The sequence below is a fragment of the Emydura macquarii genome, unplaced genomic scaffold (genome assembly GCF_026122565.2).
Source record: "Emydura macquarii macquarii isolate MOO-44397 ecotype Brisbane River unplaced genomic scaffold, CSIRO-AGI_Emac_v2 contig_554, whole genome shotgun sequence".
In the NCBI taxonomy this organism is placed as follows: Eukaryota; Metazoa; Chordata; order Testudines; family Chelidae; genus Emydura; species Emydura macquarii.
The window spans coordinates 4,078,584-4,222,762 of record NW_027130691.1 but is presented as its reverse complement, the minus strand read 5'-3'; the positions used below and the strand labels follow the sequence as shown (position 1 = coordinate 4,222,762).

General features: G+C 48.6%; 1 protein-coding gene across 1 annotated transcript; it reads left to right on the top strand.

The window, feature by feature from the left end:
* The first annotated feature begins 45,178 nt into the window (after positions 1-45,178).
* WSCD2 (WSC domain containing 2) lies at positions 45,179-114,297 on the top strand. Its single transcript, XM_067539362.1, has 8 exons — positions 45,179-45,560; positions 66,692-66,806; positions 70,757-70,941; positions 85,116-85,237; positions 88,135-88,309; positions 93,711-93,875; positions 102,443-102,643; positions 113,453-114,297. The coding sequence occupies exons 1-8, from the start codon at positions 45,179-45,181 to the stop codon at positions 113,803-113,805; spliced, it is 1,698 nt and encodes a 565-aa protein (XP_067395463.1). The 3' UTR covers positions 113,806-114,297.
* The last annotated feature ends 29,882 nt before the right edge of the window (positions 114,298-144,179 follow it).

Below are 144,179 nucleotides of genomic sequence, written 5' to 3'. Positions count from 1 at the left end.
GAGTGCATGCGAGAGATTGAGGGGAATAATTCAAGACGAATTTTTTAAAAGTCTCATTGGGGTTTTTTTTTTCTTCCAATTTGACAAGAGGAAATGAGATCGGATCTTGAATTTATTTGTTCTTTGGAAATAGTGTCTCGGAGAAGGACGCAGCCTGTAGTTTGTTTGCTGGCAGTTTGACGTGAGGCAGTGTGGCTTAATGGCAAGAGCAGAAGATTTGGGTTCTACTGCTAGCCTGCTGGACGACCTTGGACACGTCACTTCACTACTCCAGGCCTCAGTTTCCCCACCTATCAAATGATCCTGACCGCCTTTGTAAAGCACTTTGAGATCTACGGATGAAAAGCCCTATACAACCGCTGGGTATTGTTAGTATTATAAAGCCGTCAGTATTTGATAGTCCAGGTTCAAACTCTTCTGAGTGGACCCTGTAGCTGCAGTATTGCCAACTCCAAGCATTAAAAAATCATGAGTCAGGCTGCCAAAAATCATGAAATTGGCTTAAAAATGAATTTAAAAAAAATGGGGGCTTATTCATCTTCTGCTTTCTCCGCCTTTAGGATGGACCCGAGTCATGTTCTTAAGTAAGTGTCTGTCTGCAACCATGAGGGCTAGAAACATCCTTTATTTAAAATGACAGCAGAGACTCTCACCTAGTCACATGCATCTAGGAACTGGGGCTTTCAGAAAAACACCCAGCCTTGTGACAAAACAGCGAGAGTTGGCAACACGGTGTAGGTCATGCGATCTGTTGCCGTGGCACAGGTCCCAATATAAAACTGTAGTGCAGCTGGCTTCCCCTCCCCTGTCAGCTGAGTCTGAGAGAGAAGCTGGGGAAAAGAACGGAAACAAAGTGGTTTTTTGGGCAGGTGGGTGTTCAGCTGTTGGGCATTCAAGTTTTGTTGTATATTTAGACAAGGTGGTGAAAGATGTACATGATCTGAAGAGAAACCAGAGTATTTAGGCAGCAAATAATAAATGACAGTAAATATCATAATACCACTATATAAATCCATGGTATGCCCATACTGTATGGAGTTCTGGCTGCTTCATCTGAAAAAAGGTATGTTAGAATTGGAAAAGGTACAGACAAGGGCAACAAAAGTGAATAGAGGTATGGACCAGTTTCCATATGAGCAGAGATTAAAAGGATTGAGACTGTTCAGCTTGGAAAAGAAAGGACTAAGGAGAGATATGATCGAGGTCTATAAAATCATGAACGGTGTGGAGAAAGTGAATAAGGAAGTGTTATCCACTCCTCCCCATAACACAAGAATCAGAGGTCGCTTAATGAAATGAATAGGCTGCAGGTATAAAACACACAAAAGGAAGGACTTCTTCACACAGCGCACAGTCAACATGTGGAACTCACTGCCAGCGGATGTTGTGAAGGCCAAAAGTATAACTGGATTTAAAAAAGAACTAGATATGTTCATGGGGGATAGGTCTATCAATGGCTTTTAGTCAAGATGGTCAGGGATGTTTGCCAGAAGTTGGGAAGTTGCTGCAAACGGCAAGGGGGTTTGTTCTCTGTCTGAATCTATCTAACTAAAATAATTTCCTAGGGCAGAACTGAGCACTGGCAGTTTGGGTTGACAGGTTTGCCTGCATGCTGTTGATCACCACCTCTGTTCAAGGACTGGTGTATACTGTGTACATAAACAATTGACCCTGAGAAAATACCCTGACTTCACATTCCTGATTTCTCCTCCAACTGGAAAATGGCCTGCAAGGCCCTGAAATCTGTGACCACTTAGTAGAGGATCCACATTGGGAACCCCTGGGCACTGGTGTAAAGTAAGGCAGCCCATATGCTGCTCTAACTGGTGTTGGGGCATGCTTTGACCCCTGCCGAACCTCAGGATTGGGGGATGAGGAAAGGTGGCTTAGAGGCACCTGTGCCTTTCTCCTCCGCTGCCCTGAATCTGAGCTCAGGACAGCTGAGGATCCAGCCCGCCGTCTTTCAGATGAGACGTAAGGCAGAGGTACTGATTAGAGCTGCTTGGAAATTTTCCGACAGTACGTTTCTGTAGGAAAACGTGGACTCGTTAAAAGAGACGCGTTTCCCTGAAACATGGCAGTGTTTTTGTAGCCGTGCTGGTCCCAAGATATGAGACCAGATGGCCGTTCGAAATGACGCGAGCAATTAACACCTCTGCAGTCACAGGACAAAGGAGGGTTAATGGGGTTACGGATTGTTGTCATTAGCCATAAATCCAGCGTCTCTGTTCAATCCATGATGTTTAGTGTCTAGCAAAGTTATGAATTTAAGCTCCCAGGTTCATCTTTTGAGGGTGTTGTGCAGGTTTCCTTTGAGGAGGAGGATTGAGAGGTCACCTGGAGTTAGCATTTTGCGAAAAGTCTTCACCCACAGATGAGTGTGAGTGTGAGTGCATTCGGGAACGTAGTGGTTGTCTGGTTTCACTCACATAGTTGTGGTGGGGACATTTAGTTCACTGGATGCTATACACCGCACGTTGCGGCAGGCATGTGTAGGACCCATGGATCTTGAAAGGTGCGTTGTGGGTGGTTGTTGAACATCATAGCAGTGGAGAGAAGCTTGCAGGTTTTGCATCTGTTGTTCTGGCAGGATCTGGTGCCGCTTTGAGTTGGGGAGTCCTGGTCTGTGGGGAGCTTGCTTCTGATGATGAGGTTGGAGAGTTGATTGAAGGCCAGAAGAAGGGGTTCAGGATAGATTTCCTTTGGATATGGCCCTGATCAAGTATGAGTTGTAGCTGTTTGATGATACTCCATATGGGTTCCAATGTGGGGGTGATAGGAGATAACTAGGGGTGAGTGGTCAGTGTTTGCTTTTTTCCTGTATTTTGTTTTCTCAGGGTACGTGGGTGACCCATTCCATGATGCAATCTACTTCTCTTGTGGAATGTTCTTGTTTGTTTAAGATGGCTTTAAGAGTGCTAAGTTGTGTATCCTGGACTTTCTCCTCAGAGCATGCTCTGTGGCATCTGAGTGTCTGGCTGTAGATAACAGATTTCTTGGTGTGTTTAGGTGGTTACTGGATCTACGAAGGTAGGTGGGGTGATCAGTGAGTTTCTTACATATAGTTGTCTGTAGGATTCCATTGCTGAATCTTATTTTGGTGTCCAGGAAGTTGATTATGGTGTGGAAGTGTTCGAGATAGAGTTTGATGGATGGGTGGTGGTTGTTGAACTTGTGATGGAAATCTATGTGGGAGTTTAGATTTGGATTAAAGTTTGTTTAGGAAAAAAATGAAAAGAAAGGGTTTTGATACCATTGAAATGGCCTGTTTGAAAATGAGGTTTTGTTTCAATTTTTTAACTCAGAAGGAAGTGTTTTGATTTCATCGGGTTTTTTGTTTTGGAATTCCAGCTCTACTTTTGACCACTGATGATCATTCTAGATCTTATGACACTTTCACAAAGAAGTGTTAGCTCCCGTATCTGGGCCACCTTCTAAAGCAGGTATTCTATTTTGCTTTCCTAAATTCCCCGTGCAGTTTAATTGTGCCTAGGATTCTTCTTCATTTCCTGGTCTAAATTATGGTGGAGAGTTGATGCCCATTATTACAACAACTGCCTCATTTCACTGAGGGTGCTGAGTGGGAGTACTGGGAAAAAAAGTGCTAGGGGATCCTTTGGAATAAAAGGCACTATCCATACGTGCAAAGATATCACGGGGTGCAAACCCACAATAGACAATTTCTCATGTGTGTCACTGTGTTTAGTCAGGTGAGTCTGAAAGCGAATGTAGCAGGAAGGAAGCAAAGAGAAGGCTGACCTTAGCACTTGGGAAGTCTCACAAGGTTTAGTTCTCTAATGATGGCGCAGTGCACTCTTCAGGCTTGCCACCTTTTCACCAAATGACCTGGATCCACACCTTTTGGGGTGGCTCTGTTCTCTGACTGGTCAGTTTTGGGCTATGACTAATGCACATTGCTCCACAGAGCAAACGGCTGGAGGGGAGTCAGAATTTCTGCAGTTAAAGGCCGAGGTTTATTTTGCAGCACCAACGGAGTGAGCAGAAAGTCTAACATCCAGGTCTCACACCCATTTGACACACTTGAGTTTCTCCTCCTCGAAACCAAGCACATCAGTGGGTCCTTCAAGCAGGCAATACTCCCTAAGAGTGCGATCTCCACTGCACAATCATTTCTTCCCCTAGAAACTTGACCGTGATGGACTGATGAGGACAGACTGATCTTTTAGTAACTGCTCAGATATCTGAAATTGGAAGTGAGCATAGCCGAGCGCACCCTGGGAGAGAGAACTGCCATCTCTTCCTGGAAAAATGGGTCCTGGGGAGTTTTTAGTAATGACAGTGACAGGCAGCTAACTAGCTAGGAGGCAGACTGACTCACAGATCTGCTTCTGGATCATGGTCAGTGTCATTCCATTGCTGTCTTTCAGCTGATCTAACCCATCTAGCCAAAAGACTTGTCTGCTGCAAGCAACGTGGGGAGCCGTCTGATGTCAGCTGCTGCGGCTCTTGTAGCAGAGTCAGCTCAGCCACGAGCTCGTCCCTCACAAGCATTAGAGATAAGCCTTGAAAACCTCAAGCTGTCTGGCACTGAAGAGCGACCGGTCTGTTGCTTCTGCAGGTGAAAAAACCCCCGGGCAAAGCCAGTCAGCCTGAGAATAGCCACGGGCAATGCAAACACCTCGCTGAAGGGTGAAGACACTGGGGCCCAGGTCCTTAGACACCTTGCTCCTATTGCCTTCAATGGGTGGCAGATGCGCAAATCTCTTGGAAGATCTGGCCTGTATCTCTAGGGCTGCTTCTTTCAGCTGAAGGCTGAGGAGACACGGTACAGCGACTCTTTGCCCCTGGTGGGTACCCAGCACTTTCTGCCATCCTTGTGTGTACCTCACAAGGGGAGCCAATCTCCTTCCAAGGGATGGCACGATGCAATGATAGGCGTGTGCGTAAAAGCCTCCTGGACGTGCTATCATGACAAAGCCAAACTGAAGGGAACCCCGGGCTAGCCAGTCCCATGCACACTTAGCCAAACCGGAGGGCTAGTGGCCAGATATCAGAGACATTACTGCAGGCCATGGCGTAGGATGACTAGGCCAATGACTGTCTCTCTCTGCCACAGGCCAGCTGGGGCCTGGGGCCTACCCTTCCACAAGTATATAGATGGATATGGTGTTTGACGGCTGGGCTCCCAGCCCACCCAGCTGCTATTGGGGGGTCGGCTGCTCTCCTCCTCCTCAGCTAGTCTTTGGCCTGGCCTTGTCTGCTGGGGGCTCTGTTGCCGCCTGTGGTGTTCTGTCCTGCCCGGTTGACTCTGGCATTGTGTCTGAATGATGCTGGCCCTTCTCTCTTAATCCTCTCGCTTGCAGTCCACCGGAGCCAGTCATCCAAATGACTGGCGTTGCTTTGGGTGCTTTGCGGAGTAAACGGCATGTTTAACCTTGAGCCCGCCTCAGTCCTGACTCGCTGGGTGAGAGACTTGCAGGTAGTTTAGCCTAGGTGTCAACCCATTGCAAGTGGCTTTGCTCCTCGTGGCCTACACCAACAGGCAGAGACTCACCCCTCTGATTTGTAGAGTTCTCAGTGATGACTCAGCCACCAATGGTCCTCTGATTGCTTGGCTCACCCATCTTTCAGGGCTCTGATTGCAGGATGAGGGCAGCTCTTTTCCTGGCTTCTCTCCACAGTTTTCTGCCAGCCACTTGTCCTTTTCGCTGATTTGTCCCGTGGTTTCTTTTCCTTGGCTCTGGAGAGAAGACGTAGTGACTCAGCCCTCCTCCAACGTTCGCCGTTCACTGCCTCTCAGAAGGAATCTGACCAGAGGCATCTCCCAGCTCCTCTCAGGCTTCTGCCTTCTCTTCTCAGAATGGATCCGGCTGTGAGATCTCACACAGATAAAGACCCTCCTTCCCTCCTGCCTGCCTGTCTAACTGCTGCGCGCTGAGTGTCTCATTTCGGGTTAGTCATTCGCTCTTGCGCCTCGGCTTCTTGCACAAGTGTCCCTTGTTCACTCTGCCCACGGCTTGCTGAAATCTAAATTCTCTGTTTGATGCAACACAGCTTGCCGTTCCGCATCAATACTTCTCACGCTGAGACCTTTACCTCGGCTTTAAACAGGGACGCCTCTGCTTATCCTTTGCTTGAAAGACAGCTGAAGGGGGTCGCAGCGGCCAGGAATTTCACTGTGCCATGGGCTCCAGGGGCAGGGGTGTTACGTGCCCTGGGCTGCCTGGGATATCCGCTGAGGTGCTCTTGCTGAGGGTGTCACAGTCCGTTGGGGAGCAGGGCTGTCTCTCTTATCTCCCCCTGGCAGTCTGAACTCCACCTGCCTGGTGTTCTCTGAACCACTCACAACTCCATAAACAGCTGAAATAAGTGTAGGCGTCCGATGACGACACATGAAACCGAGTCATTCCAAAGCTCAGACTGGAGCTGCGGCCTCGGCATTGAGGATACTAGATGGAGGCGCTCATGAGATATTTGTGCTCTGTAATTCCGCTGCGCGGCCTCATGCACTGGCTAAGTGGGAGATCAGAGTTCAGACCCTCAAAGGGGTTTAGGCACCTAACTCCTGTTGAAATTAATGGGCATGGTTCCTAAGTACCTTGGAGGATCTGGGCCTGGGTTTCCATCCAGAGGCTGACCCTAGTGCTTTCCTCCTTTTACCCTAGCTAGAAGGTTACTCCATTAGCTACAAAGGTAGGGGCTTGCGGTTTTGATGCTGCAGTCCCAGGTTTGCTCCCTTCTAGGGTTGCCCGGTGCCCAGTTTTCGACCAGAAAGTCCAGTCGGAAAGGGAAACCTGGCAATTCGGTCAGATGAACTGACTGGACAACGAAGTCCAGGAGAAGCAAGGAGGGGGAGACGATCCAACGGGGGAAGTGGGGAAAAGGAGCCAGTGACAGGGGCGGGGCCTCGAGGGAAGAGGTGGAGCAGGGGTGGGGTCTGGGGGAAGAGGCGGGGCAGGGGGCGGGGCAGAGGGGGCTTGGTTACCAGCAATTAGAAAGGTAGCAACCCTACTCCCCTCTGATGGAAATGTCCGTATATATGTAGCCAAGGTATTGCGATATAGGTCCAGCAGGATCTGATCACTGATGGCATTAAATTAATCATAACAGTTGATACCACTGGCAACAGCTATTAAAGTAATCTGTCATGGAAACGCATGTGGTTAAATAAAAGACTCTGGACTGTCACTTTCTGCCAGAATCCATGTTTTCATACCAAGGATTATCAGATGAAAACGTCTTCCCAGGCCTGGGGAGGAAGGATGCTCTTGCTGGCGGGGTGTTGGCTGAGAACTCAAGAGACCTGGGTCCTATTCCTGTCTTAGTCACAGATTTCCTTTGTGCAGGTCAGGTGGGGCTTGTCTGCAGTACAGGGGCTACAGATGGGGTGCCGTAGCTATGCCACAGCAAACTCAGTGTAGATGCATCCTACAGCGATGGAAGGGGTTTTTTCCATAAGTGCAGTTGATCCACCTCCCCGAGCGGCGGTCGCTAGAATGCTCCTGTTGGCCTAGCTGTGTCTACACCACAGCACACCTCCGGTGCTCCATGGTGTGAATTTGTCAATCTACATTTTTAGTCTAAATTTAATCTAATTTTAATCTAAATTTCCAGGCCCTCGTCTAATCTATGCCTCAGTAACTCATGTGTAAAATGGGGATCCCAGGGGTGCTGTGAGGATAAATACATCAATAACCGTAAGGCGCTCCGGTGATGAGGCAATGTAAGTAGCGAGATCTAGATAGAATCTCTTCCCTTTCGTCAGCGTGGAAATTCAATTGCACTGATATCTACTGTCAATATAGCAGGACGTGTGCTAACAATACAGGGATGAGCCCTGCTCTTCGGGACATATGGGGTGAAGATGAGGGCAAAAATCGACTCCATTCTGATGCACCATTTTATAATTAATTACCTTAAGTAATGGCACTCTAGGTCCCATTAAAAATAGAAGTGGATTTGGCAAACGGGGCACAAAATGTGTGGAACATAATATGTATTGAAACTCTTTTTGTTAAGCCATCTTTACAGTTGCTCGGCGTACTTTAAATGGACTTGGATTACCTTCAGGGGACCTTAAATGTCCAAAGGGCTTGTAATGGAGCTGGCCATTTCCCATGTGGCCACTGATTGCCTAGAGTCATGCTACAAACAGCCTACCTCAGTTTCCCTTCTTGGACTGTTCTTGAAATGAAACTTCCCTTCAGGTCTTTCCTTGGTCAAAAACACCCCAGCTTGGGGACTGGCTTTATTAATATAAAATAAAATGCAAATAAAACTCAAAATCCCGAGACAAAGTCAATTCCTAAGGCCACGCAACGCGAGGTTTCTCTTTCTCCTCCCAGGCCTTCATGCCTGTGGCCTCTGCTGTGCTTGGACAGGGTCTAATGTGATAACTGGGCCTACAAATTTACCCTAACTGTGAGCTCAGCTGTGAAAAGTATATGACTGTTCCTAAGATGTCACAATCACTGATAAATAATGATGAACGTTGATGGGAAAAGGTGCAAAAGCGAGACAGAAAGCCTGACTTAGTCCAAACCAAAAGGCCTCCGGATGTAACTTAAGGACTGTGTTAAGCTCATGCTGAGTAAACGAGAAAAGCGGAGGACCCGAAATCAGCGAACCCACACTAGTGTGTCGGAAACTAGCCCCAGTTGGGGGACAAAATAATGAGGGGCTGGGCTGTTCTGCCCCCCACTCCGTTGTGGGTCCTGAAAGAAAGAGTCTTTGGGGAGAAAAACTGACTCCTGGAGCAAGCTTTGCCATCCTGGCTGCCACTCCCACCATCTCCTGGGAGCCCGGGTCTTCGTCATCCTGAACCTGAGAGATGTTCTGACCAGAGCAGGCCGGAGAGAAGGACCCAAGTGACACGTTGCCACTTCCCGCCACTCCTCCTGGCTCCCACGGAATGCCAACCACCCCTGGGAGGGGACAGGATTGGACTGTAACAATGACAGCTCCTGCCCCCTCAACTAACTTCTTCTCTTTCCCCGACAAGAACAGTTGTTACCAGCTAAGAGACCGTCCAGCAAGGGGACTTTTCCTCCTAAATACTAGAGCGAAAGGGAAAAGGAGCGAGGAACGCGGTTAAAATAAAAGCCTCACTTAATACCTTACAGTTAAAGCCTTGGATATGTTTTCCCTTCTTTTCTTTTTCTTTCATAAAAGGTTTATTAATGGTGCGTTTGCCGTGCTGCCCAGCCGGGCAAGGTTTCTGGATACCAACCGTGTTTAACAGTGTTTAACATTGGACAGGGATTGGCCCCTTTATACCATCTAAATTAATGCAACAAGCATCTCCCAGGCCTTGAGGGCTTCACAGCCCCTCCCTTGTTTAGGCAGGATCTCTTCCCATTTTCCCTGCCTGGGGCAACACCCCTGATTCCAGCATCTTCCCTGCAGAAGTTTTTTTTCCCCCCTCGCTCAGCAAACTGCAGCTGAGCTTTCCCCATTCATTGTAGTCCTCTCTGCTCTCTCTGGGGCAATTGTCCTGATTGCTCCCAGGTGTGAATTGTTCTGTACTCAGGGCTGGCTGGCCCCAGCCCCCAAGGGGCAAATCATCCCGTTCCAGGGCTGATTGGACATTGCGGAGAAAGGTCCCATGGGCTGTTTTCACATTTGTCAGTGACAGGGATTTTTCTATCTAGATGGCTGCAGTCCTGGCCCCATTGAAGTCAGTGATAAAACTCCCAGGAACTTGGAGGTGCCCAGGATTTCACCCCAGGAGTGTTTTAATTTGTACAAAGGAAACCGTTTCTGACATGAGGACGCTGCAGAAATACTAGGGGCAACTCTGCAAAAGGCTGTTTTTGGCTTGATCCTTTAACCAGCAGCAGCTTGAACCCATGGCAATCCAGCTGTAATGCGGTGGGCCTACACATGCTAAAGGGCCTACAGAGTAGAAAGGACAGCCTGTAAAAATGCAGCCAGACGACTCATTTCCATCTGATTCAATAACTGCCTCATCCGAGGAGCTCACCTTTTGGCCTCGCAGCCCCCTTGCAGGGAAGCACATGCCGTCACAGGGAGATGACGCACCGCGCTTCTCCACTTTGCATCCCAGAATGCACCTCACTCCCGAGGCAGGCGTGCTGGGAGAGCTGACACAGCGGGACATCTGCTCTGTGGGCAAGTGGAAACAGGCCTTGGGAACATAGGCGTGTGCACCCGGCCCTCTCCAATAGGTGACAATTTGGACACGTTCTGCTACTGTGAAGGTCAATTCTGCTGCGTGCGGGAGAAAGCAGGAAGGCTGTTTTCCAGCTAATATAATAAAGAGACTTGTCCTATCTGCAATTCCGTATTCCAGCATGCAAATATTATATTAGTATTATGGTTATTCGTTTACATTAGTGAAAACAAACATTGATCTAGTGCGTTGTTTGCTGCGGCACAATGAAAGATTGCTAGTTTAATGCAATTAGCCCCTCTTAGAAAATGATAGCGCGTCTTTGCTCTTTCCAGAAACATTTTCAGACCCTGTTAAAGGAAACCCAAGTATTGTAAGCTAAGATAACACTAATGGAAAGAGTCAGATAACACAAGCTTGTGGTTCTTACCAGGTAATTAAAATAGTAATACAGTAATATATTGGTACATTACAATGGGCCGTCTATAGTTACCTGTTCCCCGGGCGTGAATTATAAATGAATGCATCCTTATTTATGTTATTACAATGATTTAAGTGTTACTGTTACCCTGGCTGTTTTGAATCATCTCTGAATACGTGGTATCCTGTATAAAAGTCTGGAGAGACATAGCTATTTTCTTCTTTCCTTTATGAGTTACCTTTGCACTTGCAAGATGCATTCATTGAATGGCAGGATGCAATGTGCTTGCATATAATTGCAGGCAACGGAACCGCACGCAATACAAACGCAAACATTTGGGTAAGGAGATAGCTTGATGAAGTACAGCTCATTGTAAAGCAAACCTGAATGCAAGAGACAGGGAGATTGACATGCACTCTTGGGGCCTGACGCTCAGCATCGCTCAAAGAAGGGTGCGTATGCATGTGCAAAGACAAGTCCCCCTCACTCAAGGTTGTGCTAGCTGCCAGCACCACCCAAGGGCTGCTCTGGATTTTACTGGGGATGCTGGAGTGGAGGGACATCCTTATCTCCAGCAACACCCGTTCCACAGGGCATTGAGCTGGGTTTGCACAGAGCCACCACATCAACCTTCCACCCCAAGAGGAATCCAACTGTCTGGCTGCTTTTGTCTGCCACAGTGGCAGAGAGCAGCTGGAGCGACATGGAGGACCTTATATTCTGATTTCCTTTCTCTGAGAGTAGAGCTCTTTCCTAACTAGGGCTGTCCATCAGAAGGTCGGAGAGTCATTTTAGTTAACATTTCATAGCTGAACTTGGGTCCTCAATGGGACCCCTGGAGCCTACAGAGGTGGGTCTCCTGAGGACAAGCTTTGTAGCAGGTCAGCAACTCCCCTCCAGTCCTGGACCAAACTAGAAAGCATGGGGATGGTGTGAAAAATTCAGTCTAACCTGCCCTGCTGGTTACCTGGAAGCTTTTGAAGCAGATGCTGCTTTTGGGTCTCCTGCTACTGGCATGGCAAGCAAACCTCTCCTGCTGCTTCCTGAGGGCATGGGTAACAGCTGGAGGTACATTGCCCTCCACCTGCGGCATGGCACACGCCTTCGTCTGTCTTCATTGCACGGTTAGCCAGGGAGATCGGTTCCCGGATTAGCCTAGGCCAGGCAGGAGAGTCCCAGCAAGGCCCTGCTCATGTCTACTGTGCCCTCACTCTTTCTGCCCTTCCCCTGGTAGGTTTGTGCTGAGATGCTCTAGGATTCTTCCCCAGTCGGTTGTGGGAAAACTTGTCTGTCCTTGGAGGGAAGCGTAGCCGGGCATTGGAGGACGATCAGCATTTGGGGGATGGACTAGATGACCTCCTGAGGTGCCTTCCAACTCAAATCTTCTATGATTTCGCCTGTGTCCTAACTGCAAAGAGGACAGGCTCCAGCTGAGTGAAGCCAGCCTGGGCTTCAAACATCTCCAAAGCCAGGGCAGAAGTTTGTCTGTATGGATGGTAGGCGGTTTGGGCGAAAAGCCAGGTAGGAGCCCAGGTTAACTGTGCCCCTGTAGCCAGTGTCTAGTGCTATATACAAGAGAGGCGTTGGATTACGGGAGAAATTCAATAGCGTGGGAATGATTAAAATGGAACTGTTTCTTCAGACATGTCAAATTTCACCATGTATTTCCTAGGCACCTCTTGCATTGCATCACCTATTTCCGACGGACACGTTGTGTGTCTCACGTCAGAACTGAAATGCTACATTTCCAGACTACACGGGCCTAGAAAAAGTATCTGAATGTCGGGGTACGCCTTCAAAATAAACCTTGAACCTTCTGAGATTGAGCCCCTCGCTATCGAAGTCCTTGAATAGCACCAGGCTTGGATTCACTTTGTGGCTAATTCAGAGCAGATCTTCCTTGGAAGTAAGCATTATTTATTATTATGACATCCGTCTCAGGCCGGTGTTGGCGCACAGGGTGGAAACGACGCTCTTCCATCCCTCTTTGTCATTAGCTGTTGCTTCCCTCTGCTCTGTGGTGTACAGAGCAACTGCCCCACCCTCCCTGCTAAGGGTTCTTCTGGAGGTTTCTCTTAGATATTCTTGTTTCCTCTCACCAGTTGGTTTCTACTTGACAGCTTCACGGGGGAGTCTGTGTCCGCAGTACGTGCCCCAAATATGCCCGATGCTTCCTTCTCATTCTCATGGAGACAAGGTGCTGGGTGGTAATTTCTCAGTTCTCTTCGGTGGTGAGACTCTTCTTCCAATGCTCAGACTCTTTCGTGGGCACTTATTTTCAAAGGCATCTAGTTTCTTAGCTAACCTCTGCTAGATCTCCAGCCCTCGCAGCCGTACGTTAGGATTGAGTTGAAAATTCTCCCTTTTGATTTCCAAGTGTTGTTGAGTATCGTGGATGCTGCAGATGCCTTTCCTGTCCTTGATGGCACCTCCTTCTTGCGATCTCCGCTGGCTAGTGTGATGTTGCCCAGGTAAATGAACTGTTCTGGTGTCTGGATGTTTTTGCCTTCCAATGTGATGTTACTGCTTGAGGTCTGGGTTTCAAGGATGTTTGTTTTGGCACAGTTGATTTTGAGCCCTGCTTGGCCGGCTGTTTTTGCAAAGGCGTCTGCCTCTCTTTGTTTGTGGCTTTTCACGGGCGTTGCTCAGCAGCGGGTACGTGAGCCTTACATTTCGGGAAAAGCTATTGCAGAGTCAAGCAGAGAATGCTTCAAGTATTGGAATTACACTGCTCCATCAGAGGGGCTAGTTCAATGACATTAAAAAGAAATGGTTCGCTCTTTCCTAGGGTCACCTCCTGATTGCTGCTGTGCACCTGTAGTGGCTTTCTGGATTTGGTTCATTCATTATGCAAAGGTTGTGTGTATAAGACACTGGACTTAGCTTGTCTGCTAAATGAAGCCTCCCAGTTAGGTGTCAGGTTGCCGCTAGGGGTGTAGGAATGTAATAACATCCTGCTAGCAAACTCTGTTGCATTCTTCACATCGCAAGCCGATATTCTGCAGACACAGCGTGGCAAATAAAAACACAAGGAGCCTTTATGCAAAAATGGTATGAACCGAGTCACCCTTAGTTACCCATCTGTGTCTTCATTTTGGATAAGAAAGATGAGCCATTTCTTTTCCAAAAGCCACCTTCTAACTAAGTGTGTATAGGCGTACGTGCTTTCCCCATGCATACTGTGTGCGCGGAATAATCAACTGTACAAAACTTGTACCCGGGAGACTATAGACTATATGAAAGACTCCATCTCTTCTGCTAAAAGGGAATTGGTTTGGTGCAGATATTGTGGAATTCAATGTGTTTTATCCTGCAGGGCCAGAGTGGTGTCAGAGTTCAGGGACTGTACATGTCTTATAGGAAAATGCCATGTCAATAGATGGGTTGGCAGCCATAGGGGAGGTATGTCTATGGTGCTCTAGGCACTCGAAGAAGCAGCAATGCTACTAGGTCTCTGGAAGGTGCATGAGACCTGCGTGTATCCTAGGAGACTGATCGGTTTAGGGAATCATATCTCCAGTCTGTTCCATGGGGGTGGGGGACATCGTCTCTCACCTAAGTAAAAAGGTGGCAGAAACTCATTTTTATTTAGACTGTCAGCTCTTTGGGGCAGGGACCATCTTTTGTTCTGTGTTGGGTACAGCGCCTAGCGCACAGGGGGCGGCGGTGTTTCTAGGCACGACTGCAATACAAACAATAATAATTAATAATAATCATGTTGTTTCCCATCTCAAATGCAAGAAATAACCCCGATTTAGGCCCTGATTTATTTCTCCCTAGACGAGGTCCCTTTCACTGGATGTCTTTACATTGCTTCTAGGACGAAGGACAGCAGTGCCGCAAACCCGTCGCAAAAATTCTGGCAGTGATTTGTTTTCAGAGTCTGGGACTCTTTTCCAGTCAAAAAAAATCCCCCCTGCCATTATAATGAATTTAAGAATTCAGTATCTGGGGGATATTTTCTGCGTCAGCACACTTACAAGCGTTTTCCTTAGCCGTGTGGAATAACAAGCTGTTTCTTCTGCCTTTCAAACATGGCTCCCAGTGGAAATCCTCCTTGGTGCGTTGACTTTCAGATGGGTCCTAGAGAAATTCATGCCCGTCTCTGCAGTTTGGTAGCATCTACTTATTACTGAATCATTATCACCGTTATTATTTTGGCAGCATAGTTTGTGCTGCTGGTTCCGTGTCAAATGTTACAAAGCCACGAATATCTTATTCTTCCACAATCCAAATGCAATGATTCAGGCAGGCATCTAGAGACCCTGGGACCGGGGCTTTGGCGCTTTCTCTTGAATTTTTAATCCGCTACAACTGAACTCCAAATGTCAGTTACATTTAAAACTTAAGACATCAGCTCAGTAAAATAAAATAACTCCCCTCGATTTGCTACAGACCATGTCGATAAGATTTCCACTGTGCACTAAAATATCGGCTGGGCAGCTGTCAGGTGACTTATGCTGACACGGGCTGTTGTGTACAGCAGAGTGGTCATGTTTCAGGCAGGTATCCATCTATGGAACTAATCAATGTGGACGGGCAGCGGAAAATCATTTATAGGTTGTTCTGTGTAGAAATATCAGGTCAGATCCTCAGCTGGTGCAGCTGAGGACTTGGTCTGGCATTTCAGAGTTTATTTATAACTGACTTGTAAAGCCAGGTTTGTGTATGGGAGCATCCAGGCCTCTTAATAGCGACAGAAGCAGAGGAAGGGTTACGTGCGGGAATAAAACCACGGACCCGAACAACAATACTTTAATACTGCCCCTTTCATCTGTGGATCTCAAAGCACTTGACAGCCGCCAGTTAATGGAGCCTTGCACCAGCCTTGCATGCATTATCCAGGAGCGTTGAGCTGAGCACCCAAAATATGGTGAGCCAACCCTCTTTTAGGTTCCTTCATCACCAAACGGTCAGCCCTCACTACTCTCCACCGTACCCAGGGCAACAGACCCGCTTGTCCCCAGTATGGTAGTCATGAGTGATGCAGATGATCGGTAAATCTTATAGACAATATTTAAAAATTGCTGTCCTCCCCCGCCCCTGTTAGCAATGGAGTCGGCTGTCTAATTTAAATCTAAAGCCTTCCATTGATTAACAGCAAGGAAATAGATTTATAAACCTTAAAAGAGATTTGGAAATCCTGCAAAAGTCCATCAGCAGATGGACAAATCCTCCTTTGGATTTACAAAGCAAGCCAATAAATCCCAAATAAGAGGTTTTTCCATTGCAAAGCTTTTTTGCACTTGGGCCAGAGACGGGACTTAGCTGTTAACCAGGGAGTTTGGAGCCCCAGCCACTAGACATACAGTTTCTGTGAAAATGGCTGGATGGGGAAATTCTGTACCTGCCTTTTCTCCGGAATTCAGAGAAGCACTGGAGCACCCTCAGGCTGCCGTGTAACCAACCCTACAGAACTGGAGTCAACCCGCTTGCCTTTATTTCTATTTACAGAGCTCAATATTCCGACTGTTCCCTCACCAATAAAACCCCACCGCCCACTGCCTGTACTCGGGGGTCCTGACCGTCAGGACGTTGCGATCAATGGTGCTACACTGATCTAGACCAGCTGACGAGTTGACTTGCTATTTCTGTTGACCTGCTTCTTAGTTAACAACCCCCAGGATGTTGTACTTCTTCGCTCAGACCAACACCCCGGCCTGGAGCTGCTCACCCTAACCTCCCTACGTTTTCATTCTATGATTCTTCCTGGAAAGGATCGGGTAAAATACGCACTGCTGCCCACCCAGAATGCAGATTGCTTCAACATCTCTATGACTTCACATCTTCCCAACCAGTACATGATGCTCTCGAAAGCGCACGCCAGACATCTGCTGAGGTCGGTGGGAGCCCCAGGTACATGTCGAGTGGCAGGATTTGGTGACCAAGAGTTTGATCTCAATCTCATTGAAATCAATGGAAAGATGGCCATTGTCTTCAGTGGGCTTTGGATCCAGCCCCACATCAGATTTAGGAAACGTGGCTTCCCTGAGCTGCTTTCATGTGAAACATGGTACTAAGAGCCACCGTGACACTGGACTCGTGGGCTTGGTTCAGCCCAATAGGACGAGGGAGTCTTTCAAAACATTCGGATTCAAAGGTCCCCCGAACCGGACGGGTATTTGGTGCCATCTCTAGACGACATGCTACTCTTCCATCTTCAATGAACTTAGAGCCAGAGATGCTGGGGCCTACCTGTCTCACTCTGAGGGTAATTTGCTAGGTGCTCGTAAGGGGAGGCTGCCTGGCTTTTCTGCTCATATGCCCACTCAGCTAAGAAGACCCACCAGGTGTTCTTGAGTTACTGATCTGGGCACCCTTCTCAGGAGAACGGGAGCTGTTGTAGGAGACTGAGAGTAGACTGCGTTGTGCAGGAGGTCAGACTAGATGATCATATTGGTCCCTTCTGACCTTAGAGTCCATGAACTCTAGGGGAGAATTGAGATGAGAATGGCCCATAATCCCAGAGCCAGACACCCCTAAACAGTCGAGAAGTTTGGATCCAGAGCCACACTTTGGACCTGACCTAACTCAACAATGGAATGAATCAACCCACCAGATCTAAACCCTGAGAAAGTTTTCCTCTGGGTCCAGCACTGAACTCTTTGGCTCAGACCCATCTGTAGTAAGGAGAGACAGAAGGCACCTCCTGTAGGGAACTGATGGATTTATACAGAAGTTGGACCCCTTTAGGGGGCCCACTGCAAATGGAAACTAGCTAGAGAACTGAAGTAGAGACTATGAGATGAACCAAGTGATACTGCACAGACATCAGACAGATGGAAAACAGAAACTACCACCGCATAGCAGAAAATTGCTCTATACTGGGCAAAAAGTGTTGCCAACAGACTCCGAACCTAAGCCAAGCCAAACAAAACACGAATAAGAAAATAAAGTGAGTTTTGTTTTAGCTGCCTCTAAAATTTCAGGTGGCGTATTTCGTTTGGCAGCGTCCCGGGAATGGATATGTGGCGCGGGAGTTCTGGGTTGGGCTGACGTCTGTTTGTGGTGTGGATGAGACCAACGTGATTTCTTGGTATGACCGCTGCCCTCCACGCCCCACACCCTGTGTTCAGAACGGATTACTTGCACGGTTTAAAAAGGATTGCAAAAAATTGCTGCGCCTGACAGCCACAAATCTGCCCACCTATTATTATCTATATCATTTCTAGCTGCAGCCACCCCTATTCCTCTTGGATTATTTATTGTGATAGGAACTACTCCCTTCGCACTACCACTATAAAGATATAGGGCCAAATCCACAGCTGTGGCAAATTGCCATTGGTCCATTGAAGCCAATGATGCTACATCATTTATACCAGCGGAGGATCTTGCCTAGATAGTGTACTCAGAAGTGACTAGTGATTTCAGGTGCCTCACTTTTTCTGTGCCCAACGTATTAGTATTTATCATTTGCGTTACCATAGCGCTGAGGAACCCATGTCATAGTCCAGCTCCCCATGGCGCTAGGTGCTGTACAGACCCAGACCGAAAAGACAGTCCTTGCCCCAACAGAGCTGATGATCTAAGTACTTTGAGATCTGATTTTCAGAACGAGACGAGCACTTCCCCTCTGAGAAATGAAGACCCTTTAAAGTGCCGCTTTTGAAAACCTACCCGAGAGATTGAAATACAGCTTGACACTCGATGTAGACACACACACACACACACACGCTAGTTTGGAGCTCCATCCCTGACAATTTTTCAGTCAAGACCGGATGTTTTTCTAAAGGCTCCGCTCTAGGGACTCTTCTGGAGAAGGTCTCTGGCCTGTGTTATACAGGCGGGCAGACGAGGTGATCACAAGGATCCCTGCTGGCCTTGGAATCTATGAATCGCGACCAACGTATCCCCAGCCTGACTTTGCAATGCTAGGCCTCCCTCTGCCCCCAAATAAAAACTAACAGTAAAGGATTAAAACTAGGACAGAACTCATGCCCAGCCCAACACCCTGGCTTCCGTTTCCTGGCAGAACAAATTCCCTGCTGGTCTTTACACTTCCTCATCACTGGTAGCTTTACTGTTGGGTTTTCTAATTTTCCCAGGGAGAAGATGAAACACACGTTCTACCTCCCACATCAATAAATTGGCCTTTAGGGACAAGACGGAGGGTAATGAGCCACCCCCTGATCGCTGGAAGCTGCAGCCCTCTTGGATCCCGCAGTCCTCTAAATACGTGGTGGGTTTTGAGTCTGTTGTATGCTGCTCCTTGCATCGTGAGCGCTCTGCTGTTTTCTCTAACAGAAGGGAAAAAAAAGCTCTTCAAGCGTGCAGCGTGAAATCCGGCTGCACTTGAATTAAAGGACTCTTTTAAGAGCCGTTTTTGCCCGTTTACAGCATCATTATCAGCTTTGGCCTCCTTTAGCCCAGGTAAGAGGAAGGGTTTTGGTGCTGCTCAGTGCTAATGCATGACACATTGTAGAAGGAGCCATGGGAGTTCTTAGTAGTTTGGGCCAGGATATTCTATTGAATTTGAAATCACACTAATTGGAATCTTGGCCAGCCATTCAGAGCGTTGAATTGTGACCATTACTAATCAATAGGAAAGAAACACACAGGAACCGGTAATGCCACCTCATCAGAATGTGGTTTATGCGTAACAGCCAATAGCATCATTCGGTGAGCTCCGTCTTTTAGGAACAGGCTGATGCTGTCTGAGGAGCTGAGCACAGGATACAAATCTGTCCTTGTTGCGGCTTTTGCATCAACAAAACCACACGGGCACGAGGGGATCCAGATAACCGTGTTTACTAAATATACACAACAGGAAGGCCTAGTTCTATATATACACACACACACACCACGTCAGTGGCTGGTTTCTAAACACAGAACACAAGGAGCACAGCAAGGAGGTTCACCAACTATTTAAAGGGATACAGCCCCCTTCCTCCAAGCTGCAGTCCTCTAGGCCAATCAGGAATGCCGCAGGCCAGTGACTGCAGAGTAAATTCACTCTTGGGCACCGAATCTGCACAAGGCCTACCGTAAGTGGGATTTAAATGTTGACTCTGTTTTCAGAACCAGAAAGTGGGGTACGTCTATGGCCGCAGGACTTAAGACTCATGAAATGCTCAGAGGCTCCCAGCTCCGGGTTCCTTTCCGTGATCAGCCCTGCCCGGATGAAGTAGATTGAAAAAAGGCTGAGTTCGGCCTCACCAAACCTGTGCCCCTCATACAGCGGAGGGAAGTGAGGGCGAGAGACCACCAGGCTCTCGCTGCCCTCTTTCCCCCCCAGATGTCACAGCTGGGGTTTTGCATCGCCTAGACTGGGCCATCGCCACGTCTTGCAACGCTGATGCCTGTCAAGTTCTGACAAAAGCTTTGACCCAGCACTGTGCCTGTGGTAAAACACACTCACTGCGTGATGAGGGGAACCCAGGGCTGGTGGGCCAGCCAGGTGCTGTTGGGGCAGTGAATACGTCTGGAAAAAATATTCTGCCATTATAAAAAACTGAAGGGTGCTGACTGAAGCAATGAAAAACCTGGACATCTCAGGAACCCTGAGAGAATTCAGGGAATCATATGAAAACCTGCGGCTTGTGCCAGTAAAACCAGGTTGTATTGTCTCTGTACTTAACTGGTGCATAGGCCTCTGCACAGGGGGAAGTTTCTTGTGCGCCCATTGTTATTTTTAGTTTTGAAGCTACACAGTTAATGCACTCAGATGGTGAAAGGTGCATTCGAAACAGAACAATTAAATAAATAATGTTCCCGTTGATAAAATCATTCTATTAAAGTCCCAGCCCTTTCAAATGAGATTTTATTCATCTCCCCGAAATTGTTATTCCAATAACCATTGCCGCCAAAGTCTAATAGAATTTACGTGGAACGACATGTAAAAACAAAACACTTTTTAAATGTGTTTTTATGTAAACCCAGCATGGGGTGCATCTGCCTGCAGAGATGAAATCTTAGAAGAGAGGGAGGATGTTGTGCAGAGAAGATAACAAAACACTCTGGCAAAACACCGCTTCTTTTGCAGAAAAACAATCCAAGGGCCCTGTTTTTCTTGGTGTAAATCAGGAGTCGCACCTCTGAAGTCAATAGAATTCCAGTGGCATCAGTATGAAGGGCATTTGGTCCAGAATCTGAATTAACAAAGGAACTTCCCTGTGTGTGGGCTGACACAAATCTTTACACTACTACATACGCTGATGCACTACATACACAAGGGCATGCAGTATGTAATATGTAGGGTACTCTAGGGTATGGCTTCACTGACGACGGCGAATTCGCTGCCGTCAGATCGATTTATCTGGATTGGTTGAGCGGCACTGAAGATCCGGTCAATCGATCCGGAAGTCGATTTAGTAAAACCACCTCCCCAAAAAGTGTAGCGCTGCGTGGATGGGTGCGGATTTCCCGTCGGCGCAGCGAAGCAGAGGTGGCACGCAGTAGAGGATTTAGGAAGTCGACATAAGTTAGGCAAGCTACGTACAGTGGCTTGCGTAATTCCTGTCGACTGCCGCCAAATTTCCCGGTAAGCAGAACCGTGCCTAGGGTACGGCGCTTTGGGGGGCCCCACGCTTCGACATCACGGTGTCAGATGTAATACTTCGCACGCACCCCTCAGAGTGTATGTGTGTATTGCGAATGTGTACTTATATTAAAAAAAAAAATCCACTGAGGGTAGTGAAACAAGTCGTTAGCTTTCCACAGAATTGCACTCAACGTGGAACCGGAAGCCAGGGTGGGGGTGACCTTGGCTTAGATTTAAAAGCCGTCAAGTGCACGTCATGTTCTTCTCACCTCCTGTGGAATTCACAACCCTTGTGTATTAGTAGTGTCAAATGGTCCTTAACTTGCACTGCTGAGCTTGGCAGAACAGAAACCTTAATTTTTAATGTCCTGGCTTTGCTCAGTTTCTCTCCCAGCCGTAATGTTATTTAAATCTACTTGGATGCATCTCATTTTCTGGGTCTGTTTTTCGTTTTGTTTGGGGGGTTTTTGGGTGGGAGGGAAAATATATTTTTACTGAAAGTGCCATGGATGGATGATTTACCCCAAAACCCATTCTGATTTTAGAGGCATGAAATCCGCAGGTCATGTCATCATGTAGCTACGCCGAACACATGCCTAGCTTGCTAACCAGATTCATATTTGCAGAAAGCGTTCATGAGACGGAAGGGCTCCTAGCACTAACTAGATCGAAGACATGATTTGCAAGCATCCCAGCATAGCCAGTGCACCTCTTTCTTTTTATCTGCAATGATCCATATTGCAAGTCTGGGCCGTTTTGAGTCTCGTGGATGGAGCAGAAGGTGGAAGACAGAGCTCCTGGTTTCCACAAGAATTGTGAGAGTGTAAATTCTTATTCACAGGAACAGCTTTGTTGCAGGAGCTGTCAATGGTAACCATATATCTTGTGTAGCTGAGGGTCAGGGAAAGCTGCAAAATACATACACACGATGACATGTATATGCTGATCGTTTAACATCAAGAGATTTTGGATTGCCAAATTATTCTATGGTAATCAATATGGTGAGGCTGTCTTCGATTTAAAAGCTGTGGGTTGATTTTTGTTTTTGAGCGACCAGCACAAAAATGCATGCTAGAAGATTGATTGCACACAAAAGCATTTAGCTCGCCGGGCATCTGGTTAAACTGAGCGTGGATTAACCAGACCTGACTGTTGCTGATGTAATCCGTGCAAACCCATACTTCCACTTGGCACCACCAAATGAATTCTTCATTCAAGCTGTTAGTGCCAGGAACTCAAAGTGAGAGCAGCATTTGCCTTTGTACATTGCAGCTAGAGCATCTTCCACATGCAGCTCTCACAGCGCTTTCTTGGCCTCACAACACTCGTGTGAAGTAGGTCAGTGACGTGCCCGTGGCTATCTAGGATGTCACAATTGTCACGATGGAAACGTCACGGTAGCAGGTGAGGGATAGGACCCAGATGCTCCTGCTTCCAAAACACAGCCCCTACTGGTGGAGCCACGGGAGATTTGCTATTAGCTCTTAGCAGTACACGGAAAATGGAACCTTTTTTAATAGTCCAATTCCATCCGGGAGGGGACGGTCAGTAATACATACACACATACCGCACTCTCCAGCTAGCTCATGGCATGATCATGATTCCTGTTTGCACAGTTAAGGAAACCAAGAGTTAACGTTTGTTCGAAGGCCACATAATGGCAGAGCCAGGATCCCCTGAGCAGGTATCCTGTTCCCATATTTTAAACACTAGACTACATTCTAACCCTCTCTCTTTTTAAAGCCCTTTCTCTTGCTCTGTCCTAGACCCCCGACAAGAAACGGCAGTGATATGATTAAACTGGATAGTTCAATTGCCTTTCTTCTCCTAATGGAACTCTTGTGTTCACTAATTTGCTGTTTTTAATGGTCTGATTGTTCGGCACATCTCAGCGAAGCCACGTAAGCACTTCAGTGTGTTTTGGAGTAGTCACGTGCTAGGTGGTGCTTGAAGGCAACTGAACCTTGCTGCTCAATAATTGCAAAGCAATTTGGAGACACGACTCAAATGTATAATTCATTCATCCCGGTCACAGGCAGTTACGGAGACAATTTTTAGAGCACAAAAACATTCCAGTCCGGACAGTGGCCAGGTGATGTGGCTGGCTGCCTACGCACGGGCATCGGTTTGGAAAGGGAAGAAATCATAGAATCGTCGGCCCTGCTTTGCGCAAGATGAGATGTTGGTGTAAAACGCTAGCAGATCAGCATTCCCACCCTCACCTCCACGAGAACATGTCACTGCCATTTTGCACCAGTGTGAATGACTAGAAAAGAAGCCAGGCAGTGGGGAATCCGGCCCGCCACTGATTTGCTAGCGTTTTACGCCTCCTTTGCACAGGCGTAAATAACCGGGTGGCGCAGGGACAGCGAGAAAAAGGCACCCAGGCTCCTAGCTGGCGCTGCTGGGCAGTAGTACACCGTCCAACCAGTACTGAGCCACTGCAAAACCCCGTCTATCCTTCTGGGATGGAACCGCTCACTGTGGGGGAAAGCAGCTGCTGTTGCTACTGCTAACACCGTGTCTCTGCTCAGGTTGCTTGGAAGATCAATTATTCTCATTAGCCAACGGGGAATAAACAAGCATTGGGCTTAAGCTGCAGGAGGAAGAGGTTAGGCTCAGTATTAGGAAGGAAATCAATCATATTCGGGCCAAATTCTGCTCCTTTCTACCTGTATAAAGCATAGAGGTGGGACCGGAGGGCCGAGGCTGACCTAGGAACAGTGTGGCTGGTGGAACCAAAATGCCAAAGGAAGTTATCGACTGGCCGGCACTGCAGCTACTCCAGGCTGGAGTTAGGAATAATACAAATCAATGATGGTTCCTCTCCAAACGCAGGGAGGTGGGTGAGATCAGTCACTGCTACAAGCTGCCTCCAACCCAGATGATTCTGAGATTTTAATCAGGGCATCTGTGTAGCGTAGCCCTCTGCATCGAAATGTCTGGTTCATTCCTCTTTCACTTAGCTTCATCATTTCGAATGGTAAAAACGTGTCCCAAACTGTCCTCTAGCTGACACGCTGATCTGGCTCGCACTTATCAGCTCTGCTCCCAAATAATGGAGGCTAGGAGAGCAGCGGGTTCGGAAGCTGCTTTCCCTGTGTGATGAAGATGAAGTCGTCTTCAGCGCATCCATTCCCAGCCTCCTGTGGCATTTTTCACATAGTTCTTCAGATGTCCAAAACACACAGACACCCCCTGAGAGGGAGAGTGGGAGATTCCAGAGGGACACCTTGGTGCAGAATAACAGGAAGTGACAGCCTATCTCGACTTTTACGTCTTTGGCGGCTCCTGAGAAAAGTAAGGCACTGTTCATCCACTGACCCAGTCCAGCATGGGCTTCTTGGCCCTTCTGGTGTGTCTCAAACCCGGCCTGGACAGGGGGTAAGAAGATAGGTCAGTCTTCCTGGCTCATTTAGCCTTCACGGCCTCTTGGCTGAGTTTGTCGACCCGTGTCAGCCGTGGTGGCGGTTTTGGGAGGAGGGCACTTGTCCACTGGAAGATGGACTGAGACTTCCGAGATCATTTCACCCCACGGACATCCAGCACACTCAAACCTTTCCAAATTCACTGGTGTCTGGAGTGCCTACCCCGCAAAAGACAAAACCGAACAGTGACATGGCTTTGCATTGAAGAGGGAATGTCTTGGAAGGCCACGAAGTCAAAAATAGCTACAGTCCCTTTAATAAACCGACCGGCCTTTGCCAATCTCTCTCCCACTGCGTCATCGCGCTCACAAAGCACATCCCACAGCACGGCAGGGCTGACAGCGGGACACGCGGGGCAGGATGCATTGTGTCATCCACCCACCGGCACCCGGGAGCACCACTGCACAACTGTTACACAAAGAGCCGGGGCATGACTTTGGCTGCGTTATTAATCCCAGCTTTGCTGGAACTGAGATCAGTCACAAGGAACAGCAGTGCGGCATTGTTAGAATGAACAAACACGGCGCGGGGGGGAGACCATTCAACATCCCAGAGATGTAGACAGAGCATTCTCTAGAGTCCAAATAGGCGTTTCTATCTCACTGACAGCACTTGGTGTTTCAGGCTAAGGAGGGAGTCGATTTTCCCATGCAGCGACTGCTTACCCTCCCTAGAGTTAACTTGGATCTTTAGCTTCTGATGTTCTTTTATTTTTATCCTGCCTGAAAGTTACCATTGCTGAACTCCTTTAATGAGGGTTATGGTGCCGTAAGCCCTTCCCACCGGGGATTGCCGCCTTTATCTGCAATTAAGCCCGCTCACCGTGGAAATTCTTTGTAAGATTTTCTGTGCTGCCAGAGGGGACCGTCTTTCTGTTTCTGCACTCAGCCGGCTCAGCCGCGTTGTAGGTGGGAAAGGGGGGAAGCGTTGGCATTCCACCAATATTATTGTTCTTCTCGGCATTATTCTTGCAGGCAGGGAACCGGCTGGACGGATGTGGAGCGTTTGGTGTCACCATTGGATGGGGTGAGGGTTTGGCAGGAATTTGTTGAGCCTGCTGTGGCTTCTTACTGAACTATTGTGTTTTGGTGACGTGTTGCACAACCCCTCGCTAAACCGGCCCATCTGTCTGCCTTCCTTCCGCGTTAGACTTGGGGCTTGGCAGTCCACAAAAGAATTTTGCTTCCAAACTATTCAGAAGCCGTACAAAGTCTTGCCCCTTAGTGGCTGGAAGCTCGGCCATTGATTTCAACGGGCCTTCTCAGGTGCTTAAAGCTAAAGCGCTTTGTTAGATCTGGGCCTTAGAGGCAATTCCAGCCGGAGAGGTATTGCAACTCAGCAGTGGTGGGGGCGGAGGGTCGATAATTCTTTTGCAAGAATTAGATCTGTTCCTGACTGTTCAGATCTTCTGCCCCCCCTCAGTAGCTCTTCCATGAGCTGGTGGACTTCCCCGGGGACAAGCTGAACTTTTCTGGAGCTGCTCCGGGCCAGGCAGGCACAAAGACATCTCCCAGGAGTTGCACCCAAAGTTGCAGTGTGGACAAGGCCATGAGCCTTTTTTTGGAGCAGGGGGAACCTGGGTTCCCCACGACTTTGTTCCAGAGGAAATAACTCTGCCTAGGCTCTGTCCCAGGCTACGATTCGCCCCATCCTCTCCCAGCACTGCTGCGGAGAACTGCAGATAATGACATCTGGGAGGGAGTGACGTCCGGCACGCAGGCCTGATCCAGCACTCGTTTTACATTTCTGTCGGGTTTTCACACTTTAGAGGGTGTTTAGCAGCAGGAATCAAAGTTGAAAGGTGCCCCGGTTGCCCCTGGCAACCACACAAAGCAGAGCACGTGGCTTGTGAAAATACAATTGGAAGCACCACGGCTATTTGTGCGTGTGTTGGCTGGGGGCGGAGGGGGGGAGAACAGCACGGGGGTTCACTTCTCTTAATCCATTATATGTTTATCCAAAGCTGCAAAGAAAGGGACCAGCGCAGTACAGTTCTACCGCCCTTTCAGACTGTTTGTGAACCTCCTTCCCCCCGCCGGCTTGGGAACAATACGAGCAGAACATTATCTCCTCCAGACAATTAGCAGAAGTATTAATGGAATATATGCAAATGTGCGGTAATTGACCTGACACTCAGCAGTTCATGATGGAGAAGGATGAGCTCCAGATGGCTTAATGAGAGTAATTTAAGCCCCCTCTTTATAGTGGCAGAGCCCAAAAAGAAATCAGAAAAGCGAGTCCTCCCTGTGAGCGGTGCAGCCAGAGATTGTTGTGACAAATCCATGGCTGGTTGTTGCTTTGGAGGTAAAGCAGGGAACCCAGATCCTCCTGCTCCAAAAAGCACAAGCCCCAGCCGCTTGAACGACAGGAGACTGACTCTCTATTGTTTTTAGTAGTATAGGGCCTATGACACGCAGATAAGCAATTCTAATTCCATCCAGCAGAGGGAGGTGGTACACACACAAGTCATTATATTGCTTGAGAAGATACCTTCTATTTTATTTACTCTGTTCCTTTACCTTTCGGGGCCACATCGGGAGGGTCGATTCAGCGCTGAATTCAAATGCCGGGGTTGAAACACCACCTCCTGCTCTGACCTTGAACCAAACCACAGAATTCTTCTGAGGCTGGAAAAAGTTTGGAATAAGATCTTTTGAAAAAAGCCTCCTGTCGGCAGCTGCCTCCGCATTTATATCTTCTATCTAGGCCTTTAAGCTTATGAACATTCGGCTATAAAATCCAGCCACCGACGTCAGGACAATGGGGGTGCTTGTGTGTGCGTAGGGGCATGGCCCCAAACTTTTTATTATCTGGCTGATGTGTTTTTCCTTCTGTTTTCCCCCTCACCCCCCCTAATATTATTGCTGGCACCTGGTTCCCCCTCCCCAAAGCTTGCTGTAGCTATGTACCCCCCTTCCTCTGAAAAAAATCTCCCTGGAAGTTGTAGCAAGTCAGGGGGTAAGGGTTAAAAGTGAGAGTTTCACACTGTCCTGCTTTGGGCAGCTGGCAAGCCCTCTGGCCTGTGTCTAAGGGGAGAGCCACTTTCCCCCAAGTGGAACGTGTGAGTAGCCCAGTGTGGCAGGGCGGAGGAATGAAAGGAGACGGCTCGCTCTGTCCCTGGAGGGAACAGCAGCCTCTCCGTGTCCTGCTCTAGCTTACCTGGTCTGAGGCGGCATTGGCCCTCCTTGATTGGGGTTGTTGGGTGAAAAATGATATCCACGCCAATCTAGGCAGGCTTTTGTGTGTGTGTGTGGCCCTTATTATGTACTGTTTTATTATCACCTCTGAATGACAGATGCATGCAAAACTGGTTAAGGCAAGAAAAGGAAACGATCATGTTTCCTGGCCAGGAGATAAGGTAACTCTTTTCAAATCTCTGGTCCCTGCTGCGTTCGTCCCATCTCTCCTTCTTCACCCGCCTGTTTGCACAGACTGCACATTTTACAGATAAGACCCACAAACCAGTCTCCTGGTTTACCTAACCCTGAAGCTGTTTCAGCTAAGTTCTGAAATGCTGCATCAGCAGAGAGACAGACAAAAAGCAAAAATTCCTTTATAGTTTCTTATAATACACTATGGACTATTCATTTCTCTAACACTGTCTGGTATATCTACACAGCCGAGTAACATAATTCATTTTGGGCCTCCTACTACAGAAAGGATATGGACAAATTGGAGACAGTCCAGAGGAAGGCAACAAAAATGATTAGGGGGCTGGAGCACATGACTTATGAGGAGAGGCCGATGGAACTAGGTTTGTTTAGTCTGCAGGAAAGAAGAGTGAGGAGGGATTTGATAGCAGCCTTTAGCTACCAGGGAGGATGGAGCTGGGCTGTTCTCAGTGGTGGCAGATGACAGAACTAGGAGCAATGGTCTCAAGTTGCAGTGAGGGAGGTCTAGGTTGGATATTAGGAAAAGCTTTTTCACTAGGAGGGTGGTGAAGCACTGGAATGGGTTACCTAGGGAGGTGGTGGAATCTCCATCCTTAGAGGTTTTTAAGGTGCGGCTTGACAAAGCCCTGGCTAGGATGATTTAGTTGGGGTTGGTCCTGCTTTGAGCAGGGGGTTGGACTAGACACCTCCCAAGGTCCCTTCCAACCCTCATCTTCTCTGGTTCTGTGATGACACAGTTCTCTAACGGGACACAAGATCAGGCTGACAAGGGGCTCTTGGGAAGGGGGATGGGGACAAGTGCTGGAACCTCTCTTGAAGCTTTTCCTCAGTGTTTTCTCAGCCCTTATCATCAGGAGCAGGTCCATGATGAAGTCTCTGGACTAGTGTCAGGCCGATTCTTGAGTTAAAGCCCCGCCCTCAGTTGCCACCTGGTGCTAATTGCCATAAAGTTCACATTTATGGAGCAAGAGGTGTTCGAATAATTACTCTGGGAAGCAGAATTACAGTATTTGTTTATAATTCGCGCCATATGTTCCGCCAATATTTTGTATTTAATCAACTACAGACAGATGGCAGAACATTAGAGGCCATTACACTAATGGCACTTAGTTTTCCCATTTATTTTCATCTCCTTCGGAAAAAAAAAATGGGATGGATAAATGAGATCGAATGAAGGCAGTGAACTCTCACCTCCGAAAGGCCAGCTGGAGCTAGCGGGCGGCCTAGGCGAAGGAGCGATAGGTCGTGCCTGAAGTTAAGAGAGCTTCATTCCGGCCTTGCTGACATCAGTTTCACCCCGATATAACCCCACTGACTTCAGAAGCATTATTCCTGATTTAAACCAATGTCTGGTCAGAACGGGGCCCAGAGTCATTCATTAGCAAACGGCAGGGGATGGCTCTGGGATCAATAATGCACTCTGGAGACAAAGGTCACCAGCTCTCAGCCAGCCTCCGCTGGTTGAAAGTTACCCCCTGCCATTTACCATCCTCTGAGAAACACTGGCGCTCACAGTCCAGTGTCACCAAAGAGATCAAGGTAGCGACTGGAGCGCTCTTCTTGGCTTGGAGGTAATCAGGGCAGCGTTAAGGCACCTAGGAGGGGCTTTGCTGGAGAAGCTTGTGTGAAACAGTACTGAGCCCTGCGTGCAAAAGTGCCAGGAAAACGCACGTCATGTAATACTCATGCATGGATCATACAAAAGTGTCTTTAACTCGGGCGTGCTCTTTACATCCTCCACTAGTGATGCAGAACTCTTGCTGGGGTGGGGAAATGCATGCAGCAGAGATACTGTGTTGCATTTCAGTGAAGGAACTGAATTATTGTTCGCATTTGAATTCATAGAATGATAGGGTTGGAAGGGACCTCAGGAGGTCATCTAGTCCCACTTCCTGCTCAAAGCAGGACCAAGCCCAACTAATCATCCTAACCTTCAAATTATTTTTGAAGCTTCCCTCCCTAATTTTGGCCAGCCTGGGACACCATTGGAGAAGGATACAGGGTTCCCGGGAGCAGGATGCATGATGAGTTCCATTGAGCCCTGAGCTCTGATCTACTGCCGGACGCCTCTTTAGGACAATACTGGGCAGGAACCAGTTTTCTCCTCCCGCGAAAGTTTTCGAGATTTCAAACTTTTGTCCTGTTCCAAGCTGGGAGGAAACATGGAAATCTCGAAATATTTCACAAAACTGATAAGCCAGAAAAAAAAAAAGTCAGATCAGGTCAGTCAAAACACCAAGTCAGAACATTTTGGTTTCACTGAATCAGTGTTTTCTGATGAAAAATGTCTCATCAGGAAATTCCCGGCAGGCTCTCCTGAGGCCAGTGTTTTCAAACTGGAGGGCCAAGCACCGAGAGTGGAATTTTCAAACCGTCTAAGGCCCAGAGTTTCAGATGGTGCCTAACTCCCACTGAAATCAAGAGTCCTTCTTGGAGGATCTGGCCCCTGCGTGACTGGGGAGCCGAGTTTTGTTGAAAGGCAGTGGGCTGGTTCGTTAAGCGGTTTGTACTGTGGTAATGCCCCGCTGAAAGTCAGGGGTTCCTAAATCACATAGGTGTCTATGAATGTTCCACTCCAGACCAATCTAAATGACTGGTTGTCAGATGGCTCCCAACTCCTATTAGACGCACTACACTAAGCTGCTGGTCATGGCTTCTGCACAAACGTTGACCCTGCTTATTTAAGGGCTGGCATGTTAAGAAATGTGTGCTGTAAACACCCGTTTATTGAACGCGACAATACAGAGAGAGCCTGCAACTTCCCTATTGTCTCGGCTCCTTTCTTGTTCGGTGGATCCAGAAGAGTAAACTACTCTCAGGCGTGCATTGTTGCTGTCTGTTCTTTGCACACAAAGCCGACTTCACCCTCCCGCGCTGTCAATCTAGCCTAGATGAGCGGCATGAAAATTCACTCTGAAAGGGGGAGGGAGGGGAAGAAAAGTAATTTCATAAAAGGAAAATGTGAAGAAAGGCAGCAATCGAAACAGCTTTCTGTCGCGTTCATAAAACCCAGCCCCCCTTGTGCCCTGTTTGCACACATTCGAGATGAAAATGACTCACAGTTGGATAAACAGCTCTTGGAGGTGTTAAAATCTGCAATGATCTATTGCTGTTCGCAAAGCAGAAATTAAAAACTTAAATCTGCAACTCCCTGCCCCCCAGCATCTGGGGCTGGTTGGGAGCAGCCTTTCTGAGAGGCAGGTGGGGAAGAAAGAAAACCCTATGAATGTTGCAGGAAGCTCAGTGCAGAACTCCCTTGCATATCAGCAGGATAACAGAGCCTGCTGTGTCTTTGGTTTCCCACATGTCACTAACTCAATGGCCTGTACTGACAACATCCCCTGGCTGGAACCACTGAGCAGGATCTTTCTCTCTTAGCTCCGTTGATTTCAGTGCGATTACATCTGTTTGGGTTTCAGAAAATCGGGAACATTCTGCTCCCAGAGCTGACCCTTTCTTTACCAAGGTCTCAGTTAAACACTGCCGGACCTGAATGAGAAGGTCTTTGACCCCCATTTTTGAATCGGTGGCAATCTCTGCACCAGCTAAAAGTTAGCCTTCTCCCTTGACGAGTTGGTTGAGTCACCCGGAGCCAGTTGATCTTTGCCAGGCAGATTCTGACCTTTGTACCTGTGCCCCACATTCGGCCCCCCCCCCCCCCCCCCTTACTCTGGTATGGGCCTGGAGTTTCTCCACGGATGTCCCTGGAGGGCGGAATCAGACCCATCACACTCTCATCAGATGCAAACTCATCAGACACTCAGCAGCAGGTTGGCCCTAGCAGACACAGCCCCCAGAATAATGGTGTACCCTGAGTTCAGCGAACCAAAGATCTGGGGCTATTTATCCTGGACAGAGGGCAGAGGAGCAACTCCCCCTGGCTGCATGGGTTGCTGACACTACACAGCTTCCCCCTCTCCCAATGGCAGGAAGAACAGAGACACTTCCTGGGATGAAGGCACATCCCCCCACCCTCTCAGGGCTGTCCGGTAGCCAATGAAGCCCTGCACGGCCAGCCATTACAGGAACTCAGCTGCAGTCCTCTCCAGTGGGGTAGCTTGAAGCTGAGCGTTGCAGCTATACCTCCGGCTGAAGGCAACAGAGATGCTCATGCGGAAGATGTAATAAGGACAAATGCAAAGTGCTCCACTTAGGAAGAAACAATCAGCTGCAGACATAGACAATGGGAAAGGACTGCCTAGGAAGGAGGACTGTGGAAAGGGATCTGGGAGTCACAGCTAAATGTGGATCAACAGTGTAACACGGCTGCAAAAAAACCCCAAAACCTCCGAACCTCATTCTAGAATGTATCAGCAGGAGCGTTGTAAGCAAGACACCAGAACTAATTCTTCCACTCTACTCCGTGCTGATTGGGCCTCAACTGGAGTATTGTGTCCAGTAGCAGACTCCACATTTCAGGAAAGATGTGGACAAACTGCAGAAAGTCCCGAGGAGAGCAACAAAAATGATGAGAGGTCTAGAAAACAAAACCTACAAGGAAAGATTGAAAGAATGTGGGTTTGTTTCGTCTGGAGAAGAGAAGGCTGAGGGGGCACATGAGAACATGAGAACAGTTTTCCAGCACGTAAAAGGTTGTCACAAGGAGGAGGGTGAAAATTGTTCTCATTAGCCTCTGAGAATAGGACGAGAAGCAAACAGGCTTAAATTGCAGCAAGAGAGGTTTATGTTGGACTTTAGGAAAATCTTCTACCTGTCCAGGTGATTAAACACTGGAGTAAATTGCAGAGGGAGGTTGTGGAAGCTCCATTGTTGGAGGGTTTTAAGCACAGGTTAGACAAACACCTGTCAGGAATAGTCCAGCTGTTACGTAGTCCTGCCAGGAGTGCAGGGGACTAGACTAGGTGACCTCTCGAGGTCCCTTCCAGTCCTGTGATCCTAAGTGCCGGAGGACTGGGGCGTTGGAAGGGGAGTGGAGAGGCGAGATGCTGAATACAATGGAAACCCTCGTGTCCTGCTAACTAGTGTCAGCCCACAACAGGTCTGTTGACGCCAGATGGCGCAGCTGACGGCATTCGCACAGCCAGGCTCCCCGCCAGCAAAATCCCCATTTCACCTGCTAGGTCTCGCTCCGTAAATCCACCCTGGCAAGGAGAGTCACACTGCTTCTCCAGGAGGGCACGTCCCGGCGGTGCGGTGCGGTGCGGCGCAGCAGAGACGCCGTGGTAAGTAGACGTTAGGAAACCGATGGGAGGTAGCCAAGTTGCTGTGCGTGGCTTGCATATCTCCCGTTGACTGCCGCCAAAACCCGCGGCCAGTGTAGACTGGCCTGAGGAAGTGGCTTCACAGCCTCCTAGGGGGGCAGGTCTTGTTACCCCCATTTTACAGTGTCAAACCCAAACAAAAAACCACCTGCCCAGGGTCAGCACAAAGCCCTGTAAACGTCGTTTGAAACCAGGCTCAGATGCATCAGTGCAAGTCCCTTTTTACATCAGTGCAGCACAGCTACTCTGTTGCGGCTACATGCGCGTCTGCACCAGGGCAATAATCCCCAGTGTTGACACGGCTCAAAGTCAAGACTCCCGGGCTCTGTTCCTAGGAAACACCGCCTCTCTGTAACGCGCCCCCCATGCCGTTCGACACTCAGCGAGCTGGACGCTGCACGGCCTGGCCGCTTGTGTCATCACTCACGTCTGCGCAAAGCGAGTGTGAGGTGCCACCATTCATTTGTGCACCAGGGTGCCAGGCAGAGAACTGGAACGGCATCACCTCGAGAAGCTATGGGGCTGTTCGGGCTGGTCCTACCCCTTCTCCCACAGCCGTGCTGCCCGTGCTGGGGCCACGAGGAGGGAGAGGTGGTGGGGGGGGTGCCACTATGGGCCCCTGGGAATCCCCTTGTGCAGGGGGAATCCTCCAGGGGCTGGATTCACTGGGGTGATGGCTGGTTTGCCTTGCCAAAGTGACGCCAAGCAGCGGAGGGTGCACGAAGTGTGGACAAAGATCCGGCTACAGTTGTTTCGGACTCAGAAATCTTGGGAGGTGCTATTTGGAAAGGGAATGCGACGGCATGTAAAAGTGTCTGCGACCTGCTGGCATTTCGTCCCCCAGTGCAGAAGCCAGGAGCAACATCCATCCTCTCTGCCTCTCCGCGGGAAACTGCTCCATCATTTCCAAAGGGCTTGCATTCGACGGGGCTTTTCCCCTCGGTGGGAGAGCACTGTGTTTTAAGGAGGCTTTTCCTTTTCCACCCCTCCTGCCCTGCTAACTGCCAACAGTTTGCCCTATTGGTGTCTCGAGGGCCAGCAGACACACACCTGCTGTCCAGCCCGGCATTAAAAGCCCAGCTTGGCCTGAGTGAGAGAACGCCGTGGCTGAAAATAAATAATTCATCAATTGGTTATTTAATAACGCGTAGAAAATTTGCTTGAAAATGGGACTGTGTAAGACTGCCAGGCCCACCATGCAGGCGTAGCTAAAGCCAAATAAATTTCCCAGGCCCAGTCGGTCCCTGCAGGGCGCTGTGGGCCTTCTGGACTTCACCGTCACTTTCCAACTCTTTGTTGGTTCCATCAACACCCCCGTTTGCACCACGCTGAGCACCCGGCACCAGATCTACTGGCACGCCAGTGCTGCCTGCATGCAAAACCACTCAGCTGGAGCAGTGGCCGGGAAGGGAGCCCTGGCCCACCCGGCAGGAGAAGCACAACTCAGAGATAGTCTCCCAGTGCTTTTAGACCAGGCAGCAGGGACATCTTCTCACCTCCATGAGCTGTAAAGTCAACTCGCGGAGCAAAACCGCCCGTTGGTTGCCAGGGATCAATCAATCCTTGGCCACTCTGCTGATTGCGCCTGCGACGGGGCCTGTTGGAACCAATCACCTTCCATCAGGCAGTGGATTGAGACCATCATCCCACGTCAAAGAGGCCACCAACCAGCTGTTGGGTACCACAGAGCCTTGGTTTGCTTGGGCTGGGTTCAAAGCCAGCAATCTGCAGGTGAAATTCTCCATATGCTATTGCCAATCCCCCATACCTCTCACGGGTAGGTTCTCTTCTTCTACTGGTGCTGGAGGAAATGGAGTTGATCGGAAATGCCGAGCCATCCCTGTGAAGTAAGGAGACTTCAAACTTCTGATACTCACAAGTCATCAAGCCACAGAAGAGAGGCACCGACCGACTTGCCGTTGAGTGCTTTTTGGGGAAAAGCAGGCACATTTTTGAGTTCTTAGGAGCTGCAGTAATCTTTGCTGCTTTTCAAATCTGAGTCCTGTGGGCTCGGAGAGACATTTGAGTGATAGAGAATCTGGAAAACATTTACAGTGTGTTTAAAATTAAAAAAAAAAAAAAAAAGAAGAAGAAAATGTAATAGCTCAGCTTGTCTACTTGAATTTAGGAATGAAGAGGAAGGGGGAAAAGCCGGGCGAGAGCTGCCGACAGTATGTTATGTGTTTTTTGAAAGCTGAGATTGACTAAAAATTACATAGTTTTGGAAAATGAGCCAGTATGTATGCAGACAGGGGTTGTGTGTTCTGTCAGCAAGCTGGTCTCGAGGGGGTGCTGAGATCCAGGGTTTTGCACAGATTAAATCATTTCGAATGTTTCTGCAGCAAATACGGTGGGATAATGGGCTCCGGGCTGTCCTGACATTCTGTCATCAGCAGGTGACACCCCTTACGTGCCTCTCTTACAGGGGGAGACGGTGCCACCCCTGTCTGGGCATTAGGAGAACCCCAACAGGATATCAGCGTGGGAGCAGCTGGTACCTTGCTCCAGACCCCGGGTCACAGCAAGGGATAACCCCAGCAGAGATCCTCCCGTTGGGTTCTGGCGAGGGAGCTGCAAAATGATGATGGGCCAGGCACCGCCTTCTGCCCTGCGCTCCCAGAGAAATGCATTACCTATCAGTCCCCTCCGTTTGCAGAAGCCTAGGAAGAACTCTAACCCTAGATGGACTAAGGGACTGTCTCAGGGAAAGCAGCTCTCTTAGCAGGGACTGGCCCACTGGTCGGCAGTGAACGGTGTATCTTTCTGGCCCGGCGCTAACGGGAGAGACCGGCTAGCACACCGACTGGGTGGCGGGGGGCATACGGGCAGTGCCAGGCTTTCAAGGCCCAGCCCCACATCAGCGGTGGGGTGGAGATGCATTTCCCAAGCCACAGTTTCCAGAGGCATTGTGTCCTAAGCAGACAGTTCCTCCAAGAGCTCCCAAAGAGAGGTGCGGGCAGCTAAATCTACACCCGGATGTAACACACGGGCTCCCGCTGGCCAGCATTTCGGTCTGTGTCGGGAAGGAGGGGATGGGCCAGTTGGGTTTCTGGATCTACAGAGAGGAGAGAGGGAGCACAAGACAGGTTCTTGTTCTCTAGCTTGGGGATTAGCGGACGGACTGGGGCCTAGGACACCAGGGTTCGAGTCCCTGATTCACAGTGATCTAGAATTAACCACTGGAACAATTTACCGGGGGGCGTGATGGATTTGCCATCACTGACAATTTTCCAGTCCAGATTGGATGTTTTTTCTAAAAGCTCTGCTCTGGGAATCAGCATGGGGCCGTTCGCTGGCCTGTGTTCGCCAGGCAGTCAGAGAAGAAGGACCCAATGGTTCCTTCTGGCCTTGGAACCGATGAATCTCTTCCCCAGTCAGGTTCCGTCCCTTTGAAGCTACGTTGCAGCAGGCTCTTGAGAAGGAGGCTGTTTCGGGAAGGTGCTTTCCAGGACAGATGTACAGGAAGGAGCTACCTGCTCTCGCTGAATCAAGTCCTCGCTGTATCAACCTCCTCCGCAATAAGCAGCTCTGATACCGTTGGTCCATTGACCAGGGGGCGAATGAAGATGGCTCCCTTCCGTTTTAGCTGCACAATTAATTTAGAAAGGGCATTGAAAGGCATAATCTAACTAATGAGGATCAGAAGCGGAAGGCGATTACACATCTGCCTCTATGGTCAACAGGAGCATCCTGCAATAAATATGCAGATTTGGACAAAGCTCAGCAAAGCAGGCAGCCGCGCAGACGCTAGCGGAGAAGAAGAGCGCTGTGCAGCTCGACAGCTTGTCTCTCTCACCGACGGAAGTTGGTCCAAGAAAAGACATTTCCTCACCCACCTTCTCTCTCTCAGTATAACATTGTGAGATCCTGAGTTCTAGTTCCAGCTCTGCTATTGACTCGCCGTTCTGCGCTTATGGATCCCCATCGTTAAAATGGGTGAGGGTGATCATCATAGTACTATCAGGGAGCCCAGGGATGTCGTGATGCTTGACTGCTCAAGACAAGATTGTGGCCTGGTTGCCGCGGTCGGTTGACTGTACCCAGGCCGTAGAGCCCTGCTATGGTTGGGACGCCGATGTGTGATGACACTGCTGGTTTTAAAGTTCAGTTTTCTCCTGGTAGCCCTTCTCTGTCACACACACACTGGGGAGGAAGAGGAGAGTTTGCTCTCTCTCTTCCTCTCTGAGCCTGCTGTGGTATCGCAAAGTATCACGAAGACATCCCCAGCAAAGATACGTTTTTGTTCCAGTAACTCCTGCGACAGACAAGGAGGGATTAAAGAAAGCCAGAGCCACTCTGCCTCGCTCAGCGGTGGCCCAGAGCAGCTTTCGCCTCTTCCCCCGACAACTGCTCATGGAAATACAAAAAACAGGCATTTTCTTGGCTGAGTCTGAGCGTCCCAGCAGCCTGACGACATCGGAGATGGTGTCAAAAATAAAGACAAGTTATTTTATGTCTTGCCGCTCCAGCCTCACAATCTGATGGCATCTGGGAACTCCCAGTTGCTTTTTCTGCCCCCCGCCAGCGCCCACATCCACACACCACCTTTCTCCTTTCCCTCACCCACCGAGGTCCTGCTGCGTCTCCTCCACCCAGCCATCTTCTTGCTTCCCAGGCCAGCCCTGGTCAATGTTTGCTGAGCTCTCCCCCCATCTATTTCTCATCAGCAGGAGATTTCTGTGTCCATTTAGTCGCGGGCTCCCGCCCCTGCGATGCATGAGCAGTGTTGTGTCCTGGCGTTCCAGAAGGGAAGCCTGGGATATTTTGGGGTCAGATGGTTGAAATTGTACTTGTAGTTTTTGCTTTTTAGGCCACAAGGAAATATCTTTTGCTTGTTGATATCCCCCTCCCCGCATTTGCCCACAACAGCTCATTCGCCTGCTTTCTTAACTTTCCACCCTGGCACCTGAGCGAAACATAAAGCAAGCCCTGTTACACTCGATTTGGTATTGTTATTACACTAGCAATTTAGGCTAGAGATGGGATTTTTTTCCCCCCTTATCAAAATCAGATGGGTATCAAAGCAGCTGGCTGGATAAAATTGATTTCTAACACCCTGTGTCGCAAGTACCTCACATGGCTACAAAGCCGTTTCTAGAGGGAAACAATATTTGTCATAACAAGGGAAAGCAAAGTGCTCCGATTATGTGGCATTCATGAATATGGATGACACAGCATGTCCTGGAAAATATTCTTCCTCAGGGAGCACCAGATACACCTGTCTAATGAAGGAGGGGGTGTTAGCCAGAGGGTTTAGCTGTGATCAGTGAATGAAAGACGGGTAGCAGCTTTTGTAAACAAAGGTAGTATTATAATAGCTATGCCACTATTGAGTGTTTCGAAGTAGGTAGCATTGAGAGGCAGCAGGGTCTAGCGCATGAAGCACTGTTCCTAGTTCTGCTACTGACTCACCCTGTGACCTTGGGCAAGTTACTTCACCTCTCCTATCCATCGCTCTTGTCTATTTAGACTGCACATTCTTCAGGGCAGAGGCTTTTATTATGAATCCGTGCAGCACCTTACACAGCAGGGCTCTGACCTCAGTTGGGGCCTCTAGGTGTGACTGTGATACGAACAACAATAATAATATTAAAACCCCTCAGGTATCTTCAGTACCAGCATCGGACTCCCCTGTCTGCCAGCCAGGCAGCAGCACCGCCTGGATTTTCATAGATGATATCTCTTGCATCCCTGCAGTCGGCCCACATGGGTATTTGATGACCTGCTGTAGGAATAGGTGAGCCTCGGCCCCATGGAACAGTGAACGTGGGTGATTGCAATAAACTGTATCCGCTGCTTCTCACCAACGTACAGGGAAAGGCAAGCAAGGCCTGCAATGTAATCAGCCCTTTCCAATTCACGCCAAAGCCTCTGGGCCCTGTGGCTTGATGACGCCATGGACAGGGATCATTTTCCTGGCATGAGCTGCCCTTGGCTACCTTTCTCTGGCCCACAAAATGAACTTGTGCCTTTTGGGACCTGTGGCCAAAGAGAGGTGAGATGGTGCCAGTCGTTTATGTGGTCAAGATCGGGCGTGTGTGGCCAGAGAGGAGCCGGTACAGGGGCAGAGGAAGGCTGCTTTCTCGCATCGATGTGGGAGCTGAGGCAAGGGAGATACTAAGACTTCACTCAGCGAGTGTCACCATGGGAGCTGCTGGGAGCTGAGCCAGTTTGAAAATCTGGCCTCATTCCTGGGGGCTGAGCACTTGAAAATCAGGTGCAGAGTGCATTTTGAAATCCGCCCTCCTGGGGGCACAAAGTAGCTAGGAAAAGGGCCTGGGCATTGAAGGAATTCAGGCGGGGATTTTTGCACAACAGAGCGATAGACACGGAGCTGGAGCAGTTTGACAGGCAGGAGCAGAACAATGAGCTGTTTTTTCCTGGGCTGGTTCGGCTAACCTGACAGACAGGCCGGTTTTGTGGCTAGAGCATAGGAGCAGCAACCAGGAGAGCTGGGCTCAATCTTGGGCAATTCACGTACCCTCACGATGCCTCAGTTTCTCCACCTAATAACACCAACCTACCTGGAAAGGGTTTATGAGGCTTATACTTGTAAACCTGTTGAGATCTTCAGATACCAGGGGCCATGGAAGGGCAAATTGTCTTTTGCGTGTTACTTTGATTAGGGAAGGAAACATGAATGTAAAATCCATTCCATAACCAAGGAACATTTGTTTACTGGAGAACATCCATTGGAAATAATGACCACGAGCAACCCTCCCTTTGCACTCGGCTGTGTGCTCTGTTAGGCAGGCTGCAGTGAGGTGTAGGCTGCAGACGCAGGCTCACTTTGTGGTGGAGGGGTTTACGTCGGTTGCTTCTCATCTGTCATGCAGAACAGCCTGGAAAATGCAAGAGAACGACCACATTTAAAGAGAGTTTCATGGGGCTGTCTGGGTGTGTTTTGATCTGGAATTAGCCTATTTCTGGGTTGCACTGGATTAGAAACCCCAGGAGAACAGCTGAGCTAGTTACATTTTGGTCCTTAATATTCCCAATCCTCCCCGAAGTTGGGAGCACAGAGACACATGCAGCAAAGAAACAATGGGTGAAAAGTTAACAATTCCCCACCGGCTTTGGGTTCAGGGGAAGCTTTAGGTGGAGGTTTGGGTCACGTCTGCTTTTCAGTGAACTAGCCAGCTCGTCCCTACACAGGGCCACTTCTCCAGCTGGGATAAACTGAGGTAGCCCCACTGAAAACAAGGTTTCTGGACGTCACCCAGTAGCAGCAGCTCTGTGCTTTCTCAGGTGCACGAGTGAAGACCCATGAAGCACAGGGGGTCTTTGCAGATTTACCCCACTGGAAGATCTGGCCCATTTTGTCAGAACCTCCTGTCTGGAGCCCAGGAGCGAATGTGGTGTTGGTTTGCACAAGGCGAGGAAGCCAGGTTGATGTGTTCAGGTTGCACTCTTTGCTTGTGGTCCTTCTCCCGGTTTTCTGTGCTTACCCACACTGGGTGTTGTTTGTCGCTTGTGCACATGACCTACAAACCCTGTGTGTGCAAAGAGCGTAGTGCAGGAGCTCTGCTCTCCCGGGAATGTCACCAATTTTTTCCCCCTCCAAGTGCATCTTTTTTTACAGTGGAGCAGCTGCACCGGTGCAGCGTTCTGAGCTGTGACACTGTAGCGCTTTCGAGAAGATGCCACTCGAGAGCTCCTCCCATCGGCGTAGTTACTTCACCTCCCCGAGAGCTGGTGGCTTTGTCAGCGGGAGAAGCTCTCCCGCCCACGCAGCCTGGTCCACGCCAGCGGGTAGGTGGGTGTAAGCACATCGCTAAGCGGTGTGGATTTTTCACACCGATACAGGTCTGTAGTGTAAAGATGGTGTTCTCGCTGGGGGATGGTTTGTGGCCACCTCCTCAACTCCGGTATTGGGAACAGGGATTCTCTTCTGTCACTGAAGGGAGGCAAACAGGTACCTGCAGGGGCCACCTTGGGCTACACTCACCTCTGGCTTTGCAAGCTAAGGCAAGCCCAGGCTGGGCAATGCTGCGATGGGAGACTTCCAAGGAAAGCTCCTGGGTCTGCCCCAGCTGGTGGTTGGGGTTGAATGGGTGATCTCCTCGGACTAATTGAACTGAGCCGCTATGAACAATGCCGCCACATGACCCTGAGGAGGGCAGCGGGCGCTGTGCTGATGAAGTTGTGGGTGAGATGCTGTTATGCTTATAAAATAAACAGCAGGATCTTATTCAGGTACGCGCTTATGCCACTCTATGGGTTCTGCCTTGTCACGCCGCATCTGCGTCCTGGTGTGATTATCAATCACCCACATTTTGCAAGTATGAACATTGTTGTTATTTATTACAGTTCATCTTGTTTTCGTCCTTCAAGGTGGACCCCCAGGTTATCAGGGTGGGCATTCTTCGGCCAGCTGGGTTGTAAACGTTGTTATTTTCACTCCCTTAAACGTTTGAGGCTGGTGCCTTTCTCCGTTACTGCTTCATCTCACGCACGCACATCACTCACTAATCCATTCACACACAAGTTTTAGTTAAATGTTAAAAGATTAGTAACTCAGAGACTCAGATGTCCTTCAGAAACAATAACATCCCTTTTTATTTAAAATATTCTTTACTGTTACAAAAGTAAATTCATTTAAACGGTGATTTTTTCTGTTTTAGGACATTTACTAATGTTACTTTAAACAAAGATCTTAAAACACATGTACTTCAACAATAGCCACAGTTTCACAAGATGATCTTCGGTAACTTTACAAACAGGCTAATCAATGCCCAGATGTTGGTTTCAAGTGAACAGATGGTGGTTTTAAATAAAGTTATCAATAGTTAGCAGATCGTTCTGCATGGCCGAGATGCAAAGCCTCAGAGAAACCGCTGTGGTGGTTTGTCATGTACCAAAAGAGTAATTGGTGGTTTTAAAAATCCTTAACAATAAAAATATCACAAAATCGAACTTTGGGCCTATAATGCAACGCTGAGGTTCTCTGACCGCTGGGGGCATTCAAGATCCTGAGGCCGTTAGCGAAGCAGGGTGTTAATAGATTTTCAAATCTATCGACACAATGGATTTTCAGATTTTCAAATCTATTAATGCAATTTTTAAAGGCAGCAATTTTCAGAAGCGCTTTGTGAGCCTGCAGGAGAAAAAAGTCACTTGCATTATGATCATCTTGCCGTGGGCTGGCCCCGTTAGAAAGAATCTGAGCCGGGTCGCTGATACTTGTTAACAAAATTATTCGCCCAGCGCTAGGCTATCTTTCTGAGCAAACGGGCCTCCTCCCATCTATGCGGGGTTCACATCCAGAGTGTCAGAACTGCCTCAGGAGAGTATTCCCCGGTCGCTTCCAGCCATTGTGCTCTAAGAGCTGGGGCCGCCGTGTTGCTCTGCCATTGAGGCCTCTCTTCTGGGGTGAGGATGGCAGGTTTGGGACAGCCAGGTGCTGAGATAAAAGACAATCCGTTTGAGTCCCCCAGGGACTTTTCCAAGCAGTGAATGATTTAGATGAGGGGATCGGGTGCTTTTCGCTGACAAATTTTTGAGACATGTTGGTCCGATCCTCAGGAGCTGGATGGCCTGGTAGCAAAGGTTTGAGCCAGACAAAATGCAGGCAAGTGCTGTGTAAGCTTCTCATTTTAGCTGGGCCAAAACATTTGCAGTCCCCCGGCCATTTTAGCCCTGGGATACTCCCCTCACCGGCTCTGCCGATTTCCCTCTGTCCTGACCTGCAGCTCCCCTGCTGTTCCAGCTGTGAGCTGCTTCCTCCCAGCTCTGCCGACACCCCTCAGTTTTGACTAGTCTCTAGGACACTGTCTCTGCCTTTCTCCCTTGACTCTCTTGTGCAGGAACTGCCAGTTGTGCATGGAGATTTGCTCTGATATGCATAGGACTAGCCCACCAGCTTCATAATGAGCTGAACAAATCGGGATTGGATTCCAGTCTCCAGATGCAAAAGGCTCTCACGCGCGCCAGAGACTTAAAATCAGAGCTGGTTTAAAAGACTCTAGAACGTTTTCACAGCAACAGCTCACGCTGTAGAACAGGTTCCGCTGGAGAGCCCTTACTACCCATAATGAGCCCAGTTTAAGGAGTTTTGTCTGACCTTTTAACAAGGCAATGCTGGTGAAAATGAAGACAGCTAATCCTTCCTCTTTGCGGAACCATCTGCCAGGTCAACAGGGAGTTTGTAGGAACAATAAGACACACGTGCTTTGAACCCGGTCTCATCGACCGGTTGACCAGATCGTCTCACAGAGAAGCCTGCCTTTGCGCAGACTGTGACTGGAACACATGCAGGCAGTGTTCGGGCACGTGGCTTTACACACACCATGGAAAGAGGGCGATGCACAAAGATGCACTTTGTATGAAATGCTGCAGTCCTCGGTCGGCTGATTGAAAGATTTCACATCTGTAGAGGCTTTGCAGTGCAGGGAAAGGTAATTAAAATATAACGCAATGCGAAAAAGGCTGATCAACAGGCTGGAAAAATCAGAAATCCCTCTCCCAATGGTTAGACAGGAAAGTGTCAAACATTCGGATGTGATTCTAAGGGTTCAAATTATTTTGGACAATTCACCTGGGAACCTGCAGTCAGTTTAGTGTCTCAGTTTATGCATATAATATTGTGATGAAGTAGGTAGAGAGGGTCTGTGTGTGTGTCTGACTTATCCTCCACTTGTTGGCATCAGACCTCACCTGTATGACATAGGCCCGGTACCAGTGGGTCTCAGCCAGGGGTACGCATACTGAGGACTTCGAGAGGGTACATCGACTCGTGTAGATATTTGCCTACTTTTACAACAGGCTACATAAAAAGCACTAGCGAAATCAGTACAAACTAAAATGTCATACGGACAATGACTTGTTTATACTGCTCTATGTACTATAATACACTGCAATGTAAGTACAGTATTTATATTCCAATCGATTTATTTTATAATTACATGGCAAAAATGAGAAAGGAAGCAATGTTTCAGTAACAGCGTGCTGTGACACTTTTGTATTTTTATGATTTTGTAAGCAAGTAGTTTTAAGTGAGGTGAAACTTGGGGGTATGCAAGACAAATCAGACTCCTGAAAAGCATGCAGTAGTCTGGAAAGGTTGACAGCCATTGCCCTACACTGTTGATAGCTAATAACAATTTTCCCTTAGTTGTCAGCGACCTCTGCTTTTGGAGCAAGAGGATCTGAGTTCTCTCCCGGCTGAACCCAGGATATTCCAAGTGGCTGTAGTGTACGGCACAGCGACAACCGTGAAGTGCCTGAACGCAACTGGATTTCTTAGAATAATAATATAGTTTGCAAATATGCCAGTCTGCTAAGCTTCGAAAGGAGAGAAGAGAATTTGTGTTTTATCTTGACCATGATCTGACTTTCTGGGGGAGGGTACGCAGATTCAAACACTATAAATCCTTCCCTTCTCAAACCTTCAGAACATTTCTCTAACGATTTTCGTTCCCTTTGACTTGCAGGTGGAGATTTCTTATCCTGAGACCGAGATGAATGGAGATTCATTAAACAAAGGGCTCCAGTCAGTATTTCGTACCTGGAGACACATCCAGGGACCTTTCATTCTTTTTGCTGAAAGGGAAACGGTGCCATTTCCATGACAGAAATGCTTGTAAGAACCAGCGCTGAGGAGCTGAAAGCGGAGAAAGCCAGTGAGGGGACCCGCATCAGCTGATCAGCTTTCAAATCACCTTCAAACACTCCATTTTCTTAACATGATCCCTCCATCAATGGAGTCTCCAGGGCACCCCTTAGGAACTTTAATAGGGGAAGAATAAAATGGAGCCAAGTGGGCGCTACCGTGATATGTTTTGAGAAATACCTCGTTTTCTGAGCACAAAACGGGAACTGAATAACACACTCTCTGTCCCCTACCCCGGGCCCCTCGGACTTTATAGAATTCTAAAATATTTTTGTACGAATTCAATACACAGACCCGTTCTGCTTTAGTGGCTACTTGCTGGTCCCAAAATAATACCAGAAAGAAGACTTCATCAATTGAACCAGCCCAGCGGGACAGCTGACAAAAGCCCATTGTCCTTCCTTTTCTACTTATCTTATAGCAGCCGGCTTTGACCCAGTCTCATGCCCTGGAAGATACAGTTGCAAGACCAGAGTTGCTGTCTTTGCTCTGCAACTTCCCACCCGACACAAGGCGAGTAATGAAGGCGCTATGGCCAAACTATGGGTAAAGTTCCAGCGTTATTTTCGGCGGAAACCCGTGCGCTTCTTCACGCTGATCGCGTTGTACCTGACAGCCGGGAGCCTGGTATTTCTGCACTCTGGCTTTGCCGGTGAGCCCACCGTCTCAGAGAATGAACCCAACCCCATGGACGGCACCGGCGAAGGGACAGAGATTCAGTACCTGGGGGCGATTCAGATCGGGAGGGGCTTCAAGGCGACGCCGGAGGCTCGGAATTCTGTCCGGAGATATGGGCAATGGTTCAAGAGTGCTTCCAAGGAGATGCCAGAGAGGAACAAAATGGCGGACTTTGGTGGGGCCTGGAGCAGAGCTCTCAAAGGGAGGAACGTCCGCGAGAAAGAGGAGGGCAGAGGTAAGATTCTTATGGGGCTGTGGGGAGAGAGACTGAATGGCAGCATATATTCACAGCAGGGACAAGGCACAGACTCATGGCAAACCTCCGGGGGGGGAGGCAGCTTGGCCCCCCAGGAGTCGAGGGAAGTTTTGTCACTGAAGTCAATGGGTCCAGGATTATACCCCTGATATTTGCTCATCCGTCCCCTTGCAGAACATTTCCCAGGGCTTTATCGATTCTGGGGTTTGATCATTCACTCAATCCAGCTTCCCTCACTTCCTTCGGGGAATGATACCACCAGCCAGTAGAATTTTTTTCCCCAGCCATTCAGCCTGAATTTTCCTTTGCTCATTTTCCTCTCGTAATAACTCCTAGTCCAAGGCCCTCAGACCAAAACAGTCCTCCTCCTTCCAGGGTGTTTATAAGTGGGGCTTGCAAACATGCAGGGATCCCTCAGGGAACTTTAAAGAGGATAATTGCCAAGAGAAGAGAAACACAGGTTGAATCTTAGGTCCAATTTATGTCCCGTTGGCCTCATGGATTTGAATATGCTCTTGTGTCTCTTGCGCTCAGCGAGTCTCATTTGCTAGGCACACCTGGAGTCAGATTCTGAGCTCAGTTACACTATCTTATACCCCCATTGGCTTCAGTGGAGTTACTCTGAATGTACATGGGGGTGACTGAGATTTTTACTGGAGTCTGCCCGCGGGAACACAGATCTGAAAACACCCTCAGCTTCTCCCATTGGGGGTCTGCATTGAAATGCACTCACTTTTCATGTTCCCACTGGATACCTAATTGAAAGGGTGAGAAAAACCGAAATCCCCCAATTCAAGCAAGTTTCTGCTTCTGAAGCTTCCTGTGCCTTGGCGCTGATAAGGCAGCACGGCCATGGATCAGTCATGTTTCTCAGCCAGCTAAAGAGCTTGCACCAAAATCAGCATCCCTTAATCTCTTTATGTGTATGTGACCCATGCATTCCTGAGCTGTTCAGCTGTGGCAGCGTGAAGGGCGACTGAGAGGGTACCGGAGATGGACAAACAACCATCAGTTCCTCCTAATCCCCTTTAAACATACATGATCTCCATTTTAAATGAAACCGGCCACTGATTTTACCCTCCACAGACAGCGTCTTTTGTATGGTGACTTATTGCACTGCTTCTGATGTGCTTATCATCCCTGAGAACCTAATTTACAGCCCCTGACAGGACGGTTATTTTATGAGGGACGCAGAGCAATCAAAGGATCTGTTTCTTTACAGAGCAGGGTGGCTGAGCCGGCTTTGTATATTCCCAGTCATTATTTCCATTAGTGCCAGAGGGTGCACAGAACGGCAGCACGCCATCCATTGCTTTAGCAAGAGAAGGCCTCCTGTATCTTTTGCGTCACACTGTCCTGCACGGGCGCTTGCTACACGGAGCAGACTGCAAGGCCCTCTATTTGTATCACTACTTCCAAATAGAATCAAAGCCTATTTCAGGACCTACCCAATTTCCTCTTTCTGTTCTCAACAGTCATGCTGCTCCATGAGGCGTTTCTAAAAGGATTCATGCCATTGGTACGAATTGTAGTACGAATGGATCACCTAGATCAGTTGCTCTTTATTCCAGTGTTGTAGTTATAGCGTTCAGATCGCTTCCCCTGAAACATTTGCCAGCTGCCAGCCCAGAAAGACATTGACGTGCCTTTGATCATGAAGGCACCTTATCAATATTTATTATTGCTAATACTTCTGTTATGCCTCGTGTACTTAACTTGACCATTCTGGATGAATGCTTGGATGCAAATTCCTTCTAAAGTAATGGGAAATTAAAATACAGCCAATTATATTTGCAGGCGGCTCTCAGATTTGGTGTCTACGTGTCCTGAGATTCCAACTGTCCCTCTTGCTGTAGGTGAATAATGTACAACATACTGTGGATTTGCTAAAATGTTGTTAATTACCCAGGAGAAGCTAATTGAGTAGTTCTCACTGGTTTTTAAAAGTTCACTTATTTACCCTTCAGGTAAGCATACGCAGACACACACTCACTGAGGTGCTTAATGCTGCGTGTGTGCACAGGGCCCCCACATGGTGGGGGAAAAGGGTACACTTTACCGGGGCCTGGAGGTCCTGGGGTGGCCCGGCCCAGGCTGCAACCCCCATGGGTATGTGTGTGGTACACGTTTGTACTGGGCCTGAAAAAATGATGCTTGGGCCCTGTGTGTGTCAGAGGTGACTGCTGTATCGGGTGATCTCTGGTTTTGGGCTCACTCCAGGAGAGCTGCGGGTGGATGTTACCTTGGAAAATCAGGCCTCAAATGGCTCAAGTTGAGTACCGAAAATTAATGGCCACTTTTGAAAATCCAGGCCATGATCCCAGGGTTAATATTTCAGACCTGGCATAAGCCTCGCTTTAGAAAATGGTCCTACATACGCTGATGGCATTAAACATCAGACGACAGCAACAGAATTCGGTGTCAGGAGAGTACCCAATGATGACACAAAATTACCTGCAATCAGTGTTCCTCGATTTGAAGATGAATGGGAACAGTACATTTAAAAGGCAGTTAGACTCAGCAAATACACTTTGCCTTGAGTTCTCAATCTACTGTTTTTCCCCCGTGAAGTAGTAACTTGCATCTTCGGTTGAGTGTGAATGCTGTTACCATTTGTTGTCATTAATAAAGTGGTCTGGGGAAAAGCAGCAATATAGCATATTGCTACAGTAGAGTGCACCTGCGATAGCAGCATAATGGATTGCCTGGGTATTTAGGGAAATAGCTGCAGCATTATCCATGATGGGAACACAAAATGAAATAAGAAATAGCAGCAGTAACTACTGAAGATATTTCCAGCAGCAGATTCGAGCCCTGTTAGATTTTTGTAGCTGATTTCTTTCCATAGCTTAGGTTTCCTGAGGAAGGATTATGTGGACCTTAAACGATATGAAAGGCCGTATTGTCATCGCTGTTATTTTTTAAATAGTGCATGTGTTTCTGTTGCAAAAGAACACAGTTACAATGTCACATATCCACAGGAAAGACGAAATGTCCTGCAAAGCCACACACCCCATCGTGAGCCATTAGGACGCTGAGCATGTGAAGGAATGCTGGTAGCATTTACATGTGAATTAATTCAGTGAATTCTGTCTCTTCCCCAAGATATTTCCATGAGTGTCCCGCTTGAGTTAGCATTAATGGGTGAATATTCTGCAGTTAGCAAAGTTTTCCCCATCATTTGAAAGCCAGCTCAGCTAGTTTAGGAGGCTGATTACAAGTCAGTAATCTATTCTCAAGCTTTTCCCCTCTAGGTCACCTGTTGGCATCTGGCCCATACAAGCTGCGAAAAAGAATCATGAACAATTGGCAAACAGATAAAGGGATTTCATTCACGTGCAACGAATGTTTCGACCAGCTCTGGTTGTAGAGATCGAGTAGGGATCGATTTTTGTGGTTCTGGGCTGTGGAAGTGCAAAGGATGATTTGGAAAAAAACTTAAAGGAGGTGGGATGTGCAAGATGCACAAGAGGCGATGGCGCCTCTTAACCAGTTCTCAGAATATCATCCCCCTGTATTCGCTTTTACTTCTGAATCCCAGGACATCTTGCAACATCAGCCCCTTTGTGCAGGATCTGCGCATCGAGGGACAATAAATATTCAATGATTGACAGGCTAATTCTGATTCACTTCCACCCTCTGCTCCGAATGGCGTGGGTGGAAGGTCTGGTACCCAGCACCCCCCCCAGCAGATGCTCCACACCAAACAGGATTAGGCCCGAAATAATACGTCTAGGAACTGCAAGCTGGGTATTCGAATGGCTGCAGCCTGGAAAGTAGCCGCCGCCACCACAGCAGCTTTCGCTGTGGGTGCATAAATGATCCTGAATTGGCTGATATTTTGTGCTCCTTTTGGAATCCCCCTGCATTTGGCGTTTGCTCTCGGAGAACAGCCACTGTCACTCACCCCACAAGAAGCTGGTGTAAACGGGCCACACACAAAGCCCCAGCAAAGAGATGACAGACGCGCACAACTCCCCTCTCAAGCTGGTGCTTTGCCCGGTGTCATTCGCTTAGCAGGCAGCCCCCCCGCTACCTGTCAGCTTGCCAGGTGTGCAGACGGGGATATGATCCCTTCAGCGTGCCTGGGAATTTGTCGGTATAACTCCCAGGGCACAGTGAGCTTGGAGATGACAACAAACACCCAGTTAGGCAGGATTTCACATTAACATGCCAGATGAGTAACCAGTGAAACATTTAATTATGCACAAAAGTAACCTTCCATGGAAATGTTCCACCGAGGAGCAGAGTAGGGATTTCTCTGGGGAAAAAAAACGCTGTAATAAATCTGTGGCAAACCTAAGAATTTCACAGCTGTCACTATGCTATGCACCACAGATCTGCTACTCATAGCCTTGTGTCCAAAAACACATTCGCGCTAGCTAAAGTTGAATCAACATTGGCTATTAGCAGTATAGGGCCTCTGAATCACAGTTGAATGGTTCTTATTTCGTTGAGCAGAGGACAATGAAGCAAATGCTCTTTCGACAGTGCATTGCAATGCCCTGGAATGGCTGCTAAGTCATTTCAAGTTGCTAGAGACCTATATATGATGGATGCTCCAATCCTCTACTAAATAGGCTTTTCCAAAGCTGGAAAAAAGTAAATTCCTTTCAGCCTTTAGGTGACTTTCATGTCATGTAACACGAGACAGGAAATATAATGCCCTAGTAAATAATCCTCCCTTCCTGCTCCAGTCTTGTTGTGTTCTTACACTTGCAACAGAGGAATCGGTGGAAACCCACTTCTGAAATGTATTTGGTCATGTTCGTTAGATTAATTTGGATTCACATGTCGCAAATAGCTACCAGATGGTTAGCGAGAATAAACTGTCAGTCACCATAAAAACCCATGCAGCATTCCTATTCCTGGCCATATGTAATGTGTCCCCTGCAATTAACCTCTGACAAAATGCCTTCTAATTCCTAATGATGGGGATTGACACAGGGAAATACTATTGTTATCAATGCACACTGGGGGTGGCCATGGGCAACAACAGTTGGAGACCACGCTTGCTTCAGTGACTCCGAGAGAAGGGACTCCTTTGTCCCAAAGTAGATGAAAGATAGAGGGAAAGGAGATGCTACCATCACTCAGTTTATGCCTTAGTTCCCAGCAAGTGATCGGCCTTACTAGTATTCGGAAGAATCTTCGAGTGCAATAAAGCCAGGCCATTCATAAGAAACCCCCGGTGAATTAGTGGTAGAGGAACAGCTCGACATCAGAAGGTGCTGCATGTGGGACAGAGGGAGGCGCTGTGGTTGCATTCAGCACATCCTGGCAAAGCCTCAGCTGTAAAAGTTTTCCTGCACGGAAATGGTCCACGCTGCTTTATTTATTTGCAGTTTAATTTTTCTTTTTTATAATGGAGCTAGAAGATTTGGTTACTCCGGACAATAACTCAACCTGCGTGGGACTTAGTGCTTGTGCCAGGAATACGCAGGTCTGGCCATCATTAACAAGCGTCCGTGAGAGCCAGTGAGGCCTGCGTGAGGTGCTCATGACCAAATGGAGCCTGCCTGAGATCTGTGTAGCCCAAATCGAGACAACGGGGTGGATTCCCCAGTGTGGACTGGCAGTAACCACCCCCTCCTCAAGGGCATGCCACAGTGTGAAAACGGTGTAAAGGAGGCAGATTTGGACCCTGTGTGCGTGGCCCATGCTCCCTTCTTAATCAAGGCCCTATGCCTAATCTGCCAGCACTCCTCCTTCCCAAGGGTACCTCTGCTCTGCAGCTGGAGGTTTAATTTACAGCTGGGGCAGACATACCTGTGCTAGCTCTGATCACGCTAGTGTGCTAGGAATAGTGACGGGCAAAGGCACGGACTAGCCGCCCAAGGATGCGCCTTGGGTCTTGGATGGGATTATACTCGCACGGCCAGTCCGTGCTGTTGCGGCCACACGGCTGTTTTCAGTGCGCTATCTCAGTCAAAGTTAGCGTGTGTGCGTCTATCTGAGCTGGAAAGTACGCCTCCAGCGGCAATGTGGACCTTCCCCAGGAGTCTGACCTGACGGTCCCTCGCATGCAGCCGGGTTCGAATCTGGGCATCTTCAGCAACAAAGCACAGGCTCCATCACTTGCACTAGTGGAGTAATTCCACGAGCTGGTAGCAGTAGTAGGCTTTTAATTGGAACAGTAATTAACCATCGGAACAACTGACCGAGGGACGTGGTGGAACCTCCATCGCGTGAAATCTTTATTTCGAGGTTGGATGCCAGCCTTAAATGCATGCCTTAAATACAGTAGGAACCCGCTCCTTTCCCAGTGCCAGGATCCCTGGGTCCCTGTGAACTGACTGACTCGGCTGTGGTCGATTCTGCTGAACGCATTCCTGGACGTTGCTTGTTTGTTTTGGCAGAGATGGTGTCACGTGTTGTTCTGTCCGGGTGCAAATTAGCTAGGCACCGGCCCAGACTCTCAAAGCAGCGTAAGAGCCGCCTTTCCCCTGGGAGTTAGGCACCTCTATACCTTTGAGAATCTGGGCCAAAAGCACTGCCTGCCACACGCCCTTCCTTGGAGCAGCAGCAGCCAGCTAGGAAGAGCCTGGGGGGTTGAGACTTCGCCTCGCAATAGGAGTGGCAGGAGGCAGTCAGGTTTGCCTTCCGTCTGTGACGTATCAAAGCCTGAGCGAACCCACGTGCAGCTGGCCCTGAGTCACACTGTGTAAAATCACCAGGCTGGCCATTTGTATCTATTTGTGCCAGGGAAGGGTTTTACTCTGGGCCCGGTATTGTAAATCAAAGGACCCCAGAGTCACTCTTCCTGTGCAGAGAGGCTCTCAATATTCATTGCTAGCGGCTGACAGAGCTGGCCTGGCCGGGTGATTCGTGGCTCTCTGGGGCAGGGAGAGGAGTGGCGTGTGGAGAGCAGGCTCTCGCCAGGTCAGCCCTGCAGATCCCTGCATCACGGCATGTAACACAAGGAGTTATTCGAGGTGGGTGAAAATCACTGTACAGGGTTAGGTATGTTTGTCATGGTCACATTGTCCAAGCTGGCTCTCTAAAGTTAGGTGCTTAGTGTGATTTTCAAAGGCAACAGGGCAGTCAAGTCCCCAACTCCCAGTGGAAGATACACCCCTTCTCCAAATCTGTTGGCAGACTCCTAAATAAGTGAGCTGGTTTCCAGGTGGCGTGAGCCCCACAGCTCCCACTGAAGACAACAGGGCCCCAATATTAGACTCCCTGGTCCCGATTCTCTGTTGGCCTAATTCAGCCGGCTTCAAGGGAATTGCACCAGCAGGGAATTTGATCCTCAAGTCTGAAATGCTTGGTCAATGAACACATCCACGGCAGTCAGGATCGGTCCGTGGACCATTCCGATCAGGTAAAAGAGGGCGACTTTTGCAAGAGTATAATAGTTATTCTGTGCTAGTAAAACACACGTGCACACTTCTTGTCACTTTTCATTTCTGAGGGGATCGCACTACTGTCATGCTTGTTCTTGTGATCTCTTCTTCAGCTTACCCTGGAGTGTATTTTCTTCTCCAACCTTCCTCCCACCGAATATACCCAGGCGGATCTGAAGGTCTCTCTGTTGCTTTTAAAAACTAGCTGCAGCGCATCCACTCTTAGCTGAAGACCGCACGTCCCCAGCTCTGTTGCTTTCCATACAAAGCCAAATGATGGTCTCTGAGGGGGTTGGGGATGGATGGAAACCGCAGCAGGATTTTCTGAAAGGGATAAAATATGCAAAGACTGTTTCCAGCTAAGGCCAACCCAGTAGAGTTCTGACCCGTTAGATGAGTCTCTTTTTTGGCTTCCTTGACTGAGCAGATGTCTACACACAGCAGTCTTGGCCACTGGAAATGGGACTTCATGTATCGGCAAAGCCAGTTCTGGTGATTCTGCAGTTGCTGTATTTCACTGCAGAGGCGGCTGCATTTCAGTGACGGAGAAAGCGTATCTGCAGCACGGCCTGTAAAGTGCTTCACAATTCTTAGGGATGAAAGGCCCAGCCTAAAGAAAAAGACATTTAGCATTACCATTGCCATTGTATTGACAAGGCTAATGCCACTCTACTGCCAACGAAGCTATCAGGTGAGAATGAAGTTGTAGGAACATGATTTCATACATATTTGCTGGCTGGCTGTTCACCCACAATTTCCCAGCAAGTCAAAATGGTCCAAATTCACTTCTGTTCCATTGAGATTGGGAGAGTTACACCATTGTCCAAATGTATTATTTATCAGTGTGATTACCTCTTCTGCTATTCCAACTGGGCTGTACTATGCTTGTCATGCCCCTAGTTAACTCATTATCCCTGCACTTCCCCTAATTATTTCAGTAGCCGTCCTCAGACGTTGCAGTTCATATATGTCAGGAGCAGTGTACTGAACATAACACGTATCAGTCGTTGGCCCTGTGAAAATTACTGGAGTAATCCCAAATCAGTTAGATTTTTCAGGAACAAAATTAGTTGACCTTCTGAAACCTGTTCATCATTGTGGAAATGCCAAGTTATGCTGAAAATAATTGGAAGCAATGAGCTATTACAATTCTGTAGTTAAAGTTATCAGGGCACATTCTCCATCTTCCTCCTGCCTTCTTTTCACCCTCCATGAGTCTTTTAAGAGTTTCCAAGAGGATCTTCTAAGAGGTCTAAAAGACTTCAGCAACCTTTGAGCTGAGCCTGGTTCCTTCAAAAGCAAACACAGTAGGTATTGTCCCTGGGAGACGCTGTGATCTGGCTGGCACCAGTGCAGTGGGGTGTGGAGCGTGTGGATTTTGGCAGAGGTAGCTGTGATGGTTGCAGACTCCAAGCAGGAGTTCAAGCATGTTATCCCATCAGGAGAGGGGACTGGTTTGGTATTAGTCTCTTCTGAAAGCAAGTTCCCCTGACTCTGCATCCGATACCAAGGCGATGGATTTGGCAAATGGACCTAAACAGATGACGGAAGAGAGAGAATGAAAGGCTTATATTGTTGGAATGGTGCAACATGTAAATTGCTTCCTAAGCCAGAGTGCGCTCATAACGAAGCCGTACTATGGGTCTGATTCAATGCCCATTGACATCAATAAGAATACATGCTGGGCGTATGGGAATGATAGCGTCAAATCACTATGGAAGTGTGCAGGAACACGTGACTGCAAGGGAACCTCCTGGGTCGTCAAGTCCAGACCTCTGCTATCACAGGCAACCAGGTCAGATCATTCCATTAATAAATTGATCAAGCTCCATCTTCAGCCTAGTTAGGGTGTTTGCCCCACTACTCCCACTGGGGAAAAAAGTATTAAAAAAATGGTGTTCCCCTTCCGTGATTTACCCCCCAGTTGTCCCCACATTCGATGGGCCAGTTCCGCAGCTGCTGTCAATCAACATAGTGCCATTGACTTCAGTTGAGTCGTGTAGGTCCCATCCGTCTGTTGTCCGTGACGCTGCTGCTAGCGCCTCGGGATGGGTGCTAGATTCGGCTCAGTAAATTCAGAATAAACCAGGAGTAACTCCAGCGAAGCCAGCACTGGTTTAAAACCAGCGTAAGCTCAGAAACAGGCTTCTTGACTTTTTAATCTGCCCTAAACCATCATGATTCCCCCGGCAGACAATAAATACGTGAATAATATTAATAACAGGCCAGAGTCTCATCTCAGTGTCACAGGAAGAAATCCAGAGTAATTCCACTGATGTCAAATTGGTTGTGAGAACCCTTCAGGCAGGTTGTTAGAACCGAAGGAAAGGCCTGGTGAGATAATCTCACCACATCAGGATTCCGATGTGCAGGATACAGCTGGGAATCCATAGCTGAGGGGAGGAGGAGGTCTAGACTACAAGCAAGGGCAAGGGCTCCACTTCAAAGGAGACACGGAAGGTAAACTGTATTTGTCTGTGTGAGCCTTTGAATGCCAGAGCTTGTGGCCACATCCCCGCTCATGGGAACTAGGGCAGCTGGTTGTCTGACACGTTTGTTCTAGGACCAAGACGGGGCTCCGACGCCAAGCTGTTAGGGTAAATAAACCCACCCAGAGACCCTTGGTCACAAAAGGGACTTGTCCCCTGTATAATTCAGGAAAGTATTTTAAAGAAACCATTTGACTTCTGCACATTCTAGAGCAAATCAGAGAGACTTTCAGCGTTGCTTGCCTGGGGCGATGCCTGTCCTGAACAGTAAGATGCACATCTCCCGTCAAAACAGATGAATAAACATTACATTAATAGATTACCAAATTGCTGACTACCTACCCAGCATTGGAAAATTGCTCTTTTTCTTCTCCCCCCCCCTTTGTGAGAAATGTCTGTAGGCATGGTTCACTGAACAAACACGTCACGGGACTTTCATCTTCAGTGTATCTTTTCAGCACGGCATGTATTTTGTATCTGGTGACGGCAGTGCGAATTCTGTTGGCTACACTTATTAGTGAAGATAGGGTACCCCAAACACAGCACCTAGCGTGGGTGCCTGCTAGAATTTGGACTGGAGAGGGTAACAGCTGCATGATGCATTGCCGAAGTATCAGCAATAGTAAGCTTTCCCCATCTTTAACTATAGCATCATTCATCATTTAAACTGGCTGAACAGTGCAATATAGTTTCCCTGACTATTCATCTGAATGTTTAAATGAATCCGCCCCATCCATGTTTGCATTCTTCCGTTTACTCTTAGCCACTAACAATTGAGAGACTGAGCTTTTGCTTGCCTGAATGTTTGTGCTGTCAAGTTTGCCTGCATGGCTGGTCTTGGAAATCTAATTTTGCAGTGTGCATGTTAGCGCAAAAGTTCATCCCATCAGGGAACAGAAAAAATACATGTGACATTCCTGACCCGTCACAACCAAGAAGCATCCAGTCAGGGACCATAAGCAATACATGTGACTTATCGGACGAGCTGTGACCAGCCAACACGTCCAGTTTACAGAATGCATATTGAATACCACCAGAGGCCTGGTCATAATCAATCCACAGAGTTTTAACAATGCCCACAGAAACAAATCAGATCACTTCAAATAATGAATATGTTTAAGGCAATTATTATTTGCTTGCACGTCACTGAGAAGAAGGCTAAATTTGTCCAATAAATCATTTTTTATTAATTATTTATTCAACTCTATCCCCTGCCCCGGCCCACTGACATGTTCCACAAGTATTATTCTTTGTCTCAGAACAATCTTAACTCTGCCCTGTACTGGCCCCATGCAATAACTACATGATGATGATGAAGGCATTTTAGTATATGTGGCCCCAGATTTTTAAAAGGACACTAGATTTTTTTCATGCTATTTTTCCCCACATAGTTTCATTGAGGGGCAGAGTTAAGGTTGTTTGGGTGTTTTAACTGGGCTTTCTTTAGCATGCTTGGGTTTCTTTAACTTGCACTCTAAATGTCCTGAGTCTGTAATACTTGGTTTTGTGACTATTTCAACATCCCTGGCACGTTTTTACTCTGAATTTGCGGATACAACCTCTTCACCTTTTCACGCGATCTTAGTCTCCTTTTCTGTCTGGGGATAGAAAAAATACTCAGTGCTGTATGGAAATGACTCAGCCCACTATGGTAACAACATCACAAGCTGTAGGGTCCATTCATGTAGGATAGCCTGTCTTTTAAATATAAAAAATGTTGGGATGAGAACCCTTCTTTGGAAAGCTTACTAAGGGGTGTTTGAATTGCAACCAGGGTGTAACTCACCTTAAAGACACGTAGGCCCAGACCCTGACCTGCGATCAAGGAGAAATAGCTGCATCTCAGGAGCAGAGTGTAAAGGTTATTTCAAGGCACCTTCACAGTCCCCTGATTCTGGGGCCTTACTGGCACTGCCGTGGTGGTTCTGACGTAAGTGCGATTTTGCAGATATTCTTTCATCTAGGCTGGCATATTGGCAACGTACATGACTGAGTGCAAAAGTCATCAATTCCAAGACCAGAAGGGACCGCTCTGACCATCTTGTCTGACCTCCTGGATAACCCAGGCCGGAGAATTGCCCCCAAATCATTCCTAGAGCAGATCTTTTGGGAAAACATCCAACCTTGATTTAAAAAGTGTCTGTGATGGAGAATCCACCGCGACCTTTGGTGAATTGTTCCAACAGTTAACGACTCTCACTGTTAAAAATGTATGCTGTATTGCAGTCTATTTTCTCCCCTACATCATGCATTGGACACGAAATGTGGTTTTTTACGTGCACCATCTCACAACGTTCACCTCCATTAAAGTGACAAACAAATGTACATCTGGCCATTAAAAATCCTTTTTTTCCCCCAACAAAGGTTTCTCTTTCTTTTTTCGGTTAAGATATGTGAAGCCATGTGTTATTATTAGACAAAGATCCGGGGCAATTAGTACATTTCCATAAAATATATTGATTTGCCAGTTTTTGGAACATAAGGGTTTTGAGAAATTCAGCAATAAAATAAAAACAGAGAGCAAAAATAGCATTCCTCTGAAGTAAGTGCTTGGAGGGAGCCAGGTCTTTTACAGATTTACCCACAGCCAGTTCAGACCTAATAGCAGACAGTGATTCAATGCAATGCTTTCCCCAAGCACTTCTCAACAGTTCCAGCAATATGGGAAACAGACGAAGTGACTTGACTGCACTCTGTATCTAGATGGAACTTGATGTTCAGTGCACCCAGGGTCCTGCCTACGTGTGGGAGCGCTGCTGTTCATCTCACAAGGCAGATGTCATGTTGTGATAGTGCCAGGCCTTTTGCACTCTGCCTTTCGACAGGAGAGAGGGAGCAAATACACTTCTGGAAGGTCTGAGGATACACAAATCTACGACCCGGCAGTTCTAGCAACGCTATGGGAGGTCCCTGGGGGCTGCAATGACTGTGTTAGGGAACTGCGGATCATCCATCAGCCCCTGCGAGCCGCTTTCCCCAGGACACGCTGCTGTGAACAAGGAGCTCACGCTGAGGTGCTTGGCTGAACGTAGCATTGAAACTGTATCATGACAAGTTCAGCATGCAGCAGCCACGTGTACCGGAGGGAACGGGCACCAAGGTCTCTGCCGCGCTTCAAACCAAATGGTAATTGTCTCATTGGGGCAGCCTCGTTTTTTGTCCTGTTAAATTAGCTCACCAGTGTCACATTTTTGTCCCTGCTTTGAAGACTTTTTTTTTTTTTTTTTTCCCAATTTACTGGTATTGTGACTATAATTTCCTGGGGGTGGAACCGAAATTAACTTCTTCTCAGTTCTTCAGCCGCATAAAAAATGCATGACTAAAAAAAAAAAAGACACCTGGATAGAGAGACAGAGGGGGCCAGACTTTGCCCATGCTGGTGGCCTTATTATTTTTAAAAGATAGTACATTCTGGGGGACTTCATGGCTCAACGGATCTGTACTGGCATAAGAAGCTTAACCTCCACATTGCTGGTTTGAATGTGGCCTCGGTCTGTAATGAGCAGAAGCTATTATCCAGTCTGTTTGCTGGCTTTTGGGAAAGAGTTGTATTGTGTCCATTAAGTTCCTCATAGACAGGTGACCCCAAAAATGACCCCCTCATTAGGTATACATTGATCTCAGTTTCATCAGAGAAGACAAGGACTGACTGGGCCATTTAGACTGAAATCCAGCCTTTCCCCAGGGCCAGGAATGAGTATCCTAGAAGGACAGCATGGGGAAAGCTTGTTTTGTTGCTGTACCTTTTCTGTACATAAACAGAGGACTTCAGTCTGACAGCCTGGTCCCTTTCTCCAGAGCAACATGTACTTGACAACGGAGAAAGCTGCTTATTTGTGCACTTTTGCCACGGGATGAGGTTTGTGTTGACTTCAGTGCAAAATAAAATGCATCTGCATGGCCCATCTGTCTATTTTTGCTAACAGCAGCCACTTGCACTGTTACTTGATTCAAGAACAGGTTTCTGGTGCAAATCAACAATTCTCTAGAGGAAAGGCAAAAGGAAACACAAAAAGCACAGGTAACGGTGAGAGGTGCTGGCCTCTCCCACTGAAAGGTAGCCTGGAGAGATTTCCTGGAGTAAGGCAAAGGACATCTGCTGAGGATCTGAAACCCCTTCTCGCCTGGCCTGAGGCTAAAGAGCAGTACATTTAGAAGAAGCAGAAACATATTTCATTAGGCAGCACTTAATCGGTGTGCAGACTTCATGGCCGAAGGAGTTCATCACAGCAAAGAGCGTGGCTGGAACACTGGTCTGGTTAATTTCAGGACCACCATTAACGTTTGCAGCTACTGCGTGCAGCCATGCTTATGTGTTTTATCCCTGGCACACTTCACAGCAGATGGGGTGTGTAGGCCAGGCTGCAATTCTGCCCTCCAGGCACATACTGAAAATCATCGGATGCCCTACCTTTTTTTTTTTTTGCTGTTCTCTGGGGCAGTGAATATTGGCCATTGTTGATGCAAGACTACGTGGATGTGTGGTATCTCTTCTGCTCCTATATTAAAGGCCTTCTTGACAGAGAATGCCCTATATCTCAGTGAAGAATCAAAAAGCAGAACTGAAAGGTCTTCAGTTTAATCCCTTGTGTAGAGAAAATAAAACCTGCTCGGTGTAAGGCTACCACATCTTGTCCGCTACGTGTATTGATTCTTCTGCTTTAAGTACCTTTCCTAAATGGCTTGCAGTTCTCTGCAAGGTTATGTCTGGGGCACATTAAACTCAGCACATGTGTTTAAAAAGCACACACACAAGCAGGATGTTTTGCAGAACTGCTCCACGTAAAAGAGAAAGCAACGACGAGGCAGGTGCAGGGTCGCAAAGAAACCAGCATGCCGGTGTTATCCAAGCTGTATCGCCTCTTGCTGCGCTCCCAGGTTTACCTGAACCACATGTAAACGCTACAACTTGGATTGCTTCAGATTCCATTATTCCTTAGCCAGTTGCCTCGTCAGTGCGTGGAATGATGGACGTTTGTCAGGAGTCTGACGATGGCACAGACACGAGGCACTGCATTGTATTCTACTTTGCATGCTGAGCAGTCGGGCTTTTCACTGAAGCACCTGCACAGATGCTGCCTGTGAACTACCCATATGTCCACATTCTGGCCCGCCTCCAAAGTAGTTTTATTGTCAGGAAGGACCAGCACTGACAGATGCTCATTTATCATACGGGGGCAGCATGGTCCAGTAGCAAGGGCACTGAGCTGGGAGTCAGCACACCCTGTGTTCTGTTCCTTGCTTGGCTGCATGAACCTTGGGCAAATTGCTCCTCTTTCTGTGTCTTGTCTCTTTAGAATGTAAGCTCTTTGGGGCAGAGACTTTCTCTCATTATGCGTATAGCACAGCAGGGCCTCTATCAACCGTTCTACAGATCTGTTTTCCTTCTTTCCAACTTGGCTACATCCCTGCTTTTCGGGAGCAAAAAGACTGTGAGGTGAGATTCTCCAAGAGTTTGAAGGCACCATCTCAGTAGATCAACAGGAGTTGGGCTTCGAACCCCTCTGAAAACCCAGCATTATTTCCTAAAATACTATGAAGGACACAGCAGCTGGCGACCCACCGTAAGGCCAGATTGTCATACTCTATCCACCTTATCTGTGGAATCCAGACCTCCCCTGTGTGTGACTGGGACTAGCCCCTGCTCGCTTCTCTCCCACCCTTTCCACTATGCGACATAAAGCTATGTCTGTAACACTATGGGCTTCTGTTTGGTGATTAATGCAGCAGATATTACAGGCTTGAGAGACACCACTACCTTCTGCAGCCTCATTAGCTGGAGTCTATGGGCTGTGCAGACAAGCATAATGGTTCACACAATGCATTATTCATGAGCCATATAAATCCTGAGCTGGAAGTACCAACCTTTACACAGATGGAGAAGTAACGGGGACTTCTTGATTAAACACCCCTCGCCTCTGGGCTTGATCAAATGCCCCTTCACTCCCACTGAAGCGTGCTTGTGTTTGTAAGGGCAGAAGTTCCGATCCACAGCTCACTTTACAAATGTGCTGTGTGCCACGTAGCTTTTGGTAAAAGGTGTCGAGAGCCCAGGACAGAAACTTTTTTCCTTTGGTTATGCAGATAATGACTTAAATAAGTACATTTGCACACAGGGTTACGTGTGCAGAGTTGCACATAAAAAATGACCGTGAACAAAAAACCCCACCCTGGCTGTAGAATTAGAGGCTGGAATAAAATGCCTTTGGAAACTTGTCCCATAGCTTACACTAGGACCAATGCCCTGCAAAACTGGAATGTGTTACCTTTGTCCAACACGGTCCAGGCCCCAATCCCGCGTAACTTTACTCAGACGAGTAGCCGACTGGCTTCATTCATATGCAGAGTTCTGCACATGAACCAGAGTTTGAAGGAGCAGAGCCGAGATGATGCGTTAGATACATAACGTATCTAAGTGCTTTTCTGCTCATCATTACTTAAAACCAATGTAAACATGTAATTAAAGTCTGGGAGGGGAAAATATTTGCTCAGGACCAACAGCTTACAGCATGGAGCAAATATCCCTTGTTGGGCCTGATCAACCTGACATTCCTTTAAGTGCGTCGTAAGCCCTGGATTGGTACTGCTTGATGCAGCAGGAACAGGCTGTGCATACAATGCTGCTAGCACTCAGGATTACTCGGCCGATTGCAGATTTGCTCCTGCTCTCTTTTCTCTCTCCCCAGCCCACTGTGTCTCCCTCTTCCTTTTGCATTGTCCAGTCATTCTGATCTTTCCTCTCTGCCTGGTCCAGCTGCCCCCAGCTTCTCCACCTGCCCAAGTCACTTCTTGCCTTTAGAACAAATAAAAGGAAACATGTCTCCTGCCGCAAGAGTCGAAGTGTTTTAAGTAGAAGTAGGTAACTTTATGTCCATTGATAGCATTTGTCCTGGTGCATGCTAAGCAATCAGACCTCGCACTTCAGGATATATCTTGGTAACCTAAAAGAACGCTCTGATACTGTCTAAAAAACACAGCACTCCTAAATCAGGGGCGCTGACGTGAATCAGTGGAGCTCTTGCTCCTCCAGTTACCAGAGCGGGTCAAGATATGTTGTAGGAGGAACTTAATAAAGTGACGGACTACCGTGTGGTCAGTCTGCAAAGCACCTGGAGTCTGGTTCCTCTCTGCTCACCCTACCCTTGCAGTGCAGAGTGCACTGTGTAACTCGGGGACGGGGTGATGCTAAGCCCAACATCCTCACTGGCACGTTGGCTTTGTAATCTTTTTTCATTATGAACCTCCCCCTCCAACCCTCCACCCCTAAACCTGAGCAGGAAGACGGGTCATATCTGATATTAGACGACAGATGTGGCTCCGTGGGGCTGCCAGGAGAAAGAAGAAAGGCGAGGGAGAAATAATAAACTCAGCCTGTCCCTCTGACGGTGTTAATTGTCCCCCTCTATGGGCTACACGTTGGTGTAGGGATGCATCGCCACCGAAAGTGCCACCTAACAGGACTCCAGGCCTGCCTTCCTTAAGCTTTGGAGACTCCTTGGTCCCGTCCCCACTTTCTGAGGAGCTCCACGTCCTCAGAGACTCGTCCTTGAATGAGGCCCTCGAGCTTCTCTGTGATTCTCCACGGCGTGCAAGATGGCACGCCAAGCACGTTGCCTTCTCCCGACTTCCTGTTCCCTACCCTAACCTGGTGTAAAGCACAAACGTTTGTATCCTGGAGCAAATGGCTGGAGCGTGTCCACACCGGTGTTAACTGCCCTGGGCGAAGCGGCACTCAGTTAAGTCAAGGTAAAAAAGACTAGTCAGAAGATACCTTCCAGTACAGGTCACCCATCAATCAGGTTAATTTTGCCCTTTTGCCCGGCGCACATCATCCTTCTTGACAGGCTCAGACAGCAGCATCTGTTGACAATCAAATGCACCAATAAAAAATAAAAAGCAAAGACACAGAGGCGCCTCAGTTTCTCTTTGGAATTGCTGTCTCAGCCCTTGATGTAGAAAGCTGCATTATACAGTCCAGGCCAGATCCTCACTTGATGTAGATCAGCGTAACTCCACTAAATATAGACTTGTTTAGAATCTGACCGTTCTTCAATATTTTAAAATCCAGTTGATTCATCATGTTCTCTTTTTTGTTCTTCCAATCCCTTTTAGTAAGCATTTTTTTCCTACTGGTGAAACTTCAGTTCTAAAGTTAGCCGTGGTTTACGCCTAAACTTACCAAAAAAAACCCCAGATGATTACTTTACTGTAATTTTAGGAATTGCAGCTTTTCCAGCAGGGAATCCACTTAGTTTTTACATGCAAATCGAAAAACAAACCCCGGGACCTTTTTGCCGGTGTGAGACTGACGTTGCACAGCACAGCATTTGAAACCAACCCACGGGGCCGAATCCTGAAGACCTTGTTGTGTTTTTACTCAGGGCTTGCAGAGGCAAAGACGTCTGTTGACTTTGATGGGGTAAAAACCTGGGCTTATTCCCAAATCCGCTGACATTGACGGCAGTCCTTTCGCTGTTGGGCCTGACGGATTTGTTCCAAAGACGTCTTTGCCCAAAGCTTGTGTCACGGCTGCCATCTTAGCTGACAGGCCAGGAATTGAACGGGGGGACCGCAAAGCGAAACGCCTGAGTTACTACAGTGAGACCTACAAAGCTGTGCTGTAACAATGCATGTCCTCTGCAGGGCAGCACAGAGGGGGGGCTATGACACACACGCTCACCAGTGCTTACACCTGCTCTTTGCTGTCGCTCTGTGGTGCTGATGGAACTTGTGGGGGATGCCAGCCTCACCGTCTGATTCCAGGTGTTATGTAATTTCCTAACCATCACGGCCTTGGGGTCTCATCTCTCTCACTTGAAGTGCTAGGTATTCTGCCTCAATCCGTGATGCGAAGAATCAACTGACGGGTGCTGAACGTGATGGATTGAGCCATCTTCCCGGCCTCGGCTGCAGGAACTTTTTTTTTTTGAATGTACGGCAAGTCTTTGAAAGGACTGTGCTAATTATATAGCTTATGCTTTTTATGAATTAGCCCTGAAACAACTATTCACGCGACAAATACAATGAATGACCTGGGATTTTTTTCCCCCTCTAAATGATGGGTAAAAAGAGAATTCATCCCCTGCTAGATAGTGGGATACGGCCACTAGAGAGACTAAAGAGTGGGGAGCAGTAGGGATAAGCTGAACCAAAGCTCCCACTATTGGCTTATGCCTGCAGATACCGAAAGCATCCTCTTCGGGCACGGGGCCTGCCCTAGAGAAGACGCTCCAAAATTCACACTCGCTGTTTAGAGCCAGCATTGAATTCTGCAGCCACAGGATTGCCCAGAGAAATGGGTGAGACGGGGAGAGAGAGAGAGGAGAGAGCATGCAAATGCAGAAAAGTATCTTGCTCCACCTGTATACGTGTGGCGTGATATGCAAAACCACTAGGAAGAGAAAGCACCTGGCTCTGTGGCCCGTGCCGAGCCTCGGGATGCAGGAGCTGTCTTTGCACCCAACCATGCCTCGTTCCTCAAGCTAAAGAACCAAAGCTCAGCTGGTGTGTGGCTGCAGCTGAGTGTGACACCATTCCAGCAGCATTAATCCAGTGGGAAAAAACCTGAGTGTAGGGCTTTCCCAGCTAGTGTGCGACCTACATAGCCAGCCCTCCACTACCCTCTTCTTTCACCTCTGCCCTAAGGGGTATACACCTCTGCTTTGGCTAGTCTCAGCTGCTGCAATGTATTTCTTACAGGAAGACCCTCAAACACTTCAGTGATGGACACAGTGTAAGGACCTTGGCTGAATTCAATTTTTTAAATATAATTTCAATAGATAATATCAATGTTTATTTGTAAGCATTTGTTTCAATTTTTATCCATTTAAATAGTCACAGTTGCACAAAACTATGGATTTTGAGCATTTTTAAAATGTTGATCTATTTACATTTTCATGGGAAATTAGGCAGGGGTCAGACAATAATTATTTAATGACAGCAGACACTGAGGTTCAAAAAGAGAAAGTTTTGTAACTGTTAAAACACAAATTGTCAACATCACGTGTCAGAATACACAAATGAACTATCCTTAAAGCAAACTCCGCTAAGTTCTCAAGCAGCATTTTTCTGACGGTGCCTGTCTGTAAATGTAGATTATAATGGATGGGAATACTTTTCGTCGGTTTGGGTATGCATGGTGAAATCAGTGTTTACCGACATTGACCGATTAAAATCTAATCCTTTCCAGTCTAGAGGTAGAATGTAATAGAATAGGGGTTGTTGAAGTTGAGTGTAATTTAGAGCAACCTTGAGGCTGCTCTAACTCATGCTGGGGACCAGGCCAAGAACAGCGTAATTCCTCCCTCCGCACACTGGATTGTTTGGGGCGTTACTCTGCCTCTTGGGGCATAACAAACTGGCCCCTAGTCACTATATGTCCTGGGAATCTGATGATACAAGACCTGGTCCAATGCCCACTGAGGTCAAAGCAAACCTCTCCACTCAATCCCAGGGCTCTGGATCAGGCCCGCGGACAGGACAGTGCGTGTGGGGATGGTTGCGGGGTGGGAGGGCATAGAGAGAAAATGAGAGCTGTCAGCAACGCTGGCCTTGCGATGTTTGGCCCCCTGTGCCCATCCCTGGAGTGAGCTGGGATGCACAGACTCTGCCTGCGTCGGAAGCTGGCTTGTGCACGTTCATTTGTCTCCAGACCCTAGCAGAGCAGTGCTGTTTGCATAGCTGGGATCGCACTGATTGCCAGGGAGTTGTGCTGGCCTGGAACGGGAGTAATGCAGCAGTGAATCAGGCCCCGTCTGGACCGTGTTTCTAGCCTGCATTCTCAGTCTCTCTGTTTCCCAAGGACTAACCACATCGCAAATTACTGCCCCAAATTCAGCCCTTTTTCCCCCTTCCTGTGCAACGCTGCCCCTGAGCTTGTGTGGCTGAGGAGAGCAGAACCTCACGCTGAAATATGGGGAGTTTCTTTAGTGATGGGTCCTTTCCAGACTTGCAGTGACTGGAGCTAAACAAGTCAATGAGTTAAGCATTTGACCTTCCAGGGCTCTGAAAATCACATTTTGCTTCCCTTCCCTCTCTGGAACATGCTTTATTTGCCTGGGTATTCATTCATTCCTTGCACCTCTGTGGGTGCTTCACTGATGGAGTCCCTCCCCCCGACTTGCATTTCTAGGCCAGCTGAACTAACTCATGTTGAAGAGGTGAAAAATCATCTTTAGCCAGAGGCACGGGTTCAGCGAGAGAGGGGGAGACGGGAGATGTGAGTGACTGAGAGTTTCTTAACAAGCCGAATTCTTCTTCTATTTCTTTTCCGCAGCAAAATACATTGGCTGCTACGTGGACAACACTCGCCGACGGGCGCTGCGTGGCGTGTCCTTCTTTGACTACAAAAAGATGACAGTGTTCCGTTGCCAGGACAACTGTGCCGACCGGTAGGGTGGTAAATGAACACAGAGTCTTCATTAATTTCAACACATCAGCAGTGTTTCTCTCTCGTCGGCTCGAGCACACCAGTTTCTTGGCCATCTTTCTTCTGTGTCTTTCCCCTTCCCCTATTAATGGATGCTTTCAAAGATCCAGGAAAAGACCGGGCAGTTGTTGTTCCTCATTTGGGATGATAACGATGTCCTGATTAGAGGGGGGCCTGAGACCCTTTGGTTGTGTGCCACCCGAACGCTTTGCTGGGGTAATTGGCACAGCTCCCTTGATGCCAGCCTTTTACACCAGCAGGGAATGTAGCCCACTTTTGCTAAATGTGCTTTGGGTTAAATGCAGCCCGGGCAGAGGGCAGTTAACGTAGTGCTATGTAGGCCGCATGTTGGCCCCGTGCACAGAGACACCTTTGACACAGTTAGCACGGCAGCACTAGTGCACTGACTGCGTTGTGGGCAAAGCTGCAAATCACAAGTGCGACACGACTAGTTACCTGGTTTCACACGAGCCAGCCGGCATCTTTCCAGCAGTGCTGCCTTTTCATAGCGGTAATTGCCACTCACACCCGAATCCCTCTAACTCGCTTTTCTCCCTTTTGTTTCCCTTTTCATTTGGGGGGGTGGCGGGGAAAATACAGTGCTCTCCAGATGAATGAAAGTCTGAAACCTTTCATTGCATATGTGGCCTGGAAAAGCCCTTCTACCATGTGCATCTTCCCAGCTATATAATGTAGTTCTGGTGCCTCAATTACTGTACCATCTGTGCATCTCACAAACATATTTATCCTCCAGCATCCTGGTGAGGCAAGGAAGTGCTATTACCCCCATTTTACAGGTGGCAGTGGAGGCAAATTGATCTTAAGGGCCAGATTTAAAAAGGAATTTGGCACCTACAGATGCAGATAGCAGGCACCTAATTCCCACTGAAATCAGCAAAGTGCCTGAATATCTTGACAAGTCTGGCCCTCCGGGCCGTGTCTATAAGAGAGGAGGGAACTGAACCCTAATTGCTCACATCCACAGTGTCAATAGACACGGTAGCTCCTGAAATGATGCTACCTCAGTTCCCATCTGAACGTAAAGCTGTTGGAATGAATTGACACAGAGTGAGAAAAGGAAGTTCCTTCTTCTAAACAGTCCTGAGCACCAGCCTGTCAGCGCTCCACACACCAGCTCCTACACGCCCGGGCCTTTGAAACACACTGAAGAATGTCTGTAAATTGCCAGATAATCCCTCCTCTCGGCTCCACAGCAGACATCATCACTGCTGTGTCTTCTGTAAAGTCGAGAGGCCAAAGCACAGTGCACAGGGCCTACATATTTCTGCGACAGCCTTGAGCTGTTTCCATTAGGGCAGCCATTGATACAGCAAGCGGAGCTCACCTCGCTGATCCCCGGTTCCTGACTGCCATCTTCCCTTGCAACGGCCACGTCAGCAGGGCGAGAGGCAGAATAGGAACTGTATTGTCATCTGTTGGTCCAAACGAGATTGCAGCTGGACGTCTATGTCTATGTCTATGTCATCTCGCCTCTTGTGCAAGTACCAGCTGGATGGGCACAGACTGGTGCCTGCCCTTGACAGGGGCAAACTCCTGCTAAAATATCTAACGCTTCCATGTGCCCTTTAAAAGGCCTGATACCTAGGAGTCCATCTGTACCTTATAAAGGAACTTTGCATCCTATTGGGTTTCTGGGGGCACATGCTAAGATTTACACCCACGCAGCCATTAGACAATTGAAAAGATGCACTGGTTTGCACACAGGTGTTTGCAGATGACAAACGCAACTGCAAGATCATGTGTGTGCGATTTTGCACATGCACAATTGCCGGCTGAGTGCTAAGACCCCAGCGTGACTGGAGAAGTGAAACGGTGTCTCTTGATTGAGTTGCCACACAATACGTCACAAGATTATTTTGATTGTAAACTCCCCGGCGCATGGATCTTCTCTGCGTTGTGTTGTATACAGCCTGGAGCACTCCACCGCTATTTAATACACAACAATAATAATAAAATCATCTGAGAGTTTGCCCAGCAGCTCTCAGAATTGTTACATGTCAGATTTTTTCCTGGAGAACATGTCACCGCTCATGCTAGTCAATTTTTTGTGGCACACTCTGATTCTTGGCTCTAAAGTGCAGGAGGATTTCTCTCTGCTTTCACTTTGCAAGCCCCCATCTGGCTCAGTTAATGTTGCAATCTTCTCTTTTCAAATGAAATCTGTATCAACGAGTGGAATTTCCTGCTCTGAAGTCCTGTAAAGTCTCCGTTGCTTATTATTTCACCTGCAACACACATAATGTCCTTTTTTTGCCTGTAAGTAATGTTGCTGTCTCTTGCTTTATGATCTATAAGATGCACTAAGCCCTTTTTCTTTTAAAGTGATGCTACTTCCAGCTGGTGTCTAGTAAATCATCAGCAATGGACACACACATACAAAAAAACCAGCCACGCTTTTGTTCAGAGAACTTCAGCTAAAGCATGACTGCTGTGGTACCCAGAACCCCTCCCGTGGCTTGTGGCAAGCTGATCTCCCATTGTGCCCAGTACTTGCAGGAATTTAGGCTGACTCTCGAGTTGCTCAATTGTTATAGAGAATTTTAAATATAGCAGAACCCAGGTAATGCCACAACCTGGGACTGGATGACAGGGGACGGATCACCTGATCATTGCCCTGCACTGTTCATTCTCTCCAAAGCATCTGGCACCGGCTACTGTCAAAAGCCAGGACATGGGGCTAGATGTTGGTCTCACCCAGCATGGCAATTCTTCGGTTCTTATCAGCATTTTAATCAGTGTACCAGCTTCGCTGAGACAAGAGCCAAGCAATGGATTCCTGGCTGGCCTGATTCTGATTCAACGGGCCAGTTTATGCTGGTGTAACTCCATTTCCTTAAATGAAATTACTCATGATTTGCACCTGTGGAAGTGAGATCAGGCTCATCTCTAATTACTGGATAAATCGTGCCCTGGTCAGTTTAACTGGCTCACCGGGTGCAATCTGGATGCCAGAGTTAACAGAGGTGACTTGGGGCTTCCTGGCAGAGATTACCCAATGTGTTCCCCCAGCACCTGGTGTTCACTATTCAGGGCCTGAGCTAAAGCCCATTGAAATCAGCAAGGTTAGGCCCAGGCCTTAGGAAAGTCAAACTGACCTTAATAGAGGTTTCTAAATGCTGAGCTGTTTTCACATCACTTCTTTTGCATGCAGCTCCCCTTGGTTTGCAAAGCATAGCCCTGCCATGGCAGTGTGCTTCCCAGGGCCAGCGAGAACGGGGAACTGCCCTTGACTGGCACGTTTCTCTTCCCATTGTGCCGGGCGCCAGTGAAGAGAACTGAACAGAGAAGAGCCCAAGAGTATTTGAGAGAAAAATCCATCAGGCGTTGAGCAAAATTCCCCTTGCAGATCCTCACAGCAGCCCTCCCTTCCGACACTCTGCTCTCCATGCAGAAACAGGGCTGCCCCAGGTAGAAGTGGGGAATCGGCACACACGCTGGGCCAAATCTTGAGCGCTGCTGTCATGAGTGGGAGAACTCAGCACTGCTCAGGATTCGGCCGATAACAAGAGCGGGGTATCAGAGTTGCAACCCACTGTGTGGAACGGAGAGAGGAATTTTCCCTATAGTTTATGCAGTAGAGACTTTTTCCACCACGTCCATCTCATGTGACGGGCTCTGAGGAACCTCAAACCTTTCCAGATTAAACATGTTGCACTGGGGAACATTGACATTTCCAGTGACGTGAACTGCCCACTGGCCACTCATCTCGTTAGGGATTTGAACAATGCCCTCTAGCAGGAGCAAGAATTCAGAGGGTCAGAGCCCCAGTTAGTGCAAACTGACAGAACTCTGGGGCGATGCAGGTTAACCTGGGCCACGCCCCTCAACCCTCCTGTGCCTGTTGTTTCGCTGTTTCCGGGGTGCTGCTCTGACTGTGGTTTCTACCTCCAGGGGCTATTTATACGCGGGATTGGAGTTCGGTGCAGAATGTTACTGTGGACACAAAATCCAGGCCTTAAACGTGACCGAGTCTGAATGCAACATGGAGTGCAAGGGGGAAAAGATCAACATCTGTGGAGGTGTGAACCGGCTCTCCATTTACCGGCTGGAGCTGGCCCAGGAGTCCGCAAGGAGATGTAAGTAATCACCGCGCTGCTCTCTGTAATTGAAGTAGCTAATGAAAATGGATTGGCAGGTGCAACGTGGAAACTGGGAGCCTGCCCAGCTGTAAGTATTTGCATTTCCCAGAGCTACTTCCCCACCTCTGAGGGGTGAAATGCGTTCCCACCTCTGTGGGGTGCATTTCACAGCTGGCGACCAAGCCAGCTGCAGACACGACACTCTCCTCCTCACAAGCTCAGCTCCTGCGCAGGCCGGTAGCCCGAAGTGAGCATTGAGGCCAGGCGGGGGGGCCAATGAACCTCCCTAGACTGGGAGCTTGGCTTGGCTTGGCTTCCGATGCTGTGCTGCAGTGTCCGGCGGCGTCACCTGAGCTGTCCATGGGGCAAGAGCTCCGGCACCTCTTGCTTCTGCCCCCCCGGGAAGATTTCAGTGAGGCGGCGGCAGCCCTGGAAGGGCCTGGCAGGCGGAGAGGGGCCGGGCTGCTCTCTTCACTGGGATTGTTTGCAGAGAAATTGCTGACCATTTTGCAGCTGGTGTTTATTTGAGGGAAGGCTTGTGCCAAGAGGCATGCCGCACATTGTGCCCGCAAGGTGGCTGGGCTCAGGCTGCAGCATCAAGGAAGGCTGTGGCTTAGGGCCGGGTCGTATTCCCCGTATTTCCCACACCACCTCTCGGAAGCAGGGAAAGCTGTCTCTTGCAGTAAGAGTGAACTAAGATCATCAGACTACACCCATTCCTAGCTTGGCTTTAGGCTCACACCCTGCAAGTCTTGCGGAGCACAGTATGGCAACTGTCGGGCTATTGAAAGCAGCCAGTCTGTGTCCTTCTGCTATGAAGAAAGGAGAACTTGATATTCTTTCCAGCAGCTTTGCCCGGCCTCGCTCTCTTTCCCGAACTTCGCCTCCCCCAACATTCCTCGTACGAGCGCTGGACAACTTGGAGGAGACGGGTTTGATTGTTTTCAGTAATGAATAGGATGAGCCCTGGAACCGGGGCGATACGTAACCGCAGTCACACCTCGATAAATATAGATTGCAAGGCCAGAGATGATCATGACAAATTGATGCTGGAGGCCCTGCTGCCCACGGACAAGGCAGGAAAGGGAAAAATTCAATACTGAATTAATTACACCTGAAGCTTCCCCTTCCCCCTTTAAAGCTGACTCCATCTATCAGAGAACGGTATTGGCTCAGCCCCGCTGTGGTGAATGACCATCTGATTGCTGGGAAGGAGATGATGGACTTGCACTCAACTTTTCAGAACAGAGGAGAGTCTCCACCCCCTATTGGCTTTCCTCAGGTGCCAGTTAATCTTTTGGTCCAGTGCATAGTGGGAATAAGAGGACCTGGAATCTGTTCCTGGTGCTGCCACTGACCTGCTGGCTGACTTGGGGTAAATCTCTCTGCTCCCCATCAGCACACTGGGGTTAAAGATATTTACCTTCCTTTATAAAGTGCTTGGAGCTCTAGAGAGGGGGAGCGCTATGGAGGAGTAAAGTATTATTATTGTCCTCTATCATTCAGGAAAGGGTGATGGACTGAGGGGTTTGCCACTGGTGAGCTTTGCCCACACCAGCTGTTGTCACTCTTCACGAGGAAAGGTAAGGAGGGGCCTATTGCTGGTGCTAGGTTCTGAGCTCAGTTGTACTGATGTAGATCTGGAGCAACTTGAGGGGACTCACTCTGGATTAACATGGCCTGAAGTCAAAATCTGCATACAGGCCCTGTAATTCCTCCTCTGCCTGCAAGAAAGGAGAGACCTTTTCATTAGGAACATCACGTTGTTCCATTTGTCCCGCAGAGCTGTGGGTGGGAGTCAGAACGGAACACGGGCACTTGTTATTCCCCTAGCAGATGAAGAATAGACACGGGATCATAAAGGAGTGAGTGAGCTTCCGTTCCACTCTCATTCTAACACACGATCTCTCCCTCCCTTACCTAACGGTATCCTTTGGCTTCCAGTTAAGTTGCATAATAATCACCCCCATTCGGAGCCTTTTTTCTGACACACTTTGGCGGAAGCTGCCAAGAATGGGGTCGTTGTGATGGTAAAGTGTGTAGCAGCCGTCAAATTACTCCGACTGGGGTCTTGCCATCATCATTTTAATAAGGATTGATTGACTCCACTAGCATAATTTAGCAACAAATAACAGAAAGAAGAAAACTCGACGCCGTGTGCTGTCTGTGATGAACTCACCTGCCAGATTTTTCTTCCTTGCAATGAACCTTTGCAAAGTTACAATGCAGCATGTGGCTGAGATGCCGATCTGGGCGCTGGGAAGCCCTGGGGTTTGAACTGCCAGCGAACAAGATTCCATGTTAATATCCAGCACCAAGGGGCAGTTGGAGAAGCAGAACTCTGAGTGTTGTAATACTTTGGTCTCGTTTCGGTTGTTGGCGACCTGTGATATATAGGAGGTCAGAGGAGGTAATCCAGTGGTCCCTTTTGATCTTGAGACGTGGTCTCAGAACAAGGGGAGACACAAGCGCTGAACAATCTCGGATGCACCTTAGGCAAGACAGACAAATGGTGAGAGACTTGCCCAAGACTGCACAGCAGGTCAGTGGCAGAGGTGGGAACAGAATGCAGGCCTCTTGAACGCCACTCCAGTCCCCACTCCACGGCCTCTCGTTGGGTTTTCAGGCAGGTCCTGATTTTTCCCCCGTTGTCCGGCTGGCCTGGCTGAGATTAAAAAAGGCCAGGTCACCTGCGCAAGGAAACGGCCCGTACAGATCACGACGGAGGTTCTCAAAGCGTGGCCCGTGGACTGCCGAGCACTTGATGGTAGTTCTCAGAGAGACAGCTGGTCACGTGGGGCTGGCTCGTCGTTCCCAGCAGCTGAACTGCATTAAAAGGAACTCAAAATGCATTCACTGTTTCCCTGCTGCGACTTTTTCGGGTTGACAACGGCGTTGTTGCCAGAGGGGTGCTATGGGATGGCAGGTGAGAGGGAAAGTGTCCATGCGACAATCTCAGTGATGAAATGTGGCCCGCCTCGTGAAAACGCGGGGGGACGCCTGCATTGCCCAGTGACATGCCCTTTGCTTGTTTGGGTGCGGCCCACCTTTGTTTTCAAAAGCAAAGGCCGCAGCCAACTGGTGCTTGCTTGTGTCTTCCATTGTCAGTGGTGAAATACTCTCCACTAAAACTGCAGCATCACTGTGTCTCCCTCAGCAGCTGTCCTGAAACCTTAACGACCTTACAAACCTATAGGACTCATCTTATAATGAAGGCGCCTTTCCCTTGCAGTGAGCTGGCATTAGCGTTTGCCAGAAAGAGAAGTGAGTGAGTAGAGAGAGTCTTGGGCATCTGATGTTCTCTAACAGAAGTTGTGTTATTAATTTAAGATAAAACGTGTGTTAGCACGGCACTGTCAGACCTCGTTAACCTTCATACTGAGTTACAGAGGTCAGGATTATTTGCAATATTACAGAAGAGCTAAGAAATGCACTGTCTGAATCGGATTGAACACTTACTGTACTTTCCTAAGTAAGCCAGCACGGGCTATGGAGTGAGTCTTGCTAATTAGTTCGTTCCTGCCAGGCAGACCAAAGTCTTTTCATCCTGAAAGAACCTCATAATATACTGAGTGATTGCTTGGCAAATATGCCAATTGATTTGAATTTCTCTGATTGAAAACAGAGGTTTAATCGTTCTTGTTTGGAGTGGACAGTGCCTGGCTGGAAAGTGAGCTGTGGAGAGCGCACAGTTCTCAAATGACAACTCAGACAGGCTTAGCAACAGACAATAATAGATAATGGATTCCACTTTGATGTGACTACATACTACATATTACATGTACAAGTTCTCTTTACCATTTACTATTTGTGTTACTGTAGCACCGACAGCCCGAGGCATGGGCCAGGACCCAACTGTGCTAGGTGCTGTACAAACACAGAACAAAAAGTCGGTCCCTGCTGCAAAGAGCTTCCAATCTGAGTGTGAGACAAGAGACAACAGATGGACAGGGGAGTGCATGGAAACAAAGACAGTACTGGTCAGCTTGATAGGCAGAAATGTCCTATAGCACTTTCCACCGGGTGATCTCACATAGCTCTGCAGATTCTACTGAATTAAACCTCCTGAGCCCCGTTGGAAAGGTAACTCGGAATTATCACCCCCATTTCACCAATGGGGAAACTGAGGCCCAGAGCGCAGAAGTGACCAATTCCTTGGGAAGCCTGTGGCAGGTCTGGGAAAAGAACTCAGATCTCCTGACAGTCTCAGGTCCGTACATCAGCTGTGAGACCTGAAGAGCAGCTGGTAGCTGAGGTCGTACTAAGGCCTGATCTTCAGGTGAGGTTACCTCGGACTTTTCAGATCTGATTTTCTCTCTAAGAGTCTTGCCTGCAGCAAGATGCTTCGTACAGGCCGATCGGTTCCTGGATGGAAGGTGATAATCTACCGTGACAATATGACACAGGCCGGTGAACATCCCTGAATGAATTCCCCCAATATTGATTTAAAAACGGCCAGTCAGCAAATGGTTCTAATGGTTAATTAGCCTCAGTGTTAAAAATATGTGCCTGAGGGTGTCTACAGGGCAGTCGCTCCAGCAGCACAACGGCAGTGCTGCGCTTATGCGGCTGTAGTGCCGTAGCAGAGACACTTCCTACATCAACAGAAGGGATTTTTCTCCAAGAGGCAGTCGGTAGCTAGGCTGATGGAAGACTCTCTCCGTTGACCTATTCGTGTCTGCACTGAGGGTGAGGTTGACCTAACGGCAGTACTCAGGGCGTGAAGTTTTTCACAGCTCTGCGTGACATAGCTAGCTCGACCTGCCTTTGTGGTGTAGACCAGGCCTGAATTTGTCTATTTCCAGCCGCTAGATCTTATTATACCTTGGTCTGCTAGACAGAAGAGCCCTCTAATATCACATTTCTGTTCCCCATGTAGATACTTACAGACTGTGATCTAGTCACCATGGAACTTTCTCTTTCTTAAACTAACCCATTTGAGCTGCTTGAGTCTGTCATTATGAGGCAGGGTTTCAAATCATTCTTGTGGCTCTTCTCTGAACCTACCCCAATTTACCAACATCTTGAACTGTGGACACCAGAACTGGATGCAGAATTCCAGGAGCCGTTGCACCATCTTCAAACACAGAGGTAATATAATCTCCCTACTCCTGCTCCAGATTCCCCTGTTTATACTTCAATGATCCATTCAATGATCCATTCGCTCTTTTGGGAGCTTATGTTCAGCTGATTATCCTCCACGCTCTCAAGTCCTTTTCTGAGTCCCTGCTGCCCAGGATAGCATCCCCCGTCCTGTGAGAATGGCTTCCAGTCTTAGTTCCTAGATGTATAACTTTACATTTAGCTGTATTAAAATGCAGATTGTTCACTTGCGCCCAATTTACCAAGAGATCCAGTTTGCTCCTGTATCAGTGACCTGCCCGCTTCATTTTTTATCTCTTCCACCAATCTTTGTGGCATCTGCAAACTTTATCACTGATGATTTTGTTTTCTTCCAAGCCATTGATAACAAATGTTAAATAGCAGGGCCAAGAACTGATTTCTGTAGGACCCCACTGGCAACATACCTGTTCGAGGAGTCCCCTTTTATAGTTACATTTTGAGGCCTATTAGTTAGCCAGTTTTTAATCCACTGAATGTGTGCCATGTTTATTTTGTACAGTTCTAGTTTCTTAATTAAAATGTCATGTGGTACCACATCAAACGGCTACAGACGTCTAAGGATATTCCATCCACACCACTGCCTTTACAACCGAATGTGCAGTCTCATCAAACAAAGATCTCAATTTAGTTTGACAGGATCTATTTTCCATCTATGCACGTTGACTGGCATTAATTACATTGCCCTCCTTTAATTCTGTTTTAATCAGTCCCATGTCAGCCATTCCATTAGTGTGCCTGGGATCTCCGTCAAGCGGATAGGCCTATAATTATGCAGGTCGTCCTGTTTACCCTTTTTAAATATTGGCACGTTAGCTTTCTTCCAGTCTTCTGGAACTTTCCCAGCATTCTAAGACTTATCAAAATCACATTCATGATTCCAGCAGCTCTTGGCTTTCTCTTTTAAAACTACTGGAAGCAAGTTATCCGACCAGCCCATTTAAAAACGTTTTGCTTCAGGAGCTGCTGTTTCATGTCCTCTTTAGCTACTGGTGGAAGGGAAAGTATTTCATCATCCTATGATATGGCTACATTATCTGCCCCCCCAATTACAGAGCAGAAATGTTTATTGAACACTCCTGCCTTTTCTGCATTATTATTTGCATTAGAGATTGGCGCATCTCTTCGAATAATACAAGAACCAGCCTGAACTTCGGTCTGTCCAGCAAATCGGAAACGTTTGGAAGCTTTGAAAGAGTTTGCACCGACGACTCGAGGACGTCCAATCTGTAACAAACAGAGCTGGGCTGTGCTGGCCAGAGATGTTGGGATGCCCAGTGTAGGAAGGCGCCGTGGCCCTCCTCTGAGCCTGGGGCCAAGGAAGGGCCGCAAGCACCCAATCAGATCCTAGACTGGCCGGCAGCACAGACTGCCCGGCAACCGGACAGCTGGCCACCGATAGGTCCTGCCAGTCGGCCAACCCGGCAGCAGGGGGGTGGGGCCTTAGGGAGGATGGCAGCCATAAAAAGCAGGCCCCGTAGCTCAGAAGGGAGAAGGCTACCGACGGAGGCAGACGTACGTGTTGTGGCGGGAGCCCCGCTGACTGAGTGGCAACGCCCGTGCCACTGCTAGGGCCCTGGGCTGGGACGCAGTGGAGTTAGGTGGGCCTGCGTCCTCCTCCCCTCCCCCCGATCCTTGCCAGCCCCAAAGAGTGCATAGCATCTACCGCTCCCTTGACTCGAGGCCACTGCTCCTTGCTCGCCCGCCCTGCCTGGGGGCCGGGGCGAAAGGCTCCTTGCTCGCCCGCCCTGCCTGGGGGCCGGGGCGAAAGACTCCTTGCTCGCCCGCCCTGCCTGGGGGCCGGGGTGAAAGACTGTAAATACTGACATTCCCCTTTGATATAGGAAGGCGCCATTGCCTTCCTCTGAGCCTGGGCCTGAGGAAGGGTCACCAGGACTAGACCGGGCAGAAGCCCGTCTTACACCCAGACAGTGAATCCATCTGGTCTCAGGCTCTGCAATAAGAATCTGATTCAGCAGGTTGCTCTGATGAGCAGGTCACCTGCTGTTCCAGCACGTGGAGGAGAATGATTCATAGTGAAAACTTTGCAGTGGTCACCTATCGGGAACCCCTCTGCTCTCCATTCTGGTCGGAGACTCCCCTGGTCTCTTGACACAGCTGTTTGCCTTTGCTCATCGGCTTTGGAGAGTGAATATAACCTCTCTTCTGCTGCATTCTACTGCAGTGGCGTGTGGTGGGGTTTCCATAGGTCCCTGATCAGCATTTATAATATGGACTGGGAGAACCAATTCAGAAAAGGACTATCAGTTTGGGTGGGGCCCTGGAAATCTCTTTTTTCATCAGACAACGACTCCCCACAAGTGAAGGGTGAAATTCAGATGAACAAGGATCACCTGCCTCCCCGACAAAGGGACAGATTAGGACCAGGAGAAGAGACAGAATCTGAAGTGCTTCTTGCCCCGCTGTCCCAGGCACAGCATGGTGGGTACCCAGGGGAGGATAAAAATAAGGACAAACTTTGCTCCTGGGCTTTTGCGAACGTTTTGTAACACAAGCAACCAGCAAAATGCAGCAATGTGAGTCTCACTGGCAAGGCCTCACGTGGAATGAAGGAAGATCATTCCCGGCAAATTGCTTTTGCCCTTGTTTTTTTGCAGCTCAAAATGACTCATTCAAATGCCATTAACAAATCTAGCTTCACAGCCATTAGGCGACGGCAGATAGTTATCGGAGGAGGACAAAGCAAATGCTTTCCAGGCGCACAGAATCTGAGGGGTTTGTGGGGGAGGGGGAGCAGATGGAAGAGGATTTGTAGATGTTGATCTGTGTCTGTGGATTGCCAGGGGGTGGCGAAGGAAACACCGCTGATAGACTGAACCCTGCAGCGAAAACGTGGCCCTGTTACTTTTCGCTGCTTTCCGTTTCCCCACCTTACCATGGGGAGAATTCGATCGATCTTCCAGGTGGGGAGGTCCCTCATTCACAATGCTATAAAGTGCTTTAAGGCAGAGAGGAAGGACGGTCTTGTGGGCAAGGGACTTCACCTCGGATTCAAAAGATCTAGGTTTCGTCCCTGGCTTTGCCACAAACTCCCGGTGTGACCTTGGACGAGTTGCTTAATCTATCTGTGTCTCAGTGCCTCATCTATAATGTGGGGGTGACCCCCCCTTCCTTTGTCTGTCCTGTCTGTTTAGATTGTAAACCCTTTGGGACAAAGACTATCTCTCTAGGGGTATGGATAGCGCCTAGCACACTGGGATCTCCACCTGGGCCCCTCTAGAAGGCACCAGCAGAGCAGTAATGAATGAGATGAAAGGTGCTACGGAAGCACACAGTTTTCTTCTGTAGAACGTGTCTCCTTGGCGAAATGACTTGGCGTGAAGGTCTAGGCTTTGCACTGCACCATCATGCCTTTGGCAACGGACAGGAACCTCTCTCTGGCAGACCGGTCTCGGTGTCCTTTAAGAGTCCTTCACATCAGCAGTCTCCCATGCATTAGCCTTACCAGGCTTGGAAACGAAGTCTGAACCGAGTGGCCATGCGTCAGTAACCTGACTAATCAGGATGGCCCATGAGGTTCTGGAGGGATGCAAAATTCTGGTCCCCTCCTCTGCAGAATCACTTCAAGCTGACCAGCTCCCTCCAGTGGGTGGCTTAGAGCTCAGGGGGGAAAATGTTCATTAAAGAGCAAAGGCTGAAGGAGGCTCTGGAGAGACTTCATTGCCGGTTCAGGAGAGCGGTCACAAGCTGTGTTGGCTCAATGGGAGGGAGGGAGGCCAGGTACAGCTGGCAACTCAGCCCACCACTCATGCATGGAGATCCTGTGCCGGAGCAGCCCCGGAGGCTGCAGAATGCGCTCAGATGGGAAGCAGGCAGGAGTGAGTGGCGGCAAGATTCCCACGAGAGACCCCTGCGCTATCGGAGCAGTGGTGACACTCTCTGTCCGCTCCAATGTGCCCACCCCCAAGGCAGACGAGCACTCAGGAACAAATGGAAGCACAGGCTCTGAGGGGGATTTCTATGCCCGGTCAGTCGGTGGGGCAGGTGACCTGTTTTACATCACAACCTGGCTGGCACATTGATCGTTTGCTCTGCTAGTCAGTAAAGGTACCGAGTCTCTCCAATCCCCCTCCACCCTGTCTAATTGCTTGGTCCAGCTGTTGTGTCCCGCCGGATGCTTCTCTCTGAGGCAGGGGCTGCCTTCTTCATTTGTCTGGCGCAATAGGGCCCTGGGGCTTTGCCTGGGGCTCGTAGGCACCTGCCCTATTAATAATACTAATGATCGGGAGGAAAAGTGGGATTTTGCAATTTGCAACTGACGTTGCATTGAAACCATTGGAGTCTTCCATTCTGATTCAGTTCTGTACACCGGTGTGTGCTGCGCATCTGTGGAATCCAGACACCATATGGAATTGGCAGGTGATGAGAGTAGCCGATAGTCACTAAAAGAGCCAACTGATCGATCCGTGGGAAGTTAGACCCTTTCAATTCATTTAGCGTCCCTCTGGTCCTAGGTAACTGGTAATGCATGCTGATCAAAGCCCACTTTCCCCGCCCACTATCTTTAATGGAGCGGAAATGTATTTAATTCCTTTAGGGCTGTCCATTTTTTAACACCAAAAGGATTCGTTCTCCCATGGTGTTGTAGAAGAGGACTAGTTATTGCAGGTATTTCCCGAGGTGATAGGTTTTATAGCGGCCTCAGGGATGTATTGCAAGCCCTGCCTGTCTTGCAATGATCTAGTCACGTGAAATCTAATGGAATGCCTCTGCTGTCTTTGGCCCAGCTGTCTAATAACGCAGTTGAGTAAATGTATACATCTCGCTTCTTTTCACGTCTGGGCTGTGTGGTGCGCCCTTAGTTGCCTTCTGGAGCGGACCCCTTTGTGATACTCCCCCATCACAGTGAGGGAAGGGTGCAGAGCCCAGAAAGAAGTGTGATGGTTTGGGATTAAATCCCAGCTTCCTACCTACATTGGAGCTAGGCAAATACAGTCGACCTTGGGTTGAACCTTAAAAAGAGGCACTAGAAAAAAACTGATCAGAAACTAGGACTGAAGGTTCTAGAAGCATAATGGCTGCTTGGTTTGGTTTGATGTTGTTTGTTGGGTGTTAACAGGCTATTAAAGGGATACCATCAACTAGAAACTCATATTTTCTACGTTGGTGTAGCTATCTTCTGGGGATCGGTTCTGGTGGCAATTTTACGCCTGGAGCTCTGCCTAAATAATTCAGTGACTTGACCAAAGTTGCACAATAAATCGGTGGCAGATGCTGGAAGAGTAAATCAGTGGCAGAAACCTGGGAGTCCGACCTTTCAGTTCACTGCTCTAACCACCAGAACTTGTCCAAAATACAGACCGTTCCTTGAGGGAGATTTCCCCATTTCAGGAAAGTGATTCACTGGTGCATATTCTAAGTGCAAGGTGGACTTCGGTAGATTGCTGGCTGGCAAAACCCGTCCCCTCCCTTCGAGATAATAATGACTCATTTTGCATAAACGGAGCCAGGGCTGTGAATGGAAGGGGTGTAACCTTATTAAGTGATTTGGACAGGCGGATTCACTGCAACACAGCCGAAGAAGAGGGAAAGCAGAGACAGACAGAAAGGCAGAGGCACCGGTGAATGCAGAGTATTTCTTTAATGAGTCAGAAATGAGGTTTTGATCTCTTTCTGACTTTGTAAGGCTTTTGTGAATCTTGCCGGTAATTTCCTATGCATTGTATTCCATCTCCCTTCAGCTGTAAGCCCCTAGACTTCTGGGGCTCATTAGCAGGTACTTAAATGTCAAAGGAAGAGAGAGAATCTAGCCAGTCGGGTGAATGAACATTTACAGTGATGCTTGGATGTGTCTATGATCTCTGGCAGGAAGGGGATGTGGTTTTTTGCCAGACTGTCCCGCAGGAAAGCCATCAGAAATCAAATTACAGAATGCAAATGAACACTCCCAAATTGTTCATGGCACTGGCATTGCTCAGAGAAGACCAGAAGGGAGTGGTGTACTCCAAGTGATGCTTTGCTGCCAGCACATTCTGGGAAGCTAACACACTTTGCTGCAAAGCCATTGTTGATCCAGACCTGCAGCATGTTGCCATTAAAAAGTCAGTTTTAATCAACAGTTACTGCACTGTCATGTGGTATATGCAGCCATGTACCTGGGGATGACTTCGTTTTCTGTGTGCTGCTCCTTTATATTTCTAAAATACCAGCCATTTTGTTCTCAGAGGTGCTGTAGCCTGTTACTATGAGGCACACACACCGTGCTCTCTCTGTTTCTTTTGCTTACTTTTGTTCACTCACCATATTTTTCCTTAATCTAAACTAGCAGCCACAGTAGGTGGAAGGAAAAGTGTATGAATAGTAGATTTTTTGGTTCACTTCCAAAAACAGAAAAAAAAATTTTGCTTCAGGTCAAACCAAAATTGCATTTTTTTGAAACTTCTGATAAATCAAAACGTTGGGGAAAAGTTCATTTACAGTTGAATGAAATGTTTCATATCAAATTTCAGCATTTGAAGATGGTTTTGAGTTTATTAAAATAAACGAAGGAAATTTCTAAACAAAATGTCACCTCAAATTGAAAAATCAGAACGTTTCATTTTGAAAATGTTGGAATGAAATGTTATGGTTTTTCCAGAATTTATTTTTGTAGGGGTTTTTTTCTGATTGAAACAATTCAGCAAAATCAACATGGATTCACAAAATGTTCAGTGGCACTCAATCTGCATTTCTCACTGAAAAAAGGTTTTGGTTGAAAAATTTCACCCAGCTCTTCTTTGAAACTGGGTGGCTGGTTTTTGTGTGTGGAAATTCATAAGACACAATACCTGAGACACCAGAGTCATTTCCTGTGCCAAGCGTAAGTCCATGCTACCACACTCTGGTCACTGTGGGCAAATGTTGACTTTTTAGGGGTGACCACTGCAGATGTTGTTCTAAAAACACATCCGAATAAAAAGAACTCAGACAGATGGCCCGCCCCTCTCTTAGCAGCAGTTTGCCATGGGTTGTTTCTTAAACCTCAGTGAAAAGGAGCTGCTGCTCTTTCAAAGGACAAATAGATTCTCTTATTGGGTTAGATTGACATCATACAGGAGCTCAACCCAGAAAGCTAAAAACAGAAAGAGAGGGGGCCATAGCAACCATTAGTTGCCTAATGCATGTTTTCCTAGGAGATGGTTGCCTCTGTTAAACTTCTGTTTCAAACCCATGCCCACAAGCCAATGCCAGAGCGTTTTTAAAGGTGTGTTTAAGCAAGCAGCTGAGATGCAACTGCACTGTGCTCTCCTAATTCCTCATCTCTCTGAATCCAATTTCTGGAGCAAAGGGTTTTCGCCTGTTTTTCAGAACCAGCAGCGTTGCTTTCAAAATCCCAGCCACCCGACAGCATCATTTTGCTGCTAGAGATATTAAAAAACAGAGCCAGGGAGAGGGGTAAAAGTGGCCAGCAAGTGATATAGAATGACAGTGCAGCTCTTAAGGAAAGTCAGCCAAATATGTTGAGTTACTATGAGACAAGCAGGGTCTCAAGCAAATCAGGTCACAGACCTTCCAAGATCCACCCTGCTTTGGTGAATGCTGGAGGCCAGAGGCAAAGTGCCAGGTTGACAGTGGGTGCACTCAGACCATAACCATGGCACATGACAGTTCAGAGCCCCAGGAGATATGTCTTCCTCCTCCAGAATGGTAGCCAAAGCCGCATCCTTTCTACTCTGGCTGGAGAAAAACCTGGAATGGGTGAGTGGGGAGACGTGGTGCCTGGAAGCAATGATCTTTAATCTGGCTGCTCAATACCCCCCTGGTATAGCAAGAGAAAAAAGAAACAAGCTGCCCCGAATGACAGAGGATAAGGAATTAAACAGCAAAGAAAGTCTTTGGGGAGACAGATTCCCATCGAGTTTGTGCTGCGGTACGATTTCCGGATAGCCTTTCACAAGGCTTTTGCATTTCAACTGGTGTATTTTTATTCAAGTCAGCAAAGAGTATTTTCCCCGGTAATGTTCTAGGTGCTTTCTCAAAGTACAGCTCGTGGCATTCAGTGTGGATCAGCTCTCCTACTGTACCAGAGGCTTATTTAACATGAAACTGCCATGAAAGTTGGATCATCCCCTGAGAATAAGGGGAAGGGTCTTGGATAAATCCGCTGTAGTGGAGGGACAAGTTTGCTTGAGGGGTTGGAGCCTTTCACCCCGGGTTCAGATCCTGATTAAGTCAGTAGAAGCCAGCCCTGTTACCAGCCAGTGACCATTCATGGTCTGTTAGAGATACGGAGGTGGGTACAGATTCATTCAGACAGGCCCACTCTCCATGGAACAAGCCTGAGGTGTTAGGGAACTGCATGGAACCGGCAGGCCTGGCACGGGTCTACAACCCATCTCACACCTTTCAGTGGAAGAGGAGTTGGAGTTGAGGCTCTTTGCTCAGCTGGGAGGGGGTAACTGGATGACTTGTCGCTGAGGATAGTCTTTGGAGCCAGAAGTAAGGATTGGGTTTGGGCGGATTGCCCACTGGGACCAGGTTTCTCATAGACTTTAAGGTCAGAAGGGACCGATATGATCATCTAGTCTGACCTCCTGCACAATGCAGGCCACAGAACCTCACCCACCCATTCCTGTAACAGACCCTTCACCTATGACTGAGTTACTGAAGTCCTGAAATAATGGTTTAAAGACCTCAAAGTACAGAGAATCCACCAGCAAGTGACCCATGCCCCATGCTGCAGAGGAAAGTAAAAAAACCCAAGGTCTCTGCAAATCTGCTCTGGGGGAAAATTCCTTCCTGAACCCAATATGGCGACCAGCTAAACCCTGAGCATGTGAGCAAGACTCACCAGCCGGACACCAGGAAAGAATTCTTTGTAATAACTCAGAACCCGCCCCATCTAACATCCCATCACGGGCCATTGGGCATATTTACTGTGGCTGTGATTTCGAGGTGGGATGGGTGGCACCAGGTGGAGGAGACCATGAAGGGCCCGCAGAAAGGCTCGACTCCTGTCTCCTTGGCCTGACAGCCATTGTCACCAGTGAACCAGGCTTCCAGCCTTTGCCATCACATGTACCTGCACTAACCGGCTCCCTCTCTTCCAGATGGCAGTGCGATATTCCGCGGCTGCTTCCACAGGCCGGACAACATCTCCTTAGCTTTTCCCGTGAGTGGGGTCATGCTGAACATGTCTGTGGACAAGTGTGTGGACTTCTGCACTGGAAAGGTAAGTGGGAGACCTACGGGTGTCGCACCAAGCAGAGGTGGTGCTAAAAGCGAAGGACCTGACACACACCTCCAGTTAGCAGTGGTGTAAATCAGGAATAACTCCACTAGAGCCGAGGGAGTGACTGGGGTAACATGGGTGCAGGTGGGGAAGGATTATGCTGAGGGTCCTTCCAGCACTCTGCATTTGCTTCAGAATAGTCATGTTAAAAATCAGACTCAGTACTTCTTAATCCACTTGAATGTAATAATCGCTTGTGTCCAAACTGCAAGAGGTGAAATGTCCAGCTTGTATCTCTGCCAGGCCAAAAAGTAAGCTCTGCATCCCAGTAGGAAGCAATGCTGTGGAGCCACTACATTTCTCCTTTCACTGAATTTGTAACCTGCCAGGGTTTTATCCCCTGGGAGAAGCTTTACCTGTACAAATCCCGTACCGGGGCGTTAAGGGAGTTTTGCATGCTGCTGGCCCCGCAGTGTCAGGATCTGAGTCCACTGTTCCCAAACCACAGAGACTCCTTCCCGTTTTAGAACAGCAGGGAAGATCCTCAGCTGCTGCCATGGCCATCACCGCACTGAAGCGAACGCAGCCAATCCGGTCTGGGTCGGTTTCAGCTCCAACCCTTGTTCTTGAGGCTGCTGGGCAAGTTTCTCCACACTGGCCTCGTGAGGGGAATAGGAAAAGTGAGGGTTCCTTGCCGAGTATCTCGAGAAAGTAGCGCTGCCTTGAGCGTGTGGCCCAAGGGGAAGAGAGCAGAGAAAACAAGGAGCCTGGAGGACAGTGAGGGAGGCGGAGGTGTGATGGAGAGGGGACGGAGATGCTGGGAGGAGTGGGGCCGGAGGCTAAGAAAGGGATTTGAAAATATATAATAATAATGATGAAATAATAGATCTGGACTCCTCAGCTTTCCCTGGCTGGGTCTCCAGCTATACCGCACGGAGCATGCTCCCTCAGTGGCATGACAGACCAGAGAGTCCCACTAAAAGCCTGTAGGTCCCCGGCCCTCTGTGTCACTGGTTAAATACGAGCAGCAGCTCCACACCCCAGCTCCCCAGAGAGCTCCGCTCTCAGAGGTGTAAATAAAATCCTGAGTGCTGAGCAACGTCGCCACAGCCCGGGTGTTAAATTGCCTGTCAGTCTCCGAATGTTCCCTCATAACTCTGTACTTTAAAATCCAAATGAGGTCACAGGAGCTGCAGTCTGTGGGCTTTTAGTAACCTTACTCTGGGTGACACGCTCACAAATTACCGGAGCAGCATCAGGCCGTGATTCTAAGAGGAGTATCATAGCTCCAGATATATTACAGCCTGCACTAGCAGACAGCTCGGCAATTGCCTGCCAGACCCGGGGCTTGGACTTTAAGGCCATCGCTGGGCGAGGAGGCGCTGGGAAGGATGGGAAATCTGGATGGGTTGGTTTTCGTCAAAGGCAAGCTGCTGTTGCTAGCAATGCAGCCGGGTGGCAAGGAGTATCCGCCCCCAGCACCTGGTGCGGCTCAACGCCAGTCATGGCTACACAGCTGCAGTGGAGTTACTGCTGGTTTGCACTGGGACAGCTGACAGTGGAAGCTGGCCCGCCGAACACATTTCATTTACAAAGCACTGTACGCCCTGAACCGAACTAGCCCTCGCTGCATGGCCTGGGGCGTGGTACGATTTTACAGATGAAGACACTGAAACAGAGGATGACGGGCTGAGTGGTAGGGCTGAGATTAGAACCCAGCTCGGACATCCTCATCTCTGCTCCAGCCATGGAAAAGGGGCCAGGGCGGCATAAAGCAGCCCATAAAGTCTGTGCTCCAGCTGCCAGAGGAATCCAGCAGGGCAGGTGCTGTGGAAGATGTTCGTAGACTGCCCGGTGAGGGACCCCTTGCAGCCCTGGTTTAGGGAACCATGCTGTGGGGTGCGGGGGCCGGCAGGGGTGGGGCACTCAACCCTATAGCGATTCTGTGCAGTGTTGTAATTTAGGTCCCCGGGGCTGAGCAGTTTATTTCAGGACCTCTCCAGCTCCGCGGTGGTCCAGGATTGGAAGGGCACCAGCGTGGCTTAAAACCACCTTCCCCCAGGATGCAAGTTCTGTGCTGCACCTTGTGGAAGTGCAAGGAAAGAGTCTCGCCCTTGGATTTCCTGGCTCCTAATCCTCTAGACCAGCCAGACAGCCTCTCTGATTCATTGTCCTGCCTCAGGGCTTCATTCACGCCAAGTAGAGGGGAAGGGGCGGGCCGCCCTGCACGCCAGTGACATGTTCATTTGCTGGGCCCTAATCTACATAATCAGACGATTGGCTCGGCAGCTGATTGCTGAGGACTCTTTCCAGTCTCTTGCTAACAAACCTCCTTCATTTTGCACTAAGCCACTGCAGTAGCTAAAACATCCGTGGGATGACCCAGCAGTTTACCTTTCAAAGGGAATTTCCTTCATTTAGCACTAGGAAGGATGGTCCTTTGGTTAGGGCATGTCCTTGGGACCTGAGAGGCCTGAGATTCAATTCTCTGCTCTGCCACAGACTTCCTGGGTGACCTTGGCCAAGTCTCTTAGGCCCCAATGTACAAAGAGACTTAGGAGCTGCAACGCTGCACACACCTTTTAGGAACCTAGAGAAATCACAGGTTCCCTAGACAATGGATTGGGAGAGGGAGGTGCCTATTTTGCAAGGGAATGCAATTTACAAACTTGGCAGGATTGAATGAAATGCTTTCCCAGGCTCCTGGACTCAATCCCTGACCCAAGGTTAATACATAAGGGCCTGACCATGTTGCCCTGGGAGCTTTGCCATGACCCCAGATGGCAGCAAAAACGGGCTCTGCGCCTGGGGCTGAGATGTTGGCGATCAGGAAGCAGGTGGGTGTGGGTGGCAGCAGGTTGCTCTGGCTGAGCGGCTCTGTCCCTTGCTCCCCGCAGGAATACCCGCTGGCAGCCCTGGGGGGGGCCTCCTGCCACTGCGGCTTCCCCACCACGCTCTTCAGCCTCCACGAGCGCGAGGACGAGCAGCTGTGCGCCCAGAAGTGTGGCGGCGAGGAGTTCGAGAGCTGCGGGAGCGCCGAGTACTTCATCGTCTACCAGACACAAGTGCAAGGTACGGAGAGCCCGTAGCTCTCCTCTTTCAGCATGGTGCAATGACTCGGGGTACCCCAGAGTGCAGCGGCTCAGTTGGAGTTTGACTAATGCTAGTACGTTATTGCCGCTTGCTCGTATGCCTGTGGTGTCTTCTTCCCTGCAGAGGGCCTGGGGAGCGGGTGTACGCGGAGCTCAGCCGCTCCATACTCCCCCTTTAACAGCTGTTAAAGTTTGCCTTTTCTGGGCAAAGGCGCCCCATTAAATTGGAGGGCCTGGAGTGCCGCCCTCTAGGGAGAGTCGCCCCAAATGCTCGGGAAGCGCAGCTCCGGGACTGCAGTTCTCCGGCTCTCTCCACCTGCAGACGCCCCCCACGATAGGAAGGTCGCCGGATGGTGGCCATCTTTATTGAGACCCCAGGACTTGGTGAATATTCAGCCCGGCAGGTGGGCCCTGTAGAACTAGGCTAGTGCCGCCGCATGCCCAGGGCCATGAACCGTGAGAGGGATTTTGCGGGAGTAGTCACTACTTCAGTCATTCAATGGGCCTAATGTGGGCACGGAGCGGAACTGCCCTGAATGTTACACTGCGCGCTGGCTTCTCTGCCCCAGCTGTATTTCCTGGGTAGCTTTTCCCTTCCTTCTTATCTGGACATCGGAGTAAAGGGTGGGAGGAAGGACCCGCTAACTAATCAGATGCTCACGTCTCAGCTGCAGATTTCAGCTTTTCCACCTGTGTTCAAACTCGCCTTAGAACACAGGGAGCTCTGAGCGTTGTGTCGCCCTGGATAAAACAACACGAGTTCCCAAATATCCAGTCGGCGTTCATTAAAAATTACCATTTATTTCAATTTCCCGGGAAATAAATCCTCCTGTGAACATGCGACTTTAATTACTGCGCAGATCAGACACAGAAAATAACAGTTTGCCATCTGCCTTCAGCAGACGTCTTGCTTTCTTTTTTTTCCTTTCTTTCCTGTCACTGTCAATAAGTTGCAGGCCAGAATAACCAATCACTGGTTAATAACGGCTCTCAGATCTTTTGTCACAGAGTCCGCCAGACATCTCAATGCACCTGCTGTCCAATGCCCTGGGGGAAGCGTGCAGGAGTCTATGAAGACTGCTTGAAAGCAAAATGTAACAGATCCAGTCTCCTTCCTAAAAAAGCACCCGGTGGTCCAACTAGGGTTTTCATTTCTTTTCACTGCAGCATGGTCTTCTAGGTTTGGGTGCTTATGATTGTCATCACATGGATTCACTATGTATCAGTCCCTTCTGAATGCCAATAGGCCGAGCGTGGGGCGCCGCTTTTCAGTTCTCTCACTAGCTACCCAAAAAGAATTTAGACTTCAGCTTCGTTCTGATCTCTGGGCCTGTCTGCTTTTTTTCTTGTGCCTAGTTGGAAGCCTGTGTCTGGTGATAATAGTGGAGACTGAGCGTTAGCACGCCTGGGTGCAGCGTCTGACGCTGCTATTGACTTGCTGTGCATGTCACGTAATCGCTTTGTGCCTCAGTTTCCCCATCCATAAAATGCCACAGACATTCCTCAAAGGGGGACGATGAGGTTTTATTAATCGATCCATGCTTCTAAAGCGCTTTGAAATCCCTGTATGAGCACAAAATATCCTGTGAAAATGTGGCCTAAATGGAGGAGGTGCCTACTTCAGAGGAAAGTCCAGAGGTATCATGTTTGAAGACATCAGTGCTTGAGAAATCTGTTACGAAAGGGCGTTTGGGGGGTTACTGTCACAGAAAGAACCTTAAACCTACACAGACCATTTTGACTTGGCCAGCTTGTCCCAGCCCGTTGGTTGCACTGCAAGGTCGATCTATACATGAAATGGCTCATCAGAAGACTGCAAGAATATGCTTGTCTTCTGGGGATTGAGCGACGTGCCGGGAGTTTGTCTTCTGAGCTCTGTTAGCATTTCACGATGGCAGTACTGAGAGTAGATCCATGCAATTCAGGATAAAAGACGGTGGATCAAAGAAAGAGAAAAGCAAAAGCCACTCCAGGAAACTAGAGGAAGGAATCCTAAACAGAAAAATCAAGGGCTTTTCATTAGAGGTGACTTCTCCCAGCCCCCAAGATTGTTCAAAAAAAGTTAAGTAAATAAAAATGAAATCTCTGGTATGCATTCAAGGAGATTCTTTTTTAGTCAATTTCATTAGGGCCCAAAGTAATCAAAGATTTCAAGGACATCTATAACCCACATTTTCTTTTGCTGAACATGGTTACTTTTGTCCCGTATAAAAGTTCCTGTAGGGACCTTCTCAAGCAGTTTCAGGTTTTGCCCAAAATAAAAAAGGGTGGAATCTCCTGTTAATAACATTTAGCATGGAGCTATCCAAGGAGCTCAGCGCATTTTGCAAACATTCATTATCCATTCAATTTCAGAGCTCCCTGGGAGGCAAGTAAGTCAGGCGCTCCCCATCCGACTGTCCGATAATCTGCCAAATTGCTCTTTTGACAAGCATTTTTGCACGTCAACGTGTTCATTGGATGGGAACGAAAAAGAGACGCCAGTCAGCCAAAGGGAATAGGCTTCAGAAGTCAATCAGATATGCACAGGCTAGTATTCCTCCCTTCTCCTCTTCTCTGGGATCCTTTCAGAAATGTTTTTGAATTCATCAGGATAAAAGAGCTGGCTGCATTAATACATTTGCTGCTTAGGCAATAGACATCTTTATGGTAGTCTCCAGAAGATTGACACCAGTCCTGAACAGGCAATGTTGGCTTGGCATCCCCGCCCTGGAAGGTGATCTGCTGCAGTCGGCACAGGGGATGGTGGCGGGGAAGATAACATGTTGCACCCACTTCGGCAGCCGGCAGCCTAGCAGGTGCCGGGAATCCATTATCGTCACTTAAAAGCCACTCGGTCGTCCATCTGCAACATCCTGGAACACCGCAGCTCCTCAGAACTGCCTTCCATGAGCTAGTCACTGGAGGAAATGTCTGGCCAGGATCATGTTGTTCCTTTTATTTTACGTGGAGACTGGTTACCAGAGTGGAAGGAGCAGGCCATGGGACAGGAACCTCACCAAGAACCCATCTCTTAGACAAGCAACCAGGGGAACTCTTAGAACATGTCACTCCCCAAATGCCAGCAGCTCGAACGGCCAAATTCTGAGCGAGGTCAATAATGTCACCGCCAGAAAACGGAGGCTGTAACTTAAACCCATTCTGCCTTGTACAGCGATCTCCGCACAAAGCAGCATTGAGTCTGGGCACTAGCTGGATGGGAGATTCACCCAAGTACATCTACAGTCTTCAGTTTCGGAGCAGTTTGTGATCCTTTTCGGCCCGCTGAGTTGGCCGTCTGCTCCGAGAAAGCAGCAGAGCTTTGAACTGGAGCGGTTGCACTCAGTGAGAATATCTTAGGAGGAAAGAAATAGCTGTTTTCTCTCCTGGGCTGACACTTTGCAATGTTTCTACACTCTTTACACAGGGTTCTTAGCAAGGCTTTTCCCTAATGCAGCCATCTAGAAGCATGCAGCTTCTGTCTGCTTACAGCCAGCCATAAGGAGTTGACACCTTTTCTCTGCAGTAGAGCCGGTGATACGTTGTTTTGCATCTCTATCAATCAGGGCCAATAAAGACCCAAGTAGAATAAAACAGGACTGAGTGTGATTGCAAACAGTGGGGAAATCCCAGGGGCTGCGCTCGGTCCCTCGGAATATCCTGCTCACCCTTTCCTCAGGGACAGGCCCCTAATAAAACCAAACCTGGAAAGTGTCCCACTAAGCAAGGGGATCCTGAGGGGGAATGTCTGGGGAAAGTTAAACTGGGATCCATTCTGAGGCTGAGGATGAAACGTGGCGAGGATTTATCCCTTCTCCAACCACGTTGACTCCTGTAGCCCAACCAGCCTGTCTTCCAAGCTGCAAAATGATATCCTAGAAGGCAAAGGACTTGGGCGCTGACGTGATTTTCCGTCAAAAGGCCAAGTCACCAGAGAGTAGAGAACCGCCACGATGGGAATGATTTTTCCAGACATAAGCTAGTGCTGGGCATTTGCACAAACGAACCCATAAAGGTACACACTCAAACACACACGCACACACTCATTGTGTGCGCACACCCACGCTACATATAGATTAGATATACATGCATCATTGCACACAGATTATCACACACACATCCTAGAGATGGGCTTGAATCAAAACCACCTTTTGAAATGGACGTGCAGGTCCGTACCCCAAAAATTCACCTCAGGTCCCTCTCTCTCTGTAATGGGCCGACCCCAAATCCCCGATCCGAACGTCCCATGGCCTTTGGGGCCAAAGTTTGAACTGCGGCTCAGGTCTGCCTCTCGGACATACGCATTGTTGTTAGCACACATGTCCTTTCCTGCAGCCCGTCTGCCTTCAGAAGGGGTCACTCGGAGACGGCAGAGCAGGGTCGCAGAAGAAGAATCTTTGCCAATCAAATGAGAGTGTCAAGCTGTGCCTGGGTTGGCCACTGAGATTCTTGTGCCACAGCGCTCGTGTCCTGACTGACGGCCTTTGGGTGATGGGTCTGCGTGTCTTCCCGCTGGCCGGGACCAGGGTTTTGAACTCTGTGGGAGATCCTTTGGGAAATGATCATTTCCTTTTGTGTTTGTACAGTGAAACCCACTCAGGTGATGGTCCCTGCCGGACCCTGAAATAGTCCAGTCCCCCAATCCCTGCAAGACTTCCTGTCATCCCTCCGTGTAGACTATAGCAAGTGTCCCAGCCCCCCGAACGCATGTCAGGGATGGTCTAAAGGTTCCTTGTTTCAAAGCAGGCACAGCCGGGATCCTGCCAGACGTCACAGCCACAGACGCGTTATCAGTGAAGAAGCAATAGCTGTAAAACAAAGTCACAGGAACCTGAAAAGCAGAGTTAATGGAAGGCCCATGTGTAACGTAGCCACCAGCATATACAGCTGATTTTCCTCCTGTGTCCCTGTCTTGTCCTTGCTGCTGGAGCCGTGGGGTTCGCATGGCCTGCTGTCAAAGTGGAACGGAAACTGGCAAGTCAGTCACTGTGTCACTGAAAAGATCCCAGTGGACACGGGCAGTGATGGAGAAGTGCCTGGTTTGGGATACATCACTCACAAACACGGGGCTGGGGAGGTAGCAGCAAAGTAGCGGCAGTGTTTCCTGATGGCTGGCCAGAGATCCAGAAAAATGTGAATAAACCTTGCGACGGCCAGAAATAAGGGGAGTTTGGATGGTACCTAGTGCTTTAGCCAAAAAAACAAAACAAAAAACCCCCCAGCCGCGGAGCAGAAAACGAGACTCCCCCGTGGTGGCCATTATGAACAAGGTTCACTGAATTAGCATTTCCCACATCTCCTTTAGTATCTCCCCTGAGATCTGAAAACCTCTCTTCCCCTTATCTCGGTGTGGAATCTGATGTGTCGCACCTTGACGTATCTTCCATTGATTCTCTTTCTAGACAATCGCTGTATGGACAGAAGGTTTTTACCAGCTCGGTCGAAACAATCCATCGCTCTGGCAAGCTTTCCCGGGGCGGGCAACACCTGGGCGCGCCATCTCATTGAGCTAGCTACGGGTTTCTACACTGGGAGCTACTACTTCGATGGATCTCTCTACAACAAAGGTGAGAGGGGCGGGGAGCCTATGCAATGTGTTAGACCAAAGCCTAATTTCTACTTATGTCTTAGCCTGAGTATAGAGGAGTATGAGAAAGTAAGTTTGTTAGTGGGAGCAAAAGTTAGAAATAAGTTGGAGACAGAAAGAGGGGATAACGGAAGTGAGCAAGGAGACGAACCAGGGCTATGTTGTGGCTGGTTTTAGCAGGGCATATGTAGTGTAACTGGTAACTGCATGCCTGTTTGCTTAAATAAAGTTTGTGGTTCTGTCGTTCAAAGTATCATCCAGGGTCCTCTACCACATTAAATGGTCTATAACCGACCTAGAGCCTGGAACCCCTGAACGCTAAGCTTGGTTTATTGCGTTCCTAGCTTTAACAATTTCATACTAATTGGAAACATGTAAAACGCAAGGTCAGAGAAGAAAGGCAGGAGAGGAGATTTAAATGAAGAAAGAGACAGCTGTGACTAGGGAAGGAAATGTGCTTTGTTAATGAACAAAAGACCATAAAGGGTGTGCAGGTCAAGTTCTCCTCCCTGCAATGGAAACTCATTGATCGATAGGTGGATGGAATTCCATTTAAGTCAGTGCAATTGCTCCTGATTTACATCAAAGTTCTTGAGAGCAGAATTTGGCCCCATTTGTGTATGAGTTTACGGGGCTTTGTGAGAGCGTGCACGTCACTGTGACTTAGTCAGTGTGTGCCAGAAATCATGTAAGTCAGGAGGAAAGAAGGTAGCGAATGAATCTCAGCAGTCTCCTCTTTGGTCAGCAGTTCCTCTGCTTAACATACATAACAGCAGGTAATCTCGGTGAGCGGTTTGGTGCGCAGCTCTCCAGAACCTTTCTGGATCTGACCCTGAATGAGGTGGATGAAACCTCTTCCCCCTCGCACTCCAACACCCCTTTTCCCCAAAACCAGGGATGGTCTAAAGATTCCTCATTTCAAAGCAGGCTGGGATCCTGCCAGCCAGCACAGCCGCAGACTTACATTGTCACTGAAGAAGCGATAGCTGTAAAACAAAGTCCCAGGGACCTGAAAACCACAGTTAATGGAAGGCCCTGGAGTAATGTAACCGCTGACTCAAATACCAGCGCACACAACTGATTTTCCTTGTGTTTTCCCTTCTTGGCCTCACTGCTCTGAAACACAGTTTTGAGTATTTCAGGTCATCGCAATGGCTTGGTAGATTTGTTACTAGGAATTCGTTTCGTGTGTTTCAAATGAAGCCTCAAACCCAGCAGTCCTTATTCAGGCAAAACTTCCTCTGGCTCCACTCGGAATTTTGCCCAAGGAAGGACTTCAGGATTTTGGGCCAAGTCTTGCCGCAGGCTCATGGTGTTATTTTTACAGTTTGGGAGAGGTTACACGTCATTCCTGTCGTGTCCCGGCTCCATAGTTCTGTTTGCATGGTCCATCTATCACCACAGCTAATGGTAACGCCACTGAGCAATGCCCGGAAAGATGACACTCCATTAACGTTAGATTTAAAAACCAAAAAAGACATTAAAAACGCCTCAGTGCACAGCAACACTGGGAAAGCAAACAACACTTCCTCTCTGCCCAGAGAATGCCTGACGGCTGGATTGTGCCATTGCCACAAAGCCCTGGATAGGCCATGGCACCAGTTAGCTCAGACGAGGAGAATTTGGCTCCACCCCTGCACATCCATATGTGCCAGATTGCAGGCTGCCTTACATGACCCTCACAAGTGCATAAGGGGCGCCTTGTGCCCCTTTAACTCCCCTGTCGTGTCTGTGTTGCAGCTGTCACTCGTGGGCCAGGCTGGGGACTGAGACTTCCCACAAGCGGGAGTGGCTCGGAATTGCTCAAAAATGTACGAATTCCACATTTTTTCACCAAAAAAAATAAATAAAAATTGACCAGCTCCAGGCTCAGCCTGCTACAGAGTGGCTGGACCAAATGCCAGGGGGCAAATTGCCACTTTGTTTTGCATTATAAAAATGATTTGGAGTCTTATAATGGATTCTCCCCACTTAATTGGTATTTTACCCAGTTATTCCTACCCTGCCTTGTCCTACTGTTTACGATACCCGTTTTGTAACACGTCAGTAGTAAACTGTGGATTCGAGTTGGTTGCCCCGAGATCATCAAATCCGCCTTTAAACTCGCTTTTCATTAGGGATTTAAAAAAAAACCCAAAACTTCTGTAGGTTAACAATCTCCATCCTCTCAGAAACACCAGAAGAATTCAGTAACCAAATGCAACAATAGCAAAGAAAGCACTGTTACATCAATCAATCTTAGATAATCTCCCGGGCAGAGAGGAAAACTGCTGTGAGTTAACTTAATGATACAGCAAAGCAAGGCTGCACGCTGGCTGTCCATGACTATAAAACACCGACGTCCTGCGTTAACAGTCAGGTAGACAGAGTATAAAGACTTGGCTTTCATGGATTTTGCAATTTTGCTCCAGGATGCACAAATTGTTAATCAAAAACATCACAGACACCTAGTGAGAAGGGCCAAAACAGAGTCAATCTGGGTGTTACCCAATGAAACGTTCCTATGGCTAGCAGGACAGCAGCTCACCAAAATTAAACCGCATCAAGCCAACTCTTCTCTCCTAGCACACTGAAGCCACTCAAAAGCGACTGGGAGCCCAGCACTGCAGAAAGCACATCTAAGCCCATGCCACCTGGAGCCACCATGGTCAGGAATTACTAAAGGGACTAGTGATATTGAGCATTTGGTGGCTCAACGTGAGGCAGTTCAAAGGGACCTGATTTTAAGAAAGTGCCGAGGGCTTGTCATTATCAGTGGCATTTAAGCATGTGCTTGAAGCTAAAGACATGCTTTGTTTATAGCTGCAAAGATTCCAAGGGCAGAAGGGACACCTGTGATCATCTAGTCTGACCTCGGGACCTCAGTTCTCCTCTGTAAACCAGGGATAATACTATTTCCTTTCTTCAGCTCGCTTTGTTGATCTCGCCTGTTCAGACTGAGTGCAGGCTCTTCAGGACTCTGGCTCTGGTGTTTAGATAGCACCGAAAATAATGGGGCCCTGAATTTGGACCAAAATACAAATACATTATGCATAATGTCACTGGCTAGGGCTCCTCCAGTAATACGAGTCGTAAATAATAATGTTTCCATTTGAAAACCGTTGACGGGCTCCTGGCTGATTCAGGGTTAAATTCCTTTTGAATATTGTCACATGGGATAATTTAAGGAGCCCCGTTCATTCTATTTTCTGTTTCTCATCGTGGTCGCAGCTTGGGAAGGCACGAAAAGGGAAAGTCATTTGAAAACAAGTTATCCACTCCCCGCCTCTATTGCAAAAAACCATTTTGGTGCAGAGATGTGAGATCACTTTGCTTTTTATCAGGCCCAGCTCCCCCTATTCCTACCCCAAAACAGGCCATTCCAAAAAAGCACTCACTCCTCCAAATAAGAATATATCTGCTTTCTAAATGCAGTAAATCCCCACACCTTATGCGGTGAGAGGCCAATCTCTCTATTACAAATTAGGCTGTTTCAGAGCAAATGTCGCTTAGGGCATGCATGGTGGCTTAACAGAAAAATGTCAGGCGGCTGGCTCCTGAAGAGATGTGTTAAGGTCCGCTCGCTCCTGCTGGTTGACTCACAAAGCATGTTTCTCCTTGGGCTGAATGATTTTGCGGATATCCATCTTTTGTTCCTATATGACATGGAGAAATTATTTACTGAGTTAATATTTTACAGGAAAAGAGCTTTCCTTCCCCCCCGCCCAGCCTCTAAAGCCCCTGGAGGGACAATAACAACACTGGCCCGGTGATGTAAAAGATGACAGTATGAATTGTCTAGAATTATAAAGAGCCGCTGCTGAATTCAGTGCAGGGAAGGTCTGAAACAGACAGAGCACTATCTTGTTATGGGATGCGCCATAGAACACAGTGAGGGCAACTTAAGGAAGAACAGTATTCAAGCACTTATGCACTTAGCTGTGGGACTTTTAGCCATAAGATACAATTGAGTCAAAGGCATTACCTGGGTTCATTGAAGGCATGGCCATTTATATGGTTGACTGTATTAGTCAAAGAGAAATAATAAGGTAATTTGTTACAAAATAAGACTTTTGGAAGGTTTATAAACCATCATGCTTCTGGGCATAAGCAAGCCTCTGATGGGGGGGTCAGGAAGAAACTTCTCTGTGAAAAGGTTATTTGGTCAGTTCCTTCTGCAGGATTTCTTGCACCTGCCTCTAAAGCAGGTAGTGCTGCCTAGTGTGGCTGATAGGATACTGGTCTTAATGGGCCACTGGTCTGATCTAGTCTGGTAATTGCTATGTTCTAGTGACTGCCAGAAGAAAATTCTGAAATTCTGATTATTTATTGGTATTACAGTAGCACTGTGGAGCCCGAGGCAGGGATCAGGACCACTTTCCTTGCATGATCCCATTTTCAGATGTATTGCTTCCTGGGATCCCAGACAGCATTGGAGGAGGCCATTTTAAAATGTGACCTCACATGCACGGTATGTGCTAAGTCATGCTGTGCTGAGGAAACCGTTTTGCTCTACAGACACAGACCTGAAAGACCCAGAGGAGTTTACAATCTAGATTAGTGCTCAGGAAATGGCCTTTCAATAGCATTCAGGCTTGTGATAAGAGGAATAATAATGATCATATTTTATATTAATTTACAGATCACAAAGTTTTCTTTTCTTTCTTTCTTTTTTTTTAACAAACACTCGGACAAAAAAAATCTCTCCTCCTAACGCAGTCTGTACCAGAGCTGGCCTCAAAGTGCAAATGGTTATCATGGACGTTCATTGGAATGCATACGTGAAATTTGATTAAACTGTGTTTGCCAATAAAGCTGGGTGAATAATATTAAAAAATATATGTAAGAACTTTTTGTTTGGTGAATAAAATAGTCAGTAAATAAATTATTCAGTGGGTTTGTGAACAAAGGGCTCACCAGTGGAAATGTTGGCTAATCTCTGGGACTCTTTCATGATCATGGTAATATCTGAAAGACCCACACCGAGCAAACTGCATGGTACTGAGTTTATGTCCCTCAGAAGGCTAACTGGCTAAGATGAGCCTGTGGGGAATTGAACCTGTGACTCCAGGGAGTCTAGTCTCAGCTGTAGAACTGCTCACTCCTAGGATTAGAAGAGACCATGTTTCCCTGGTAGGATTTACCTTAACAATCCTTGCTCAAATCTAGTCCAGGAGAAGTCTATTTCAAATACAGCCGGAGATTCTCTAGGATTTCAATATCGAAATGCTGAGCTGAGTTAAGTCTCTGGAACCTATCCGACACGTCATTGCGATAGTCGTCGCTAATACAGCATGGTAGAGTTTCCAGACGGGAACTCGACACATTCACCTATATCAGCCAATGCCGTCCCCTTGTTCTCCTTGGCACACAGCCAATAACGGTTCTTGATTATGTTCGGTCACTAGAGCAAATTATTTAAACTTCTTTATCCCGCTGAGTTTAAAAAAAAAAAAAAAAAAAGCACACACAGCAAAATCTACGTGCTAATGATCCAAAACAGTTTGTTCCGCTGGCTAAATATCAAACAGCATTTCATGTTTATTCTGGGCTTTCTACCCATCTGACTGGGCCAGAACGTATCCAAGCAACTGGTAGATTAGCTACCAGGTAGCTCCGTTGTGCAGTAGAACGGAGGAAAGCAAATTACACGTCTAGAATTGATGAAATACATCTACTGACATCCTCTGTCTCCCCCTGGCTTGAATCATCTGCTGACACGCTTTTCCCTGTTTGTTCAGACGCGGTGTGTGTATTTTTCATGCAGCTAGGCCCGGGGTCCTTGCGATGAGGCGCTTTGGCACGTTGAGTGCAAGCTGGTTGGCTGTGCAGTTGGATTTGCAGCTGGCGAACTAAGAAAAGGATGCCTCCCGCCCGCTCAGCAGCAAAAGCAGCAGAGTTTGGAGCAGCGGGCGGAGGGGACCCTGCGTTTAACCCCGGATGAATTTGCTGGTCGTTTTCACGAAAGCAATCTTAGCCCTGGTGGCTGGCACTGGATGCATGGCAAAAGGATACCGGCAACCACCCGTTTCACCATTGCCTCTGCTCCGCGGGATCCACCAAGCAGCGAATTCACTCTTGGTGTCCGGCCTGCCTTGCCCAGACTGTTGTGGACACCTGGCCAGCATGAGGGGGACTGACTCCATTGACTGTCCTCCCCTAGGCACTACAATGGCTTTTAGTCACTCAGCCAGAGGTGGAGAGCCGGGTAGCCTATTCCCAATGCCCGAAGACCTCCGCTCCCTTCAAGTTTATTTCTTAGGACAAATTATTCCTGATGGTAGCTGTGCCGAGTCACCCTGGATCACTGCTAGGGGCCAGGTGTTGGGTGAAAGCACCAGCCAGATATTGTATGGGCTATGGGTAAAACTGGCCTGTGCAGAGACTCAACATAATGCTTATACACTTTGTAACGCCCCAAACAGGGCTTAAGTGGTAAACAGAGCAGGGGCCTCAAGTTGGCCGGCTGCACAGGGATGGATTTCAGCGCTGGGCTCCCCCGAGGTAGCGTCATGATGGCCAAACATGAGTTCAGCAATTCTGCTGGTGGACATGCCTTTGCTCTCCTTAAACTTGCACAGCTGAGATCTTCAGTCGGAGATATGGCGGGGACAGAGAGGGGGGGTTATTATAAGTCCCACCCTGCCCCGTCTCAACACAGGTGATGTCTCATCGGCTGCTACAGGGGACACGGGTGAGCTGAGTGGGTTTTTTTTATATATAAACAAACAGCTTTAAAACTCAGATGAATGAAACCAATTTACGGACAACAGCAAAGGCTGGTGACATTAATGGGCGACCTGAGTGCTCACATAACTCGCTGTCAAGTGTCATTTCTCACTTTACGAGCCACCACGAGATCTTTTTTTTCCCTGAGCTTTTTTTCTGTAAACATCATGGCCAGGAAGATTATATTTTTAAAAAAATCCTCTTGACCCTCAGATACAGGCAAGCGCTCGGGTACATCGGTTAATGCTGTAAATAGCCCGCCAAGGCTCTTGAACGCTGGCGCGTGTACCACTGAGGCCTCCCAGAAAGCTGAGATTTGGGAAATCAGGCTGTTTGCAGACAGCTCTGCTGACAAGGGGTGAAATTCACTGCATCGGCACGAAGCCGGAGAATCCGTGGCACTTAACCACCTCTTGCGTTCCTGTGCACAGTATGCAAAGACCTGGGGAAGTGTCATCATTAGCCTCCTTTTACACATGAGGCAACAGAGAGGAAGTCATTTGCCCGGCAGCCATGGGAGTCAGTGAATGAACCAAGAGAAGAACCCCGGAGTCCTGACGGGGAGCCTTGCTGAGGTCATGAAATCCACTTGTGCCATGCCGTAGGAGCCATGCTGTCAGGCTGGAATAGCAGCCACAGCCTGGCTGCGCCCTTCACATGGTGCTGCACCTGCTCAGATCTCATTGCCCTTCCCCGACATAACCCACCCTGGCTGACTGGCGTGGGGGAGGCTCCCGGGAAGGGTGCATTCTGGGGATTGCAATGCCCCTTCTTTAGACGTGGCTACGACCAACAAGGAGATGCCAAATCTCACCGAGAGTCACTGCAGTCATGGTGTGTGTGGGTCAGCCCGGGGCAAAGCGAATTAAGGGGACAGAGTTCACCACGTCAGCGGGTGCTTTGCCTAGCACACCTCCAGCAACAGGCCTTGGCTAATGCAGACACCCACAGCACCGCACGTTCTTTGGGGGTCCTCGGGAACGCCCTGACACTGCCGCCTCGTGCTTTCACAGCGAGCTCTGGGACCCCGGCACCCACAGACTGAGATCGAAGTGGACTGGTGCAGCTGGGGACAGCCTCCGCCTTCCAGTGCAACGTGGTACCTCCATAGCTGCGATCGTTAGAGGCAGTTGGCACCTCTACAGCACCTGCCTAGTGGGGAATCTCCGAGGGCTTTGCAAGCATTGACGAATGAAATCTCACAGCGCGCCTCTTCTGGTATTACTTTAGTAAAGTACAGGCAGCATGATCCCATTTTACAGGTGGGAGAGGCTCAGGCACGGAGAGAGAGGTCCCCCAGTTCCCTCAGCTCCAGCGATTCCAGGGAATTACTCTTGATTTATATTGCTACAGGCACAGAATCTGCCCCTAAGTGATTTATCCAATACAGCTGGACAGCTGGGAATAGAAGCCAGGATTCCTGACGCCACGTCCCCTTCTGTAACCATTAGACCCCGCTCTCTGACAGCTGTCACTAGGACTGAAGCTGAGGTGTTTGCAGCTGATCCTGGGAAAGTGCTTTGTGTTGCCGCACAGGTGCATAGGCGCATGTACTGCACGCATAGAGGCGTACTGAGAGCCACCAGATCATTACACTGGGCACCACGCACTGTGCTAAGCAAAACATGAATTTTAAATGATTTTCAGCTTAGAATCCAAGCAAATAAATTATTTCCATCTGGAGAGAGGGCACAAATATATTTTAAATTGCCAGCTGCTTTCATCCAAATGTATCTTGCAATCTGATTTCTCCCTGCTTGTTGATTTCTTTGCTTTGGCCTTTTTTTTTTTTTAATTATTTTATTTATTCTCTCATGTCTGTTTCTTTTTTCTGGAAAGGGTTCAAAGGTGAAAGGGATCACTGGCAAAGTGGAAGGACAATCTGTATCAAAACCCACGAAAGTGGCCAGAAAGAAATCGAGGCCTTTGATTCAGCCATACTGCTCGTCCGGAACCCATACAAAGCCCTGATGGCTGAATTCAATCGGAAGTATGGCGGTCACATTGGATTTGCTTCTCATGCACATTGGAAAGGCAAAGGTAGGCAAGTTACAGATTTCTATGCTGCTGAGGTGACTAGCCCAAAGCAGGTGGTTAACATGCGACCACGCTGGGACTAGAATCCGGGAGCAGAGTTAAGTGACATTTTTTTACCGAAAAATTTTTTCAGTGAAAAAATGCAGATCCAGGGACCCCAAAACGCTTTGTGAACTTCACCGAATGGTTGAGGGGGAAAAACAACAATCCCATCATTGAAAAATAGTTTTAACATTTGCTGTCAACATTTTCAAAATGAAATGTTTTGATTTTTTGGATTGAAACGACTTTTGGTTTTGAAGTTTCCATCATGTGTATTTTCAAACATCCAAACATATTTAAAAACATTTGACATAGACATGAAACATGTCATTTCCGATTTCATTCAACCCAGAATGATTTCCCTCTCTCTCTCTTCTTCTTTTTTTTTTTTTTTTTTTTTAACTTTTTTGATTCACCAAAAATTTCAGAAGCATTTATTTTTGGTTCAGGTTTTGTCCCGATTTTTCAGAATTGCCAGCGAACTGAACAATCCACTATTCTCACAGGTCTCTCCAGGAGCTCTGATTTCCATTGCACTGCTTTTACCGCTAGATCAGAGGCCTTGTGCTAGTCCTTTGCACAGAGAGGAATTTCACCAAGAAAGCAAACACAGAAGGAGAGTAGATATCGAGATAGGGAATTCAGCCTTTGATCTGGGCAAACATTCCAGGAAAAGATGTTTTGCCCAGCTCGGGTTGATGTGCGTAGAGTTTGGTGAGTCTGGCTGGCAGAGGCAGAGAGAGAGGATGCTGGGATTGATTGTCCCTGTCTTCTTTTAGCTCATCGTACAATAGGGATAACACGGATGGGGCTTGAGCAGGCTTGAAACACGCCGCTTTTGCAGCTGGTTCTCAAACACCCACCAAAGCCATTTATTCCTCCATCTGGAACTTTATCCCTTGACGTTTAAACAGGGCTATTAGTAGAGGACGACTTATCCCCATCAATCCCACTGGGCTATTCAATTCAGCCGTTCTATGCGCCGAGCTGAAATAATAAACCTTGGACTCAGAGAAGGCCCCTGCAATGGCTGCCTTTCCCAGTGGTGTTAAACCAAAACAAGCGGCTCATTAAGGCAAAAGCACCTTCCATCCAGGTACCATCCAGTGCTTCTACATAAGCCTAGCCTAACTTCAGTACCCTACCAACCTGTGGGACGACTGAAATGCTTGTAAGAGCCCATTGGAAGGCCCCGCTTTCCCAGACAAGCTCCAGCATGGCCCTGAATCTCTAATTCCCACTAGTGGAATGAAGGAGAAATCCCCCAGGATTATCCCCTCGGAAGCCAGAGCTGTTCTCAGAAAGGGGACAGGCCTCATAGCAGAAATCACTGGTATCAGAGGATTGCTTCAGGATGATGCCATAAAATCCCTGGCCATTCCACGGGGCTATAAATCCTCTTCCTACTTGATTATCTTTCCCTTTCACTGGCCATTCCATGTAGTGACCCCACCAGGAGATTCTCTCCTGGAATCCTTCCCCTCCAGACAAATCATTTGCAGCCTTTTAATCCTGCACACCCAGCTGCTCTGGAAAAAGCACCTTTCCCATGCACAGACACATATTTTGGATGCTTGTTAATTATAGCAATTTACAAATTGCTGTTGTGAAATTGACTTCATTGGAAAGAGTTAAAATATTTAGCTTGATTGAACATCTGCTACCCTTAATTCAGAGTTTATTTAAGGGGAATCTCTTTTTGTGCTGTTGGTGTGTGCCTGGATTTCATTATTGCCACGTGCACCGAAACACACTCCCTCGCTCCCCGGCACCCGAGACGTGCCCAGAGCAAAACCCCAGCTCTGACCGCCCCCAGACTTGGGGGGTAGAGTCTGCCTTTTTAGATACAGCTCTGAGCACAGGGTGGTGTCCTAACAGCACCACTCCAGGAGTAGTCCCAGGAGGAACCGCTTAGGCATTGGCTCTGGGACTAGTGATTTGCTGTTAACTCAGGCCTGTGACAAATCACGACGCCGTTTCACACCAGCTCGTCTGTCCACTCTGCCCACTCCTCAGCCATTTGTGCTTGGGGGCAGCAGCAGGGGCTTGCGTGTCTTGGAAGCCAGGTCTGAGTAGCACAGGCAGGTGTGGAAGGGGGGGGTCCTTTCTCTGCCATATCCCCCTCCTCCCTGCAGGCACATGAACCAAGTCACTATCTAGCCCTCATTATGGGAGAGTTCATAGGTTCAGAAGGGACCATTAAATCCATCATCAAGCCTGATCTGCATGGACAGAGGCCATAGAGCTTCCCAGAATTAATTCCAGTTGCAACTGGAGGAGATCTTCTAAAACCCCAATCTTGACTGTCCGGGGCCCAGTTTTGGCCCCTCTCTAGGGATGGTACTGGGGTCATTTGCAAACCTGTGGGAGGGTTTTCAGGTCCAGTTTAACATGCCTCCCCCACTGTACCCACACTTGAAACCTTTTCCTTTAACATACCGGTCTGGGATTGTCAACCGCTGCAGCTATTTCTCTGTGGGAGTTTGTGCCAGTTGGGCAAAGCACTCAGCATGATTCACGGAGTGTAGTAGCAATAATTACGCTACACAGAGAATGTGGAGAGAGGGAACCTCAGAGAAGCTTATCGGAGGTTCAAGAACAGCCAACACAAAAAAACTGAGTAGAAGGTGGGAAAAAATCTGTCCACAAATATTCTCTCTAATACAAAAACTAATTTGGATTTGGCTTTAAGTCAAAATATGCCACCTTGTGCTCTAAATATGACTCATATTTTTAATAGTGAGCGTAATTAACTGTTGGAACAACTTGCCAAAGGATGTGGTTGATTTTCCATCAATTGATGTCTTTATATCAAGAATACGTGGCTTTCTAAAGAGAATGCAATAGATCCACGACAAGATATGGTCCTGATCCAGGAAATAAAGGGTGAAAACTTTCCCCTTGGTTATGCAGGAAGTCAGACTAGAAGATCACAATGGTCCCTTCTGACCTGGAAATCTGTGAATCTATACAACTGCAAACCTTGCAAGTTCACTGTCCGCGAAGGTTCAAGCACTTCATCATTAACAGCATGAATATTTGTGATGAGCTAAATTTCATACTGGACTGACCTGTTTGTGGAGTTTGCAATTAGCACCGTGTTGCTTAGTTACATGACTCATCCCATCAGAGGACAAAAAAGAATGCATAGTGAATAGGCAACACACTGCAAACCAGATGCAATATATCCCTCTGCAGAGATGGCAGCACAGAGTCTGTGCATAACTAAAGCCCTACTTCGAGGGCTGAAGTGGGAAATAAGTAGCCTCTGCCCTGGAGTGAATTTTACTCATTCGGAATATTTGCAGTAAACTCGCTACAAATAACTGAAGAACAAACATTATTCTCTGCAGAAATTCACCGATAAATCTGAATACAGAATAATTTAACAATGGCACGAACTGAAAAGAGGGCAAAATTTGTCATAGGAATTATCTGTTTGAATGGGGAATGCTTTGGTACAAATATCTAGGTGCGGGTCAGAGCGGAGTGAATGATTTCCATGAGGGACCAGCAAAGCAGCCGCATTGCTGATTGGAAGTGCCAGAGTACAACGGAGTCCAGTAAAAATGGGAAAATCTGTCTTAGTGCCCTAGCAGGTTTAGAAACACAGGACCTAATATTGCAAAGTTATGGTCCTGTCAATAGCTATGGAACAGCGCCGGGAAGAAGGGCTGCTTTCATCGCAACTGGCATTCATGTGCGTTCTATTAATCTCTGCTCACGATTGCTGCAGTGGAAAGGAGAGAGGGAATTGGAGCTGGAGCTCTAGCGCTGATTTTTCTTTTTTACTACCTGTGATTTTTTTTTTTTCCTGAGGGCTGAGGAGGAAAGGCTGGAGAGAAATATATCACCCAGTTCTCCAAACTATTCTAACTGCAGGATCAGCCAAGGTCAGCTGTAGGCGGGTTTGGGGCCTTCTGTTTTGGTGGTGGTGTCGTGGTCCAGTTCTCGCTTGACAGCTCACGTGCCAGCCCAATCTCCTGCTCCGCTCCAGCAGTGGAGACAAACTTACTCCCCGCCGCCAGTCTCCCGCTCGGTGCCATTAGCCCATCAATTATAAGTGTGCCCCTTCTATCTGCTATTGGAATAACTCCCAGCTACAGTTCACCCGCTGGGTTTGAACCCAGGACCCTCGGCACTGTAAACAGAGCACCACCTCCCAAACAGGGTCACATGGCCTGGGATGGCTTTGCAGCGTCCTGCCTCAGTTTCCCTTTCCTTAGGACTCCTTAAACACTCCACACCAAAGTCCAACGGAAACTAAACCACGGCACTTTCAGGTCCCAGGCGACACCGTCCTGCCAACAAACAGAACTCCCAGCAACGAGTCTTCACCCCAGTCTCAGGCTGGGCCCAGCCCCTCCTCACTGAGGGCCCATCTCCCTGCTACCCCAGGAGTAACATTCAATTCAGGCGCCCACCTGCCCCCTGTCCCAAGAAGGGCCCAGTCCCTCGTCTACGAGGGTCTGCCTTTCTGCTGTTCTGGTAATAACTCATAGGATTTCTTGCCTGGAGTTTAGCCTTCTCCCCCTGGAGCAGGCCCAAGGCCTTCTCCTCAAACCTCCTCCCCCTGACTCTCCACAGGCCTCTCTTTTATATACCCCAGGCCTGACTGGGTCACATGACCCACAGATCACCCCCACCTCCATTTTCCCCACCTGGGGAGGTGAGTGGCCCCTGTCACAGATGGGGCTGAGGTCCGTCTCCCTTAAGGGGCCAGACACCCTGTGCGAGCACCAAAGCACAAACCTCTACCACATAAAAGGAATAATTCCAAGTGTTGGTAGCAGTGGTAGGGCTATTATCCTTGATGTGGAACACTTGAGGATAACAATCTCTGAACCTGGGTGCAAGTTCCTGCCCTGCGATAGACTAACAACAATAATACCTTGCTCTTATCTAGCACTTTTCATCCCTAGATCTCAAAGTGTGTTACAAAGGAGGATCAGTACCCTTATCCCAGATGGGGAAACTGAGGCACAGAGAGGGGGAAGTAACTTCATACCAGGTCAATGGCAGACATAGGACTAGAACCCAGCTCCCAGGCCAATCTGCTATCCACTGGACAACACTGCCTATGAAACCTTGGGCAAATCACTTATCCCCATTGTACAGAGGGGGACCTGAGGCACAAACAGGCTAACAGCTCTGCCTTGCCTCCCAGGGGTCTTGTGTAATAAATACGTTAAAGATTGTGAGGCGGGGCCAGCTAAGTGCCTAAGATGAAAGGCGAAGGAAAACCACTCACCCTTTCCGAGCATTTTATGCTCTATCCTAAGAGGCCTTTTGTCTGGAATGCTAGGGAGCCCTACATGAAAAGAAAAGGGCCAGTCGGTGTTTAGTTTTCCCCCATAAGCCCCTTTGTGGGGAAGGCACGTGGGAGTCCCTCAACACAGCCTCATGGGCAGCACAAGACAGCTGTCGAGACGTAACATTGCTCATTCTTCCCACAGCCATGACCTCCAGGCCTAAGGAAGAGGGAATGACTCTTCATGGCAAGAAAGAGATGATTACATTCCCTTTGCTAACTTAATCCCTGGCCTTTCCTCCGAGACGATTGTCCGTTTGGCCCCACGGAGGGCCGTGGTTATTTTTCTCTTCTGTCTGAGCGATTGGCCTTTCTCTTGGCATTGAGTTAAGGACAGCCAACTTATTTCATGTCAGACATGACTTTAATCTCCAGCAGGCTGCCCAGGGCACTCCATTCTCCATGGCACTTGCCCTCCTCGCCCACTGAGCCAGCCCCCAAGAGACCCTACCTTTAACCCGTCACCACAGGGCTACTTTTATGCATCCAAATCACGTGTGACTGTGTGTAGCGGCAGAGCAGGAATTGCCATCCATTCCTTGTTCCCGATCATTAAAAGCAAACAGAAGGAAAGCCTACCGGGCTGGATAGGAAGATGACAAATAGAAACGGCCTCTCCTGGGTTCTTACTTTTCTCATAAGCATCCCTGCATCATATGAATGTGAATTTAGCACTGGTCAGCGTAGACAGACCCTGGAGATGGGATTCCTCCCGTTTCATGGCTCGCCATTAGCTCCAACCCCCCTCCATGGCTGAAAGAGGAATTCGCTCTGCAGGGCCAATCCAATTCAAAAGTCTGTGAGTGCCAACCGGGAGGCCATTTTAGGTGCCAGACCAGGAAGGCATTCAAGGAGGGCATTTCAGGACAGGCTTGATGTGCATAAGTGCTTCCCTGACTCAGAGCCGTTGTGCCAATGAGGGGTTTTTCCCACCGAGCTCTGAATTAGGTAAATGTGCATGTCACAGAAATACGCCAGCAGTTGACTCACAGCAAGCTGAGGTTTTGAGCTGCCGAAATCTCTGTGGAAGGCCTGCCGCTGTTCCGAGCCTTGACGTACAAATTCCACTCAGCCAGCAATGGGCTTTGACCGCCTGCAATCCCAATGAGCTGCGCTGCCCTGAGAAGGCCGTTGGCCCACACATGTGGGGATATGTCTCAGTGGGCTTCAGAACCTGAGATGGTCTGGAAGAGCTTGCTGGGCCGGTAAGGCTGATTTTCAATAATTCCTGGAACACGGAGCAGGGCAAGGGGTGACCTGAGCACACCGTATAGGTACTTACACGAGGAACAAACAACTGATAACGGGCATGTCAGTCTAGCAGACAAAGCTATAGCAAGATCCAATGGCTGGAAGTCGAAGCCAGACAAATTCTGACTGGAAATCAGGCGCACATTTTTTTAACGGTGGGGGTAATTAACCATTGGAACCATTTACCCAGGGTTGAGGTGGGTTCTTATCAAAATTGGATGGTTTTCTAAAAGATCTATGCTAGTTCAAATGGGAATTAATTCAGGGAAGTCCTATGGCCTCTGTTACGCAGGAGGTCAGACTAGATGATTGCCGTCCTCCTTTCTGGCTTTACAATCGATGTATCTGTGAACCTCTCACTCAGCAAATGACTTCTATGCCATTGAATCTCATGGGCCAGATTCCGATCTGTCACTCCGCACTGCGGAACTGGAGTGACTCTGCTGACTTCAGTGGTCCAGACCTACGCCAGTGTGAATGGGAGAGGATCTATATCCACCAGTCTAAGGGGAGCTTATTACTGTGACTACGAGACCAACTCCCCTTTCAAAAATGGAAACACGGCAGCTCCTTTGGCTGAGCAGATGCAGTGGGTATTTTTCAGGCACTCTCAGAATTAGCTGAGCTACGGCATGTGAGGGGACGAAACCTTTACTCGCCTGGCTGCTGCTGACGTTGAATACAGCTGCTGATCATTTTTCCCCTCCTAGTTGCAGCTGTGCTTTTCACCAGCCTGCGCTGAAGGCTCTTTAAAATCAGTATTTTGTTCCATGACATTAATTTTATGATATCCCTGGAGCGGTTCCAAAGCAAAGTTTTATGTGATATGATTACACAAGGTGAATTGTCCCTGTATCGGTTTAATGAAACAGATACTGTCTTTAATGATTCTTGGGGGAATTAACTACAGTTAAGCTATTAATCAGGCATTGGTTCCTCAAGGAGGACCAGAGGAAGGAGCACATACCCAGAGCTTTTATGCTTCATGAGATACATGTATATTACAGTTGGAGCAGAATCATCACTTATTATTGATGTTTCATTATCCTTTTTATCACCTGATTTTAATGTGAGGCTCAATTAGTGAGAAACCTTGGGAACAACTGAAAGATTTTTAGTAGGGAGTGCATGTAGTCAGCCTTGGGACCTGATGGCTAGTTGATTTCACTGAGGACATTATCAATCACCAGTCAAAGACCTTTGTGGAACTTTATCGACAAAGCACATCGTCATTCCTTCCAGGGCCATTTTGCTGAACTACTCCTGGTCTCGAGGATCAGAAAGCACCACATTTAGTATCTCGAAAGAATGCAGAGTCTGGGCTCTTTAACTGCCCAGTGGGAACCTGCAGTGCTTGCCACCCGTAGTAAAAGTGAAAAGAAGGGAGCATCGCCTTGACTCAGTAGCTGAGGTTTCCGGCTCCCATGACATTGTTGTCATGGAAATCATACCAGTTCTGTGCACAGAAAGTGAGTCAGAGCAATTGACTTCAGAGGCAAGCCGCACCTCAGCATAGTCAAGGGAAGCTAGTGGGGAAAAAGAGCCTGGGCTCCAAAAGAGACGTTTCAGACTTAAAGCCGGTTTTAGGAGATTTTGGTAAATCTCGATCCGGAAAGGTCCACAAGGTTACATGATGCATATGACATGGGCTGCATTTAGCATGAAGTTTGCATGCTGTATGGAAAGACTCCTCCTCAGCAAATGGGTTGCAGAGAGTGACTCGACCATGACTGGAAAAAGATGAGGCCATGAATAGCAAGAAAACACAATTTGGCCTGGGTCAGAATGTGGGATCAGTTTAGTTCTGTAGGGAGGGCAATGAAGTTTAGAACCGTGACAGTTCTGAGCTGTCAGAGACGTGAACAAGGGAGCATCACCACCACCATTAACAATACTGCAGCACTCGCACCAATGACAATCACAGCGAATCACAGAAATGTCGGGCTGGAAGGGACCTTGAGAAGTCATCAAGTCCAGCCCCCTGCTCTTAGGTAAACCTAGACCATCTCTGACAGGTGCAGGTGTTTGTCCCACCTGTTCCTAATAACATCCAATGACGAGGACTCCACAGCCTCCCTTGGAAGCTATTCCAGAGTTTAACTACCCTGAGAGTTGGAAAGCTTTGCCTAATATCTAACCCAAATCTCCCTTCTGCAGATTAAGCCCATCACGTCTTGTCCTGCCTGTAGTGGACGTGGAGAACAACTGATCACACACCTCTTTATAACGGCCCTTAACGTATTTGCAGACTCTTATCCGGTCTCCCCTCAGTCTTCTTTTCTCAAGACTAAACATACCCAGTTTTTTAAAGCTTTCCTCATAAGTCAGGTTTTCTAAACCTTTGATCAGTTATGTTGCTCCCCTCTGGACTCTCTCCAATTTGGCCACATCTTTCTTAAAGTGTGTTGCCCAGAGTTGGACACAGGACTCACCATAGCTGAGTAGAGTGGATAATTACCTCTTGTGTCTTACATACAACACTCCTATTAATACAACCCAGAATGATATTAGCTTTTTTCACAACAGCATCAAACTGTTGGACTCATGTTCCATTTGTGACCCACTGTAAGCCCCAGATCCTTTTTCAGCAGTACCGCTGCCTAGCCAGTTATTCCCCGTTTTGTAGTTGTGCATTTGATTTTTCCTTCTTAACTGAAGTACTTTGCACTTATCGTCATTGAATTTCATCTTGTTGATTTCAAACCAATTCTTCAATTTGCCGAGGTCGTTTTAAATTCGAATCCTGCCCTCCAAAATTCTTGCAGCTCCCCCGTTTTCCCCAGCTTGGTGTCATCTGTAAATTGTATAAGTACAAATTTGATATCACCGTTTTTATTATCATCCTTTGCACACTTACCCTGCCTGTTGCTGGAAGATCTCATTTATTTTGCAGCGGGGCCAAGTACAGAGGATTTTCATATACGCACAGGCTAATTGGATATGGATTTGGACACCCAATTGCCATTCCCACGAAGTGTGGAAATCTCAGCCATAGCACCGATCAGATTTTTGCTTCACATAGGAGTGTTCATTAATTGTGCCTTGTTACACCCCACTGAGCGAGGCAAATATAGCCCCTAGCCCCTTTTCACAGCGTGGGCTATGAGACACAGAGAGGGCAAGTGACTGGCCCAAGCACGCACAGCGAACCAGCCGCAGCCTGGTGTCACCGCTAGCCACACTCATTTTGAGGCTCAAAGGGAGGGATCAGCCGCACATAGTGAACATTTCAGAGAGTCTGTCCTCGTGTACCATGAAAGCTTCTGCATGTTCTTTTGGGAAAATGCAAGGACTATCAATTGGCTGCAGGAAGGGAAAAAACAAGCCAGCTCTACTGTCAGGCTGATTGATACGTACATTTCCTGTCCAGTCCTCTCGCTCACTTGAGAAGCAGACGCAGATCAGACAGGACTGGGGGGAACTTCCTTGTGCTGAAGCTTTAAGACCACCTGTCCCTTCATCAGCCTCAGTCAGGGTCAAGAAAACACTCTTTCAAAGTCTAGTTCATAGCACAACCCGTGACCCAGAATAGATATGTCTACAGAGTCTTTAGCCTTCCACATATTTCTGCCCCTTCCTCCCTGCATAATCCTTGGCCCCCTCCAGTTCTTTCCCCCACTGCTGGCTCCAGGACCTCCTCCTCAGTGCCCCCCACCGGATTGGAAGAGGCTCCAGGGCCCAGTCAACGTGACCCAATGCTTCCCCCACTTCTTCATGCCATTCCTAAAGACCTCACTCTGCAATGAGCTCCTTATGTCGTAGCTCCCACTTACATGAACTGCACTCTTCCTGTTTGTACACTCAGACGGCGTCCGGCGTGCCTTCCTTGTTTAAGAGCTGGGCTGGATTAACCCATCACTGGGCCCTAGGCAACCACGGGGGGCACAGTGCCACTCATGTTTGGTCCTTCTCCCCCCAAATTTGTACCCTAGGCATGTGCTTAGCTGGCCTATGCCTTAATCCAGCCCTGTTTGAGAGGTGTCTTTGATGTCCAACAGTGCAGGATTTGTCCCTGGTTTTGCACTCTCATTGGCTTGGGGACCTGGTCCTTTGTCCTGATAGGGGAATTGTTACCCTTGCACAGTGCCGCCATATTACTAATGCTATTACTCATTGAGAGATTGGCCAACGGGAGACCCACAGTGTGTCTAGTGACTTCAGGCGTGCTGTGACTGATACTATTAATGGATTTCCTTTGCTTCTCTCAGAGTGGCCAGAATTCGTCAAGAACTATGCCCCCTGGTGGGCCACCCACACCCTGGACTGGTTGAAGTATGGCAAAAACGTCCTCGTGGTGCACTTTGAGGACCTGAAGCGAGACCTCTTTGTCCAACTGAAGAGGATGGTGAGCCTCTTGGGCACCGTGGTCTTTGAAGACAGACTCTTGTGCGTCGAGGGCCAGAAAGACGGCAACTTTAAGCGCTCCGGGCTGAGGAAGCTGGAATACGACCCCTATACGCCCGAAATGAGACAAATGATCAGCACTTACATTAAAACCGTGGACGTGGCTCTGAAACTCAGCAACCGCACGGGAGTCCCGGACGACTATTATCCGAGCTGATGAAGACGATGCTTGAAGGCACTGACTCTACCCAGAACAGAAAGGCTTGGTTTCCCCAGCCACTACCTAGTTCCACCCAGTGGGTGGCTTTCTTTGAATTATCCATCTGCTGCTATTCGCTGGTAATGAATTCCTTGCATGAGAAAAAGAATGGTCACCGGTCATCGCTGAGAAGATGCCTTGGCAAACACATCTACAAGCCTAACTTCTTTGGGGGAAGTGCCGTTCTGAACTGGTGTTTGCGACATGAAAAGCTGCACCGCCGCCCTCGTTACCGTTTTCTCTTTCCTGCAGTGTGGGGTGCATTTTCCGGTCTCTGTCAGACTTTACAAAGTGGTGAACAATGCTCAGAAATGGTGGGAAGGAGAAGCAGCCTCTGATTTCCAGTCTGCAAGTGGGCTCAACAGAGAGATGGCGTGTAAAATGTGATCTGGTGTTATTTAAGGTGATACATTCTCTCCGAATAACTTGACTCTTTATTTATAACCTGCCTTGGTGTTCTGGGGTAATACTTATGCTGGAGATTAACAGTAAAATTTACTGTGCATTTCCCGGGCCGAATTCAGATCTGAGGCCCTGATTCAGCAAGGCACTTGGGCCCATGCTTAGCTGTAAGCACGGCTTCTCAACCTGGGCTTTGTGAGCCCTGAGTGCCAGGGGGTCATGACCACCTTGATTTTCTTAGGTTGCTAAGTAGGAGAGAAGTCCCGACTGGATGGGACGGGGCTTTGGGTGGGGTGGGGCTGAGAGAGCCATGACTTCAAGCACATGATTAAGAGTAAACCCAGCAACTGCCTCCACGGGGACGACTCTACCACTCCCATGCTTAAAGTTAAGCGCACACCTAAGTGCTTTGCTGGATCAGGGCCGCGGTTACCCCAATCTAAATCTGAGGAATGACGCTGGAGCCAGTGGAGTTACCCTGGGTTAAACGAGAGCAAACGAGCCCCAACTCCCACCTCCCAGCTGTCTTGTCCTTCCCACCTCCTCCTGTCTAGGGCCCTGAACTCCCCAGGTGATGCTGCTCAGCTCTCCCCTCACTGTCTTTGGCAGCAGAGGCGGCCAGGCGTGGACAGGCTCCTGCGTTGGCTGTCAACATTCTCGTCACAGACGCCCACACAGCACCATTATCTTCAGACAAATATTTGCTGCTTCATCGGTGCAAGGTCACCACAAGCCGCTTCCATTTGCCCTCCTCACAGACGCCAGCTTCTTCTCGGGCAAGCCACAGTCTCCCTCCAGCGCTCACAGCTGAGCCCCCGCCGATGTTCCACGGGCGGGGAAGCAGTTGTGGGGGCTGCACTGGTTAGATCCTGCTACGCACACCTCCCGCATGCTCATTTGATGTTCTTTGCCTCTGAAAACTGGAACAGAGGGAGAACGAGAGGAAAAATGACGCTCACGAGGGAGAGGTTGAAGGTTCGGTCCTCAATCCGTGACCTTCAGAGCTCATGAGCCATAAAGCAGGGTAACGTCACCAGCCTTTGGACGAGTACAAATGAGCGCATGGTAGTGGGGAGGGGCACTCAGTGTTAGAAAGCCATCGAGTTTGGATCTGAGCCTGACGTCAACCAGGCTTTGGGGTCCCCATATTTGAAGTTCCAGTTGAGTAGGTCCAAGCTGTGAGGTTTGGAGCCAGCTCTGAATCCAAACTCCCCCGAAATTCAAGGGGGAGGGAAAGTTCAGGTCCCGATGTCCGTATTGGGCAGATCGGCGCTTATCACACTTCAGTTACCCATTCCACTTGGGCTCCACGGTACAGCAACAGCAGGCGGGATATGGCCCTTAGTTAGCTAAATTGTCATTGAAAATCTGCCAGCTGAATAGCTAGTCCTCTAGATTTTCGCAGCCTTTTAAAAAGCCCTTCATCTCTGGAGAGGCAACAAGAAGGCTTTCAGAGTCAACCGGATAAGAGCAGCGGTTCTTACTCAGCCTGCTTGACTCCGATTCGCTCCCACTCCTCCCAAAGCTTGCTGCTCTGCCGAGAGGGTTTGAGAACCAACCTCGGAAATGAGCCTGCTGTCGCTCCCCTAACCTGTCACTGTTCTGCAGCAAGGATGTTGCTCCACTCTCCATCAGCAGTTCCCGTGCCTTGTTGCACGAGAAAACGAGGCGGGGGATTGAGGAGTTTAGGGAGAAAATCCCGAGGTGGCGCTGTTTAGATGGCTAAAGTCAGGAACCAGTTACTCCAGCTGGAAATACTTCAGGAGCACCCCCTGCAGCCCGCCTCCACAGAGCCGCTCAGCCACACACACAGGCCCACGCTAAGAGGGCGCTAGACAGACACTCTGTAACCTCTGAGCTCTCGCTGCAAAAAAAAAGGAGTCGAACCAAAGGATCTCTGTGTATTTCAGGAAGGTAGCATTTTGCAAAGCCGACATTCCTAGGAGCCGCATGTGGTCCCACAACAAATTCCCAACCACTGATTCATTCCCGACTGCTTCACTGCCGTCTAATTCCCCCACCCTGCCAACGTAATCTGCGAGTCCCCTTTGGATGTAGATGCAAAAGCCATATATTGTACGCAGCCTTTTTCTATAGTTAGTTACTTGACCATTGGCTTTTAACTCTTGATCTTGATCGAAATAAGTGCACAGTTCTATATATCTATCTATCTATATTCAAGGAAAACAAAGCAAACTACATTGAGAAGAGGAAAAATTTAAATCAATATATTTTTTTAATGTCTGAGGAAACAACGTAGCCAAATGGAAAATCACAGCAACACCAGGGATGTGGGGTTTGCTTTCATGGGGTTTTGGTTTTTTCCCCTTTCTGATTTTTCTTTTCTTTTGCTGTTTAGTTATGTAGGTGCAAGCAGAAGCCTTAGAATACAGGCCAGGTCTCATCTCTGAATGTATTTTGTAAGGTGTAGCTACGGTATTTTTAACTCTTTCTTTAGCAAATCATTTGAGGTTCTCTAGGAGATCAGATGGCCTGTGTCCTGATAGAGAAAGCAACCTGGTTTCCCTTCCCTTCGTTTGTGGCAGTCCCAGCACTGCCAGCCTCTGTCAGAGCAATCCTCAGGTTAATGCCTATTAAATGAGAGTTTTCTTGATATTCTGCAGTGTGCTGACATGTGTTTTGCGGAGCAGCTCGACACACACAAACACGCACACAGGGACACTGAGATGTCACACACGGAGGCAGCTCAAAGGCAATTGGCAGGCACAGACAGTATTGCCGCTAGGTGCTTCACAGAGCAAATCCCCAGACATGACATGGTTTCCCGACCAAAGAGCTGACAATCTAATCTTTGATGACATGAAAGCAGTGAACAACTGGGGACGTAGCAACAGGTGGAAGGCAGGGAGCAACAGGGGATGGAGCAGAGGGCCAGGGTTACGGGCTATTGCTACATTTATGCATCTTGAGGGTCACATACACGCACCCATACACACAAGAAGTCTGCAGGTTAAAAGTCGTCAGAGGCAGGCCCCTTGAGTTTTCCCATGCAAACACAAAACTTCTGCTGAAGTTCAAGCGTTTGAGTTACCCTCGGGGGACATGCACACAGAATCTCCCCAGTTTTGCCGGCCTTGGGGCAAGCGCTCTGTTCCTCGGGCAACAAGAAACACGAAACCATCCCTCCCTCCCACGGGAGGGTTCTATGCGTCATTGTGGAAGCGACGTCCTCGGAGAACCTCACAGGCCAAGTCCTGGAGCATGCTCGCCTAGAGCAGATTAGTTCTGCCGTCATGAGCAGATGCTGCTAAGAACAAATTGCGAGGGCAACGAATCCCAATACGGGCAGCCAATAAAAGGCAGAGTGAAAGTAAAATAACTCCCTCTATAGCAAAAAAAAGAGAGAGAAAAAGCCATGCTGGCATCTAGCCTCAATATTCGAAAGGGAGCCTGAATGTATAGCTGGAAAAGAGAAAAAAATGACAAGCTGGAGACAGGTCAGCATAACCCTATTCTGGCATCCAGAGAAATCTCCAGGGTGACCCTAAGTAAATCTGTAGACAATAGCTCCGGGCAGAAAGCAAATACAGATACTGGGGGCATAGCCATACAAAAGGCATGCTGTGAGCAAGGCGTGCATCTCCGAGTGAAAGGCTAAATGCTAGGAGTCACTGAATTTCCGGAGCAGCAGGAGTGGCTGGTACACTTGAGACGTTACCTGGGGTAACAGGAGCATTCGAACTCAATGAAATGTACGGCAAAACAATATGCCAGTGCTTCCAGAGTTTGAGCAATCTGGTAACTCACCGGGGTGCTTCTCTTGAAACTGTGGAGGTAGTGCAATTCTATGGACAGAGCAGACTTAGCTGCCATGGCTGCGGGAGGGATTTCACCCCAGCTATTAGTAAAACATAAGGCTCTACAGGGAGCGGGAGAGAAGAATCACCTAAAAGGCCATCCTGCATCCAGGTGGGCACCGACTTTCCCCACCTCGCCCTCTCCCCTGCAGTCCTGCACACCCACGTTTGTAGATTCCTGGGGCGGGTTAGCATCAAAGTCACCAAAATTATAACAACTCATTATTTGCAAGTTTCACTCAAGCTCCACAAGCTCTCGAGGCTCCCGTGGGCTTGGAGAAGCACCCAAGAGTTGTGATGAACATCTCAACTTCTAGAGTCATCAGATTGCGTCAGGAAACTCAGGAGAGTCAGCTTTCAGGTGAGGTTATTGGGCCTTCTTGCTCGGCTGGATATACCATAAGAACAGCTTTCCTTGCACTAGTCTGATACCTTGCAACCTCCAAACTCAGATTTGCAACAAACCCCGAATTCAGGTGAGTTTTGCTTGATGTCCAGTTGCACCACAAAAGTTCTGTGGCACTTCAGTCTGTGGATGAATTGGTACCTGGATGCAAGGACGGAGGCATGACGAGGGTATAAAACTGCTTGGACCGAGAGATAAACTGCCCCCTTTTTCCTGGCACAATGTGCCTGCTTTTCATTTCTGGCACACAACGTTGGCCACTTTGTGTTAGCTGGGAGCGCTGAGCAAAAAGAAAAGTCAGACAATACAGACTGCAGTGCCGCAGCGCTTTGAACGGGCAGAGACGGTTAGGACACCATTTGGGGACAGTTCTCTCCGTCCATGATGTACAGCATGGTCCTTCTACACTCCCTGTTCCCCCCGATGGCAGCCACCAAGGTTATTGGCCTGCGACCCAGGCGTTCCTGGCATTGACCCACCCTGTAATAAAATCCTTTCCACTGATGTTCTTGGAAACCCAGTGAAAACCTCATGACCCAAATATCAGAGCCCCTCCCGCTGCGAAGGGAAAGCCCATAGCAGAGCTGTCAATGGCCCTCCACACAAGCGGGCAGTTTACAATGGGAATTAGACGCGGTGGCTAAGAGTTTCAAGAAATATGAACCCGGATCCTCGTAGCCACCCCCATGAATTGGGATTTCTTTGGGCCGGCCTGGAAAAAGCCGCAGCATAGGCCTGAAGGACACAGGGTCTTTATGCCCAGCCAGAGCCGCCCAGTAGCATCGTCCTCAATGGGCTGCTTTGTCGGAGTGACGTGCCTTTTCCCACAGACAACAGGGTTTCGTGCTGTGCGGCAGAGTTTGCAGGATGGAATGAGAATTCAGGAGGGGTGAAGGCTCCAAGGAGGAGGTTTTACCAGCTCCCCTGACTATTTCCCCCCCCGAATGTTTTAGGATTCATAAATTAAGTTTGAGTTTTAAATGACAGATCCCCTCTCCCCTTGATGCCAGGGGAATAAAAATGCAAGTAACCCCAGAACTTCTTCTCACAAAGAACTCAGGCTCCCATCTTTCTTACTTCTGGTGTCTGCTATGGGGTGAGGTCACCAAGGGTCTATCATCCTCCCACCAGTCCTCCTGGATTGCAAGCTGCCCCTTATCCCTTCTGTCCTGGTGGCAGGCTAGCCAGGAGAACCGAGCCCCAAGCCCTCCTCCAAGCTATGAATCTTCTGGGGGAAAATATCTTCGCCAGAAAAAAATTCTTTAAATAGAGAGTTTATTGTATTATTTGTCCTAGATACAAGCCACCGGTAACGATAACACATTACAGACATAAATAACTCCTTCAGGATATTTGTATTACCTGGAATCTCCTTAAAATAAGGGCTATTTGACTGCATCCTCTAATTTTAATGCCAACGGATTCATTAAGAACACTATTTCCAGTCTCTGTGATAATTATTTCCATGAAATAAAGTACTGGACTTTGTGGAATTTATTCCTTTTCTCTTTGTCAATCACCCTGTCATTCTAGAGTCTTCAAATCCTTATTTTTTAGTGACGCCTTCACCCCAATAAAATCATATACAGTGCATGGCTTGTTCTGGCTAGTATCAGCCAGCCACAGATAAAATCCCAGTAAACCCCACTGGAAATAATTAAAACAGAGCAAGGAAGCTAATCTGGGAGATAAAAGAATTAAGAGTCAATATCACATGCATAAAACATACTCTGTGCTTAGTTTGCAATTGGAGAGGGGGAAACGGATACAGTCCCAGCTCTCACTAGCTCGCTCTCTACTGTATTTTCAGTGCTGACATCACTAACGTCACAATGGGTAGCTTGTTCCAAAGCCGTTGGCCTTGGCTGACTTTGCCCCCATCGACATGAAGGTTGAAAGTGAGAGTGAGGCTGGCGTTGACTTCTTTTGAAAATCCCAGCCCTGACACATTGCAAACCTCAGCTCCGTGCAGCCCAGCCTCTGCCTCCACCTCTCCAACAGCGACGCTGCTTTCTTCAGCCGGGGGTTTCTGGCTTTGTCGCCATGACAAATGCCACCAGCCCGCCTTCGGCTGACATCACAGAGGAGAGGCTCATGCAACGCGCTCTCCAAGGGCACACAAGGAGAAAAGAGCCACGGCGTGGTCACGGCTGGCCCGGCTCAGCTGGTGCAGGCTTTCACGGCTCGGCTGAGAGGATAAAAATTGATGTGTAGACATTTGGGCTGGGACCCTCACAGGATCCCAGAGCTTGGGCTCCAGCTACAGTGTCTACCCAGCAATTTTCAGCCCTGGAACCAGAGTCGCGTGAGCCTGAGTCAGCTGACCTTGGTCAGACAGTGGCTTTTTATCCCTGTGTAGGCGAACTCTAAGAGTGACAGATTTCTGGTAGTGAAGAATTCACCTGGAAACCTGCTCTGGGCTCTGCCAACAGCAGAGAGGACCCCCGGATTGCAGCTGCCCTGTGGCTCCTGGAGAAAGAGACACTGGATGGGGAGCCAGCGCACCGCGCTGAGCACTGGACCGGCGTGCACTTGCCAGTTTACAGTCCCGGGCAGGTGGGCTGCTGCAGCTTTCACGAAGGCTTTGCCTTCAGTCCCACATATTGAACGTTGCCACGGTGCAGGCTGCAGCTGCCAACGGCATGGCTTGTTGTGGCTAGCACCTGGAAGGAGAGGGTGCAACCTTCTGGTAAATGACGTTAACGGCTACCTCGCTCATTTGGGTCTCAAGAATCAGTGATGAGTCCAGGAGAACCATAAGATTCATGGGTCCATAGAATAGAAGGACAGAAAGAACCGTGATGATCACCTAGTCTGACCTCCTGCACAATGCAGGGCATAACATTTCACCCAAAGATTCTTGCTTCAAGCCCATAACTCCTTGTGGAACTAGAACAGACCTTTAGAAAGACCCTCAATCTCCCTTTATCGCCTTCGAAGAAACGGCATTGCACTGTGTGTCTGGATTTGTACTGCTCTCTCTTTCTCTCGCCATTGTATTTTAAATACGCCCGTCACCTTCGAACCTGGGCACGATGGGTGACATTTTCAGTAGGGATCAGCACTGGCCAAATGCACGGCAGTGATCATCAAGGAGCGCAGCATCCGACTTCACCCTTCTATTAATTCATAGCCATCTTCTTTTCATCCGCCTATTTCCATCACTTTGGCACTGAGCATAGCCTGCATCTGAGCAACGCAGAGCTGGGTAGCATCGGCATATGGTTTTATAAGGTTACCGAGCCAAGTGGATCTGATCACACCCAAACGTCCCAAGTCCCTACCGGAAATGAACCTGAAGTTGGAACTTTCCGAGGGTCAGCCGTTGGGGCTGTAGAGTTCTTTGATGCCCGAGTCTCTCCTTTCCCCAGATCTCACTCTGACTTAGATCAGGCCTTATACTTGTGCTTTGCCCAGGCTCTGATGTGTCTTTCCCATCACACCCCAAGTTTAGGTCAGCTGCTGTCAGGAAAGAGAAATCAGATCGTGCACAGCCTGCAGCCACGGAGGGCAGAAATCAGAGGAAACGGAAAACACGCTGAGATACCATTTGAATGTTAGGGTCAAAATATTTTTGAGAAAGAAGAAGTTTCATGCTTCACGGGCCCCGTTTTCTGAAAGCCCAGAAGCGGAACCTGTAGTGACCTTCATGGCAGAGACGAGACAGGGCTCGGCTGTAATGAGCACAAAGGAGATACTTCATTAAGACTGAGGGGCTTGGATAAACCTTGTTGTTCTCTCTGATTTTACCACCCAACGCAACCTGTGCTACCTAGTGTCACGACACAGGGTCTCCATAAGTCTTGGCAGTCAAGGAAGAGACTTCTGACCATAGAAGCGTAGAAGATGAGGGTTGGAAGGGACCTCAGGAGGTCATCTAGTCCAACCCCCTGCTCAAAGCAGGAGCACATATACACTATAGCACCCTATGTGGTAACCAGCTTTAGCAAGACATCCGTCTACAAGATGAAACACTTCACCATGGAATCAAATGAAGACGAAGACACTATTGTCTCTTTGCAGAGCCCTGCTCTGTATGTTTAAAAAGACACAATGCTCTCCCACGTGCTTTACGCGGGATGTCCAAACCGCAGTATAAATAAGGACCGATTTTTTTTAACAGTGAGGGTAAATATTAACCATCGGAACCACTAGGCACAGAGAGATTTCTCTAGCACTTGCAATCTTTAATTTGAGACTGGATGTCTTTCTAAAACCTATGCTGCGACTCAGCCAGAAGTTACAGCCTTGAAGCAGGAATCACTGGAACTCGACGACCCCTATTATGCAGGAGGTCAGACCAGAGAACCATAATGGTCCCTTTGTGGCCTTCAAAATCTGTGAACCCAAAAATAAATGATCTTTTGCTTCCCCTTTTGTCCACGCATCTGAAAATGTGGCACCAGAAAAAGTCTGTTCTCAAAACACCTCGTGAGGCGTTAAGGTCATTTCACGACTGAGGAAACTGAGGCAGAAAGGGAGAGTGACTTGCCCAAGGTCATACAACAGGGGCTGGTTCTCTTCCCTGTTACCATCTGAGAGGAAGATAATTGGGGGAGAGCAGAAATGAAATGAAGAACAAAACCAGACTGTGTGGGCAACAAAAAAGAAAACCAGTAATGCCCTGAAAGAGCGAACAATACACCAAACCCTTTCCTGACATCACTCTTCCATGAGAAGAGTTGCTGTAATTGCTGCAGAGGCATTGTATAATCACAAATAGGAGGAATATAAAAGAATCACCCCGTTAAGATGTGGGCTTTGAAAAGGTTTGAGAACTCCCGTTCTATAACATGGCAGTGGCAAAGCCAGAAATAGGCCTCAGGAATTCTCACTCCCAGTGATCTGCTCCAACCCCCAGGGTTTCACAATTTTTCCCAGTATGGAGGAATTTGATCTTTGTTCCAGCCTAGCTTTTCTAAGGAGGCTGTCTGCAAATATTTGTCTGAATTACCTCTAGGTATTCCACATCTTACTGCCCTCAACCTGCTCTGGAGTGAGTCTCACACAAGTTACATGTTTGCTTGTATTTGTGAAGCAATCTGGTGTTATTTCCTTTCAACAAAAGACAAGAAATCACTACACACTGTGTGCCGTCTCCCATAAGCAGCACTGATCTATTTTGAATTACAGAAGCATTTATACTGTTTGTGATGCGGAACCATTCTAAACCAGAGAGGTACATGTAATTCTGGGGGCATTCAGACATCTTCCAGGGGATACATCAACTCAGCTAGATATGTGCCTAGTTGTACAACAGGCTACGTAAAAAGCACAGTACAAACTAAAATTCCGTACACACAGTGACTTATTTATACTGCTCTGTATACTATAATACACTTGAATGCAAGTACAGTATTTATATTCCAGTTGATTTATTTTATAATTACATGGTAAAAATGAGAAAGTCCGCAATTTTTCAGTACCAGTGTGCGGTGACAATTCTAGATTTTTATGTCTGATTTTGTAAGCAAGTAGTTTTTAAGTGAGGTGACACTTTGGGAGTACGCAAGACAAATCAGACTCCTGGAAGGGGACCAGTAGTCTGAAAAGGTCAAGAGCCACTGCTCTAAACTAATCAGAGCGTGGCTAGGTATATAATGGTCTCTTTCTTAAGTACTTATGTGGCTCCCTTCACCACAGGTTCTGAGGCCCGCACAGTCTTTAATGTATCTATCCACGTAACACCCTTGTGAGGTAGGGCAATGCAATTAACCCTGTTTTACAGATGGGGAAACTGAGGCACAGAGCGACTAAATGGACTTGCCAAAAGTCACACAGGAAGTCTGTCCCAGAGCAGAGACTTGCACCCCCATCTCCTAGTCCTAGATTAGTGCCTTAACCACTGGACAATCCTTCCTCTCAAAATACTACCCTCACATTTGAAGAGTTTACTTTGGAAACTTGGAAATATTTTGCTATTTGTGGGTTTCTTCATTTTTATCTCTGTTGCCTGGCATGATGGGAATGACCCCCATGAAAATGTAGGTACATAGTAGCCACAGAAGGGCCGTAAACTTTTGAGATGGAAATCTCAACTTCACTGGGAACAAGACTGGGCCTCAAGGTTGTTGCCTCTCGTGCCGTAGTACTCTGGAGTCAGCGCCATGGTTTTCCTTTTTAATGGTGCCTCTCCAGCCGAGTCTCGCCTAGTCGCTAACGAAAGAGCCATTTCAAAAGCAGATCAGATTGATTTCCATATGACAGGGGACAACAAACTTTAAAGCTTGCACAATAGCACAGGAAACCCTCTGAATGCTAACAATATCATCTGCCTTTTTTTTTTTTTTTTCCTGTGGCTTTCAGGATCATAGAAGCTATTCATTTATTTCACCGCAATTGCTTTCTGCAATGAAATTGAGCCATTTAAGTCATTATCTTCTGGTAATTGCCTGTTGAACATTTGATTGCACATGCACTGCTTCTGTAGATCAGTGCCTTACAGATGTTCCCAGGAAGAGCAGTGTCAGCATATGCTGATTCACCGATTTGTGGGACCTTCTCACAGAGCACGACCGCCCTTCTTTCTGTGCATTATGAGACAGTAATGTCCACTGCTTTGGATGTTACCTACACTGGAACTCAGTGGTCAAACTGGAGGGGGGGGGAAGAGGCGGTTCTCTTTCAAGCTCCACCCACACAATAAGCTCCACCCAGGCAAGCCCCCCAGAATATAACTCTGATCACAGCAGATTGCGTAGATGTTCCAAACATGGCCATGCAGGTTCTGTGAGCGCCTCTAGGCTCCTGAAGCTGGGTGCCCCTCTGTGCGGTTTGAATACACCCAGATGCTCTATGATACTCCATGCAGGGCTGCACATTTTGCTCCCACTTACATGATTCTGTAGCCGACTGGCTCAAATTTGCAAGTTGAGAGATGACTTTTTCCAACAGCCAGAGCCACAAACTGGGACTTGGATTCTTTCCGGCTCTTCCATCGTCACTAACAGTGGAGATCCTGCAAGGGTGTTGAATCATGAGGGTCCGTGTCCCACAGATGCAAGACCACTGGCCGCTCTGCCCTACAGGTGATGGCCTGTGTCAGCAAAATACTAGCAGGCAGCAAAGCAGTCACTAACTCTTCACGCGGGTGGCTGCAGGCTGGTTTTTTTTTGCTAATTTGCCACACGCTACCCCCGTGTTGCTGGTTAGCCCAGCAGCGGCTAAGCAGAGTGAAAATCTGTTTGTTATTAGTAAGGCGACAGCTCTGACCTGGAGACACACGCGGAGCAGATCCTGTGTGTAAGAAGGGGCCATTTTTACCTAGACGATTTTCTGACTGTGATCTTGCTTTGTGCTGCATCCCACCCTACTGCCGGACTGTGTGCTGGCGGGCTCGGGTCAGATCTTTGGGGCCTGGGATGAAGACACTGACCAGTCCCCTTTAAGGGAGCCATAGAAATAAAATAAAATAAACTAAGCAGAAACTAGGGAGTGCGATGTCAGCAGCCAAGCAGAGCCAGGCAGCGTGGTGTCCGAGGGGTTAGTGGAGCTCATGCCATGAGTCGCAGCCGGGAGGTGCATGACTGGATTTCACTGGTCGCGTCTGCACTGCACTGTGCATGGACATAGCACTGACTAAAGTCTCCAAGCCCTGACCCAGCCTACGCAAGGCGTGGTGTAAGACCCAGAAAAGGATCGCCGAGGGCATGCTTTTCTTTGCTTGCTCCAATGTCCTGCCAGCAGTCTGGAGAGTTTGTCGCCAGGCCATTGCAGGTACAGTAAGTTCCTTGCAACTCTGAGTTTCCTTTTCCTTAGCTGCCCTTGAAGGTGTTGGCCCATGTGTGCATTTCACAGCCAGGCTGGCTGCCCAGCAGTGACTGGAGCCCTCGAAAGGATCCGCCCAGATAAACAACCAAAAGTTCTGATACTAACTGAAACCGTCCGACGCTGTTTAGTCTGTAAACAGGACTGAAAATGGTCTCCCCCACCAGATTTCGGCTTCCTCTTACTACCCATCCAGGCTGGGATTCCAGCAGGAACACCTCCCTCTGGTGGGATTTTTGTTTCTTCTGTCCCCGACTCCCCCAGGTTCAGAACCGGAATGGGTAAACATGAAACACATTAACCTGTTAGAAAAAGGAATCAGCCCTAACACATAGACTTGAGCTCGGCATGGAGGTTAAAACTCTCAGGCCAATTTACTCGTCCTTAGCAGCATGGACACAAGGAGCCAGGCGGGCAGAGTTTCCTGCCTGCTTTACAATGCATTAAGGAACTCTGTATAATGACCTCCTCCCAGCCAAATGGACTGTCACCAGGATTTGAACCGGGCACGTTCAATTTGCAGCACAGATCTTGATCACTTGAGCTAAAGATGCAGCAGCAATAGTAGGTTGTTATCCTCTAGTGGCGCCAGCCCCCTTACAGATGCTTTGCCAGGGATGTGGGATGAGGCTGCCAAGTATCCGGTTGTTTGTCTCTAACGGCAAAGTAGTGCCTCTGGGAACATCTGATAAACCCTTGGGGGCTAGGATGCATTTTTCCAAGAGCTAGTGAAGAGACATGTGACATCTTGACATTCCACCTCGGCAGCGTAAAAGACCATCAACAAAAAAATAGCAGTGGCGAGATATTAAAAAGCGCGAGAGAAAAAGAAGCTAAAAAGAAATGCAGCGGGTTAAAGTTGAAAAGGCAGGCTGGTTAAAACGATAGTTAAACTCAAGCAGATTAGTGCATTTCTCCAGACTGATCTCCTGGGCCATTCCTTGCCTCTTTTATCCGCTTCATGCAAATCGGAACCTGCATGAATTTGAAAACAAACACTCCTCAGCGCCCATCCTGCAAGGCACTCCATTAGAGACTCCAAAGCCGGCAGACTCAGTGTGTTTCCAGATGGATTTGTCACATACATGCACGTGGAGAACTTGGAGCTCTTGATTGCTGCCTCCGACTCTTCCCTGACAGATCTGCAATTCCCCCAGCGCCTCGCTAACCTGGATTAATAAAACATTTGCTTTGTAGCACGGGCAGAGAAATGCAGAACTCTGAGTGGGTCATCAAGCTATGCAGAGGAAGCTTCCAGACTCTCCCCTCACCCCCAGTTATGATGTTCCAGCCATCGCTCACGCTGCTGGTTATATAAAGCACAAGGCACCGCTCCTATAAATAAACTACCCTGAAATTTTCCCTTGCAAACCAAAATCTCTCTCAACTGCACCAAAGCTCTTAGGAGTGAAAATGCATCTAGTCACTGGGGAAATTAAATCCAGCCCCTCCCAGGAAAGAACATGGGCAGACGACTCTGCTTTCCGTTGGCAGACGCTATATGCCTAAGGGATGGCTGTCTGACGGCGTCGCTCAAAAAACCATCTCTCGCTCGCAAGGTGCCATCCCCTAAATTCTTCCAGCTGCCTCCTGCAGTTAAAATCTCAGGCTGGTGTAAACGAGCAGAGCCCCTTGGACGTCAGTAGCTTTACGGTGATCTATGCCAGCTGCGGCTCTGGCCCTAAGGCGCCAACCATCCTTGCTTGGGCTGAGAGAAGCAACTGGTATCAGCACGGCCAGGTGGTTCTCCTGCTGCTGCATTTGTAAAGCAGCATTTTATTTTCTTGCACTGACTGTGTTTTTTTTCGCCATGCATCGGTCCTCTTAGCGCAACTCAGGGGGGGTCAGTAATTATTTACCGCGAGGCCTTGTTTCAGTCTGGAGAAACACAAGGGTCGGGTCTTCTCTTAGGCGGGCATGTTCCCAGGCCAGCCCTGTGTCCGACCCCCCAGCGCAGCACGTAACGACTGAGGGGCTGTGCGTACATATTCCCTCTGCCCCGAGCTGAGAACCTCAGCGACAGACGTGATGGCTAACGAAGGACCACGGGGCCGGCTCCACTGTGGAACAAACCAAGTCACTTCACCGGGGACGTAATGTAGCCCCTAGGACGTATCCTGCATCAGAGACCTGCTCTGTTATGCAGCATAGAAACGGCAACTTCCAGGGCAACGTTTAAAGCTGCACATCTGCCGGGTGGGAGTACAGAAGAGGAGACTCAGGAATAAATGCTGCCGTCTGCACCATCTTCTTCCTCCTGCGTCTGCCTGGCTACATCTGCTCGTGTGCTGGATCGCCCCAGAATGTAAGAAGCCAGTGAGAGGGGAGGAGAGTGGAGATGGGCTGAGACTGGACACCCGCCACTCCCCATTCACTGCTCAGCAGCTCAGGATAACCGGGGGTGGGGGGAGATCAATAGAAAATATAAGACCCCCTCCCCCTTTTGATTCTGAACAGCACAGCTGATGCATCTCTGATCGGGGATCCCTAGCTGTGCCCTGATGCAACCTGGTCCCATCTGATGATCCAGCCTTTAAGATGCCCATTCTGTAGGAAACTGTCTTTGGACTCCAGCTGTGTCCCGTCGGCAGTGAAGGGATTAAGTGGAGGGCCAAGTTCTGCCCTGATACAAACAAGCTCACCGCAGGGCTGCATTTGGGATGGGGGAGTCTCTGCCCTCTCTCTCTTTCGATGCAGCTATAAGATTCATAGAATCATAGAAGATGAGGGGTGGAAGGGACCTCAGGAGGTGTCTAGTCCAACCCCCTGCTCAAAGCAGGACCAACCCCAACTAAGTCAGCCCAGCCAGGGCTTTGTCAAGCCATGCCTTAAAAACCTCTAAGGATGGAGATACCACCCCCCCCAGGTAACCCATTAACCCAAGATTATGGGTGCTTAGCCCATAACCTCCGTGGGGCCGAGGACTGTGTCTTCCTCTTTGCCCCATGCCGTGGTGGGCACACAAACGATCTCGCCCACTCACACCCCAACCCAAAACTATCCGTGTGCGATGGACAAAACCACCCTACCTGCAGGCCAGGCCTCGCCGAGTCACAGCCTGGCTGACCCGGTGGCAGGAGACTGACTTTTCCTAGGAGGAAGAGGAATCCTTCAGGAGAGAAAGAGCCCAGCACCCAGAAGAACCATTTCTCTTCTCCCTCCCAGCTCTCCTTTTATCTCCTCTCTTTATGTTGCTTTATTTCCCTCTCCATATCCCGGCCATGGCACTGAATGCTGATGAGCGACATACAGCTTTCTCCAAGCCCCGGCTGGTTAGTCAACGTTCTGCACATGCCACCAAGCTGCTTTTATTGTGTGGGGGGGCCACGGTAGATCACCCCCCCACACCATATTCCAGACACCCCTGGGGTTTGGGCTGAGCCCTGCTGGATCTGACCTGTCTCTGCACGATACAGTATGCAAGGGAAGTTCACAATAGAATTTACTCATGAAATACTGGCAGCGCAGCAGCCGGCAATCCTGAAAGCTATTTAGCTGGAAATAACAGAAACTTTGAAGTGTGCTCTAGTCACAAAAGCAGAAAATAACTAATTTGATGGCTGTTTGCAGCTGCGTTCGCTCCCCAGTTCTGACAACAACAACAAAAAAAAAAAAGCCTGCTCAGTGCTCCACAAGGAAGGAAACCGAGTCTGGGCTCGGGTGAAAGCTGTCAGTGTAAGAGCAGGCTGAGGTTATTGCACTGAATCCAGCCCTGTCTCACTTCTCCAGGCAGGAAGAGGAGCCTCTGAGCGACTAGGATGAGGTGAGAGGATGAAATGGAAGAAGAGAGTCAAGTGTAAAGAGAAAAAGGCAGCGTCTTCTAAACGGCCATCATTCGTCTGCCTGCAGCGAAGGGTTAACGAAGGTGCCCTGCCGCACTCGAAGAGGAGATGGCATCTTTGTTTGTGGCGACTGCAGGTTCTAGAGCTGCGTAATTCAGATCTGGATCCAAAGGATAGTGGATCTGGAGCTTTGGTTTTGATCGCTGGCGCCTGAGGCCTATGAGGGGATGATTCCATCCACAATGTCGGTCTTCTCCAGGTTTCCCTGCTTTGCTGAACGTGCTGCTCACAGGCCCCTCCTGCTGCTGCCTCTTTGGAACTCAATCCGAAAAATTAATTTCAGAAAACGGATCTTATTGTCTGATCCATCTGAGCTGTCTCTTCTGGGGGCCGGAGAAGATCAGCCCGATTTCCATGAATGAGAACGCTGAGTTTGGCTCTCTGTGATACATGGGGCCGTGTTATTTAGTGCGGGGACAATTCTCTCCAGACAGAGAGCCAGTCCCAGGCTTCTGCCCCACTTCTCTCCCGCGGAGCCCGTGAGCAACCCTCTGCCCTAGCCACGAGCACTCCGCTGAGCATCAGGCATGACTTGCACGATCCCCTTTCTTTCCATTCATTCTCGCATGGATATTTTATTCCTCCAGATATTCACAGGGCTCTCCCATTTCAGAAGGCCCAGCCCTCCCGCCCGCTAGGTTTGCAGTATTCCTGCAGGTTTCATCACAGGACAATCTTTCATTAAAGATGAATCTTGAATTCCTGGACAACCCTGGAGGGTTGGGAACACCACAGCCAGCCCCGAGGGGAGGTAGCCTTCAAGACACTATTGTTTCTCTCATTCTAATAAGGGATGGCTCCTAATGCGCCTTGTTCGGTGTTAGAAGAAAGCTTCCCTTTGTCACATGCCTGGGGGTCTGCAGTTGCACCAGTCCGAGTTACCACAACGTCACTGGAAAACGTGCAGGTCCATAGTTTGTGCCAAATCACAGTGAGTGACAGGCTGCAGAAAGCAAGCAGGCCTCCCTCTGGAAAGCACACCAGAGAGATTTCTGTGCTGCAAGAGGGAGAGAGCACGTAAACAAGTATCCCTGGGCAAGCCCTCTGTCTCCATTGCTCTGGCACATGCATGCTCATCAGAACCACCAAGGGCAAGAAAGGAAATGCACAGGCCTGCAGAATATCTTCCTGAACTAAGAAGACACAACCTTGACTAACTAAAGACTCTGCAGCCACATGCATGTTGTAAGGCAGTGATCCAGCTCGTGTGCCTGAGTGTATGGGTGCACCGCTTCCCTCTGCCAGAAAGAATCCTAGCTGTTTAACTGTGTGTCATAGGCCTTATATTGCTAACAGCTCGTGGGGATTCTCCTTTTGCGCAAGCAGTAGCAAGGCGCTATGTTTGTCCAGCAAGAGGAGCTTGGTCCTATCTCTGCCATACACACGACATTCCAAGTCCATGCAGCAGAAAGACAGCTGTGACGCCAAGGTGCTCACGGTTGTTCTGGCATTCACACAGTCGAAGAATCCCAGTTTGGGGAGTCTATCCCCTCCCAGGACCAGATGAAACACAAGGGCCTCACATCCCACCGGAGTCACCGGTGAATTTCACCAGCAGAGAACAGACGCGGCCGGGCACGGTAACCATGACCGGGCAGTTCCCAGGGACTATCTGCTTTTCTTTTACCCACCATCAGAGGATGGTAGCAGCTATGTCAAGGTAATTGTCATTATTATTTATTAGCTTCATGTCTGGGAGCCCCAGCCATGACTTAGGACCCCATTGTGCTAGGCGCTGTGCAAACATGGAGCAAAAAAATATTGCTGCCCCAGCCTGAAGGAAGGAAGGAAGGAGGTGGGAAAAAAGTAGAGGGGTGACCTCCAAAGAAAATCCCAGAGCCGCAGGGCTTGAGGCTGGAGATTTAATAGGTATCACTGCTTTTCTCACTACTCAACCAATGCCCCAGCATAGTGTGTCTTCTCCAAACGCCACAGTGGGCAATTGCCAGGGAAGATCCCTCAGTCCTTTCAGGGCAAAGAAGCTATTCACTTTCCCTCCCAGAAATCCATTATGTGGCATTGCGAGTGAAGCCCCACAGTCATGTTCCACCCCAGAGGTGGTTGCATTTCAGCGGTGATTCCTTGCAGACGCAGCTTATAAAGCATTTTGGGATCCTTGCAGAGGGAAGAAGCTTTGCAAATAATAATGATATTTAAAACGTGCACTAGCTATGCTGCAGCTTTCATCCCCCCAGCTATAGCAAATTTGCACAGGCTCTTCAGTTATCAGAAAGCTTCTGCCTGAAAGCTGCAGCTTTCTCCTTTTGTTTTTAAACTGATTTTAGATTTGATCTGGGAGGAAATACAGACACCTGGTTTCTGGCAACTCTCTGCTTGGAGACGTGTCCTTGTCCCTGACTTCTGGCTGCAGCCATTTCCAAAAAGACATGGACAGGCAATCAAAGCCTCAATCAGTTCCCCGTGATTAGAGGTCATTGCAGAATCTGTCTTGACTTTCATGTGCTTCCTACACGTCTCTCCCACTCTCTGGTGGGCCAGGACCCCCGTTAACATGCACAGCTGACAGCTTCCAGGGATGGCTCAGGTAAAACAAGAGAAGTTTGCGGCTTTCCTAGGCCCTGGACTGGGAATCACGAGATCTGGGATTTATTCCCAGCTCTGCTACTAATCTGCATTCCTGGAGGGGTCTGCATGGAGCCGGGTCTCCCTCGCCTGCTGAGACCCAGGGACCAAATTGCCAGGGACAACCACCAGCTACCACGTGCTCTACACGGGAGCAGAGCAATAGGAAGAGACTTAGGGGAGAGTGCTAGCCAGACTGCAGGTAATGGACTCCTGCCCTCCAGTGCCCAGAGGGGCCCTGGGTCAAAATCCGGTGGAGTGGAAGGGCCCGGGGTTCCCCTGTCCCCATACCACTCTGACCGCTAGGCGGCACTGCCACCACAGACTCTTACCGCTAGGCGGTGCTGACACCACAGAGCGTAACTGTTAGGTGGGGAGCCTTGCCCTGCCCACAGTGTCTCCCGGGGGCTGGTGGCTGCTTGAGCAAAAGGGATGGCTGGGCTCGCACTCACTCAGTTTGTTGTTAAGGCTCAGACAATGGGATTCCCGGGTTTTTCCTTCCAGACGTAACCTGGAGGGGAAGTAGGTTTGCCAGACAGCTCAGTGTCTAACCTGGAGGTTGTCCTAGGCTTGTGGCAATGATTTAGTGGCCCTCCATCCCATTCCTAGCACGAGGGTGTCCGCCTCCCCTTTCCGCCTCCCTCGGAAGCCTGATTGCACCCGTTTGCTGTCTCACCAGAGCCCCGGGCAACCAGGCAATCACCGAGAAGAGGTTGAAAGGCAGCTGGGCTTGGGGGAGGGGAGTCTAGGAGAATGGCACCGATTCGGCTCTACACTTCCCGTGTGACGGGCTCGTCCTTTCTAGAATGATCGTCGTCGTCTTGCTGTTCAGTGTTTCCAGCTGCTGCTTTACCATCATTCTCCGAACGGCTCAGGCAAACCCGCTGAGTGCTGGGCCCCCACCAGCCTGGCTGGTTCTGATCCACCCGTGGTACTGGGATGTGAGGAAAGGCCTTTAGAGGCAACCCACCACCTCACCCAACACACAGGCAGTCTGCTGTCTGCACGAATTGACAACACATTGCCCATCTGCCTTCAGCATCTTCGTGCCAGGCTCCAAAACTCACCCGGGAAACAGACTGAGCCGATGCCGGACGTAATTTCATTAAGATCATGAAATGTATGTTCAGCAGATTTACATGACATTATCATCGACTCCCGTCATTAAGTTAGTGAGGCTTAACGTCACCGCATGAGAGGAGACACAGAGAGCAGCCTGCAGGGCCAGCCAGAAATGAAGGCTCTCTCTCAAGGGCAGGCTGCGTACAAGGGGTTGGCAGAGGACGGGGATGCCTGGACGGCTCGTGAAAGAGAGGATCACGATAGGCAGGGAGAGCGTGAAGTTTATTCCAGCTGCCCAGGGCATTTCCTTTTCCTCCTCGGCAGGTTCCAGAATGAGTCAGCGCCTGAGCCCGCGTCACGTGCCGATGAGTGTGACTCACAGGGGAGCCGCCCGTCTGCTAGCGTTGAATCAGGGAGGTGATTAGAATAAAGGAGACAGCATGGGATTGCGAACCCCAATGTGCAAAAACCGTGAGTCAGGCCCCCAAAATATCATGAAATTGGCTTAAAACTAACAAGCTTTTTAAAAAATGATAATGAATGGGCTTCTCTTTATTCACTTTCTGGCTTCTGAATCTCTAGAGAGCACCCGGGACAAGTTTTTCCCCCACAATCATGAGGGCTAGAAATGTAGTTTGGGTTTTTTTTGTCAATGAAAGCGGAGATTTTCCTCTAATCACATGAAACCAGGAGCTGGGGATTTAAGAAAAACACCAGCTGTGGCCAGACTCATGATTCACAGGCTGCAGGGCCAGAAAAGACCATTCTGATTACCTAGTCTGATCCCCTGCCTAGTACTGAACTGATCCCTGTTGGAACTAAAGCAAATCTTTTAGAGAAACATCCGGCTGGTCTCTCAAGGCTGCCTTTACCAGTTAAACATCAAGATATTGGCCAGAAAGAAATCTTCTACTTTGAACAGGTAGAGAACACACTTATCACTGATACTCAAGTAAAGAAGGAAACTCGCGTTGACCCAGGACTCTGCCAAGTTATGGACCTAGTGGTGCATGCAACATCTCTACGGGACTCTCAGGTCTCAGCCGACCTTCTTCCCCACATGTCCAAGAGGATGGAGTTATCAGTCCATTCTGGTTGGTTGTTGTGGGGGAGGTGTGTCATTATTCCACCACGACTGAGATCACAGATGTTAGAACAGCTACATTCAGGTCCCTGCGGAATAGTGCGCATGAAAGAAATTGCACGAAGCTGCTTTCGGTGGCCAGGCCCGCTTCAACGTTTGGCCTGATGGCATATGGCACAGCCCCCAAAACAGCAAAACAGTTTTTTCTTACATTGACTTTTACTTTTTTTTTTTGCCAGTGCAGCACAGGTCGATCTCAGCCTCCGTCACCACTTTTGTCCTGTTGAATCCTTTTAATTGCTCATGTTCAGAGACAGACAGAGAGAAACCAGCACAGGAACACAGAGAGATGCAACACAGGGAGCGTCTTTATTGAACTAACACTAAAACCAGCCAGGACTGGCTGAGCTATCCCTTAATAGTCTAACTCTTTTGCTATGGCAACAAGCTACGCTCTGTTGCTACGGCAACCTAGGCAATTAGCAAGACACAAAATACACAACAGCTTTGACTTCCGGTGAAGCGTCAGCCAAGGCTGCTACCAGGATATCGTATGTGATGGCCCAACGTCTGAGCCAGACCGGCAAACCCTCTGCTTCTAAATTATCCTGCCCCCAGCCCCTCACCCTGCCTTCCGCTGCCCCATTCAGAGCAAACAACACGGCTCAGGGAGCAATTATTTTCATCTCTGAGCGTGTTCCCCTCTGGCCGGCGCACTCCCGGCACCCAGTCCAGAGAGACAAACATTCATGACTGACTTTCCCCGTCTGAGCGACATTTCCTCCCTCCGTTCACTCAGAGAGGAGCCTTGCCCCGTCCATTTCCCAAGGAAGCAGGTTCTCTCTCCTGCACTGCAGGCTCAGATCCTAGACTCCTAGAAGGTTAGGGTTGGAAGGGACCTCAGGAGATCATCTGGTCCAAGCCCCAAGATCTAGTCCAGGTCTTTGAGGCTCTCTCTTATCACCATCAAGCATCTATGGCACCACACATCCGCATGGTGCTTTCCGTAGGTAAACACAGGGCCAGGGCGGGGGCCTGGGGGGAGGACTATCTGGGAAAGATTTGTGGAAGGAGAGGGTTTTAAGGAAGCTCCTGAGGAACTTCTCCGGCCTGTGTCATACAGGCCGTCAGACTGGATGATCCCTTCTGGGCTGGGAATCTATGCCAGACAAGGGGCCACTTGGCAGAGGAGAGAGACCAGCAGATCCCAATGCAGCACAAAAGCCAGCCACCGTTGGCGCGCAGGAAAAGCGGAAGGCGAGAGGGCTGGAGAGGGGACGGAGTGAGAAGGGGAGTAGGAGGACGGGAGAGCAGCCGTGCAGGTGAGCAGCAGCTCGTGCGAGTCACGGCACAGGAAACCAAGGATCTTGAAGCTGACGCCGCAGAATCTAGAAAGCCCACGACCAGGGCCGCTGTGGCCGGAGCAGGAGAGGCGAGGTCAGATCCCACTCCCTGGATGATGCTCCTGGGGCAGAGATGCGCATGGCTCAATGTCCCGGTAAAGGCGCAAGGGCTTGATCCAGTCTGCGTCAGGAAGTTGTCCCCATTTAACAGCCGTTTAGCGACCTCCATGCAATGCTTGGTCTCATTCCACAGCGAGCGGCAGGCGTCCTCCTCTCAACCGCCGCCACGCTAGGAACGTGGAACACTTCAGGAGAGGCTCAGCACAGAGGAAAGGGTTAAACGGGCCCAGAGGCCAAACTCCCCTCCCACGGTTAGTGGTGGCATTTCCAGGCCTGTAGGACACCTTCCGGAGCTGCCTGGGAGAAGCTGGAAATGCTGCTGACCGAGCGGGGGGTTGATGGCCAGGATTCCTGGATTCTGCCGGCCCACAGCTCTGTGCATGACGCAGTCAGTAAGAGGAAGGCAACCCCCCGGCTCCGTTACTTGCTATTTACTAACCCGGAGGGCCATGCCTGGAAAGCAGCGTCTCCCATTAACTCACCTCACTTAGCTAGAGCACGCAGACACCCTGATTACTGCGTGTGCTCTGCAGGAGACAGCAGGGTTTAAGCTGGAGCTAGTGTGGATGCGAGCGGCACCTTATTGTTATATTGCCGGCATTATTCATCTGCTGAATAAAAAGAACCCAGCTTCAGACAAATACCCGGACGTGAGGGAGGAGGGTTTTATTTTCCCTCCAGACAGCTTTCTCTGAAGTTTCCTGCGGGGATTGATTTGCACCCGGAGGTGCCGGAACTTGGTAGCATTTAAGCTGTGCACGGTGGAATTTCTTGCTCTGGAAGGGCGAAAGGTGTTTTTGCAACCAGCACCGGCTGGGGCTGACATCCCACACGCGCAGCGGGATGCCTCTCCCAGCCAGCCACGTCTCCAGGCTGGACTGCAGCAGGGAGACGGTCCGAACAAGGGGGGCCTGAAGAGGGAACAAAGGGGCTCGGAGCATGTGCTGCTGTGACCGAAAGGGGCAGCTGCTGGTAAGGGTGGCAGGGGCCTTCGTTTTCCATCTGACCAGAAAGGTGGGAACTACAGCACCAGAGCATCTTCTGGCAACATGCTCCGGGGCCGAGTCAAGAGGGCAAAGCAACCATGCTGCTCGGCTGTGCTTCAACCTGGCTCAGAGAGCGGGCAGTTTCCCGCAAGCACCTGGTATTGTTCTTTGTAGGGGCTGCTCATCCACCTCCTGGCTGGGCCTTTTCCCTCTGAGCTTTATAAAGCTGCGATGCTCACAGCTGAATGGGCCGTCCCCAGCCGGGCAGGCCAGCTGTACAAATGGTCAAAGAGGGAGAAGACAGAGCAGGGCAGGGCAAAACAGAGCTGGCGCTAACCCCAGGATCACGTAGAGATGGCGCTTTAACTAGGTATTTAGGAGGGATTTAGTAGTTCTGGGAACTGGAGCCATGGCACTTACAGATCAAACATCCATTCCCCAGAGGACTTGATTTTTTCATAGGCCAGAGGGGACCATTAGGACTTCCATTCAAGTGAAGCATTTCAGTCCTGTGCAGAATCTTGAGTGCCACAGGCAGAGGACAGGAGAGACCTAGGGGCCCACCAAAGCGGAAGGTCAACAGAGGAGGTGAGACATGTCTAGATGACCCTAGCAGAGGACCCACACCCTACGCTGCCAAGAAAAGCAGAAAAAAACCCCAAAACCCCAATGTCCCAGCCAATCTGACCAAGGAGAAATTCCTCCCTGGCCCCAAATCTGGTGATCAGTTACACCCCTGGAGCACATGAGCAAGAACCAGGCATCCGAGACAGAAGATTCGCTTGGTACTGCCTCAGTACACCGGTCTCTCTCAACCAACATCCTGCCTCCCGCTGTGGCAGATCTCTGACACTTCTGAGGAAGGCAGGAAAAAACAGATTACAGATGAGCACTGGGGAAAAGAATTCCTTCCTGACTCCAGCAGGTCGCTTTGACTGAAGCCCTGAACCATGAGATTAGATTGTAGTCTTTGTCATGGAAAAAGAACTACCAGCGTTAGGAGTACGCTGAGGGCCAGGCGGTCCTGTTCTCTGCACAAAGCAGCCCAACGAGCACCCTCTCCCTCTTTGGGATGTTTTAACACTTATTTTCAGTTCTAAGGCTTTTAGCTTTACCACTTTCCTTCATTCTGTGGCTGTGAGAACTCTCAAGGTCTGTATCCAGGAGTCACAGACAAAGTAGGCTGGATAGGTTACCAAGCAGTTGCCCTAGCAACGGTGTCTATATTAAAACTCTCACTGTATTTCCCCCCAATTTTGTGCAATTCCTGTATTTAGCAGGTTAATTGCTTTGGATGGAAGAAAATGATCCAGGAGATCAGATGTGACTTTATTAGAATAATGGGGATGGTCCAAATCCATCCTCATCTGCCATTGCAAAAGGGATTGGAACTGGCTGTGCTTGATCTCACCCATCTTTTGCCCCGTGGTTTCATTATAGAGGTATAGAGTTTAAAGCCAGAAGGGACCGTTCAATCGTCTAGCGTGAACTCCTGCATGAACTCTGCATGAACTGCATGAACTCCTGCATGAACTCCTGCAAGAACTTGTGGCTGACTAAAGCATATCAGATGTCTTCATCCAAACCTGCCCTCCTGTGAGGACCAGCCAAACTGAATACCACAGTTTTCTTGACACCTTTCCCTGGCACCTGGAACGGCCCAAGAGAATTCACTTTAAAATGTTTTCAGATGTGTGTGTGAATATATGTCCAGCCAGCTCTGGGCCTGGACCAGGTTCTGATCCCCATTCTCCATCCTTAGAGGTTTTTAAGGCCCGGTTTGACAAAGCCCTGGCTGGGATGATTTAGTTGGGGTTGATCCTGCTTTGAACAGGGGATTGGACTAGATGACCTCCTGAGGTCCCTTCCAACCCTCATCTTCTATGATTCAAGTATTCAGAGCCGACTCTCCAAATCTTTCCAGGTTTCCCTGTTGCTAGTTCCTGGAGACTGTTCTCTCACAAAGCAAATGGCTCTGATCCAGAAGAACTTGACTCGGAAGAGCAGCCCATCTTCTCCTGCCCTTCTGTAGGCACTGATTTGGCTTTCTACTAACCCACAGCAAAACAGTGTCCATCAAACTGACTGTCTTTGAAAAATGCCCTAACAATGCACAGACGCACCAGCTGCCCCAAATGCGCATCACCACATCCCCAACACACAATCCCCTCCTCAGGGACACCCAGCCCTACCCATCACCCCTCATCTCCCAGGCAGGGGAAATTAGGTAGGGCCTAGCAGAGTGCCGTGAAAGTTAGCAACCACAGGCTGCAAGACACGTGGGATGAAAGACAGACCCATTGAATCCACAGGGCTACTGGCATGATGTGTAAGGGCTACTGGCATGAGTAAGGGCTGGCAGGATTAGGGGGAAAATGAGCGCTGCAGCAAGATAAATTGTTATCAAAGCTTTCTGCCCCTGGCACCGGCCCAGCATGCCACTGGCCCTGCAGCTAGTTGTAAATCAGAGGTAACAAAACCGGGGTCATCTCTGTTGAGAAATATTTTCCTGACAGTGAACGCAAGCGGTAAATCCGTCTTGGGAGCAGCTGAACAAAAGCTCTGACCGCACAATTAGAAACCTCAATTTTCTTAAGGAGGATTATCACCTCCTTGTTTCACTTTAGATTATCCCCCAATTTAAATATTGTCATTTGCTCTCGCTGTGGCAATTACAGAAAAGGGATGGCCTGGATCACCTTAGAAAGAAGATATTAAAATGGACAGGCTGGGAAGGTGGAGTGTAATATGATTGACATCGTATGTGAGACGAGGGATGGGAAAAATACAGGGAATGTTCCCTGTATACAACTCCCTGGTGCCCCAAGCAAAGGACTCAGCTTCCTACCATACCGAAATGAACAGAACAACTAACAGACTTGGGAACGGTACCGTAGAGTCATAGAATCAGAGAGTTGGAAGGGACCTCAGGAGGTATCTAGTCCCACCCCCTGCTCAAAGCAGGACCAACCTCAGCTAAATCATCCCAGCCAGGGCTTTGTCAAGCTGGACCTTAAAAACCTCTAAGGATGGAGATTCTACCACCTCCCTAGGTAACCCATTCTAGTGCTTCACCACCCTTCTAGAGGAAAACCTTCTCCTAATATCCAACCTAGACCTCCCCCACTGCAACTTGAGACCATTGCTCCTTGTTCGGTCCTCTACCACCACTGAGAACAGCCTAGCTCCATCCTCCCTGGAACCCCCTTTCAGGTAGTTAAAGGCTGCTATCAAATCTCCCCTCATTCTTCTCTTCTGCAGACTAAATAAGCCTAGTTCACTTAGCCTCTCCTCATAAGTCTTGTGCTCCAGCCCCCTAATCATTTTTGTTGCCCTCTGCTGGACTCTCTCCAACTTGTCCACATCCTTTTTGGAGTGGGGGGGCCCAAAACTGGACACAATACTCCAAATGCGGCCTCACCAATGCTGAATAGAGGGGAATAATACCTTCAACATCCCGCACACTGGGAGACTTCGCTCTACATACCAACGACGCCATGGTTGCATTGCTAGGCCAAAAATTCCTCATGGATTTCTCCGGGCTGGTTTGTGAGCCAGCCATGTGGCTGGACACATATTAGATTTCACTTTCACACCCTGCAGGACAGACCATCCGAGGGAGAAGACACTCCAGGAGCAGGGGGCCCGCACCCATGCCCCACAAGTGAGCAGTGGATGTCTGCCAACGGCTTCCTCTAGCGTCCAACAGCTCCACCCTCAGCCCGTCACACTGACATGGCCTGGCTTTTCAGCCTGTCTTTGGGTTTTTTTGAATAAAGAGAGGCTTTGTGTGGATTTGGGTTATTTACTGAATGGGCGATTAGGGGATCAGGATTGCCACCTGCCTCTGGGTCTAACTGTTATAAAACAAATCCTTGAAAGGGTTCCAGTGGGGTTGAAATGTGCATTTCCCTGGGAGATTCTGAGCAGAGAGAGGTCTCGGCCAGAACCTTACATCCAAACCCCCCTCTCTCTCCGCCTCCTTCGGAGCAGCTTTGCGTCGGGCTCTGAAGCTGGTGACCTGAGCCCAACTCCAGTTTTCAGACAGATCATTTCAGAAGTTTGTCTTCTAAACCATCCAGCGGTGCTGAGGACAGCCTCCTAGGGGCTAAGGTCAAAAGAGCTGTGAACATGAGGACCCAGGAGTCATATGGGAAAACACTGGGTCGCGTCCAGTCAAGCGTCCTGCCCCTGGCAGGAAGGAGGCAGCACAGATAGGGCACTGGACTCGATATCCCATCTCTGCCACTGATCTGCAACGAGTCACAGATCCCAGCAAGAGCTCTGCGCCTCCGTTCCTCCATTCTGAAAAGGGGGGGGAGGGGAACAATACTTCATTTCCTCTGCCAAAGTGCTTTGAAATCTCTGGCTGAAAATCGCTAAGTGATGTTATTTAATACTCCAGAGGAAGACAACTCCACCCCCAGAAGGCATCAGATTCTGCAAAGACATATCCAAGAGGGGGAAATTCCTGCCTCCTGTATTGATCAGATTACGTCCTCCTCAATCATGTGATCTGATGGGAGGCAAGTCTGGGTAGGGTCCCCCCACACCCGCATTCATTCTCTCCTTGTCTGCTCAGAGTACAGGCTTCCTCTGCCGGGAGCTGCAGCAGCACGGAGTGGCGTTTCGGCTGTGTACATGACTAAGTAATATTGCTGATAGACCTTGACAGGAAACTACTATAGGAATTCCCCCAGCAGATTCCAGTCCTTACCCTTCCTCTGCTCCCAGGAGGCCCAACACTAGTCTATCAGTTGGGCCCACTCAGGCTGGTCTTTTCACAACCAGTGCTGATGGAAAACTTGCCCTACCACTGCCCCTGCTCCAGGGATTGCAGCTGACTTTGGTTACCAGGAAGTGCCACCAACTGGCCACTTTTCACCAGCACCAAAACACCCTTTTAAAAAGGGAGAAAACCCACCGTATTGTGAAAGCAGCTGCCCTAATTCAGAGGCAACATAGTGAAAAAATGCCCTCATTGGTCCTTTAAATGGCGGCCCCCAGGTCATGCTGATATTTAAAGGAGAAAGGGGGAAAATCTTGCTTGTGTAAAAGTGAGGCCCACGCCAACACTTTTATAAAAGCAATAAAAGGAGATGAGATGAGCGTTATAAATCTGAATGGCAATCATATCCATCCCCTACAAACACAGCCCCACGTTTGTTTATTGCTTTTACTATTTTCCGTAAAATGTACAGTTGACAATCTGCCTGGATGCGGCAGCGATCATTTCAATATCGCTCCAACCAACATGGCATAGAGGAAGGAGAAAGGCTAAAATATGTATTCTTTTTCTTAATTCCCATTCCAGACAGAAGGGGTGACTGATCCGGGAAGTAAAGCACAGCTTTATTTGAAGCGCCTGACAACTCGCTGAAAAGAACACTCATTATGGACTAAACAGAAATGATTTTTTGTGTTTTTCTGGAGTTAATTTTCCCAGTACTTGCATGAAATGAGACCATCCCAAAAGTTGATGAGATCTGGAGAATTGCATTGTAATTGTAATTACAGGAAGAGGAGCAGAAGCCAACCACACCCAGCCAGAGGTTGCCGGGTTCAGGAATTCTGACAACTAGTGGAGTCATCCTGGGCTGATGGACATGCATCAATTTAATTGTCCTTGGGATGGGACATTCAAATCCAGGTCCCATCTGCAGCTGAACTGCTTTGAGCAGTGATCCCACCATGGCTGAGAAGTGAATTAGGGTTGGATCAGACCAGTGCTACTGGAAGTGGTGTTAGTGATTCAGGTGATAGCACTCTTCTCTCTGGACAGCACGGAACCAATATTGGGCATGGGGTATTGTGTAATTGGAAGTTCCATCTTTCATGTGAGATGAGTTACCCAGCATCAGTAAAAGGGTCCATGGCACTTACTGCAAGGAAATGTGTGTTAACCCAAGTGTCCTTGCCCAGTTCCACTTTCGATAGTTGTTACAGTCCATTGGCCTAACTGAACTGGATACAGAAGTCTTCCTCACTTCCTGTCCTAAACTGTTGCATAGTGCTTCTGGCTCAGGCTGAATAGCACATACAGCACCGAGGATGGTTCAGTTCCCACGGCCGGGACGTGAACTAGTGCTCCACTCTGGGATCCTGAGGATGAAAGGTGACGCAGCAAACAGGCGATCTTTGCTTTTATTCCGAGTATTATTTCCCGTGTATGTGTTGTAAAGGGCCTGGCGGACATAGTCTTTGCCATTGCATTGGCCCTTTGGTGTTCCCAACACCCGACAAGCAGGGCACTCCAGACTTTGAAACGCAGGCAGAGATGGTTAGCACCATTCTGCATCCACTGGGGTCTGACCGTGGGGAAAAGACTTTTCTGACAAGTGTCCTCACGAGACAGCGACTAGTTCATTCGAGCCATAGTCATTCCTGCGATTTCCTAACAGCTGCATTCAAACAGCTTAACACTGGGCAGAACACCGGGTAGACTGGGCTTGGAATCCCGGGCCACTGTTAACCTGCCACATTAGTTCTGATGCCAATTATAGTTTTGCCTTCAGGTTTCGCTCCAGTTTCATTAACCCACTTGACATGATTTATTCAATGGACAGAATGAACTCCTGGAAACGGCCAGCTTGGAACTTCCATTTTTAGACTATCAGTGATTATAAAATAAATGAAATTGGCTGATTTGGGTCAGCGCAGTGACTTCGAGGATTAATGTTCTAATATATTAGACCTTCTGCTCATTTAAATCCTGCTTTGCTAATCAGGTCAGTGTTTCCTTCTCAGTGGCAAGCTTCCAGAGCTTGATCAAATTGACAAATGCTTCAACGAGGGGAGAGAAAAAGCTTGCATGTTACCATGAAAAGTACAGTCAAGATGGCACGAAGGAGTGGCATGGTGAGTGGCTAGAATCCTCCAGCAGTTGATCTGATCTGCTATGGCAATCAGAGCCAAGTTT

What these genes read in the sequence shown, in the direction of transcription:
- WSCD2 (XM_067539362.1), top strand. Translation starts at nt 45,179, where the DNA reads ATGGCCAAACTATGGGTAAAGTTCCAGCGTTATTTTCGGCGGAAACCC. An exon ending in CTACCAGACACAAGTGCAAG is followed by an intron (nt 88,310 to 93,710) that starts GTACGGAGAGCC and finishes TTCTCTTTCTAG; the next exon opens with ACAATCGCTGTATGGACAGA. An exon ending in TGGATCTCTCTACAACAAAG is followed by an intron (nt 93,876 to 102,442) that starts GTGAGAGGGGCG and finishes TTTTCTGGAAAG; the next exon opens with GGTTCAAAGGTGAAAGGGAT.